Here is a 120240-nt window from a genome sequence, read left to right on the forward strand (position 1 = left end):
TTAACAGTGTGCCCAACATCTTGCTACTCTAGAGACCAAGTGCCCAGCACTGTCTTCAAGTCTCCAACTGGCAGCATGGTCACTTTAAGCACTTTCCCTTGAAGGTCTTGGACCAGGTGACAAAGGTCCCACATCCTGCCTCACCATGTGTGACATCAACTCAAAATGGTCTTCCAGGTTCATTTTCTGAGTTTAAAAGGAACAGGTAAACATTTGTTCTCTTTTAATGTGAAACTATGTCAAAGGTGTTTTTTTTATGACTTTCTAGCAATGGTTCCAAAGAAGGATATTTTTAAAAAACCAGATTGCTAAGAGTGGCCATAAGGTGCAAGGATAATGGCGTCCCCAAGTCATTCTTTACTCTTGGTACCTTCAGAGGAACAGGAGTGGTCACAGGAGATCAGGAGACAGTAAGTAATGTCCATTAGAACACGTCAAAAGGCACATTGTTCCCTGTGAAGACCCCACTCCAGTGCTTCCTGCTCATGGCGAATGCCAAAGTGAGGCATTCTAACCCAGCCCCGAGAGCACTAACCCAGGCACCCCCCAGCCCCGAGCGCACCCAAACACCTGCTGCCTTCAGCTTAGGCCACACTGAGACGCAGCTCTCCAGACTGATCAGAAATAGTCTGTTTGCTTTCATGAGTCTGCTTTACTGCATTTTCAACTTGGGCCTTGCCTGGAACAGGCACATACACATTGAAGAATGCACTTTGGTACTGTGTTAATCATCCATCAATCATCCCACTTGATTCCATACCATTCCTTTGTGGTAAAAGCATCCCTGACAGGGCATACCTTGTCCCAAGTCCCTCTATCAAAAGGCTCTTTAGGAGTCAAGGGGATACAGACAGCAGTGGCAGCCCACCAAGATCCAGGGCCCCTTCTCCAATTCTAATGTAAACAGGTTGAATAAACCACAATCATCAGACCACAAGGAGCTGTAACAGGTGGCCTAAAGCCAACAGACAACCATTCTATTTCTAGGTGGAAAGGTTTCCCTCCTGGCTCTTAGGACAACTATATTTATACAGTTATAAGTAAACAGTGTTATCAGGTAGAAAAAAAAACAAACATAGTTGGCATTTCAGCTAGTTATTTCCCGTCTTGCATAGTCTGTCTGCTTGCTTTGCTGGTGGTTATGCCTGAGCAAACTGGGATCTGCTGGGCTCCACTGAGGCTCGGTTTGGAGGGCAGGTAGCAGCTAGAGAGACCCTGGCTGCAGCTGCAGGTATCTGGAACCACGTTGAAGCTGCTCCCGGCCCAGCTTGACATCCGAAGGCTGAACTGTCTGTGCCTCAAACGCAGCACTGGGAAGGGCATGAGCAAGTCTGGCCTTAGCATGGCCTTGTCTAACTCCTCCTAGACCCAAGACTCCGAAGAGTGAGGGAGTGAGGGACCTCAGAGTCTAGGGTCAGCTCTCGTGTGGTGTAAGTTCCCACACTCCTGGCAACAAACTTAGGAAACACAAGAGTGCATTTTCCCCCTCAGAAAAAATCCTGCCAATACACAAAGCTGTCTACTCATGGGGACATGGCACTTTTTCCTCCATCCTGTATGACTAAAAATTGGTAACCTCTGTGTACCTCCAAGTCTCTTCCACAGAACAATCCTCAGAATGCTACCATGGATAACAATCTGGGAAATGTGCATCTCTGTCATCTCTGCCCCTGCCCACCCCCCACCAAAAAAAAAAAAAATTCTGTGCAGCAGCCTCATCCTCAAATCCTGCTGCGTTCTAAGAACTCCAGCTCCATCCATCCTAAGGGCTCAGTCTAAAGAGGACTGTACGGCTGGTGAGGAAAGGGCTGGCTAAGGAAGGGTTAGGACCCTATGGAGTTTGAGTGAAAGAAACCGCCAAGGCTGTTAATTAAAACCACAGCTACTCCAACCAAAATCTCACCAATGACTTAAATCACACTACGGGGTACCCCCTACTAAGTACTTTATATAGTGTGGGTGTATTCAGGAGATACAGGTATTTCTTAACTGAAGAAAACAGAAGAAACAAACATCATAAAACCTGTCATTTGGATGTCCCCTTCACAAACCACATAACTTTCACAATTATTTGGGCCCTGGAGCACTACAGTGGGAACCAGAGCTGTGGGTCTTCATTTAAAGGTAGGGGTTGATGCTGGTCCAAATTTAACCCAATGATGGGCTAGCTAGCTATCCCTACTGGCTCTCTGCTTCAATGACAAGCTAGAAAGAAAGCCCAGTCACTGCCACTGTCAGCTTGGGATGCACTAGGAGGTCACTCAAGTGAAGGACAGGCTTTGTCAGGGCGATCCAGACTTGACTCCTTTCTTGGGATTTGAGCTAAATGCAGCCTTTGAACAGGGGAGACTAGTCTATAATCACTGCAGGGAAAATCCATTCTTCCTTGGGAAAATTACTTAGGAAAAAGCAGAGTTAATCAAACTCAGAAATACTGATAAGGTATAGAAAATGTGAGTGATCTGCTGAGCCAGATCTCCTGAACAGGAACATTGTAGAGCATTGCCAGGGATGGAACGGCCTTTCAAAGTTCATGGATATACTCTTGGGTCAAGCGCATCCATGCACACTGCACTACACATGGCCCAGCACAGGGTGGCAGGTCTAAGAGCTCAGAAGTGCCTTCTGAATGAACACAGCCTCCCTCACTAGCCTCCCATTTTAGTCAGTGGCCAGTTTGTAATCAGACAATAACTAAATAGCTTTAATTTTTGAGGGGCATTTTACCTTAAAAAAAAAAAAGACTTAAAAAAAAAAAGTACTTCTTCCATAATCAAAGAATTTTTTTTTAAATAAATGAGGTCAGTTAGGAAGGATTTCTAGTCAAGTCTCAGGCAGACTTTTTTCTTTCTTTCTTTTCTTTTATTTAAAGAGGCAACTAAGGGCCCGAGGCCAGAGGCTGGGTGCTGGCAGAGTACTAAGGGCCCGAGGCCAGAAGCTGGGTGCTGGCAGAGTACTTCCCGACTTGATACCAGCACATCAGGCCCAGATGATTTAGATGACTTCTTCAAACAGGTATAAGGGTTCCCCTCTAGAGAAGGGCTACCAAGCCCTCTTGAGGCATAGCACATCTCTTGGATTCCCCATCAGAAAGACTTAGCCTCCTGTCTCTCCTAGTTTCCTCTTTGCACACACACTAAGGAGCACAGCAGAATGTGGGCAGTGTGCAGGTCGCTAGGACTGCAGTGACTGCAGCTAGTTCTAGCTGTAAAAGGATGTCTTCCACTCAAGCTCACCAGCCTCCCAAGCGTTCTCTTCCCTGGTCCATTTTCTCCTATGGGATCCCCATCAGCAACTGTAGCTGCAATGGACTTCAGTCAAACACCAAGATGGGGAATTCTCAGAAATGAAGTGTTCAGGTTTCACTGAGTTTGAGAGCATCTTGTATGCAGATACGTTAGTAGTTTTTCCATTTTCAAGGGTAAGCAAACTAAAGAATAAGCCACGCCTTCCCAACATAAACTGTTTTGCCTCTATTTCAAGGGCCACTGCTCTCAGCAGGAATTATGGGAAAGAACACTGTCTACAGTCCTTGGGGTCTCCCTGGGGGGTGGGGTGGGGTACAGAGGGACAGCCCAGTGTCTGCAACACTCACTCAGCAGCAACAGCACCTGAGCCCACACTTGTTGCCACTGCTGCGCACTCTACTCAAGGTAGTCACTAGGGGCAGGGGAATATTTAAAATATATATCTTTCATCTATTAAAATATTTTATCTTCTTACCAAAACCAAAAATTAATTCCAACTGAAAGTGTTTTTCTAAGCACTAGTGACATATAAAAGGGTGGCAAGTGGAAAAATAAGTGTCTTTAAAGCTACCCAGTAAGCCTAGCCTTCCAATAATAATTACTAAGCTCATAAAGGAAATACATGACTTGGTAGACATTTCTAAGTTTTCTCTAATGGGATTTTCCGGTGTCCGCAGCCGGGGCCAGCTCTCCTCCCTGGGGTGCTGGCCTGCCTTCCCGCAGCCCTGAAAAGCCCTAAGTTGCCTAGGATGGGGAGTAAAGCCGTGTGAGTATAAAGTAATGAGACTATTTCATGTTTTAAAAACACACACACACTCCAGACTCACACAGTTCCTGCCAGAGCAGCCTCTGAAGCCACCTTGCTAATGGCCACCTTACACATCAAACATTCCTGCGAACAGTCAACTATGAGCTGCAGAGAAATTAAGTTCTGTCTGCTTCAAGGGACATAGTGCTTGGGAGTCCACATCCTTCTTCCCACCTTCAGAAGCTTCAACCAGTTTCTGTCTAACTCCAAATCTGAAGTTCTCTCTTCTAGAATTCCCAGAGACTGACATCTCCCTTGGCACAGAAAAGTGAGTCTAAGCTCCAGCTACTTCTAGCTTCGAACGTTTCAGAAGCATTCTGATCAGATGACTATGGAGTATCTTGCTGGGACCTTTTAAAGGGAACAAAAGTGTAAAAGCTCTGGAAGGTTTGTGAAAATGACAGTCACATGACTATGTAACAGCTCACACACACAGGAAAGGCCAGCCCACCTGAGAGTCCCTAAAACCGTATCATAATCCTATTCTCAATAAGCCCAGAAGGGCAGAAGCACCAAGCACCACCAGGGATGCAAAAGACACACGGTGTCAAGCTGCTAAGAAAAATAAACCCCAAAGGTCCATGGGACTGAATTGACCAGCTGCATCCAGCTAGATACCTTGTTTCCACAGTATGGAGTTTCAGCTTTGTCCTTTGCCTGACTTTAGGGAAGTTTTGCCATTGCCATGTGGGAAGTAGTAAGGAAACCTCCCAGTTCGGCCCCAGGCGAGGGCTCCCGGGAGAAGAGGAGCAGTAAGCAGGCAGGGAAGTCACTCCAGTCCTGCTTTCCATCCCGGCAAGGTGAAGTGCTTCTAGGTGGGCTTTGCACTGTCATGTTCAGTCATGGCCCTGGCGTGCCCTAGGCTGTACTTCCTTTGGACACCCTGTGATTGTAGAGAATCCATGGGACTTGTGGCCTGAGAGCCAGTGGTCAGTCTGGGCTAGGCCACCTGGCAGCTAAGAGAACCTGGACATCCAGCTGACAGCACTTAGCAATCAGGTCGCAGGAAGACCAGCGTCAGCCACACTGCTTCAATCAAATGTCATAGTTTAGACAAAGAATGCAAATAATTTCTGTAGAGGTAAAAGTTCTGAGCTCAACTGACTTGGGTATGTAGAAATAACATGTAGCGAAGGGGAGGGAAGATGAATGTGAGCATCTATTTATCTTGGCTCTTCCAAAGTACTGGCACTGCTTGTCTCTGAAAAGAATCCATGTTTATCTGCAAGGCTAACTTAAACACCACTCTGTGGGAAGAAGCCAGGGGCTTTATGAGTGTGAGAAGGTATCCATCCCATCTCCCTACCATCTCTAACACTGGCCCTCACATTCATGAATGAGGGCCACTCCCAAGCTCACTCCAAGTGGGTACTGCCAGATTTGGGCCCAGAAGCCTTCAGAGTTGGCTCACTCAAAGAGTGAGGAGTACTGGCCCTGGTCCTAGAAAGCCAAAGATGCCGACACTTGGCTTTTGAATACCAAGGCTCTGGATCCTCTCAGAACCATAGCAGACAGTGGTTTGCCATTGAGAGAAACTCAAAATGAGAACATTCAGCTAGCTCTTTTGGATAAATGACAGGTCAAGGACCTCTGAAGCAGGTAACATTATTCTATACATCAAGTGCTACTTGGCCCCAGCCAAGCTGCTGGACCTCAAGAGATACTGATCTACGCTTCCTTTTCGCCGGCTCATAGTCCGCCTCTCACTGTCAAACATGCGATGTGACTGCAGAGCCAGCTGCTGGTCCTCTTCCTCCTGCTGCAATTTCCGCCCCACCTCAAGCAGCCCTGGGTCCTTGGGGGCCAGATCCATGTCACTGCTCGGTGGTCGCAGTTTTTTAACACCGTTTTGTTCCAAGTGCTTGGTCTTACAGCGCCTTTTCCGGCCTCTGCGCAGGGAAGGAATCGGCTCCTCTCCTAGGCTGTTGACCAGAATGCCATTACCCAGATCAAAATGATTGAGTGTCTTCAGTTGTTGTTTTGTTTTGAGGACCCCACCCAAAACATCATTTTTGGGTAGCAGTGAATTAACCGCTGCAGTCTTCATGACTGTGCTTATGCAAGTTTTGACTAATGTGGCGTCCACGGTGGACCCTGACTCCTCACACTGCTCCCGTTCCAGAGAAGGCCCACTGGAGGCTCCTCCGTGCTCCGAGGAATGGCAGGTTTCCAGTGAGAACTCACGGCTCCGTTTTCTAACACAGTCCTGTTCTACTTTGGTCTGGTTAACAGAGGGGAAGCACTCAAGGGCAGTGGAGGTGGGCCCAGCACACTCGGAGAGCACCTGGACCCTGGACAGCCTTGTATTAAAGGCCAGAGACGGCCTCTCCTTGCTGGAATGGATTGTGTCAGAACCTGGAAACTCTTCCCCTGCTTCAGGAGCCAGGGAGGTGAGAGTGGCTTTGGAAAGGGTCTTCTTGATCTGCCGCTCCTGGAAGATCTGCTCCCACTTCTTGAGGATGCGAGGGCTGGCCTCATATGAAGTCTGCTTCTGCAGGCTTCTGGTCAGGTTGCGAGGGGTTGACTTGATGATGAGAGGACTGAGCACCCGGCCATCAGGGAGTCTCTTGGGAGGGGTGCATGGCGAGCAGACGATGGGCTTGAAGTGGTTTAGCTCTTCAGAGATGCTGTCATTGCTTTCAGGGCTGATGGAGCGCTCTGGCTTATGCAAGGAAGCCAAGGATGAAAGGGAGCCGAAGGGCAGGCGCTTTTCGATGGTTAAGTCAGGGGCAGAGAGGCAGCGGTTGTTTTGAGTAGACAAGAGAACACCAATAATGGGGGTGGAGCCTGGAGTTATAGTTGTGATCTGAAAGAAATATAAAAGATCATGTGTGTGGTTTTTTTGACTTTTTTAATCTTTTATCTTTTAAAACTTGTATATGTGGTTCTGTATGTACGTGTATGTACAGGTGTCCAAAGAGGCCAGAAGAAGGTGCTGGATCCCCTGGGGCTAGAATTATGGGAAGCAAAGGCCCGATGTAGTCTAGGTCTCTGCAAGAACAAGTGCTCTTAACTGCTGAGCCTTCCCTCCAGCTCTCTCGCACATGCATTTTTTTCTACGTAAGTCCTTTAGATGTGGGGGGAGGGGTAGAGAAGGAAGGTAAAGGAAGGGTGGTGTGAAAAAATGGGAAAAATTCCTAGCCTAACTCATACACATCAGTAAGAGAGTTAGCAACATCAAAACCTGAAGATGGATCTTGCCTAGACCAAACCTTCTGAAAGGTTTCTATAATGGCTCCCCATCTGTCTACTAATTTGAACCTTCTTCCTTCATGTCTTTTTGCAGGATTCTCTAGATGATTAATCTAATCTGCCTGGGATTCCCTCTGCCCTGTGCAGGGAGCTTCGTGTGCTGAGGTGGAGGATGCAGAATGGCGGAGCGCCGCAGCAGCCCCAGGCTGACCACACCTCGTACCTTGGCTCTGTTGGGCGGAGCTGTTCTGAGCCTGCTCCTCACTCTGTCCTGAACTGTGTCGCTGCAGCTCTGACTTCTCTGCACCTTGGTGTTTAACTTCCTAAAAAAGAATACACAGTTACAATTAGTCCATACATGAGTTTAGAAAATGGTGACAATCTCTTTCCATTCTAAGCCATTTCTCAAGAAAGACAATCCCCATAGGTAGCTAGAATAGAAAACGGGTTAATTTAGCAACCAAATGCAAAAGAGAAAAAGGCTTCCAAAGTCTTCCAGACACATGATTTTTATCTTATGTATTATAACTTTACAATTGTTGTTCTATTTATTTTTTGTGTGTGGGTGTTTTGCCTGCACATACATCTGTGCAGAACATGTAAACCTGTGCCATGGAGGCCAGAAGAGGGCGCTGGATCCTCTAGGATTGAACTACAAGTGTTTGTGAACTGCCATGTGCAATCCAATCTGTGTCCTCTTAAAGAGCAGCCTGTGACCATAACCACCGAGTCAACTCTTGAGCCCTTGTGTTATGACTTGCAAACCACACTCCACAGCACCTGCACTGAGCACTGCAGTCCACTGTGTTAGCATGCCAAATGAAGTAACAGAATAGCCCTTACATAGCTAAAATACAACCTAAGTGTTTAGGTTGTTACCTCTGGGTCTTTGATTTATTCTGAACTAATCCTCTGCATGTGGTAAGGGCCTGGAGGTCTAACTGCCTGTCAGCTGTCCCTGTGCCAGACAGAATCTACTGTAGAACTGCGTGCACACACAGGTGGTCACCTACACCACACTACAACTAACGTTTCCAATGACTCCAAATAGAAATTATTCCCTCAATTGATACTATTTAGCTCTTAAACAGAATGCAGCGTATAAACTCTTTTGTAGACAGGACTTTTAATGTCAGAGTTGGCTCAGGGAAAACAAGGAGGCAGGGGTGGGGTGGGGGGGGGAGGGCAGGGATTACCCCCCAGAATTCTCTGCATCTTGCATCTCCAGAGAAAGCCTGTCTAGCACTCAGAATTCTACTCCAGCACCTGCGTGGTTTCTCCCATCCTATGTCTCATGGCCCCACGGTGTTAGTGGGAGAAGATGATGACTGTAACACATATTTGTACTTTAGCAAGAAAATTCAGCACTTAAGGAAAGTCTCTCTCAGTTCTGGAGCAAACAACTGCCACTCTAAGACGACAGTTCTAAGAAGCAAGCTGGGTTGATACTTAGAAAAACATTAGAATTCATTTGCACTGCTAGAAGCCACACACATTGCCAGTCACATAAGCCATCCCAAAATGCTTTGTAAATAATGAGCACTTGGACCAGGGATTTAGAGATGAAAGATGGCATTAGTATTTCAAATACATGACTTTGGGTGAGGCAAACAGACACTGAGAGGAGAGAGTGAAGAAAGAAGAGCTCGCACCGTTCAGCAGAGCAGCTCTGGAACACTGGGTTTGATGCCACTGGAAGGGGAGCTGAAGCCACACCTAAACCCCGAGCTCCAGATTCGGTACTGGGGAATTAACAAGAGTCTTCACACCAGGCCAGGAACCCATCTGGTCAGGGGCAACGGCCCAGCTGACAGTTGACTTGTCTAGTTTCAGGTCCAAATTACAGACACACTCATGTCAACTGTGGGTAGCACAACTGTCCCTTCAACTCCGTATTGGTGAAAGAAAAAACCTAGGGGCAAACTCACATTTGTGATGAAGCGTACAATGAAGATCGACAGAAGTTCCTGACAGTGAAAATATTTTTGATAAACGTCAACATCACTGATCCTTTCTCTGTCATTTAGAGAGGAAAGTACATTTTAAGCAGCAACTCCAGGCAAAGCACTAGACACGAGCTGATGAGCTAATTCAAAGGCACATCTAGTTCCTGAAGGCCACCACATTAGAGACTGTCCTGAGGGGCAGCAAGTGCACAGCTAAGCTCAGAGTCTGTCCTAAGCGCTGCAGCTCTCATGCTCCTGCATGTTGATTCCCAGCTGGGCGGCTCCCTGACAAGAGGCAGGTTTTCTTCCCAGAGAGTGATCTTGCCACCCTTGTTGAGAATCAACTGACCGCAAATGTATAGATCATTTCTGGACTCTTAATGCTAAATCCATTGCTCTCTGTCTGTCTCCTAGTCCGGCACTGCACTATTTCAATCGCTGCCATCAACCTCTGTCCTTTCTCTGGGCAGCTTTGGATATGTGGGATCTCCTGGGATCCCACATGAGAACTTTAGCATCAGTCTACATTTCTGCAAGGAAATCCACTAGAACTTTAGCATGTGTTATACTGAACTTTAAGAAACTACTCAGGGATTACTGACATTGTAACAACATTAAGTCTACCAATTCATGAACAAGATGCCATTGCATTTATTGAGATTCTTCTAACATCAAACTTTGGAATTTTCAGTATTAAAGTTTTATGCTCCCGTGGTTAACTTTATTTCTAATTATTCTTTTTTGTTGTTGGTTTTTTTTGTTTTGTTTTTTGTTTTTTGTTTTTTTTTTTTTTTGTTTTTTGTTTTTTTGGTTTTTTTTTTTGAGACAGGGTTTCTTGTGTAGCCCTGGCTGTCCTGGAACTCACTTTGTAGACCAGGATGGCCTCCAACTCAGAAATCCGCCTGCCTCTGCCTCTCGAGTGTTCTATTTTTTTTTAATCCTAGTAATAGATCAAAATGGAATTGTTTCTTTTTTTCATTGCACTTTTAAATTGTTCACTACTAATATATAGAACTTTGGTATAGAAAATTATTGAAGAGAAAACTGACTCCCCTTCAAGTTGCCCTCTGACCTCCACAGGAACACACACACACACACACACACACACGCACGCGCACACAAATGCACACACATAATAAGTGTAAAAGATAAATAAATGAAACTCTTAATGAAGACTAGATAGGATATTAATAAGTATAAGAGTGTATAGAAACAATAATTTTTTAAATTATGTCATGTTGGTAAGCCATTTTGTCTGATCTGAAATCTCCCCAAAGCTCAACCCCCTGACAGCCCAGATAACAAGGAAAACACAGCCCAATGCGGAGCTCTTAGCAAGAGAAGAGATACACATCAACCAGTTTCCCCGAGTGAGCTTACAGAATCACAGTTTCAGTTCAAACTCAATGGAGAAACAGGGATGAGGAATAAAGCAAAATAATGGTTTTAAAATTAATTAATTAACTAATTAATTAATTAAGCTTTTCATGCATTTAGTTTTATTTTATTTTGTAAAATATCCTACTTAGGTTCAAATTAATTTTTCTAATAAATGTATATCTAGAAATGATCTTTGATTAACTTATTATTCTGGTTATCTGAAAGAATCACAATCTCACTGGATGACTACAGAACCCTCTTACTTTGTTTCTTCTACAAAAGTGAGTTGATCTGTTGACAGCATCTGCAGGCAGAATCTACTCATGTGCTTCACCCATGGCCGCCCCGCAGGGGCCATTTGCCTGCTTGCCTGCTTCTGTGCTTAAGGAAAACATGCTTACAAAGCAGACAAGAAGGACAAGTGGCAGCTTCATTTGATGAAAATATAATTATAAAAAAAAAAAATCTAAAATTGTTACCTGGGAACTCTCTTTAGGAAACAAATTTTCAGAGAAAGCCTATTCATTTTTTTGTTACTTAATAGAAAAAAATAGCTTGGGCGGCAGAGGCAGGCGAATTTCTGAGTTCGAGGCCAGCCTGGTCTACGGAGTGAGTTCCAGGACAGCCACGGCTACACAGAGAAACCCTGTCTCAAAAAAACAAAAACAACAAAACAAAACGAAAAAAATAGACTTGAAATCTCTCCAAACTATAAACAATGCTAGTATATTTATGTAGTAAAATATAAACAACACAGATTTTATCATTTTAACTATTTTAAATTTATTAGATGGTTGTACAACTAGCATCAAGTTAACTTTCTCATTGTCTATAACTACACATCACTGTCAGCATTATAACCTTTCACTGTTTTCCTAAAATCTGAAAACAGTTTCAAGTGGACATAACAGTTTCTGAGCTACAGAGCAGGCCCACCCTAACAGGAGACCCGTCAGCATTCCTGTACTCAAGTTTTCTACCAGGGGCTCCCACTGTACTGAAGATCATTGCCCCGCTAAAGACATCGGGTTTGTTTTCGGTCATGTGTTTGGGTTTCGAATTGACTTGGCAGTGCTGGAGAACAATCTCACCACCGCTTGCTTGCTAGGCAAGTACTCTTCCACTAAGCCATACCCCTAATTTAGGCATCTTTAAATAAAAATTATGTTTAAGGACATATTTATTCAATGCCGCATCATTTATATCAACAATCAACAGCATGGAGGGGCAAACAGTCAACTACTTTAAAGGCCCTTTTTTGAATGTTCTGGAGTAACTTTCCACAGAACAGCAATTAAAATGGCTGCTACACAGTCATGAGAGTCTTTGGGCTCCCTGCCCATACATGAACACTGTCTAAAGCACGTCCTTTCCAGAGCAGCCAGGCCTTGCCACCCCTGTGCTGGGCTGAGCTCAAACTCTTGTAGCCTGTGTCTTCCCGTTACTTCTCCATCTTTCCTTTCTGCTAAGCTGGTATCTAGCAGTAACCAACATCCTCTGACCCAGCCTGCGACCCCAGAACTGGGGGAGGCTGGGGAGAGAGGACTGAGAGAGTAAGGCTGGCCTAGGTGACAGAGCCAAAAAACGAAACCCAAAACAAAAGGGAAACATCCTACCAGCGCCACAGCTGCTGCTACTGCTGGAAGTGCCACAGCCACTTGTGTCTCAGGGTTTGGCAAAGGAGTAGCCTCCATCATCACAGGAGACAGGCTACACAGAGAAACCCTCCATGGCTCGAAAGCCTGAAGACTGATCACCATAAATGGCAAATCCACTACCTCTAAGACTGTGTCTACCATTACCAAATCCACTGTAGCCATCCCTGCTGCCACAATATTCTCTAGCTTAACTGCCAGCATGGATGCTGTAATGATCACTAGTGATGGTTCCTGCACAACCAAACTTGCCCCCAGCTCCAAGCTTGCTCCCCTGACCACCAAAGTATCCAGGACAATTTCAGCCCCTTCAGCTAGAAGAAATGCAAGGCACGCCCTGCTTCCAGGAGGCATTCCTCACTTTACAGCTGTGACTGTGAATAGGACAATATTTCTGGACAGTCATGTCTACGCTGCCATGGCCATCAAGGTTACATAAGTAAAGTTCCTCTTCTAGATCCTGCTGCAGTAAGTCAGGATTTCAGTCACTTCAAATTCCCCATGCTGTTCTACATAATCTCTTAAATTTATGGTGGGGCTTAGTCATCAGGAAGTGGCATTGTTTTTAAAGGACCAGGAGGTGTGGCCTTGTTGGACAAAAGGTATCACTGGGAGTAGGCTTTTAAAATGCACACTAGGCCCAGTCTCTGTCCCTCTCCCTCTCCCTTTCCATCTCCCTCTCTCTCTGTCTATGAATCAGATGCAGCTCTCAGCCATTGCTCCAGCGTCATGTCTGCTTGAGTGCTGCCATGCTTCTCACCATGAGGATGTTGGACTAAGCCTCTGAAACGGTAAGCAAGGCTCTACTTAAATGTTTTATTTTGTAAGAACTGCCTTGGTCATGGTGTCTCTTCACAACAGAACACTGACTAAGATAATGTTTCTCAAGTATGCTCTCTAATGCTCCTGATAAAAATCTTCCACAGTGAAGTGGGTGCCTCATTTTGGAGATTCTCCTGAGATCACTCACCCTCTGTAGATCTACGCTTTCATCTACCCTGTGAGGCCTCACAGGTGTGTCTGCATACACCTCTTTTACAATGGTCTAAGTGACAACCCCACAGCGCTTGAAGAATTTAGCATTTGGCTATCTCATTACTACATGTCCATGAATGTCCCTGTTGCCACATTGGCTTCCCAGACCATCGTGTGGCTGCTTAGGTTTTGTTGGAGACTCTGATTTGGACAGGACAGCTATGGGAGATAGAGTCCAGTGATGCTTCCTTGTGGGGTGGTCAAGAGCATATGTGATCCAATCAACTGTCTCAAGAACTAAACTAACAACTGAACTTCACCTGACTTGAATATTTGTAAGATGAGCCCTGAGATCCGAGTTGCATGATACTAACTTTAATGGGAGCTAACAAAGTCTGCAGTCAGTGTTTGCATATTAATTGGTCCCATCATGCAAGGATAGGCTAGGAAACAGAAAAGAAGAAATGGCAGAGATGTTCCCCAAGCATACTCCTCTGTGCTTGTGCAATTCTGTCCAAGACAGAATGATTTTTAAGGCTTTTATGTAATGGCATATTAACCCACAGGTCCTCGTTCAGAAGGATGAATTATACCAGTACAAAGGCAGAGCTGAAATTGGTAATAAGCAATTTACCCATTCAACATCAACTCCAACTGGTACAATGTTTCTTTGGTACAAGAATATTAATTTATTTTTCTAAGTTATTTCACATAATAATATTAATTACAGATGTCATAAAACATTAGTTTTGGTGTATATTTACTGTGATTTCTGGCTTTATTAGAAAAATGATTTTATTTCCTCCCTGTTTTATAACCATTAAGATATAACAATGATTGGGTATACACAACCACATACAAAATCACAAAGTGACAACTATTCTGCTTTGTGGAGCTGGAAGGACATCTGACTTCCAGCTCACACACAGTGAGTCCATCTTTATCACAGGCTTACCTAGTTCTAATTCTATCGACTAAGCTGTCTAGCACAGTAGTTCTCAACCTTCCTACTGCTGTGACCCTTTGACACAGTTCCTAATGGTGTGACTATACCCAATCATAAAATTATTTTGTTACAACAAAATAACTGTAATTGTGCTACAGTTAGGAGTTGTAATGCAAATATCTGATATGCAGGATATCTGACGTGTGACCCCTGTGAAACTCCAAAGGGGTCACAACTCACAAGTTGAGAAACACTAGTCTAGGACAAATTACACATGTGGAAACATGTAAAGAAGGGTCCTCGAGAAGTTACTAGTACTTCAGAGAAGCCTGGAGATCTGGTAACTTTTACACTTACAAGTCTTCAACAAAGGACACCAAACTGTTCCAGAAGAACATACACAAGGTTTCCGGAACAGACATTACACGGGGCCTTTCAGGACAGAACCTCTGACAAAGTTATTGAACTTGATAGTCTGCTGTAGTTACACACAGAGAACAGTAGCGTCTCCAGGAAAGAAGAGTGCATGTGTGTCCAGAGAGGCAGCAAGAAAGCCATCTACTACATACATAGTGTTGGCAAGAGCAGAATGAGCCCCAGCAGGAAGGACAAACACCACCAGCTTTAAGTAAAAGAAGACAACATGAGGTCAAGATCCCGCTTTATGGGCTGGTGAGATGGCTCAGTGGGTAAGAGCACCCGACTGCTCTTCTGAAGGTCCAGAGTTCAAATCCCAGCAACCACATGGTGGCTCACAACCATCCGTAACAAGATCTGACTCCCTCTTCTGGTGTGTCTGAAGAGAGCTACAGTGTACTTACATATAATAATAAATAAATCTTTTTTAAAAAAAAAAGATTCTGCTTTATACCCTAGTATAAATGGAGCACAACATGGAGTAGCCACTGCCAAAGAGTCTACTGAGTAAATGAATGTTTCCCTTCTTCCCCCTCCTCCCTCGGCCCCCCCCCCATTCCCTCCCTTTCCACCCCGTGCCTCCAGAGTCAAACAACCATCCAACCATACTCTTTTCCTCCCTAGGACCTGCAAAGCCTAAAGGATCCAGAAATTCCTTGACCAGGGTTTTAAAAACTTCCTGAAATCCATGTTAGATCTAGGCTAGGAAGAGACCCAGCCAGGACTCACTTGGCACACTTCAGGGGCCTTGTCTCAAAGAACAAGATGGATGGCTCCTGAGGAACGCCACATGAGATTAACCTTCAGTGCGCACACGCATGCATGCATGCTTGCCACACTCAGGTGAGCCCTTTCTCTGTAGTCCACATTTGGAAATTCAGCTCCCACCTCTTTTCACCCCTTCTACTCACCCAAAAGCCCTTTGTCATCCCACAAATGAAAGAACTCAGACTGAATTCAGCATCAGTCTTACCCTGCCAGGAACGCTAAGGAGCAGGAGCTGTTCTTAGAAACAAAGGCGGAGCGATGGGTCTGCATCATCTGGCCCCGAGAAGGCTCTTCATTCTCTGAATCCGAGAGACGCGCAGGACACTGTTAAAGAGACAAGGGAGACAAAGTGTTCTGTGGGATCTATCCTAGTATAGTTTCAAAGTCCATCTCTCTAACTCACTGTTCTGAGTTCCAGTTTGATCCCATTTTTTTTTCTAAAAATACTAATTGCAAATGTGACATTACCTGAAAATGTCCAAAATCAAATTAACCCATTATCAAATTGTGTATGATATTTTCTTCCAACTCTGGGAGAGAGACAACAGACTCAACACAAGGTAAGTAATGGCAATCTGTATTTTGGTCTCTTTTTATAACTAGTTTGGTACCAAGTGAACGAGCATTCAGATCAGATCTCCATCAGTGTCGCTGGTCTGTCTCCACTTCCTCTGTGCAGACCGTGCTGCTGAGAAGATCCTTCAAGCTGATAAGCACTAAATAAGCTACAGATAGCATTAGGGGAAAGCTTAATTTTATACCATTCACCAAATTACTTTTAACTGATGAAAACTAAGCTGCATTATTGCAAATAAATATCTACAAAGACAAAACTACCCTCCTCTCCATGCCTAACACCTGGAAACACGAAGTGAGAAATATTCACCTCTCACCTTTCACCTTGGATGTAAATAAACCTAAGGCATTATTGTGTCCTTAGGACAGTACAGAGCATGAAATGCTTTCAGGACTAGGCCACTGGAGGGCAGGGCTCCCTCACAACACAGAAAGAGCTCATCTACATCACACCTTCTCCAGGACATCTGGGCAATGAACATTCACACAGCCTCAAAGCACACTTCCTTTCCCCTGGCCTTCTGCTTGTAGTAATTTATCACAGTAGCATTTAAAGCAGTAAGGTCTCTCCAGGAGATCCCTCTGTGTGTGTGTGTGTGTGTGTGTGTGTGTGTGTGTGTGTGTGTGTGTGTACACTGTACTTTGAAAGTAGATCTGATTAGGATAATCACCAAAATGTCTGTAGGAAATATTTCTAGGTCATAGGATAATTAAACTTTCACCTCTGGTTTATAATCCTGAATATAACTATTGACTATAACAATTTTGCTTTCCAACAATTCATACCATTATTGGAGTAATGGTACTATAATAAAACAAATTAAGCATTGTGCCCATTTTATTTCTATTATAAAAACAATATATCATAATCTCTCTTTCTAGAATTCGTTCTGAGTTTAATTTCATGAGCATGCATCAAAAACTTGTGATGGGCAAGACATTGCGGGAGGCTTTTAGTTGGGTCAGACACATGTCAACAAGCAATCTGAGAGAAACAAACATAAAAATCTATAATGGGAGTATACAATCCCATAAAAGCCACAAAGTACTAAGGGTGAACTGAGGAGAGGAGGATGGGTGAAGTCTCTGCCAGTTTGCAGGTGACAGCTTTTAAATGGGACATGAAGACAAACAGTGACCTTCCCACCAGCAAGCTGTTGAGATGAGCCTGACATAGAAAAGTGGAGTGCGTATGTTGGCAGCAAACATCTCTCCTCTGAGAGCCGCAGAGCATCCTCACGGCTGGAAAGACTAGCTAGATTCATGTTTAAGGATGGAACTGGGTGCTGGCTGAAGAGTTCCCATTTAGTTCTAAAGAAATGTAGAGCCACTGAGGTTTGGTGGCAGGCAAGTGTAATGACAGTCTTATCATAACACAACCTTAATACGATGACTGGCTGTCCCCTGATATCATTTCAGGTTTTCTTGGGTCCCAATTTCAATATAATGAAATCATTTGCTCAAGACCAAACACTTGCTTTTCCCTAGCACAGGCTGGTCAATGGCCCCTCTCCTCCTCTGCCCAGCCTTTTTATTTTAGAGTCCCAATGAATTGCCCAAACTAGCCTTGAACTTATTTGAGGCCCAATTAGACCGTGAAGTTGCAGCCTTCTGACTTCAGTCTCTTCTAGTTGAGAGCACAAGTCTTTATCAGTCTAAAAACTATTTGTTTTTTTTTTTTTTTTTTTTGCTTTTTAAGACAGGATTTCTCTGTGCAGCCCTGGCTGTGCAGGAACTCACTCTGTAGACCAGGCGGTCCTCCAACTCAGAGAGATCCACCTGCCTCTGCCTCCCTAGTCCTGGGATTAATTATGTGTGCCACCATTGCCCAGCTTATCTAAAAATTACTAAAGTCATTTAAAAGTCTTCAAAACTGTAAAGGAGATAGGAAGGATAGAAAAGGGAGGACCACAGAAGTCCAAAGGCGTCAGATTTCACTCACTGTGCTTTGCATTGACAATGTTATGAACCTGACTATGGCCAATAAGAAAATCTGAGAATCTGTATTTTCCAGTTCCTTTAAAGAAGTAAATTGCACTGATGCAACTACTTTCTATTTCAAAGATAACAGTGCCAGAAGCAAAAAATTAAAATGACCCCCAGCCTCAACATGGAAGCAGTATTCTCTCTCTCTTTTTTTCTCTCTATTAAGATAAGATGGTGTTTCTTTCTTTTTTTTTTTTCTTTTTTTTTTTTTTGGATATTTATTTACATTTCAAATGTTATCCCCTTTCCCGGTTTTCCCCCCATCCCGGAAAACCCCTATCCCATTCTCCCTCCTCCTGCTTCTATGAGGGTATTCCTCACCCACCCAACCACTCCCACCTCTCTGTCCTCAATTCCTCTACACTGGGAATCTACCAAGGACCTCTCCTCCCATTGATGCATGACAAGGCCATCCTCTGCTACATATGCAGCTGGAGCTATGTGTACTCCTTTGTTGATGGCTTAGTCCCTGGGAGCTCTGGGGGGTGGGGTGGGGGAGGGTCTGGTTGGTTGATATTGTTGTTCTTCCTATGGGGTTGTAACCCCCTTCAACTCCTTCAGTCTTTTCTCTAACTCCTCTATGGGGGACCCAAAGCACAGTCCAATGGTTGGCTGAGAGCATGCATCTCTGTATTTGTAAGGCTCTGGCAGGGCCTCTCAAGAGACAGCCATATCAGGCTCCTTTCAGCATGTACTTCTTGGCATCCACAATAGTGTCTGGGTTTGGTAACTGTATATGGGATGAATCCCCAGGTAGGGCAGTCTCTGGGTGGCCTTTCCTTTATTCTCTGCTCTACACTTTATCTCCATTTTTGCTCCTGTGAATATTTTGTTCTCCTTCTAAGAAGGACCAAAGCACCCACACTTTGGTCTTCCTTCTTGAACTTCATGTGGTCTGTGAATCATATCTTGGTTATTTGGAGCTTTTGTGCTAATATCCACTTATCAGTGAGTGCATGCCATATGTGTTTTTTTGCAATTGAGGTACCTCATTCAGGATGATATTTTCTAGTTCTATCCATTTGCCTGTGAATTTCATAAATTCATCATTTTTGATAGCTGAGTAGTACTCCATTGTGTAAATGTACCACATTTTCTGTATCCATTCCTCTGTTAAAGGACATATGGGTTCTTTCCAGCTCCTGGCTATTATAAATAAGGCTATTATGAACATAGTGGAGCATGTATCCTTACTACATGTTGGAGCATCTTCTGGGTATATGCCCAAGAGTGGTATAGCTGAGTCCTCAGGTAGTACTATGTCCAATTTTCTGAGGAACCACCAAACTGATTGAGAGTTCATCTTCGTAGATTTTTCCTTTCACTAGTATGAAGTGTCCTTCCTTATCCTTTTTGATAACTTTTGGTTGAAAGCTGATTTTATTCGATATTAGAAGGGCTACTCCAACTTGTTTCTTGGGCCATTTGCTTGGAAAATTGTTTTCTAACCTTTTACTTGAGGTAGTATCTGTCACTAAGGTATGCAGAAAAATGCTGGGTCCTGTTTACATATCCAGTCTGTTAGTCTATGACTTTTTATTGGGGAATTGAGTCCATTGATGTTTAGAGATATTAAGGAAAAGTGATTGTTACTTCCTGTTATTTTTGTTGTTAGAGGTGGAATTATGTTTGTGTGGCTATCATTTTTTAGGTTTGTTGAAAGATTACTTTCTTGTTTTTTCTAGGATGTAGTTTCCCTTCTTGTGTTGATGTTTTCCATCTATTAACCTTTGTAGGGCTGGATTTGTGGATATTGTGTAAATTTGTTTTGTCATGGAATATCTTGTTTTCTCTGTCTACGGTAATTGAGAGTTTTGCTGGGTATAGTAGTTTGGACTGGCATTTGTGTTCTCTTAGGTTCTATATGACATCTGCCCAGGATCTTCTGGCTTTCATAGTCTCTGGTGAGAAGTCTGGTGTAATTCTGATAGGTCTGCCTTTATATGTTACTTGACCTTTTTCCCTTATTTCTTTGTTTAATGCATTTGGTGTTTTGATTATTATGTGATGGGAGAAATTTCTTTTCTGGTCTTTATTGGGAGTTCTGGAGGCTTCTTGTATGTTCATGGACATCTTTCTTTAGGTTAGGGAAGTTTTCTTCTATAATTTTGTTGAAGATATTTACTGGCCCTTTAAGTTGGGACTCTTCTCTCTCTTCTATACATATTATCCTTAAGTTTGGTCTTCTCATTATGTCCTGATTTCCTGGATGTTTTGGGTTAGGAGCTTTTTGCATTTTGCATTTTCTCTGACTGTTGTTTCAATGTTTTCTATGGTATCTTCTGCCCCACAAGATTCTCTCTTCTATCTCTTGTATTCTGTTGGTGATGCTTGCATCTATGACTCCTGGTCTCTTTCCTATGTTTTCTAACTCCAGGGTTGTCTCCCTTTGTGGCTTCTTTATTGTTTCTATTTCCATTTTTAGATCTTAGATGGTTTTTGTTCATTTCCTTCGCCTGTTTGATTGTGTTTTCCTGTAATTCTTTAAGGATTTTTGTGTTTCCTCTTTGAGGGCTTTTAGCTGTTTACCTGTGTTCTCTTCTATTTCTTTAAGGGAGTTATTTATGTCTTTCTTGAAGTCCTCTATCATTGTGATGAGATGTGATTTTAGATCCAAGTCTTGCTTTTCCTGTGTGATGGTGTATCCAGGACTTGCTATGGTGGGAGAATTGGGTTCTGATGATGCCAAGTAACCTTGGTTTCTGTTGCTTATGTTCTTATGCTTGCCTCCTGCCATCTGATTATTTCTAGTGCCTCCTGCCCTCTCTATATCTGACTGGAGCCTGTCCTTCCTGTAATCCTGTGTGTCAGAACTCCTCAGAGTCCAGCTGTCCTTGTGATCCTGTGATTCCGGGATCCTGTGATCCCGAGATTCTGGGTGTGTCAGAGTTCCTGGGAGTCAAGCTGCCTCTGGGACCCTGAGAACCTGGTGTGACCAAGATCCTGGGATCCTGGGATCCTGGGATCCTGGGTGTGTTAGAGCTCCTGGGATTTGAGTCTCGGGCGGGGTTCTTGCATCCCTGGATCCTACTGGTCCCAGTTATTCCTGGTGGTTTTGGGACAGATGTTGTGTCCTACTCACCTCTGATCCTAAAATCCTGGGTATGCTAGAGCGCCTGGGAGTAGAGCCTCTTCTGGGTACTGTGGGACTGGCTGCAGAGTTCATGACCAAGGTAAACCGGCACAGACCAGAAGGAGTAATTCTCTAATACAGTTCCTGGAGGAAATGGCATCTCCCAAGTACCAACACTTGGAGGCTTTTGGATAGTTTGCCTGAGCATATTACAAATGGGAAGAGGCAAAGCTCTTTCAGAGACTGCAGCCCAGAGCCAAGGCTGCCATCAAACCACCCCCTGTCCTGCTGCCACCTAAGCTGATACTGATCCTTCCCAGCAACTGTTCTTTGCCTTTGAAGGTTCCTGGGGCATATAGCACAGAAAGCACACAGAATTCTGTGCTTGTTAAATGCAATCTTTTATAGGACTGAAAACTTGTGAGATCCAAGTGCCTTTGTTTTATTTTTATTGTTTGGAGGAAGAGCCTCACTATATACATAACCCAAGGAGACCTAGAACTTACTACAGTGTCTAGGTAGCTTAACTGCAGCCCTCCTGCCATTCTCCCAAGTGCTGATATTACAGATGTGTGCCACCATGCTGTTTCCATGTGTGCCACCATGCTGTTTCCAAATGGCTATTTTTAATAATAACTAATGATGATCAATACTATAACCAGAATCATATGTCACCTGCATATGAAGTCAACAAATACACTGACCCAAGACAGCCTTAAAATTTTCTGTTTTTTAAGCTCAGGAAACCTGTCCTTTATGCAAACTAAGCCAAAAGGATGAACAGGAAGAAACTGGCTAGAGTGCAGTTAGGCGCAGTGCTGGTTTTACAGTGTTGTTGGGTTTTTTTGTTTTGTTTTAAACTATTGTTTTTTTCTATCTATCTGTGTATAAATATGTATGTATATGTTTATAACATAAATATACAAAATATATAAACATATATGTTATTCATTCTTATTGTATGAATATTTGGCCTGCATGTTCCCTACATGTGTGCCTGATCCCCACGGAAGTCAGAAAAGGGCATCAGATCCTGGGAGATGGAGGCTGTAAGCGCCTCTGTGGGTGGTGGGAATCAAACCCAGGTCCTCTGCAAAGCAGCCATGTCTCCAGCCCCCTCTTCCTACTCTTATATTGCCTATCTCCATTTATGTTAAGGCTTCATTAATTTTAACCCATTTAAAAAATAACTTGAAATGTTAAGAAGGCTACATAAAAATCCTGAAAATACACTACTCAAAATATATACAGCAAGCATTAGATGTCCAAATTGTTGTGATTAGAATTGATATTAAGCTGTTTATTTCTATATGAATACAATTATATTTTCAAAAAGTCCTTCCTTGGACCAGTGGGTTGAGTTGGAGGGTGAGGGTACCTGACCACCTGCTTTCAATCCCCAGGACCCACACGATGGAAAGAGAAAACCAACTCTCATAGTTTGGCTTTTGACTGCCACATGTGTGTCAGCACGTGTAGGTGCTCACACACACTCTAAGAAATAATAAAACATAAGTAATGAAAAATGCTCAGGCAAGATGTGGCCCAGTCATATGCCTAATTAGTTAAGTTTAGACTATCATCTAATATTGGGGACATGCTTGTATCTGAGCACTGTTCTGCTTAAGAGATTGCAGAGGATAAAGGAAAGTAAAATACACGCTTTAAAAAAATCTAATTGAGGATATTAAGTTAAGGTGTACATCGTTAATGTCAAAAACCTGCACATATGTCAACCTGATGGTAGACATACAAACCGCATCACACACAGCACCGTATCCCAGCCTGTTCTTACTCGTCTGTCTGTCGTCGGGTCCCTTAATCTTTCCACAGATTCCACTGTCCCATTCAAAACTACTTCCTCCATCTCTACGTGGATGGATAGAGCTTCACTGCTCTTAGGCTGCACAATCAATGAGTATTCCTGGTGCCATGGTCTGCAAGGCAGGGCTCTCTGAGGCAGATGTCCACCAGACGTGACCCACTGACCTGCTCCAGACAATGCCCACCAGACATGCGTGACCCACTGACCTGCTCCAGACAATGTCCACCAGACATGCATGACCCACTGACCTGCTCCAGACCATGTCCACCAGACATGCGTGACCCACTGACCTGCTCCAGACAATGTCCACCAGACATGCGTGACCCACTGACCTGCTCCAGACAATGTCCACCAGACATGTGTGACCCACTGACCTGCTCCAGACAATGTCCACCAGACATGCGTGACCCACTGACCTGCTCCAGACAATGTCCACCAGACATGCGTGACCCACTGACCTGCTCCAGACAATGTCCACCAGACATGCGTGACCCACTGACCTGCTCCAGACAATGTCCACCAGACATGCGTGACCCACTGACCTGCTCCAGACTTGTTTTCAGCACCACTGCTTCATCCCTTTTTTTCTGCTCATCAGCTTTCCTCTTCCCCATTTCGGAATCCTCCTGCAGTAGCTTGTGTATCTGATCATCACAATCTTTTTCTTCCTGTAACTTCTCCCCTCTCAGCTGAAAAATACAAACCACACAGAGACTGTAGAGTTTTAGGCAATCCTAGACTTAAAAACATCTTTACAGACCAGATCAAGCGGCAGTCTCCAGGGTGACTCTCTTATTCGGCGCAGCCACCCTGATTGCTAAGTCAATCTGCTTTTACTTGGCCCTAGCTCAGTGGTGCTCAGCTTTCCTACTGTTGCGACCCTTTAGTGCAGTTCCTCATGTTGTGGTGACCCCCAGTCATAACATTATTTCATTGCTACTTCGTAACTGTAAATTTGCTATTCTTATGAATGGTAATGTAAATCTGATATGCAGGCTATCTGCTATGTGACCCCTGTAGAAGAGTCATTCAAGCCCCAAACTGTGATGGGAACCACAGGTTGAAAACCACTGCTCGAGGGAAACATTTACTTCCCAGCACAGGATCAAACTGTGGTGTCTTCTTAAGCAACATAAAACCATAAGAGCTAGCTATATAGCTAGATTTACTCACATAGGAAAAATAAAACTTAAACCTAAAAGTTCTTACCGCTGAAGTTACATATAACTGTATGGGGCCAGGGGCAGAAGCAGCCGCAAAGCATGTAGAGCTGGCTGGGTCTATTAGCAACAGCAATGACTCCTCCCAGGTCCTGCATGTTATGTTCATATCCTATGGTCACAGGTTAGGTCAACAAATACACAAGGCCTACATAGAAATCCACAGCACAGATATGTATCTCCTCATTTGGGAAAGGCAGAGCTGCATTATGCAACTAGCAGAGGACTTTTAATAAAAAAACTGAACGATGTTAGGCAAGTGGTTAATCACTTATGTAACTCAAAATAGGGGCCTCTGCATCCTACTCTAAGAAAACCATGATTGTGAGTATTCTAAATGGTCGACAGAGGATCCTGCTGTGCTCTTACCAAGTATCAAGCAATTCTCCCTAGTTTCATTTTTTACTGCTCAAAGTTTTAATAAATTTAAATGAAATAATATATATCCCAACTACTGATAAGCTATTTACAGTTTCCATTTCTTGTAAAAAGATAAAGCTAAGAGGTCTGCCTACACTTGGAATAGACAGAAGACAGCCAAGGGGGGCAGCCGCTACTACGATGACCAAGTACGTGATGGAGAGATGGAGTGTCTGGTGCACTATGAAGAGAGGCAGAACTGGAGATGTCACAGCAATGAGCAACAGCCAGACATTAGCCTGAGGTGCGTGGCGAGGTCTGGACCTGTGCCGCTGACTGCTCTGTTGGTGGCCCTACTGCAGTGGCGCTCTGTGTCAATGTCTGTGGCCCATGTTACCACCAAAGGCCATGTGGAAGCTGCTGCCTGAGGCCACGCTGATGTCCAAGGGGTGAGCTGAGCTGACCCCACCTCTGGTACACAGGAGAGCTGGCTCCACCCCTCACCTGGGCAGCACAGGAGAGCTGACAAGCTGGTCAGCTCAGTACCACCCAGGCCTAGATCCAGGGCTTTGAGCTGGCCCACTCATCTGTGAGCTGCTAGAGTGTGTGAAGGGCCCAGTTCTGCAGAACCAAAGCTGCAGGATCTCCATGACACAGGGCAGCAACAGGCTATCTGAGAGGAGTCCCGGTGCGGATCCAGTCTTGACTGCGGGACAGAAGCCAGGGTCCTTGAACCAGACCAGTGACTCACTGCAGTGAGCACTGGAAGGAAAGTTGGATGGTATGTGACACACTGTGAGTGACACACTGTGAGTGACACACTGTGAGTGACACACTGTGATAAGCTGCAGCTTCATAGTGAGGGTTTTGTGGTGGTGTTTTGGGTTTTTGTTTTTCTTTCCTTTTGGTTGAGAGGTTGCAAGGATGGAAGGCAGATATGGAGGGCTGGGAGATGAGTGGGATTGGAGTGCATGACGTAAAATTCACAAAGAATTAGTTAAGTTTTAAAAAGATGACGTGGTAGTTGGCAGAGTTGGCTGCCGTGCCAGAGTCGTCCGCTCGAAAATGGTGGAATACTTGGCCTCCATCTTCGGCACCGAAAAAGACAAAGTCAACTGTTCATTTTATTTCAAACTCGGAGCATGTCGTCATGGAGACGGTTGCACAATAAACCGACCTTTAGCCAGACCACTGCCCTCTTGAACATTTACCGTGACCCTCAAAACCCTTCCCAGTCTGCTGACGGTTTGCGCTGTGCTGTGAGCGACGTGGAGATGCAGGAGCACTATGATGAGTTCTTTGAGGAAGTCTTCACTGAGATGGAAGAGAAGTACGGGGAAGTCGAGGAGATGAACGTCTGCGACAACCTAGGAGACCATGAGGAGGATGCAGAGAAAGCCGTGATCGACTTGAATAACCGTTGGTTTAATGGACAGCCGATCCATGCAGAGCTGTCCTCAGTAACTGACTTCAGGGAAGCCTGCTGCCGCCAGTATGAAATGGGAGAGTGCACAAGAGGGGGCTTCTGCAACTTCATGCATTTGAAGTCCATCTCAAGAGAGCTACGACGGGAGCTGTATGGGCGCCAGCGCAAGAAGCATAGATCCAGGTCCCGATCCAGGGAACGGAGTTCCCGATCCAGAGACCGTGGACGCGGTGGTGGAGGTGGAGGTGGCGGAGGAAGGAGCGTGACAGGAGGCGGTCAAGAGACCGGGAGAGATCTGGACGATTCTGAGCCGAGCCCTTTTTACCGTGTGTCTGCTAGACAGTGTTGTAGTTGGTTGACAAGCCAGTTCATAATGGGATTAAAAAAAAAAAAACCAACAAAGATGGGTTTCTGAATAAACTTAGTAGTGATACAGTTAAAAAAAAAAGATGACAAAGAAACAAGACTATTTTAGGGGGAGGTGTGTCTGTTTTAATTAATTAGTTAGTGAATTATTTCCTTGTATATACATTTGCATAGATGACTGGGTGCAAGTCAGGAAGCCATGGTGCATGCACTTGAGGACAATTGCAGGAGCCTGTCTTTCCTTCTGTATGGGTCCCAGGGGTGGAACTCAGATGGTCAGGCAGGGCGGCAGCTGCCTTAACAAACTGAGTCATCTCACTAACAAAAGGTCTCACTACTGCATAGCACAGGCTAGCCTTGAGCTGAGTCATCTCACTAACAAAAGGTCTCACTGCGTAGCACAGGCTAGCCTTGAGCTCAGGGTGCTCCTCCCTTGGCTTCCCACGTGCTGGCATTCCAGCCTTGTACCTTCACACTTAGTTAAAAATCATACTTCTCACAGGAGGTTGTCTCTAGATTTAAATAATAACAACAACAACCCATAGCAACAAAAACAAAACAATAGAGCCTGGCTTTATTCTTTCCATTTCTATAGGTCTGACTGCTATAGCCTGAACTAGTCTCGAAGTCACTGAAGCTACTTCAAGTAGTTATATGTAAGCAGGAAACACCACGTACACTGCAGTGAAGTGGACTTCCAGCTCCACCCAACTCAAATGAGACCATACAGGAAGAGGAGCAAATCCACAGACAGGAAACAAGACGGAAGTCAGTGCTCACAGGCCATCTCAGAGACTCTTGTTTGGAGACTAACCACAGACAACACACAGATGGGCATTGCATCTTTCATGGGATACAGAGGAAAAACGAGATCAGGCTTTAGCATCACAGTAATTACATTTGCTAACAGTGTGCCAGGCACTGAGCTAACAAACTAGGCCTCTGTGTCCATTACACCTCTACCCCTGCCCATGTTTTGCTCACACCCAAGGCTGCAGGAGAGGATCTAAGAGCTTAGGGTAGCACATGGAAGCTATAGACCACCCCCACAGGACTTACCCTGCTCAGATCTTCATTTGCATGTGTGGCTGTAAACTGGTGTTGAAGAGGTGAGCACAAGAGGCCCCTGAGTTCAAGGAAGCCCTCTAGTAAACCAGCTGTACTTATGAAGTGTCTATGAGAACCCCAACCTCTACCTGTGCCTGGACCAACATCTCACTCAAAAGTAACTATAGTCTTGGTTTCTAACACTTTAAAATAATAAAATCATTTTATCTTCTCGAGGCTCTTTAGAGCCTGAGCTAGCCTTGAACTTCCCAGCCTGCTGCCTCAGTTTCTCAAATGCTGGGAGAATAGGCATGTGCCACTGTATCCGGCCTAGCTTTGACTTTTACGTACATAGAGTACTCTGTTTTTTGACTGCCATCCTTCATTCACCATTCCAGGAAACTTAGCTGTGTGCAATTTCTCATTTTGTTCTTTGTATTCTATTGCTTGATTTTAAAACAATCTGACCATCTATTATTCATAGGTACCTGGAGACATTCTAGCCTGTGGCTATTTAAAAATAAGCTGGTATTCTTGACGACTTACCTAGGGATATGCATACCACAGAAGTCTGGAAGAACCTGTGAGTCATCCGATGTGGGCGTGCGGCCAGCTTCTCAAGCTCACTGTACAGACTACACTCCCACCTGCAGCCCCTCCTGCCAGGAGGAAAACAGTCGCTCCCAGATTCTCCACCACTCAGTGCTCTATCTATTTTTGCCATCCTGTGGGCTGGTACTGCATTAGGACTTTGAGAGCCAGGCCCGCAAAGCACTTCCCGAAGCTCGTTACTTGCACATCCTCTTTCTGGCATGGTTAGCCACGTCACATCTTTGCCCTTCTAATAAGAGTTACTTATAGTCTTTGGAGATGAGGACTGTCAGGATAAAATATACACATACATGTGTCTGCATATATTTCTCTGTGTTACAGCTTACATATGTTCATTAAAAGTCCATGTGTTCAAAATGTAACCCTCATATTTGGAGGCAGGGCTCTGAGAGATTAGAATTCTATGTTCATATTCTGTCTAACATCTTGGAGCTGTTGTCTTTTCAGCCAAGGGAGAGGATGTAAGGTGTTGTCTCTGTGGTTTTAATTAGTATTTCTCTGATGGCTAATTACGCTGTCTTCATGTCCTTAATAGGCTATGTTCTTTTGTGAAATGACTGTTCAAACCTTTTGCTCTTTTATAATTTTATTTACTTATTACCTTATTAGCAAGTACAATAATTTTTATATATATATTCTGGATACAAGTTCATTGTTACATACACATTTTGAGAATATTTCCTGCTAATCTTTGCTTTGCCTTTTTATGTCTTAAATGACAGATTTAAAGAGCAAAGTTTGTGGGGTTTGTTTGTTTGTTTGTTTTGGGGTTTTTTTTTTTTTTGAGACAGGGTTTCTCTGTGTAGCCCTGGCTGTCCTGGAACTTTGTAGACCAGGCTGGCCTCGAACTCAGAAATCCACCTGCCTCTGCCTCCCGAGTGCTGGGATTAAAGGCGTGCGCCACCACGCCCGGCGTTCGTTTGTTTTTACATTTTGACACTATCAATGTATTGGTTGTCTTAGTTAGGGTTCATCACCGTGAGCAAAAGCCCCTTGTGGAGAAGAGGGTTTACTTCCCTCGCAGTTCCACACAACAGTTCATCGTGAGGAGCAGTACAAGCAGGAATCCAAGCAGGGTGGGAACCTGAAGGCAGGAGCTGATGCAGCAGCCATGGGTGCTACTTACTGGATCACTCACTCATCACTGCTTGCTCAGCCTGCTTTCTTACAGAACCCAGGACCACAACCCAGAGATAGAAATACCCACCGTGAGCTAAACCTTTCTCCCATCAATTATTAATTAAGAAAAGCCCCACGGGCTTGCTTACAATCTTATAGAGGTATTTTCTCAATTGCATCCTGTCTGATGATTTTATCCATATAACTGAGTTTGTTATTGTGTATTGGTATTTTTCGTCTATTAGAAAGTTGGAAACATTGTTATCCTTTCTAAAAACCCCCTGGCTGTCTGGTCTAAGATCAAGACATTACTGTTTCCTTCTTGCACTTTAGTTTTTACACTTTTTGTTTGTTTGTTTTGTTTTGTTTGAAACAGACTCTCACTATGTATCTCTGGCTATCCTGTAGCTCATTGTCCCCCAAGACAAAAAACAAAAACAAAAATTTGAAACCTGGTTAAAAAAAAAAACAAAAACATTTGAACAGATATAACATCTAATGTAACATCCAGAAGATAAGAAAGGTGAGAAAAGATTCTCAGCATCATAGTCTGGGGGAGACGGTCTACCCGGGCGCGCAGCACTAGCTCTTCACTTCTAACTACAACTTTTCAGTCTTCCATTTCTTACCCAAGCAAAAACCGAGAGGGTCACTATGTGCTCATTTTTTTTTAAATACTAATAAGAATAATTGATAATTATATATGAATTTACATGTGCCAGCAGCAGTATTTCACAATAAGGGTAAGCTAGGGAATATGGTATTCATTTTAATGACCAGGAAACTAAGACATACAAAGATTATGTAGTTTGCCTAAACTCACACATTAGTAAGTTGCAAAAGTAGGATTTCAAGTTGGGCAGTTGGCTCTGCAAGATTACCTCTTGGTTTAGATTAGTATTAACTGTAGAATGCATATTTCTTGATAAATATCTGCATTTTTAAAAGCCTAAGATAAACAAGTAGATTTTTAATTATAAAAAAGAGTTAAGTGAGCCAGGCATGGTGGTGCCCACTTTCAATCCCAGCATTCAGACCCAGAGGCAGGCAGAGCTCCTGAGTGTAAGGCCTGCCAGGTCTAGAGATTAAGTTCCAGGACAGCCACAGATATACAGAGAGACCCTGGTTTTTTTTTTTTGGTTTTTTTGGTTTTTTTTTTTTTAAAGTGAAAAATTTGAATTTATTTTAAAAATAGTTTTGTTTTGGTGTTTTTGTTTGTTTGGTTGCATGTTGCTTGTTGGTTGTTAGGTTTCTTGAGACAAGGTTTCCCTATGTGTAGCCTTGTCTGTCCTTTAACTCTCTCTGTAGACCATGCTGGAAAAGGGCCATAAACTGGGCAGTGGTAGTGCCCAGCACTTGGGAGGCAGAGGCAGGCAGATTTCTGAGTTCGAGGCCAGCCTGGTCTAGAGAGTGAGTTCCAGGACAGCTGAGACTACAGAACAGAGGAACCCTGCTCTGAAATGTCCCCCACAGAAGGGCTACAAAGATGGCTCAGCCCTTGTTGCTTTCCTAAAAGGACCCTGGTTCAGTTCCCACATCACGTGGCTCATTACTGTATATAATGCCAGCTTCAGGGCGCCAACTTCCTTTCTGGCTTCCATGGGCACACATATGGCAGATACACAAATACACACACACACACACACACACACACACACATAAAAAAAATAACTCTTTAAAAAAGTAATAAAAGATAAAAATAAATTTTTGTAGAATATTTTTAAACTCATTTTTAAAAGTTATTTCTGGTTATTATAAATAAGACTACTATGAACATAGTGGAGCATGTGTCCTTACTACATGTTGGAGCATCTTCTGGGTATACGCCCAGGAGAGGTATTGCTGGATCTTCCGGTAGAACTATGTCCAATTTTCTGAGGAACCACCAAACTGATTTCCAGAGTGGTTGTACCAGCTTGCAATCCCACCAGCAATGAGTGTTCCTCTTTCTCCACACCCTCGCCAGCATCTGCTGTCCCCTGAGTTTTTGATCTTAGCCATTCTGACTGGTGTGAGGTGGAACCTCAGGGTTGTCTTGATTTGCATCTCCCTGATGATTAAGGATGTTGAACATTTTTTAGGTGCTTTTCAGGCATTCGGTATTCTTCAGTTGAGAATTCTTTGTTTAGCTCTGTACCCCATTTCTTAATAGGGTTATTTGGTTTTCGAGTCCAACTTATTTCTAATAGCCAGAAGCTGGAAAGAACCCAGATGTCCCTCAACAGAGGAATGGATACAGAAAATGTGGTACATTTACACAATGGAGCACTATGCACTTATTAAAAACAATGAATTTATGAAATTCTTAGATAAATGGATGGATCTGAAAGATATCATCTTGAGGTAACCCAATCACCAAAGAACTCACATGATATGCACTCACTGATAAGTGGATATTAGCCCAGAAGCTCAGAATACCCATGATACAATTTGCAAAACACATGAAACTCAAGAAGAAGGAAGACCAAAGTGTGGATACTTGGATCCTTCTTAGAAGAGGGGACAAAATACCCATGAAAGAAGTTACAGAGACAAATTGTGGAGCAGAGACTGAAGGAAGGACCATCTAGAGACTGCCCCATCTGGGGATCAATCCCATAAACAACCACCAAACCCAGACACTATTATGGATGCCAACAAGAGCTTGCTGACAGGAGCCTGATATAGCTGTCTCCTGTGAGGCTCTGCCAGTGCCTGACAAATACAGACGTGGATGCTCACAGCCATCCATTGGATGGAGCACAGGGTCCCCAGTGAAGGAGCTAGAGAAAGTACCCAAGGAGCTGAAGGGGTGTGCAGCCCCCTAGGAGGAACAATAATATGAACTAACCAGGACCCCCAGAGCTCCCTGGAACTAAACCACCAATCAAAGAAAACACATGGTGGGGCTCATGGCTCTAGCTGCATATGTAGCTGAGGATGGCCTAGTCGGACTTCAATGGGAGGAGAGGCCCTTGGTCTTGGGAAGGTTCTATGCCCCAGTACAGGGGACTGCCAAGGCCAGGAAGGGGGAGTGGGTGGGTTGGGGAGCAGGGCAAGGGGGAAGGGGATAGGGGATTTTCAGAGAGGAAACTAGGAAAGGGGATAACATTTGAAATGTAAATAAAGAAAATACCTAATAAAAAAAAGTTATTTCTGACTTTTGGTCTTGACATTCAGGACAACACTGGCACTAAAGTTTTCTATACGGCAACTGAAAATGTTGGAGGGGCAATGACAGTTCAGTGGTAGAGCGCTTGCCACTATCAGAGTGGCAAAAAGTCGAACACTGTTTGTTTTAAACCTTTATTTTCATGTGTATGAGTGTTTTGCATGTATGTATGTATGTGTGTGTGTGCATGTATGTATGTATGTATGTGTGTGTGTATGTATGTGTGTGTGTGTGTATGTATGTATGTATGTATGTATGTATTTATTTGTACCATCTGAGTGTGGTGCTGGCAGAGGCCAGAAGGGGCATTGGATTCCCTGGAGTTACAAAAGGTTGTGAGCTGCCATATGGGGGCTGGGAATTGAACCTGGGTCCTCTTTAAGAACTATCTATATACAGTATCTACACTATCTATAGTAAACATGGTTTGGTTTTGGTTTTACAAAATACTCAGCCCTGGTCAGCATTTTCTCACTGTGTAGTATGAACTGGCCTCCAACTTGCGATCTATCTCAGTCACTCAAATCCTGGGATTACAGGCAAGCACAACTGTGCCCAGTTGCTGTAAACAACATTTAAACATGATTACTAGGTGTCCTGACTACTGCTGATTTCCCGTCTTTAATCCTTTTTCATAACCTGATTTTTTAAAAATGGTTTTCACCAGACGGAAGAAATGGTTCAGCAGTAAAGAGTGCTGGCTGCTCTTTCAGAGGGCCCAGGTTATAGCCAACACCTCTATTACTGAGTCCCAGGATGATCTGACAGTCTCTTCTGGCCTCTTTTGGCACCAACATGTAAATGGTAAACACAGATATATTCATACACATAACAATAATTTTTAAAAGAATTTTTAATGTTTTTCACCATTCAAAGACTTATACAACTCTGCTGCCTTTCACAAAAGGAAAATGATAAAGCTATCCTAACTTACTAAAAGCATACTTAATCAGACAATTTAATAATGTATTTTGTTTGTACTAGGGGCTTAACAGTTACAGCTAGATGATTTCTTTATTTGCTTTGCAAGTAACCTTGAAATGATTTTATTTAAACTATTTCCTAAGCTATAAAAATAATTATAGTAGTATAATAGCTTTAAAACTATTGATTGTGTCTCATAAATATGAAAGTAGCAAGGCAACACAGCACCTTTCAGAAATACCCTTAATAAATTTGATCTCACTCTGAATTTATGTATGTTATTTTCTCCAAAGAGTACATTACTTCAAAAAGGAGACCACATCCTTATCTAACATTCTTTGAGTTTAAGCGTCTATCATGCATTTGCCTGCTCTTAAACACATAAGGCCCTGCACCTATTTCTGTCTCTAGAGAGAGCAGGAGCACATGTCAGAAGAAACAGCAGATAAATAGACATAAGAGCATCAGGAATCTAAACATGCATCCAGCCTTACCATGAACCAAGGGCACTGTTATATAAATCATTGTTCATAAAGAAAATGCTTTAGGATTATATAACCAACAACAGAATAAACATTTGGTGAGCACCTATACTTATAAATGCTATAGGAAAATCATTTAAAAATAGGCCAACAACCTGCTTCCTCTGTGAGGTGACGGAACATGTTTTACACTCTCTAGGTTGCTACACGTGTTCTATAACATAAGTAAACAAAATACATAAGAGAAAGGCTAGTTCAAATCAAGGTAAAATGTGTATATAGCCAAGTAGATTAAGTGAAATGTTCAAGTTTCAGTAAAATAGGTTCTATTTTATAGTTCAAAGCAGAACAATAATGAGAGGATTTTAAAATATAGCTTCAGAGACTGGAGTTAGCTCAACAGTTAAGAGCACTTGTTCTTGAAGAAGACCCAGTTCAGCTCCCAGAACCCATGCATGCCAAGGGCTCACAGCTGCTGGTAACACCGTCCCAGGAGCTAGGATGCCTCTCAAGTCTGGTCTCTGAAGCACCCACATTCACACGCACGCACCCACACACAGGCACAAATACATAGCTTTTTATATAACACACATACACAGGGGAGGAGAGGGAGTAAGGGAAGGGAAGGGCGCAGAAGGAAGGGGAGGGAGAAAGAAGAGGAGGGAGGAGAGAGTAGGAGAGGAGGGGAGAGGAGAGAAAGGGTTCTGGAATCACTTTCCCTCTAAGCCTGCCTCTCCCTATTTAGACCACCACGCCCTAGCTCTTCAGCTTTACCCCAGCGCTAGTAACCTTAACTTCTGCAATCCTTTCTTGACACCAAAACTGACAGCTCAGTATTTTTTTTACTGCTCTTTTAAAATAAACCTAGATTTATGACCCAAAGCCACAACTAGTTGGGCACAGTGCCACATATCTATAATTTCACCTTCTTGGGAGGCTGAAGACTTGTATTTCAAAAGCAAAACAACAATATGCAACTCTAATAACTTCTTTGGACACATCTTTGAATTTACTATATCCTTTCTACCAAACTTTTAGCAAAAGTTTAACTGTGGTTTAATTTAACATTGCTTATGCAAAAAGTATCCTAATTGGTCTTATTTCCATTTTATGAGGCAGACACTGCAAGCTCCTAGCAGTAAGCACGCTCTTTCTTACTAAGGCAATCCTCTTTGTACACAGGAAACTAGCACACCTGCTAAAATGCAGTGTTTGCCAGGCTCTCCACCAGGAGGGGTCTGTGACATCAGAATTTAAAATTCTGATGAATACCCCCGTGACTCATACCAGGTGTTCAATAACCATGTACGTAATAAAAACATATCATCGCTTTTACACTGTATGTGTGTGTGTGCACGCGTGCACGTACCTAGATGGAAGAAGTGAGCTGCTGTGGTGTCTACCCAGCCTCACTACGTGCCTCACTTGTAGAAAAATGAGCAAGCACCTGCCCTTCTGTCACCACAGGCCTTTGCCTGTTACCACAGGGTCACCTGCAGCCATACCCTTCCCACCAGGAGTGACTGTCCCTCCACGCTCTCAGTGCTTCTTCCAGGCATTTATCTCCATGAGAAAAGCATCACTACAGCTTGCCTCTATCCTAGACCAACGCCTGATTCTGGTAAGTAGGGCATTTACCTTTATAAAGTCAATGCCCACATGCAGAATTATCACCTAATCGTTTATAAGCCTGAGAGAGCAGTGGTGTAGGAGTGGACCAGGGATGCTTGTCTGACAACAAAAGGCCAGTCTCAGACAATTAGTTTGAAATTAGAGAAAAAAAAAGTAACAGTTATAGGCTGGAGCTGGACCTCATTGGCAGAGTATAGCCACCATGCCCGAGGTTCAATCTCCAATAATTGAATAAAACAAACAAACAAAAAAGATTATGATAACATACTTAAAAGGTTTTTCAGTAGTAAATATTTTATAATTAAGAGATTATTCAAAATATCCTATGTCCTCCATACAATGCTCCTGGAGTACTTACTAAAGTAAAAAGCATACAAATAACAGCAGCTACAGTAACTGGAATGTCTGGGAGGGAAAGTTACACAAGCAATTATTAGCAAGGGCTGTCTGAGTATGGAACACAGCTTTCTTGACTGTGTGATAGCCCCTAAAAGCCACACTTCACCTGCGACAAGGCAGCTCAAAGGTTCTTAGCTACATTTACTTCTAGTGTAGCTTTAAATCTATCTAGACTGTTATAAAATAGTATGAAGAAAGACAGGCTATGAGTCATACATTTTTAAAGACCCAAAGAATTAAAGATAAGCATTCTTGAATGCCAATATTTCAATTAACTGTAAGAAACTAAGCGCCATGCTAACATGTAGGTACCTTTCTCAGGCATCCATACTCCTCACTGAGTTCTCCCGGCTTGCTTAACTTGATTGGCGTTCTGAATATAAACTCTGGAAGAAAGGGAAAATACTTTTTAATTCAGTTTTGTAGGAAGGGATCTTCACAGTATCCAACCGCTGACAGCCATGTTACAACCTGCATAAAAAATTATGGTTATCTTTTTTTTTTTTTTTAAACAGTGTTTCATCATGTAGCCCTGGATATACTGGAATTCACTATTGTAGACCAGGGTGACTTTAAACACACAGAGATCTACCTGCCTCTGCCTCCCAAGAGCTAGAATTAAAGGCATGTGCTTTCATGCCTGCTTATGGTTACCTTAATTTGAATACTCATTTAATCAATACTTACTAAAGGTTATAAATCAGGACTGTATTAAGCTCTAGAATATAAACAAATACAATCCTTGTGCCATGGAATTACAATCGTGAGGAAGAGCAGAAAAGAAGGAAACAAGTGAGAATATATTCTGAGCAGTGGTAGTAAATGCTATCAGAAGGAAATTAATGTAGGGTGGAAAGAAAAGTCTGTTTTATTCAGAGTGGTCAGGACAGGGTTCATTGATGAACATGCCAAAAAAACACAAAGAAAATTGCATTTAAGCCCTATGTCACACATCACGTGCATGGCCGCGCGCGCGCAAGCACACACACACACACACACACACACACACACACACACGTGCATATATGTTTTATATTTTCCAGTATGTAACCTACTTTCTTTAGCCCTCCAAGCCCTTAGTGGCTCTCATGAGCCTACCAAAGAAAGCAATTACTTCCTTCAAGGGGCTCCATTAATTGGTCATCTTCAAAATCACCACACTGCTCAACCCCTGACTAATTAACCACAAAACAGGAACCATGTACATTACAATTTGATTTCTCATCTAAACTTCTATCTTCTCTCTTTCTATCCTCTATTTGTTAATCAAAGACTGAGGTCTATAAGGCATATAAAGTACATGGATATTATGCAAATGGACAATAAAAATAAGAACTTAGAACAGGAGTAGGTAAGTCTTATAAAAAACAAAAAGCCATGCATGTTGATACTATCCTGTAATCCCTGTACTCAGGAGCCAAAAGCAGAATTGTCATAAATTCATTAATAGCCCAGACTACAGAACAAGAACTTATGTTTAAAAAGGGTGAGGGGTACACACTTTATTTCTGTAAATATGACAATAGTTTATATCCTCATGATATTTAGTGCTCTAACTATGGTAACAATTTTACAATTTGTTGGTAACTTTAACCTCCCAGTGTTGGCTTTATAAAAACCAAGTTCCTCAAAAGCCTTTTGCTCTTTTTCAGTTGTCTCAAATGTTTTCAAAAGAAAGTATACTGAAGAATAAAGAAGAAACTTAAAAAGTGAACCTGATAGAGATTCAGAAACAGGGACTCAAAGTTCTCCCATGCACTAAAAAGACACTCCACGCTCAGTTTGGAAGACAATCTATCACCTTCACCCACTGCAAGTCCTGATACTATAAAGTCTTTCTTCTTTAACACCAGCTGCCATTTCCAAGTTGAGCTTTCTAGCTATACAACTGCCAACTGTTATCCAATATTCTTTCTCATTAAATTCCTTTTTTAATTAAATTCACAAGTGTAGATTTCTGCTTTTTATTACTTTAGCTGTATTTTTTCATAAAGTAATCTGAAATAAACAGTATACCAGGAGCTGATAAAAGCAAAAGGAAGTAAAAGAGAAAGATTTAAAAGAAGAACCCAAATGGGGTTGCACACTGGGCTTCAGTCTACAGTCACTGTTAATACTACAACAACTAACATTATATATTGTGTTCCTCTGCGTGGCTGCTTGTTGTCCACAAGCCAAACTGCTGGCACCTGCATGTTGAGCCGAAGACGAGTGTGTTTAACAGACAATAAACCCGCCTTCCTAAGCCAGCACTGGGTGATAGACCCTCCAGCTCAACGCGGAGCTGCCATCTGCTCAGCAGTGTTGGCAACAATGGCATTCCTATAGAGATTTCATGAGGAACACCAGGACTTCCCACATGGCTAAGAGCAGTTTACATCTCCTCTAGAGGAGATCTGGTCCCCGTATTGACTACATAAGCCCATCTTCCTGGTTTGTTAAAGCTCTCTGTGTAAGTGAAGAACACTACTTCTCCTTTCTATCACGGTTGTGGATTCTTCTTCCAGTGGATATTCTTTTAGAACACATTACTCGAATTCTTCTTCTTCTTTTTAAAGACAGGCTCTTTTCCTGGAACTCCAAGGTCCACCTACCTCAGCCTCCCACGAGCTGGGCTTAGGGTTAAAGGCACGTGGCGCTGCCATGCCTGACCTACAACTGTTCTTTCATGGCTTCTGCACTTCAATTCATATTTGGAAGACCTTGGGACCAAGACATAATCAATTCTATCATAGTTCCTTCTGGTACAAACTATAACAATCTTCTCAGATGCACTTTTTAAATTTCTAAGTATTTTGAGGAGCAACATAAGGAACATATGCAGGCTTATAAATAAGACTACTATCCAACATAAGAGAATAAAAATACTTCAGTGATAGCTGGGTAGAAATAGCAACTTGTTTACCATTAGAAAATTTTCTCTGTTTAAAACAGTTCTTGCTGGTTATTTAGTATACAATGAATTCTATTATTTTATATAACTAATATATACTAATTTCAAAAATAAATAAACTTTTCAAGTCTCAAGAGTATAATATCTTCATCTTGTAAATAATCTAAAATTTAAAACTTGATCCCAGACAAGTGTAAGAGCCTCGGATAAGAAAGGTTCAATTCCCTGGTCTATAAAATCAGAATAACAGCAAATATAATTCTAATTAATGATATCATTCACTATAGACTTAAGAATCAAACGAGGATAAGGAGAGTGAAAACAATTTGTAAATAATTTCAAACAGAGCAGCATATAGCACAATTTATTAAACATAAAATTATATTATAGCATATTATATTAATGGTATAATGCTCCTTAAATTATAATTTGTTTTTATTTATAAGTTAAACTTGTAAGAAACACAGATCTAGCTGTTTTTATATGTACATTTGCACAAAAAAAAGCTAAATTTGCTTTGAAACATTCATTAAGAATTCATACAGGGCTAGTGAGATGGTTCAGCAGGTAAGAGCACTGACAGCTCTTCCGAAGGTCCTGAGTTCAAATCCCAGCAACCACATGGTGGCTCACAACCACCCATAATAAGATCTGATGCCCTCTTCTGGTGCATCAGAAGACGGCTACAGTGTACTTATTTATAATAATAAATAAATCTTTGAGTCAGAGCGAGCAGAGCCGACCGGAGAGAGCGAGGTCCAACAAAAATTCACTTCCCAATAGCCACATGAAGGCTCACAACCACCTGTACAGCTACAGTGAACTCATATACATAAAATAAATAAATAAATCTTAAAACAATTCATACAAGGATAAACAGCTGGCATCACAGCCCTAAAGACGTGTAAAAGACATAATAATATCAGGTTCAGACACTTGTTCTGCCCATGAAATGAAATTATTTAGAAATGGCAAAGCTTTGCTTTGTTCCCATCTCATCTATCAAATACGAGTCAAGAAAATGGCCAACCTATCTCACAGGCAATTAGACCACAATTATTATTATTATCTAGCCTATATCTTACTATGCCTCTAACTTTGAAATCAAAAGACAAGAGTAGGGTGTTATCGTATATTGACTAACATTAGGACTGACATAAATCATCTGAGTATTGGGTTAGAATAATGGGTTGTTTTCTATGTGTCTTTTTTTTAAATTAGGTTATTTTCCTCATTTACATTTCCAATGCTATCCCAAAAGTCCCCCATACCCCCCCCCACTCCCCTACCCACCCACTCCCACTTTTTGGCCCTGGGATTCCCCTGTACTGGGGCATATAAAGTTTGCAAGTCCAATGGGCCTCTCTTTCCAGTGATGGCCGACTAGGCCATCTTTTGATACATATGCAGCTAGAGTCAAGAGCTCCGGGGTACTGGTTAGTTCATATTGTTGTTCCACCTATAGGGTTGCAGATCCCTTTAGCTCCTTGGGTACTTTCTCTAGCTCCTCCATTGGGGGCCCTGTGATCCATCCAATAGCTGACTGTGAGCATCCACTTCTGTGTTTGCTAGGCCCCGGCACAGTCTCACAAGAGAGAGCTCTATCTGGGTCCTTTCAGCAAAATCTTGCTAGTGTGTGCAATGGTGTCATCATTTGGAAGCCAATTATGGGATGGATCCCCGGATATGGCAGTCTCTAGATGGTCCATCCTTTCGTCACAGCTCCAAACTTTGTCTCTGTAACTCCTCCCATGGGTGTTTTGTTCCCAATTCTAAGAAGGGGCAAAGTGTCCACACTTTGGTCTTCGTTCTTCTTGAGTTTCATGCGTTTAGCAAATTGTACCTTATATCTTGGGTATCCTAAGTTTCTGGGCTAATATCCACTTATCAGTGAGTATATATTGTGTGAGTTCCTTTGTGATTGGGTTACCTCACTCAGGTCTATGTGTCTTAATTAAGGTTTCTATTCCTGCACAAACATCATGACCAAGAAGCAAGTTGGGGAGGAAAGGGTTTATTCAGCTTACACTTCTACATCGCTGTTCATCACCAAAGGAAGACAGGACTGGAACTCAAGCAGGTCAGGAAGCAGGAGCTGATGCAGAGGCCATGGAGGAATGTTCCTTACTGGTTTGCTTCCCCTGGCTTGCTCAGCTTGCTTTCTTATAGAACCCAAGACTACCAGCCCAGGGATGGCACCACCCACAAGGAGACCTCCCCACTTGATCACTGAGAAAATGCCTTACAGTTGGATCTCATGGAGGCATTTCCTCACCTGAAGCTCCTTTCTCTGTGATAACTCCAGCTGTGTAAAGCTGACAGAAAACTAGCCAGTGCATCTGTGATCCACATCCCTCTGCTGAGACACACTGTCCACATCCCTCCTCTGCTGAGACACACTCTACTCTGTCCACATCCCTCTGCTGAGACACACTCTGTCCACATCCCTCTGCTGAGACACACTCTGTCCACATCCCTCCTGTGCTGAGACACACTCTGTCCACATCCCTCCTGTGCTGAGACACACTCTGTCCACATCCCTCCTGTGCTGAGACACACTCTGTCCACATCCCTCCTGTGCTGAGACACACTCTGTCCACATCCCTCCTGTGCTGAGACACACTCTGTCCACATCCCTCCTCTGCTGAGACACACTCTGTCCACATCCCTCCTCTGCTGAGACACACTCTGTCCACATCCCTCCTCTGCTGAGACACACTCTGTCCACATCCCTTGCTGAGACACACTCTGTCCTTATTTGAGTGATGTCACTTGTGCCTTACAGTGGCCTAAGTGACTTCTAAGTTATCTTAGGGCCAGGCAATCCTGATGCCCACAGGCGTTCATTATGTTTACCTCTGTCACTCTTTACCCTAAATCTCGGGCACTATCTAAGTCAACAGTACTCATCTATGTGAGAGAAGCCAGACGTACTTTATAAAGAATATCAATGTAAACATGTCTTAAGCTCTATTAAACTCATGGGACTGAGTTGTTATCAGAAAACTGTTTCCAAAATCATGCTGTGCTTAATTAAATATGGCTAAAATCAACCAAGTGGTGTCAGACTCTCCAAGTTTGGCCCAGTACAAATCAGGCTGAACTGAGTTTCAGTCTTCTCTCACCTGGATCATTTCCCTGCCAGCTAGAAAGCAAGCCTGTGGGGAATCCCCACAAAGGATAATGTTTTCTTAAAAACTAATCTACCTCACAGGAAAGCATACCATAACTGCAAGTAGTATTAGTGTTAGCAGCCAATGAGCAATCCTTACAATAGGCCTCCTGTGCGGCATGTACCTGCAACCCTAGTACTCAGGAAACTGAAAGAGAAGGATCTTTGTAAATTCCAACCCACCCCAGATACATAGCCTAGGCTCAGCCTGGGCTATGCAGTAGGATGCTATCTCAAAAATATAAAATAAAATCTTTACAATAAAGACATGTAACAGTTAATGAGCTCACAATATATACTAAATATCACATACATACAAACCACACACTGCGATCTGTCATTATGAAGGATTGCCTATCAACTTAGCCTTTGCCTGATCCCTTCAACTAGGATTTAAGATAGGGCTCCTATCCTCCCTGACTTACCAGTAAGAATGATTTACTGCACCTAACTGATTCTAGAACTACCTGCTTATCTGCTATGAATATGAAGTCTTGGCACACGCACAGCAGAAAGGGTATGTGATCAACTCTAGGCACTAGGTCTCCAGCAAGGTTCTCTGGTGACAACATGTACACAGTGTTCTTCTTTCTTTGCTGGGGGAGTAATACACATCTTGCATGCCTCCACTCAGGGAAAACTCTGGAAGCCTGAACCTAACTTCCTCCAGACTTTGTTCCACAAAATGTTTCCTCAGTATTATTTTTTTATTTTGCTCAGTATTATTTCAATGTCCTAGATCACAGCTATGAGTTCAACTATCTGCTGAGTCCTGTAAGTGCTCCTATTGCGTGTGGGTGGTGATTGGGTACAGACAGACAGACACAGACAACAGACACACAGATGCACATGCACACGTGCACACACATTGTGCAGCACAAGCTAACCTCAAGATCTTCCTGCCTCAGACTTCTGAATGCTGATATTACAAATATGCACTACTAAATGCCTAGCTTTAAAAATTCTTTGTCTCAGTTTGTATCTGAGAAATGACAGCAATAAGCACATCTATAGTTGATTCAGCATCAACTTTTTTTGTTTGGTTGGTTTTGGTTTTGGTTTTTCGAGACAGGGTTTCGTTGTGTAGCCCTGGCTGTCCTGGAACTCACTCTGTAGACCAGGCTGACCTTGAACTCAGAAATCCGCCTGTCTCTGCCTCTGCCTCCCGAGTGCTGGGATCAAAGGCGTGCGCCACCATGCCCAGCTCAGCATCAACTTTTAATTCACTCTTATTTCCTAGTCTATATTCTTCTGAAGTCTGTAAAATTCCACTACAGTTCAATCTTACAGGTAAAATGCTATTTGGCTTAGCATAGTTATAACATCAAAGTCACAGTTCTGAAACTCTGAAGTGCGGCACTTCAATCTGCCTGGATGAGTGTGAAGAAAACAGACCAAGCAAAGGCCAGAAATGAAAGCTCCCCTTCCCACTTCTGACCGTATGTTTATTAGCTGACAGGAGGTGGGTGCTTGCCACTGTGTGCATCGAGGTTAACGAACAGCCTGGGCAGTCAGCACTCTTTCCTCCACAAGGGCCACGGGCGTTGAACTCAGGTGGCCAGGGCTCACAGTATGCATCTGGCCTGCTGAGCCCTCTTGTTGGCCCAAAAGCTCCTCTTTCAAATCAATCTTTCACAGCTGAATAGTGTAGCAGACACTTAACATTATCAGTGGGTAGAACCATTTGGCTCCATGATTTGTAAGATAGTTTGTATCTGCTGATGTGGGATTTTACTTAATTTTCCCTCACTTCCCTAACCTTCTTAGGATTATATGTCAGCTTCCTCTACCCCAAAAGAGGAACTTGAGGTTGAAATGCCAGCAACGCTATCATAAGCAGAGGAACAAGATGTCCAGGCCAACAGGAAAAGCAACACAGCCCTTCCTTGTTCAGAGCAGTTAGTTTAAAGAAAAAAAAAATCTACCAATCCCATGGGGCCTTGTAGCTTCGTTGGTTAAAAGTGCCTATCTAGGAAAACATCAACCAACTGTTCAATGATTCCCAAATGTCTTAGTAACACAAGAAATGCTCACACTTCCCTCCCTTGCAGAAAGTGCTAGACGTGGCTCTGGATGCATGAGAGCACAGAATATCCCCATTCATAGAGGAATCCAGGCTGACAGAATTTCCTGATGCCTGCCCTCTGACTCTGCATATCAGGAAGAGAAACTCCCAAGGAACAAGGAAGGTGCCTTAAGAAAGATACACACCTGTGGTCAGTAACCTAAGCACAGGTCTTTAGTCCAATGTACATTCTAAGAACAGAAAAACATCCTTAAAGGTCCTTCTTAAAATGGATTCTCTGGGCAGGGTGACCAGTGATTAGTTAATGAACTACCAGGCATTCTGCTACTTGCCCCAAACACCCACATTCAATGTAGACTTTTTTATTTTTATTTACTGTGCATGGATGTTCTGTTTGCACGTCTATCTGTGCACCATGCATCTGCTTGTGGAGGCCAGAAGAGGACACTGGATCCTCTGAAATGGGAATCACAGACAATAGTGAGCCGCCATGTGGGTGCTCAGAAGTGAACCTGAATCCTCTGTAAGAGACCAGTGCTCTTAACCATGGAACCATCTCTCTATTCCTTCAATGCAGTATTAGAAAAAAAGAACCCTACTCTACTCTACTGGAAGATGCTAGCTTACCAATTCCAAAGGCCAAAGTCAACTGTCCGCTAGTCCCTGAACATGCCTGAGTGTCCCCTCTCACAAAGTTTAATTTCTTATGAAGGTAGCAGAACAAAAGAGAATTTTGGATTTCTTTTTTTTTTTTAACACTATCTCTAACTCCCTATTTGGTGGTAGAAATTAGTTACAGAAATCCAGATACTTAGTAGTTTTGAAAAATTTAGTCTTTGCATTAAACCAGTGCTCTAACATGCATTGCAATGCTCTAGCAATGATTTCTTCTCTGCTTTTGGGGCATTGAAAAAACAATCCAGCTTACTAGTTAACACTAGTTCAAGGAGAATTTTGGATTTCTTGAGTCTTAAAACCTATTATGTCTTAATGTGAATATTCTGACTAGCCATTTGTCCTTGTAATTTGTCATTTGTAATTTTACAATATTACAACCACATCTCAAAACTACAGACATGACATAAAACGATGATTCTAAAAGGTTGTAAGCTGTAAACGTGTTTGGTGAGTTATTTACCACCATTCAAATACATGGCTAAATTAATATCTACCACAAAATGTTTAACTAGAGAGTGTTGCACTCTCTTCAAACATAAGGGATAATTGTCTCTAACTACCAGAGCTGGTTCCACACCACTTATATTTCAATACAGTGTAAGAGTCAGTCACGGGGCACAGTCTCTGCCACCTCCGCAGTTTTACATCACCTCACTCCTTCCTTACAGTTTATGGCTCCTGGCTAAACCACATTCTGTCCCACATCTATGCCTGAAATGCTCTCAACCGTCCACCCTTACCAGGTTAAAATAAACCATCCTTTAATAGGAGCCAAATATAGGATATGCCAGGCCCATGCCTAACTCACTCATCATAATGTCTCTGTAATGCGCCTTTATCACCATTTTCCAAAGAAGGAAACTGAGGTACAGAGAGTATAATTTGCCTGTGTCCCAGTAGTGTATGAAAAACATGATTGAAACCCTGGAAATCAGATTCTGTGCTCTCACATACTAAAATACACACACACACACACACACACACACACACACACCTCTAACAGACAAAGGACATAGGAAATTATTATAGCCCACGACCTAGGGTAAAATCAAACACTACTGCCTTGCTCAGCCATCAGCAAAAAGGCTCCCTCCTGCAGCAAATGGGCCAAACACAGAGACCATGACCAGACATTATGCAGAGAATAAGAGAGCCTGGAATACTCAGCCCTAAACAGCAAGGCTCCATCAAATCCCTCCCTCAGGGCTCAGGGAACCCTAAGAAGAAGAGACAGAAGGAAGGAATGTAAGAGCCAGAGGGGGTGGAGGACACCAAGAAAGCAATGCCATCCAAATCAGCATGATTAATACACACCTACCTCACAGCAGCTCTGGATGACATCATCTCCCTGCTGAGGCTCGCCATGTTCCCTAACAGCAGTCAGAATGAACGTAAATCACCCCACAACCTAAAGAGAACATGAACAGACTCCAAACTGCCTGCAGTTTCCAGACTGTAAACTTGACTCTGCCCTTGTGCACACCCCACAGGGGTCCAACGAAGATCCCAGCATTCATCAGGCCTGTCTTCCTCAGGAGCTCCCGGGCATTTTCTTCCTCTACCCTGAAGGAACGCTAAGGCCGCCTGTTTCTCCAAGGCTTCTGTGAGGCTCCCCAGCCTTTTTACCCTACCCACTTTAACCAGCAGATGCTCCAAGGGTCAGGAGGTGGGGCCATGCTCCTCCTTACTAGGGTCCTGGCCTCTCGAGTCTGGCTGCCTGGCGCCCTGAGCTACACTTTTCTATCTCCTCAGGCCCACGAGGAGAGCACAGCTGACTCTCTGCTTCTCACTAGCTGCTTCCTCCCCTCACCAAGAATCCAAATCTGAAGCTCTGGCTGCCTTGGCAACCTTACAGTGCTCTCATGTGGATTTTCTTTTTCTTTTTTTTTTTTTAAATAAGGCTCTTCTAGTTATTCTCAGCAGGAGTCTTTGTCTGCTACAATCTGTTCCACTGTACCCAGAAGAATTTAAAATCCACATACTTCATAAGCACTGTAAGTAAAACACAATTTCATGATAAAAGCACAAATGAGACCCAACTATTTTTTTCAAATTATGAGATGAAGTAATTATATGGCAAATGCAGACACAGGAATAAATCTGAAGGGAAAAGAAAGGACCAACAGGCGCTAACATAATCAAAAGGGCCAGGCTCCCTGCAAGGGGTTAGTTATGGCAGGGATCAAGAAAACATTCTAGCAAAGCCAAGAAAGCCACTCGTAAACTGTGTGAGTGCACTGTGAACTAGAGCGGAACATAGGATGCATGCGCTAGACAGCAAGGGAAGACGATGCTGAGTGGAGAAGGCTGGAAATGGCTGCTGAGGAGGCCTAAAGGCGGGACTAGACCCCGGGGGTTAGACACAAAACAATGTATCTCTGCATCTAAAGTGCAAAGTGACATGACATGCCTCTGAGAGTGGCAGGGGTGGGAGGGATGAAGTTGGAGCAATGATTACTGAGTGACTGTCACAACAGAGACATAGGCCCTGGGAATACACAAGGAAGGTCAGACAGACTTGCAAAAGCAGAAATAGAAATAGTCAAGCAAATAAGACTTCCATGCTGAGTCTAAAAACAACCCCCAAGACGCCATTTTCTTGTTAGGCAACCTGTGATGGACCATCAGTAAAGTCTATGATTAAAGAGCCACAGGATCAGATGTAGGCACAGGGCTCAGAAGCAGCCACAGTGAAGGGCTTGGGCCTCAGAGCTCTTATCCTCAGGTGTCCACAGCAACACAGCCACCACCACCATGGAAAAACAGCTTTCGATTTCTGCTGCCATGTGAGGCAAAATATCATTCACAATTGTGGATTTGAATATAATTGACCCCCATAGGCTCACAGGGAGTAGCACTATTAGAGGTGTGACCTTGTTGGGGGAAGTGTGTCACTGGGGGTGGGCGATGAGGTTTCAAATGCTCAAGCCAGGTCCTCCTCCCCACCCCACCCCCCACGCTGATCTGGATGTAGAACTCTCAGCTGCCTCTCCAGCACCAGGTTTGCCTGCATGCCACCATGCCCCCTGCCATGATGATAATGGACTAAACTTAAGAATGTATGCCAGACCCAATTAAATGTTTTCCTTTATAATAGCAATAGGACATTGACTAAGACAACAACCATTAGCAAAATGATTCCTAAGTTAGAAACAGTCCGGGATCCAGAACCAAACCGACTTGCATTCAATTGTACCCTCTCCTAGATTTACCTCCAGTATTCATCCTTGCTAATTTGATTCTTTAACCATAAAATGGCTCTGTCTTAACAGTTCATCTCATCTCATCTTCCAGCATTACTGAAAACAGTGTATGTGCACACCCAATGGCAGGCTCCCTGTTTCTCAAACTCTTTGTCTCCCATATATCCTCAACACTGTTTCCACAGCCTCAACATTTAGTTCTGTATAAAGCGACATGACACTATCATCCTCCTAACGAGTAAGTTTTGGTAGCTTTTAACCCCCTCTAACACATATGCAACAGGACCCCAACCCTACCACTCGAGCTATATCCTCTACCCTTCCTGTAAGTCGGTCCCTAGCTCTCACCCACGCCACTATTCCTAACTTGATTTACACTGTGACTTCACACTTGTTTCTCTCCTTCACTGTGTGATGATTCTCTACCCATACCTCAAACCCTTTCTCTGCCTTCTCTTTTCCAAAGCTTTCCTACTAACCCAGAGAGAAATACATTACCAACCCGGCTGAGAGCAGTCTATAAACGCACTAGCATGTATCATACTTGCTACAGAGGCTTGGATCTGCCTCACTACCTAGGGATGCGATAGAGAGAGGATCTCCTGACATATATCCAAATGTGGTAGTTTTAACATAATTGGCTCCCACAGACCAAAAGGGAGTGGCACCAACTGGGAGGGAGGTATGGCCTTGTTGAAATATGTGAGACCTTGCTGGAAGAAGTGTGTTACTGTGGGGGCGAGCTTTGAGGTCTTATATGCACAAGGTACACCCAGTGTGGCACATAGTCTCTTGATGCCTTTGGATCTCTCCAGTCCTTCTCCAGCACCATGTCTGCCTGTATATTGCCATGCTTCCCACCATATTAATAATGGACTGAACCTCTGAACCTGTAAGCCAGTCCCAATTAAATGTTTTCCTTTATAAGACTTGCTGAGGTCATGGTGTCTCTTCACAGCAGTAGAAACCTTAGCTAAGACACCAACTGTCATTCAGTGCCTTCGAAAGCGTTGGTTGAATATCTAATGAGAATATAAACTTCCACATTCAGTTTTCTCTACTCAAAGTCTCTGGCACCAGCAAGTTCTCCCCTCCACCATAACACAGAAGCCTAACACATCTGTTGGTGACTTGACTCACCTCTCTTACAAGGAAAGCTTAAGTTCTTATCCCCACAGGCACTGGTTTCTCTGCTCCCTTTCAACAGACTTAGACTATCTGTTTCTGCAATCTTGTTTTTAGTTCTCAATTCAGGCCATTCTATGGGTTCTTTGGTTGCTGTGGTTGATGTTGTTTCTGTGGTTGATTTCATTCAACTACTGTACCAAATGCTTTAAAAAGTGCCCAAGCAGGCTGCCGTGTTACCCAAGGATGGTGAAACAGTACAAACGCACAGCAGTTCACACTCCACTGTGCAAAGACAATTATACTTAGTCTAAGAACTAAGGATCTCTAAAACCAAAATACAAGCTTCACTGAAACACAAATCTGGGCAGAGTATCTCACGTGTCGTTACAGGATCTGCTCCCGCTGGAAAGATGGGAACGAATAACCAGCAAGTGCCGTCCTTTGTGCTCTCATCGCTCCGCCACCCCTAAAGCTTCTTACAATGCGTTCTCCCCCAGCAGAATGAAACATACTCATCCAGTGCAAAGGATCAGTGCAGTGCTCCCTCAGCATTCCTCTGTTTAATACACTTGTGCTCTCAAGTCCACCCTTCTAGGCACCTAGTCCAGTGCCTTACACATAGTAGGAGTTCTCCATTAAACACAGCACAAAGCCTTAGCATATAGGTGAAGTAAATTCCACAAATGCTAATTCTTTCACCTCCAAAACTTTCCTGCTAGTAATGAGCAATGCCTACATCTGACAAATCCTTCATCTACATTAACAAGCCTGCTAAATTCTGTCAGAGCATCTGCATTGAGAGAGAATCACAAGAAGCAGAGATGCAGAGTTACTAAATTTCACACTCTACAAGACAGATGCATGAAAAATTGTGATGCAGTAGACATTTCCCAGACTCTGAGACTCACAACACTTGGGTGCACACGAGCCACACATTTATACAAGCTCTCGTTTCCTTGCTGTTGCTGTGATAAAACACCCTGACCAAACCCACCGAGGGGAGAAGCGGTCCTATGGCTTCTGTTTCCAGGTCACAGTCTATATGTGAGCAATGTCAGGATAAGGATTTGGAACAGGAATCATGGGGAACTCTGCTTGCAAGCTTACTCCCTGGCTCAGTCCCAGGCTCATGCTTGGCTACCTTTCTAACATGGTCCAGAAGCACCTGGTGGGGATGGTGCCATCCACAGTGAGCTGAGCCCTCCTGTATCAATTAATTACCAAATATCCCCCACAAAAATGCCCACAGACCCATCTGATCTGGGCAATTCCTCAATCAATGTTTTCCTCTCAGATAATTCTAGATAATCAACTTGACAGTTAGAGCTGACTAGGACAGCAAGTAAAAAGTCTTGACAAAAATACATCCTCGTTAACCATGCTTACATAAAGTCGTCACTTGCTTCACCATGCTTTGCAGTGGTCAGTTCTCCCGTCCTGAATGCAAATGACTTCTAAGTGTCTCCATAGCTAGGTTCTGCTCTCCACACATCCACTCTGCACACTCACTGTCATAACGAGTGTCGCAGCTTTCCTCACAGAAGCTTGGGAATTTACTAATCTGTGTGTGTCCCTAAGAACTAGCTGCCTGCTTGGCACAATAATCAATGAATACATTAACAAACAATTAATAAAGGCTAACGTTAGGTGTTTACTTGCTCTATGCACCTGACATAAGCCATCTTATCTAATCCACACGCACTCCAATGCAACCATTATTCAAAGTTACAAATGAAATTTAAGTGCAGAGTTTAAGAAGCTTGCCCAAAGCCTCAGCTACAACAGGGCTCTGTAACAGAATTCATTCAGATCCACTACTTTTCAATACTATCTTTCTTCCAGAATACTTTTCAGTATACAAAAAAGTTACTCTTTAGTTGAGAGTAGAAGCTATAGCTAACCATATATGCATTTTACAATCCTTCTGATCTCAGTAAAAGTGTAACTACATGAGAACCCTGCTGAGCCTCAGAGGCTGAAATAGAAGCGGTGGCCTGAGGGCACATTTGCAGAATGCCCTTCTCCCTTCTCGCTCCGTCCACAGGTAGCCTGCAGGACTCAGTCAGCATCTGACATCAACCTAAACGTTATAGTCAAGTTATAAATGTGGATAAACTTAAAAAACATAAGTCTTATGACTGCTTATGAAATTCAACAAAACAGACAAATCTGTCTATGACTCTATCAGGTTGGTATTAAAGTAGAGACATTCTGAATTTAGGCTCTACTAAAGACAGTCTTCCCATTCATCCAGAACATACTTAAGAACCTACTGGGTGCCAGGTAGAGCACCACAGACATCAGGTACCCTCCCCACACCTCAGTCCTGATCTCAGCATGTTAGCTCAAACCTAGTCACCAATAAACTTAGTCCTATAAACTGCAAAACCTAATCATTTTCTCTAGCAAATGTGAAGACATCTGTGCACCAGATTTCCAAACACACACACACACACACACACACACACACACACAGAGAGAGAGAGAGAGAGAGAGAGAGAGAGAGAGTGAGTTTTTATGGTAGGTATCTATTGGAAATAAAAAGGTTCTAAAAAGTAGCTAACATTACTGAAAATACTATGGACTGCTAGCCAGTAACTTTCAAACTTTTAAAAACACAATTCACAGTAAGAAACATTTTACCTCATTCCTCAGATCATGTCAAATTCATGTGTACAACATAAATCACTCACTATGCTAATGTCTATTCTGCTCCTCCCCCTTTTATTGAAAATAGATTTTCCCCCTTACATAATATATCCTGATTATGGTTTTTCCTCCATCTATTACTTCCAGAACTCCCTCCATCTCTCATTAGAAAATAAAATATAAAAAGATAAAAGAAAAACTAACACACCAGACAAAATAAACAAACAGAAGAAAAAGAGCTCAAGAAATACTCGCTCATACCGGGAATCTCATAAAATTAAAATCTCATAAAAACGTGAAGTATTATTCCATCTCCCTTTTCAAAGTGGTTTTACTGTTTAAATATCACTGCTAAACATTATATTGAATATCTCATTGAACCCTTGCAATACTCCCCAGGGGCTGTTGCCATTACTACAGCCATTTACGCAGAAGAAAGCGAACACCTAGCACCTCCACCAACGTCAGAGAAGTGATAAAGGGAGAGTGAGTGCAGAATTTAAAGCAGGCTACAGCACTCAGAGGATTAAGCTATACACACAGACCTGAGGCCGATCGACCCAGTCAGGAACAGCTACCTAGTAAACTGACATTGACTAGTGCTTACATGCTGGGCTCTACACTAAGTGTTTTCACACATCATTCCTACCTACATCTTACAGCAACCCAGTACAGCTTGTGATGTTTACTCTTTATGGACCAGAAAACTGAAACACACACACACAAAAACTAGTATAGGAAATAAACATATTTATGTGTATTACTCACAAACAAACTAAAAGATGTTACTCTGAGAGAGAAAAGAAATGACTATTCATGTTTAGATGCCAATAACCACATAGTACAACAGCTTAACAATTTAGGGATCACCTTCCATATCTAGAGCTAAAATGAACAAAAAGTGGGCAAATGTCAGTGAAGCGTTTGTCTTGTGAGCAGGAGGCCCGTGTTTGATCCTCAGAACCTATGTGAAAAGGTGGCATGCATTTGTAATACCAGCACTGGGGCGGTGGCGGCTGGATGACCCCTGCAGATTTCTAGCCAGCCAACCTATAGTAATCAATAAAACAAGAGACCCCAGCTGGATAGATTCTAAGGAATGACACTGAGGCTGTCCTCTAGCCTCGATAAATACAAGTGCACACATGTGCATGGGCACACACACAAAGGGGGTGGGAGAGAGGAAGGGAGGGAGAGACCAATTCTTGGCACATAAGCACTTTGTCACTGTTAATTTACTAGGTAGGCCTGGCCCTGACCTTCCTTAACCATTAACTCCTTTCTACCAGCAACTGGAAACCAGCAGCAATTCATAAACAAATGGACAGCTTGTCCTTCCTGCAGTACCTGGCAATGGGGAAAGGTGGTCTCTGTCAATTAGGCTCTCAAGTTCTACCATAATCCCAAGAACGGGGACTCTCCAAAAGCACCTTGAGTCCTGAGTCAAACCTGCTTTGCTCTTCTGTAGAAGTGGACTCTCCCTGCCTTCTTATGCCTCAGTTTCTTTCTCTCGACACCTAACTGCCAGAAAGAATAGTAGATATTGCTGACTTTTCATCTCTCAGACCTCTGCCCATTCAAATAAGCCCACCTTTGTGTGCACCTTATTTGTATAAATGGCATCAGCTAGAGCCTTTTGTAACTTTCCACTACACAGTTTTTCAAGATTTATTCATGACGATACATAGGGTCTTTGCTCATTCGTTATAGTAACAGTTACAGAAGTGACCCATAATTTATCTCAAGGAAACTGTTCACTTTTCCCAGTTCTGCAGTTGGAGATGAATGGTGTGAGGACGCGTACCTGTGAGTTCCCCTGAGGCAGATACGCACTGCTGGAAAAGCTGCACTGTCTTCCTTCCATCTTACAGGGAAGACCAGTGCCTCAGATGAGAATGTCACCATTCTTTCCTATTTTGTACCTCCTTTGTTTGGACTTGACCTGCTATTATTGTTCTAACTTTCCTGGGCTATTTGGTTTTGTAACTTAGAAACTGGGCCCAATCCCCAGCCAGGGGATTTGATGTTCTGCAGTTCCACCACAATGTGTTTAGTTATAGGGGCCCTGGGTGTTTCCAATTCTTGCTGGACTTCATGAGTCTTAAGAGACAGGGTTGGACTGGCGAGATGGCTCAGCAGGTTAAGAGCACTGACTGCTTTTTCCTGAGTTCAAATCCCAGCAACCACATGGTAGCTCACAACCATCCATAATGAGATCTGATGCCCTCTTCTGGTGTCTGAAGACAGCTACAGTGTACTTATGTATAATAATAAATAAATCTTGAGAGAGAGGGGGTATTCATTCTGAAATCATCTCAAGTCGTCACATCTTCACAGTCTATAACCCCTTCACTCTATCTTCTTTCCCCACTCCCCACCCCCGGGTTAACCCTTGGAGCTTCCTGATCAATCTCTTCAGTTCTCTTTCTATTTTCTGGGCGTTTCCTCACACACTAGGCCACTTTAGAGCCCGGTTTGCCTTGCTGAGCTGCAGCCTCACTGACTAGAGGCTTCCATCACAGTGAGTTCTACAGATTATTTCCTGTCTTGTTCACTCACTGAGGTGTTCAGTTCTGGATATCTTTATTGTATATAAAAGATCCTCCATTCTGGAATACCTTTAGTCCTGAACCATGTCCGTTCATTGGGGTGTCGATTTTGAACTATGCTATTTTAATTATCCTGTGAACTGACACTCTACACTCCAGTCCTCGCTTCCTGTGTATGGATTCTCCTGTCTGTGGGTCCCTGGGGGCTCAAACTGTCGTTCCACTGAGTTTACCCACAGCTGGGCCTCTTCCTTCTGGAAGGACCCTGGACCGTCTGGGTAGGAGAGTGTTCCTGAAAATCTTGCTTTAGTTTCTCCATGTGCCATGTGATGTGCATAGTTCACTAGCTGGAGATATATCTTTTTAATACTAATTCCTCACCATAAGGCTATCTGAACCAAGCAAAATCTTTCACATCTTAAATGTGAGTGAGCTACATATCCTATGATTTGTTTTTTAGGAAAGCTTTTTTTTTTGTTTTTGTTTTTTAATTTCCGCTGTGCAAAAAGCCCAGGCAAATCAAGACAAGATTTTTTTGTTCTCTCTTTGTGACCGAGGGTAGTTGTTTGTTTGTCTGTTTGCTAATCCCTTCACAGGGAACACAGCCCATGAAGACCCTGAGCTATGCACAAGTCTTTAAAACAGAACCTTCTCACTCACTCTGGCTTCACTGAGTCCCTTGAGCCTACTACAGGGTAAAACACTGTGGGCACAGGGCTTAACGGTTTAGATAGCTCCATGTCTGTTGACTACTGTCTCCCAGCAACCTCAGGAATGTGTGAAGTCCCTGTTCTGTATTCCCCATTTGTTTGGTTATGTACAGTCTACCATCTTTCAAAGACAACTGGGGTTTCCAACACATGTGAAATGCAAAAGAGGCTCCTCTTTCCTTAGTGCATCCTCACCCTTTGACAGGGCATCCAAAGTCCACCGTCGCCCAACAAGTCTGTCCCCGACCTTCCACCCTCTTCTGGACACTGTGTCCTAACTAATAGGAACCAAATAATCATTAATTACATTATTCAAACAAAATGTGACTAAAATGGATTACCATATTGTCAAGCCAAGTCACATATAAATGAACTCAAGGCGGGCAACGCTTCTAAATCAACTGGATGCCAGGGAGCAGAAGTGAGAGGAAGGAAGCCGATACCACCTGCATTCCTGCTGTTCAGTTTGACTCCCAAGAGCTGAGGAATTAATTCCTTCAGTGGTAATTCATTTCCGGGGTCAGTAGATGGTGAGGTAATGTCAACATGAGCTTTGTAGGGCACATCAGCAAGTGTGAGGCACATGGAGTCTGCTTTAGTGCAACACAATGGTATATGCTCATTTCGTCATTAGGGAAAGGGATGAGTCACCTCAGATAGTCTGAAACAAGCCCTACAGACCAGAGAAAGCCCTGTCCTTTTACACCATCACATAATTGCATTATGTACTCGTCCTACAAGGAATTTAGGCAACACGCTTAGCAGATGTTGTCTGACAATTGAATAACAGACCAGAACTATTGGCTTTTCACAGAAAACAAATGTTTAAAGTGTGTGTTAATCATAAGTGAGCAGGAAGTGTGAACAGGGATGTTTGTGTGGAGACTGTGAGATACAAAGGAAGGATAAATGAGACAGTATGAACCCTATCATCTACTATATTTTTGAAATTTGATTTTAAGACAAAAAAAGAAAAAAAGTCTGCCAGCTTAAAATTGTTATCAGCCTTTGTCTAGCTTATTACTTTAATCATTACCTATAGTGGAAGAAAAAGAATTATCCTAAAAGCTAAAAAGTTCCATTTTCAAGATCAAAGACAGTATAATTTAGAAGCTCTTTTGGCTTTAAGTCAAAATTCTTTAATCATTTTCAATATGACTTAAATACAATTATTATAGTTCTAAAACTATTTACACCTGTGTAGTACATATTTTTAAAATCAACACATTAGAATGCTTTTGTATCTAGAATATAAATTGGATGACAGAGAGTTTTATATTTTGTTTGCTGGTATGAAAAATACTTAACAAAATGTAGCTATTCATTATAAACCCTGCATACTGTTCAAGACAATACCAAAGCTTAGTACAACCTCACAGACAAGGACCTGCACAGCCTCAAAGAATGTGAAGTTCAGCTCAGAGCCAGTCTTGACATGATCACTGCTGTAGCCTTCACACACAGGGTTTTACGGATCAACAAAACTAATAAGCCAGGTGTGGTAGTATACACCTGCAAGCCAGCACACTAAGAAGGCTAAGGGGCTGCTATGAGTCTGAGAGCAGCCTGGATACACAGTGATACCCTGTCTCAAAGTAAATAAATTTCAAGCCACAAAAATGTCAAAAACACAACCAAAATTTCAACAAGCACAAATTATACTTTTATATTTCATAGACAACCCTAAAAGAGAATTTTGAAATCTTTTTTAAAAATAAATAAATTGTGCATGGTGGCCCATGCTTCAATCCCACACTTGGGCGACAAAGGGTGGAAGTCCCCAAGTTTACTGTCTGCCAAGGCTCCACAGGCAAGGTCCTGTCTCAACACAGGAAAAAAAAAAAAAAGAAAGTGGGCGGACTGCAGGAGTTCAAAAGCAGCCTCTGCAACACAACACAACCTAGCCTCAACTAAACAAGCCAGCAAGCAAACACAACAGACTCTCACTTAAACAGCATTGCACCAGGGACAGTCGCACAAAGCAGGCCAACCCCACCTTCTGTACATAACTGTTCTGTAAGAAACCACCAAGAGGTACACTCGCTAGGGCGCCTACAAATGCCCTCCTGCTGCTGAGGTTTCTACTCATGAAATCACAATGCAAATACTTCAGGCTCCTCCATTAACAGCCATCAGGAGCCTCACACCTGCACACTCAGCACTCAGGAAACTGCAGCAGGAGAATAGTTCAGGCTGGCTGGACTCTAACTTCAGATCTCATCAAAAACCAAAACAAAGTCAACATGAACCTTCCCCTGTCCACAGTCTGCACTGTGTCTTTTACACAATGTGTCCCTCTGTTAGCTTCTGTTTATCTACTACCTCACTGCAACTTCTAACTAGTAGTTCTTGCCTCCCTGTCACTTTTCTCTGTGCAACAATGAGGACCCAGAATGAAACCATCCTTAACTTCTTCTTTTCTTTAGCAAACTCTTTATAAATCTGTTCAAGCTATGGGTGACTTCTCCATGGAAATGCATACAGTTACAAAACAACTTTTTTAAAATTATGAGTCGAGAGAGATGGCTCAGTGCTTAAGAGCACTAGCTACTCTTCCAGGGGACCCAAGCTCAGTTCCCAGCACCCACCCACCTACCAGTTCCCAAAAATCTATGACACCAATTCCAGGGAACCCGACACCCTCTTCTGGCCACTTTAGGCAAGCGCGCACATGCACACACACACACACACACACACACACACACACACAAAATCCATGCTGGCAAAACACTCATACATATATACTTTTAAGTTTAAAAAAAATAGCAAAATATAAGATTCCACTTAAATGTTCACCAATAGATAGCTAAATAATGTTATATCCATTTAATAAAATGCCATACAACTGTAAAAAGGCTAAAGACATTTTCTCTTCTAGTATGCATGTATTATTAAACAGAAAAAGAACTTTACAAGCTAGGGAGATGATGGCTCAGTGGGTAAAAGTGCTTGACCTGCAAGGATGACCTAAGTTCAAATCCCTATAAAAAAAAAGCCAGGCCCAGTTACAGGTGTCTGTCACTTCAGCATTGAGGGACAGACTGGGGGACTGTGAGAACTTGCCGACCAGTCAACCTAGCAAAATGAAGAGCTCCCAGTTCTGTCAGAGACCTCATCTCAAAGCAGAAAGGCATAAAGCAGTAGTTTTCAGCCTGTGAGCCTCAACCCCTTTGCAGATTGAGTAACCTTTTCACAGGGGTCACCTAAGACCATCAGAAAACACAAATATTTACATTACAATTCATAATAGTAGCAACATACAGTTATGAAAGAACAACAAAAATAACTTTATGGTTGGGAATCACTACTACATGAGGAAATTTATTAAAGAGTGGAAGCATTAGGAAGGTTGGGAACCACAGGCAGAGAGAAAGGTATCTGACATCCCTCTGTCCTGTGTGCCCATGTAACAACACACACACACACAGAGAACAGTGTGTATAGCATAGCAAATATGTATTTTATTTTGATTTGGATTTCATGCAGATGCACAAACTGTGAAAGAGTAAACAAAACACCGGTGACCCTGGAAATGGGAAGAAAGCACATTCACCGAATGAATACTTTCTCCCATTTCCCTCAACTCACGAGTGATACAAGGTTGTTGAGATTGGTTTTGTTCTGTTGAGACAGAGCCTCCTGTAGCCCAGACTGGCCTGGATTTTATTATGTACTCAAGGATCTTGAATTTATTCTCTAGTCTCTACCTCCCAATTGTGGGATTATAGGCTTGCCCTAACACACTCAACATTGTATTTATTACATTTTTCTTTATTTATTTTGGGAGGTAGGTGCACATGCCACCACACACATGTGGAGATCAAAGGACAACTTTTCAGAGTCAGTTCTCTGCCCTCACTACGGAAGTCCTGAACTGAACTCACTGTTAGGTTGGCACTGCTGGTGACTTCTTGCTGCCCCCACCCCGTTGTTAAAGTTTTAATTAAAATAGATTGTGTATAACTTCAGTAAATACCTACCAATGCTAAAAGATAGTTTCCAAGCCCTACTCAGCAATTCCTTTTTTTTAAGTTTTGTTTTTTAAATGGCTTCCCATGATGCCAATAACCTTGAACTTCTGACCCTCCAGAGTCCACTTCCCAAATACTGAGATTCCAAGTTTGCATCACCATGACTGGCTCGGCAGTATTTTCTATTCTTCTAAAATTATTTAGCTGGACAAACATATGATTGCAATGATCCAAAAAGTAAATTTAGGGAAAATACTTTTCATTATGACCCACATATAACTGAAAGATACTAAGTAACTTAACAAGTCCTATGGATTCTCATTTTAGGTAAATGTCCTTAATCACTAATAGCCTATCCTTTATTTAAACAAATTTCTTTTAGTGGGAAAAGTTTACACAAATCAATAAGCAATGCATTCTTTCATAATTCAAATTTCAAGGTGGATGTTTCATAACAGCTCCAAGAGATATATAAAGAGAACTGCTATTCTATTTGACCATATAGTCAATGTAGTAGGGAGACCAGAGAAATTGCTTATATTTATAATCTCAGAAATTAAAGCAAGCTAAATTGAGAAAATCATATGGAATTGTACTTTCATCATAAGACAAGTTAGTTAATCTCTTTGGGCCTCAGTTTCACCTATAAAATAGAAATAAAGGTACAACCAAGAGCACTGTGATGGTTTTGGAAGGGATAACAAGAAACGCAGAAAGTAAAATGCAGAGCATCTCAGCCCTTAGACTGAAAAACAAGGTGTCTTTGGCAGGTGTCTCTGCTTGAACCAAAAATAGATGCATTCTGGACTCTACAGTTTCTAGGAACTGCACTTTCATATACACACAAAGCAATGCCTTCCTTCTGCTGAAAACGACGTAAGGCAGAATTCCTAACATAAAAGGGCTAGCAAATGGCTTTTCCTGATTCACGGTTCTTGAAAATCTCAGCTGTAGGTATGTTGCTTAGGCTTGCACCAAAGAAGCCTAGGTCTCGGTTCATGTTACAAACGGAATTTTCTATCTCAGACTTCAGCACCAACAAGTGATGGGCTGCCGACGGTGAGAAAGGCAAAGGAGTTCAGGCCAAGAGTCCTACAACAGACCTTTAAGTTGCCAGCATCATAGATGAAACTTACATAGAAAGACAGAAAACAGCCCCCAGCCAAACCAATCTTTGTCTCCAAAACTTAAATCCCACCCAGCTTTCTTCATCAAGCACCACTAACGTTTATGATTAGTATTATCACCAAAATAGATGGCATTTATCTCATCCTGTGTGGCAAGCTCTGCGCTAAGCATGCATATATATATATATTTTTTTTTTTTTTTTCCCAAGATAGCATGAGAAAGAACTTCACACGAGAGCTCATCCTCAAAACCCACTCTGCTCTCAAGTCTGCAAAGCTCCCCCTGAGCCTGGGATATCCCACACCTCATTCTCTCCAGCCCTGGAAGACACATCCCTCCTAGACCGCGCGACCCCAAGCCCTCTGCCCAACACTGAAACAAGCGCTGCTGGGATCCTCCAGGGCCCCTCCCCCTCCACGCACCAACTTCAACATGCCCCTAACTTGTTCCAGGAATTGTTTCCTTCCAAACTTCTGACTTACGCAAGGCGCGGGGTCCCCTCACTGCCCCTCCAAATTCAACACGCGTACAGTTCGCTCCAAAGTTCAACCTTCACCAACACATACTGCGCCTGGGCAGAACCCGGTCGCGACCCCAGCAGAACTCTCCACACCCGCGGCAGCAGAGCCCGGGACCCTCCACCCCGCTCACCAGGCCAGACCCGGCGGCTGGGCCTGGCTGAAGCCCACAGGGGCGAGGGGAGGCTCCACCTGGCTCCGCGAGCGGCTCCGGCTCCGGCCTGGGCCCCGAGGCAGCCGCGCCCCCGTCCCGGCGCGGGCGGCAGGGTTCTGGCTGTCCACGACGGGCGCGCTCGCCCATCAGCTCCGCGGCGGCCTGGCCGTCGTCGCGCGCCCGACGGCGGGCCCAGCCCGAACCGCGGGGACGGCAGCGACGGCAGCCCGGGCCCGCCGCGCGCGAGGCGCAGCCTCGGCACCGCGAGTGGCTGCACGGCAGGGCCGCCACTTCCCCCGGGGTCTCCAGGCACCCGGTGCAGCCCGACTCCTCCGGCCGTGGCGCTGACCGCAACACTAACAACGCGGGGCTGGAGGCCGGGCCCGGAGCCCCGGCTTTCGCTGCCGCCATCTCGTCACAGCGGCCCCTCCGGCCCCGCCGACTCAGAGCTGCCGCGGCCGCAGCGGAAGAAGCCCGAGTGCTCGGACCTGCCGCCGCCATCTTGTTTCCCGTTTGAAGGGAGAGTCGGTTGCGGTGGGAGAGGAGTAGAGGGCGGGGCAGTGCGCGGCGGACAGCTATCTGCATATTCATGAGGGGGCGGGAACCTAGTCCGCCTGGGGATATTTCTCCTAGGGCCTTTCGCTTAGCAGGAGGAGACTGCTTATTAATATTTAATGATTATTCTTTATATATCTGGTCTTTCAGCCCGCCCTCCTGTTTTTGTAGTTTCTAGCACTGAATCTTGAGAGACTGAAAGAATTTATTTGGAATTTTTGAGCGACCCTGAACTTTATAAAATGAACTATAAATATGAGCTATCCAGAAACTTGTCGAAGTACTTCATTTGGTAAGGGCTTTCTCCTCGGGGCCATAGCAGCTTGTTGTGATTAGCATGAGGCCTATCATGACCAAAAGTCTTGAGTGATTGTTGAAATAACAACCTGACCAGCCCTCATTTCAGCCCCTCTCTCTCCACATCCCTTTATGAAGTCCCCTCCCTTGGCTGGGGCAAAAAAAAAAAGCATACTTTATTACACAAACCCTGCTCCTCAGATTACTTCTGTGTTTGATACTTAAATGTAGATACTCTTGTGTAAGCTTGTGCCTTTTCTTTTCTCAGTCTATATGACTCCCTGGTCTCCTCTTTTCTTCCCCATGAAAGCCCACACTAATATCTGCAGTTCAGAGTTATTGAATTTATCATTATGGATATCTGCATGCTCCGTGCACAAACCTAATGTCTCCATCCTTTCAAAACAGCCCTTATTTCCCACATTCTATTCACAGAACCATCTCAAGGGTCCTCACGCTCCCAGCCCAGGCATCTTTAACTTATAGTCTTGTCATTTTCTGGCCAAAATGGCTCTATTTCCAGCCTGTTCCCACCCACTTCTTCATTCCATAAGCCCACTGCATGATTTCTTTCTCCTCATCTCTTCACCTAGCTGGCAGCTGTGACTTCTGCAAACTGACCTGCCATCACACAACCCCTCTTCCTATAAGCTTTGTCCCATGGATCTTAGAGTTCATTCCTACCGGCCAGCTCTGACCACATCATTCCTGTTTAAGCCAGGGAGAGGTGTTGAGACTTTGCTGTGATTTTCCTTTCTGGATACAGAGGATTTAGGAAAAAGAATGGCTCCCCCTGATGGAAAGATGACTGTACTACAACAAGTCTCGGGGTGTTGCCTATTTATTTATTTATTTGTTTGTTTGTTTGTTTATTATTTTTACCTTAAGGTGCATTTGGACCAAGATGTTATCTTTATGGAAAATCACAGGCTTTGTAAAGACATTATTTTTAAGCAACTGTATGTAGAAGAAAGCATCTAGAAGCTCCAGGTTGTCATGAGAGTGTCCACAGTTGGTGGTAACCGATTCAAAGCAGAGTGATTAATCCAAGTTGGGGTGGGGGGGACTGGAGCCTTAGGATGAGAACCTGGAAGTAAAGGACAGACAGCAACTGACAAAGGGTCAGTGAGTAACTAAACATCATGTCCAGAGAGTCAGAGGCCCAGCCTAAGGCCCAGACAGCCAGAATACTGCCAGACACAGAAGTGAGTTCTTGGATGGGCTGTCCTTTATCCGGGCACTTGCTCACTTCCTACCCAGGGACATTTTACCTGGTTCTGACAAGGAAGGCTTGTGGTACAGAGAGTATGCTAGCTAGTTTTCTGTCAACCTGACACAAGCTAGAGTCATCTGATAGGAGGGAGCCTTGGTTGAGACAGTGCCTCTATAAGATCAGGCTCTAGGCAAACCTGTAGAGCATTTTCTCAAGCAGTGAGTACAGCGGGAGAGCCTGGCCCTTTGTAAGTGGTATGACCCTGACCTGGTGGTCCTATAAGACAGCAGGCTGAGCAAGCTATGACGAGCAAGCCAGCAAGCAGCACTCTTCATGGCCTCTGCATCAGCTTCTGCATCTGGGTTCCTGACTTACTTCCTCAGTGGATTGTAGTTCAGGGTATGTAAGCCAAATAAACCCTTTCCTCTCAGAATTGCTTTTGGTCATGGTGTTTCATCACAGCGTGGTGAAACTTAGACAGGAAGCAGCCACCATTAGAAACAGTTGCTTCTTGTGAGCTGCTTACACAATAGGACTTCAGTCTGAAGGGCCTGTTCACTGCTAGCCTAGAACAGTGTAGCTTGCTTTCTTGGACACAAAGAGAAACAGAAATTTTTCTTTTCCACAGAGAAAAGTAAGCGATCTGAGTATCACTTGCCCAGATGCCAGCTCCGATCTTGTTCCTGGGCCTTTTCATTGGCTCCCTTCCTTCTTCCTGCCCTCGGTCTCCTCGGCTTTAAAATAAATGTCCTGGAATACAGCAGGCTCTCAGCCTGGGATGCACCACACAAGTGTGTGCATGTGGGCATATGACAGCCACGGTGCTGCCTCAGACTGATGCCAAAAGCTGAGATAAAGGATACCAGGATCTATGTCGTGCTCATTTTTAATGCTATAAGAATCTAACACTAGATTGTCAGGGAGACTGTTACAGTGGACACGTTCAACAGTCTCTTCTATCCCTCGAATTCAGAAGACCGAGTTCCCAGTTTCCAATTTTTTTCTCTCCTCTATGCTGTTGCCAAGGTAATCTTTCTAACACAGCAATGGTGACGAGGTGCAGGGGGTGGGGAGAGACAGATCTGTGGAGAGTTATTCATGAGGAGAACAGGAACAAGAAGATGGCTCTGAAGTTTCAGTTGACTGTGATCATGGTTGACAAGCCAGCAAAACAGAGCAACCAGGAAGGAGCACCAGCCTGAGAAGAGCACCAGCCTGAGAGGGGAGAAGGACTGAAGGCCGGCAGACATTTTGTTACATCGCATTTGCCACCATCATCTAAACCTCCACTCTGCTAAGAAACCCCTCATTCTGCGCCTCTCTGACGAGAGGAGGGAAGCTGGCGTAGGAAAGCATCTAACTGCTCCCTGCCTGGAGAAGCCAGGACTGGTCATAGGTCTTGGGCTCTACTCGCTTCCCACTTCTCTCAAAACTCTGCATCTTTGGTGAGTGGCAGATTTAGAGACAGATTTAGAATTGTTCATAGCAACAAAAACAGTGGGTATCCAACAGCAAGGGATGTTGGGTGGGAACTGGGGGAGGTGTGGTGTCCTTCCCTTGGTGATAGTAGCCACTGGATTGTTCCTGTGGTACCGGCTGCCCTTTCCAGTTGACCCAGTTTTTCCTTAAACCGTTCTCAGTTCCTGTCAACTGTGCTGTAATTCTTGTTGTTTTGAGGCATCATCCGAGACTGGTTGTTAAGGATGCTTCACAGGTTATGAAATGATACAACAAGGTTAGACCAATGGTCTAGAACAGAAAAAAAAGCCCAAACAGTGTAACTACCGTGGCAGGAATGGAGATTTTCTAAAGAGACAATTGTGCTCCTCCCTTTAGATATTGAACTATTGGAATAATAGATTCCATGGTACTGGAATTTCCCTGGAAATCCTATACTGGGAGAAGGAAAAGACTAGAAATGGTGCCAGGCAGAGGAGAAACTTGTCTCTCAGAAAGAAACTTCACACGATACTGACAGCTTGTCAGACCACCTTGAAGGAAATACTACAGCCCAGGCAATGAGAAAGGACAGGACCACACTTAGACCAGGGCTGTTTTAGAGCTAAGCTTCATGTCTAGACCCAGAAGATGGACTTGGCCAAAGGAGGGGGATGTGGTCCATCTGACCTCTGTGTTCCTCTTCCCCACCGGGGCCACACTGAGTGACTCTTTCTGCTCATCATCCTTACTCTACATTTTTCATCATCTATCGGGGGACCAGTGACTGAGCCCCTGGGGTACAGTGCAGGATCCAAGGCCAAGGCCTGCTCCCAGCAGGATAGTGACATGATAGGCCATGCTCTTTGTTCTCATCCTCCAGTGGCTATACCAACGACCAGGAAAAAGTGGGACCCATAGAGCCACTTTAACACAGGATGCCAACTAGAACAAGAATGGAGTCCCGTGCTTCAGTCACCACCCCTGTCATCCAGGCTGAGGACTGCATGGCCGCCATAGTGCCTCAACTGGAACAGCTCCTAAATTGTCCTAAACTAATCTTAAAACTCTGCATCCACTCCAGCAAGCCTCTCTCTGCACTTCCTTCAGGCTGATGACCCCAGTTTTGCTCTGCTGGGCTGATGGACTGTGACACAAGGTAAGACCATTCAGACTGAGTCTAGGTGGAAACAAGGCTGTGTCTCTTTGCAAAGCCAGGAACTCCTTCACACCCGCCCACAAAGACTTCACACCATCTAGCACAAGAAAAAAAAAACCCACCCCTTAGACCTCCTTAAGACTGCTCCACTCTTTGGGCTGCTAATTTGTCTCCTTTTTTGTTTCTTCCCTTTGGTTTCAGAAAAGGTTCTCAAGATGCCAATCATTGTACCCATCACTTTGATGCTGTCATCCGTTTGACCCTTCCAGGCTCTGTATGAATCTCCTTGACACTCTGTTTCTGCCTCTTCAAGGTTACAATCTAGTAGGCAAAATTATGCACCCATAATTATAACAAAAGAATTGTGGCAAAGCTAGAAGCAGTCTAATGAGACACACACACACACACACACACACACACACACACACACACAGTCTCCTGGTAGCAGAGAGCATAGGCAGAGTCCTAGGGAAGTCTCACAGACTTTGAATTCTGCTCTAACAGTGAGTTCACGCAATAGACAGGAAGGAAGGAAAGAACTGAGGCTCCAAGGCAACAAAGCTCGGCTGTGTGTGTGTGTGTGTGTGTGTGTGTGTCTGTGTGTGTGTCTGTGTGTGTGTCTGTGTGTCTCTGTGTGTGCCTGTGTGTGTCTCTGTGTGTGTCTGTGTGTCTGTGTGGCAGAGATGGAGGGTTAAGGGATGGTGTTCAGACTAAGCAATTCAATGTGGGAAGAAGGAACATAGGGCTGGAAATAAGCCTAGAAAATTGGGGGGAAATGAACTAGGTCCCCCAAGCCTGAGGAACTGAGCTTAACCCTCAAGCCCCAGGTGGTAGAAGACGGACTCCAAGTTGTCTGATCCTCATAGGCAAGGCTGGCATTCACAGGGGTCACCCCCTCCCTCTCTTCCTTTCTCCCTCTCTACCTCTCCCTACCCCAAAAATGTAAAACTAAAAGGCTGTCTTAATGGAGCTGGAGAGATGGCTCAGTGGTTAAAAGCATTCCAGAAGACCTAGGTTCAATTCCCAGCACCGACATGAGCAGCTTACAAAATGCCTGCAATTCCAGTTTCTGACAGCAAGGCCCTCTTCTGGCCTCCGAAGGCACCAGGCACACTTGAAGTACACAGATAAACATGCAGACAGCACATACATAACCATAAACAGTTTAAAATTAATTAAAAAGAAAAAGTGGTTAAAAAACAAAACTAGAATTTACAGAGCAAATACTACATGGCAGGCACCACATTAAGCAGTAACGGCTTATTTATCTCATTCCAGCCCGTCAGCCTTGCACAATGGGCATGTTTGCCTGTTTATTTATAGAAGAAAGCAATCAAGATCTTTGGGAGCAATCAAAAGATTTGGACTAAAGGATCTTTGCACATGAATTTTATAGGAATAATTCTCAAACCTGTAGTTATGAATATGGGGTAAAAACAGTATCTTCTCCCCACCCATATGGAGCTGAGAGATCACTACAGTACGCCTTACTCAGCACTGATACAGACTGAGAATTCAGCCACAAGAAGGAAGGCTGGGGATGATGACACAGGGCAGCTTCAGGTACAAGGCTTGATGCATCCTATGTTATGAAATCAATTTCATGGAATAACATCCAATAGTTAATACCGTTACCATTCAGTGAGTTTCAAAATACAACACATAAAAAAAAATCTATTACGAAGAAAGCACAAGAGGAACACTCCTCCATTGCAAGCTGGTACAACCACTCTGGAAATCAGTCTTGCGGTTCCTCAGAAAACTGGAAATAGTACTAACTGAGGACCCAGCTATTCCACTCCTGGGCATTTACCCAGAAGATGCTCCAGCACATAACAAGGACACATGTTCCTCTATATTCATAGCAGCCTTATTTATAGTAGCCAGAAGCTGGAAACACCCAGATGTCCCTCAGCAAAGGAATGGATACAGAAAATGTGATACATTTACATAATGGAGTACTACTCAGCTATTAAAAACAATGACTTCGTGAAATTCACTGGCAAATGGATGGAACTAGAAAATACCATCCTGAGTGAGGTAAAATCATCCCACTCACAAAAGAACACACACAGTATGCACTCACTGATAAGTGGATATTAGGCAAAAAGCTCAGAATACCCACAATACAATTCACAGACCACATGAAGCTCAAAAAGAAGGAAGAGCAAAGTGTGGGTGCTTCAATCCTACTTAGAAGGGGGAGCAAAATACTCTCAGGAGGTAGAGGGTGGGCAAGAGGAACTTGAGAGAAAGAGAGGAGGGGGAGGGGGAGAAGGGGGCAGGATCAGGTATGGGAGAAGACAGGGGAGAAGTACAGAGGACCAGGAAATTGAAGAGAGGTGTTCAATGGGGCATGGGAAACTGGGGTAGCCACCGGAAAGTCCCAAAAGCCAGAAAAGCAAGAGACTCCCAGGACCCAGTGGGGGTGACATTAGCTGAAATACCCAACAAAGGGGAGAGAGAACCTGTTGAAATCATATCCAGAGGTTAAGCACAGCCCCCAATTGAGAGATGGGGGTCACCCACCCATCTCCAAAATTTTAACTCAGAATTGCTCCTGTCTAAAGGAAATACAGGGACAAAGAGTAGAGCAGAGATTGAAGGAAATGCCATCCAGAGACTGCCCTACCTGGAGATCCATCCCATGTACAGCCACCAAAATCCAGACACTATTGCTGATGCCAAGAAGTGCTTGCTGACAGGAGCATGATATAGCTGAGCCTGAGAGGCTCTGCCAGAGCCTAACCAATAGGGATGCGGATGCTTGCAGCCAACCATCAGAGTAAGCACAGGGTCCCCAATGAAGGAGTTAGGGGGAGAACTGTAGGAGCTGAAGGGGATTGCAACCCTATAGGAAGAACAACAATATCAACCAACCAGACTCCCCCTCCCCAACCCCCATAGCTCCCAGGGACTAAACCATCAACCAAAGAGTACACATGGAGGGACCCATGGCTCCAGCTGCTTATGTAGCAGAGGATGTCCTCATCTAGCATCAGTGGGAGGGGGAGGCCCTTGGTCCTGTGAAGGCTTGATGCCTTAGTGTAGGGGAATGCTAGGGCAGTGAGGAGGGAGTAGGTGGGTGGGTAGGGGAACACCCTCATAGAAGCAGCGGGAGGGGATGGGGGGGTTGCAGAGGGGAAACAGGGAAAGAGGTAAGATTTGAAATGTAAATAAATAAAATATCCAATTAAAAATACATTAAAATAAAATAAAGAAACAAGAATGCTTGTAGTGAGCAGTTAGTTATCTCTGGCAGGGCAGCATTAGGGAGGCAGAGGCAGTTGGATCTTTGAGTTTGAGTCCAGCCTGATCTGCAGTTTAAGTTCTAGGATAGCCAAGGCTGTTACATAGAGAAGTCCTGTCAAAAAGAGGGGGGGGGGGAGAGAGAAAGGAAGAAAGATTTCCTATGTATATACTGTAAATCCACTTGATTATACGTGCAGCGGGGCCCACTCTCTCTACCTCCTTCAAAGTCTGCCACCCCCACAGTCTTTCTCCCTGACTCTGAGACTTCTCTACTCTCCTGTCCCCTAGACCCTGACTAGAAATTCTAAGTAATCACTTTCGCTTTCCTCCCCTCCCCTCTCCCAACCCTCATTTTAAGATAAAGTCTCACACTGTAGCCCAGACTGGCCTAGAATTTGCACCAGTCCTCCTATCTCCAGCCTCAGAGTGTTGGGACACACCAAGCTTGATTTATTACAGAATTTCTTTAATGAGTGAAAAAAATTATATTATATATAGTTACTGTTTATAAGGGGGCAGAGGTGGCTTTAAACGTATGTCGTGTTTATGATAGAAAATATAAGAGAAAAATCAGCAAATAGCTCTACCCAACCCCATTTCACAGTAAGACATTTAGAGACAGATTTCTCTCTTGCGAGGGCTTGTCATATTATAGTTCAGACCTGCTTTATTCTCACAGAGCCTGACTCCTAGCAACCTCAACAAAGAAATCTTACTAGCTTCACTTTGCCTAGACCAAGTCCCCAAAAGGAAGTGGCCATAGTCCTATTCGAGGACAAGTGTGAGACACAGTGAAGCCATATTTTGTCATAAATGAACAGGTAAGAGGATAAAGTGAGCAGAATGAAGAATTTGCCTCAGAAGAAAATGTCTCTAGTTTGGGAAGAAACTGATGCTTGATGGGTCAGTTAAAGGCCGAGAGCAGAGTGACAAGTGATAAAATTTCTTTGTCTATTCTAGAATGGTCATTGGGTGATGGCTCTTCGTTCACAATCTGTTTGCTGGTCTCAGCTCTACTCTCCCATCCATGGGAACAGCCAGCTAGTTTTCCCGGGCCTCCCAGACTGTGATGTCACCAAGTGACCACCAGGGGGCAAACAGAGCCTGCACTGCCTCTTCCAAACAGTTCCTGGGAAGCCAAAGTCACTCAGAGCTCTGCTGGCATTTGAAATCATCAGAGGTTTCTAACCAAACCCCTTTGTTAAAAAGAAGAAAGCTAAGGTTTAAGGAGGGGAAGGACTCGGTCAAAGCTCTTTAGTGAATCATGTGAACTAGAAACCAATGCTTCTGACAACTCCAGCTCTACCATGTTCTTTCTGTCTCACTGCACTTCTGTTGACACAGGGTCTCACCACACAGCCCTTGCCAGCTTGGAACTCACTATGTAGACCAACTGGTGTCTAACTCACAGTGCCATCATTCCTAGCTAACACTTCTTTCATGTTTTCTACGTAACATGACTGATTTCCAGACTACGTTATAAGAGCAGGAGGCTGGGGAGCGTGTTTTGACCAACAGTATCTCCAGCACTTTCACTGCTGTCTTGCAGACTGCCTGTGCTGTATGCAATTTGAAGGATTCCTTAACAGTGGTGCAGATAAAACCATGTGGAGGTGCAAAGAAGGAAGCCACTACTAGGTGGGCACAGAACTGGATCCAAAGGAAGGATCTGAACTCAACCAAGAAAAAGGGAATTCCAAATGGAAGGGACAGGAGAGGAAGCCAGCACTTAGAGGCACAAAACTCCCTGCACAGGATGGAAAAGACAGATTCTGAGGAGCTGCCACATGTGTATCAGATTAGGGGGGAGAAGTAGAGAAGTTTGGGGTCAGCCGGTGACACGGCCATGTAATCTCAGGACTCAGGAGGTAGAGGAAGGAGGACTGCAAATTCAAGGACAGCCTAGGCACAGAACAAAGTCAATGCCAAGGAGATCCTGAAGGAAGGAAGAGGAGGAGAGGATGGGGGAAGACAGGATGAAAGGAAAAGGAAGGGAAGAGGGGATAGAGGGAAGGAGAAAAGGGGAGAAAGGAGGGAGGGAGCAAGGGTGGGTGGGAAGGGAGGAGGGAGGGAGGAAGGGAGAGGAAGGGAGGGGAGCAGGGGTGGGTGGGAGGTGAGGAGGGTTGGAAGCAGAGGAGAGAGGGGGAGGAGGGAGGGAGAACTCTTCCATCAGCTGTAGAGTTGCTGCTGTTCACGAATTCACTCAAGGAGCCACTGGACATGTTAGCAGAAGCAGGGGTGAGGGTGGGGTTGGAGAGATAGCTCAGTGGTTAAGAGCACTTGTTGCTCTTCCAGAAGACCGGGGTTCGATTTCTGGCACCTACATCAGGCAGCTTACAGCCACCTCAACTCTAGCTTCAGAGATCTAATCCCCTCTTCTGGTCTCTGAGGTCACTGCACACACAAACAGGACACAATTATGTTGGCACACACACATGCACAGAAGTAAAACTAAAACTGAAACTAGCTGGACATGATGGCATGCTCCTTCAATGGGTGCATTCAGGAGGTGGAACCAGGCAGCTCCCTGTGAGTTAGAGGTCAGCCTGGTCTACCTAGCCAGCCCCGGGACAACCAAGGCTACATGAAGACTCTGTCTCAAATAAAAGAAGCAGTGGCAGAGGTACTGGTGACAGTATTATACAATCAGATGTCTAGAATTTGGAGCCTTGAGTCTAAGCTTCCGGGTCCGTGTGAGTCAGATGCTGCCGGTGCGCATGCGTGCTAGCCTCCACAATTCCTCCTGTAACTCACTTTTCTCGGCACAGCGCCTCCTCGTGCATGAGGACTATTTGAAGATTCCTGAACTCACTGGGCTGTTCTCTAAGCACGGCTTGGTAAGTAGCAACCCCACTGAGTTCAAGCAACACAGTTCGAGAAGGGCCTGGACTGCCTGCACGCAGGGAATACTTAGTTTTTATGACCGGAAGCAGTGGTGTGTGCAGGTGAGCAGACCAAGCCAATTTTCTACACTAAACTACAAAAAAGGTTGTCCTAGGGATGAGGTGCAGTGAGCCCACCCATCAAGCCGAGGGAAACCTGGCTGTTATGGCGGCTGTTACAAAGTCTGGGAGAAGATATGAGAGAGGCAGCTGGATGAATGCTTTATCTTTTTTTTTAATCCACTCTTTAAGACTTTCATATGTGTATACAATTCATTTTGATCCTATCAAACCCCCCACTCTTCCTCCAACTTTTCCCAGACTCCCTTAGCCCCACCCCCATACCAACTTCATGTCTTCCTTCGTTAGCCTAACACAGCGGTTCTTAACCTGTAACAGATATCCTACATATCAGATATTTACATTATGATTCATAACAAAGGGTCGCAGCACCAGGAAGGTTGGGAACCTGGCTTACAAGTCTAGTCAGTGCGTGCACACAGAAGAACATGGAAGAATGTGCAGCCATTGGTGAGAGCATTGATGAAAGGGGCCTAGGATCCATCCTTTGTTTTATTAAGAAAACAATAAAACCCCAAGGTTATGCCGTCCCATCCACACACACCCCTAAGGTCCAGCTCATCCTGGAGTGTTCAAGATCATGGAAGTATTGGTGTAGGCGTTTTCTTACTTTATTGGGTTCTTCTGTCTCCACCTCCTTTCTAACCCTTATTCCACCCTAATCCCTTCCAACCCCCAACACTAGATAGGAGAAAAGAAGGTTAGAGGGGAAAATGGGTGTGGCCCTCTATAGGCGACTTCCTGCTGATTCAAGTCATCAGATTCCTTGGGGCAAGTCCAGTCTTTGTTATCAGGATGTCCAGCAACAGCCAACACACAGACCATCTCAGGACTCCACCTCCCCCCCCCCCCCCCCCGAGCACAAGACAATCTAAGTTAACAGCTGTGGACAAACTGGAGCAGCCCCATATCCCACACCTGGGATTAGAACGAAGACATTCACATAACTGGGTTTTTTAAAGAAACCACAATTCCCACTACATGATAGAGACAGATCATGTGTAAGACTTAGGTCAACTACTACTATGATTTTGTTAAATGGACTTAGCATCAAACTGCCCTTTAAAATCCTAGCTCTCTATCTATAGACTAGCAAGACTCTCAGACCGCATCGGAGAAGTTTCTTTTGTGTGGTGGATGGTGCTGAACACAGAAACTCACAACTGGTTACAATACAGAGAAGTAGTTGCGGAGTGTTCAGCTATAAACGGGACATCTGTATCCTTCCCTCTCCCCAATGCTCAGGGGCCACCACGGAATGGGGGTGGGGTGGAAAGATTGCAGGAGCCTGAGGTCAGGGAGGACCAGAGTGAAACAGTGTTTTCTGAACACAAGACCAGGGCACTCATGAACTCAGCTGCTGTGGCTGCCCGCACAACGTCCGCACAGCCAAGAGTCAGAGTGCGAAAGGGTTGGTGAGCCCAACGGAGGAGCTGAGAGCCCTTGATGGCATCTGGAGGGGGAAGGCAGTTTTTTAAAGGATGTAGCTTCCAGAAGGGGGACTGTGCTGCAGTGGATGTCCTATACTCAAATAAGGGACAGCGAAAGTTAGAATAGATGAGTTATTTAATTAAGAAAGAGAACATAAGGCTGGGATAGTGTGGGACATGGGGGGTTATCTGGGAGGAGTTAAGAGAAGGAGTTGGGATGAATATGATTAAAATACATTGTATAACATTATTTTAAAAACCAAAATATTTCTTCAAAAAGAATTATGGTGAATAAAAGATGCCAGGCTGGGGTGGTGGCTGCCTAGGAAGTGTTCTCAGTAAGAGCATGAGAACGAGAACTATAATTCAGATCCATGTAGTGACAGGTCCCCTTCCTCCCCCCCCCCAGCTCCCCCCATAATAGCACCACATCACACAAAGTCAGGGACTCCCCAGAACAAGCTGGCTGGCCAGCTTACACCAAACAGTGAGTTCTAGGTTCAGTGAGAAACCCTGTCTCAATACACACAGTGGAAAATGGTGGAGGACACCAGCCATCAACATCCAGCTTCCACATTCACACACACACACACAGACACACACACTCATGTTATTGCCCCTCCCAAACACACACACACTCACCCCACACACACTCACTTGCCCACACAGGCGAACACACATACACAATCAAGGCACACACATACACTCTCTCACACACACATACACTCATGTACACACAGCCACACACACATATACTCACATGCCCACACAGGTACATGTATACACATATGCACACACACACATGCACACACAGAGGCACACATACACAGAGGCACACACACTCATGCACACACACAGGCAGACACATGCAGTCACGCACACACAGGCACACACACACACACACACACACACACACACACACACGGAAGTGACTCAGAGGGCACAGGATGTAGCTCGAGTGATAGTCTTTTTTCAGCATGTCTGAAGCCAGGGGTTCAATCCCCAGCACTGTATTCCAGGTTGGTGGCCATAATCCCAGCATTCTGGAGGCGGAGAAGGAGGAGCAGAAGCTCAAAAGCATCCTTTACTACCTAGCAAGTTTGGGGGCAGCTAAAGATACATAAGGGCCTGTCTCAAAAAAAGAAAGTAAGCAGAAAATCAAAGAAGGCAGACCCTGGTGAGTAGGTTGGCCCTGGAAGATCACTGACGGCGTGACACGTGACACGCTCTGGGGAAAGCCTGAAGAGAATCATCTCAATCAGGAAAATCACAAGGCAAAGACAGAGGCTGGGAATGTGATGTGTCATGGGGACAGAAAAAGGCTAGGTGCCGGAGCACAAAGGAAAAAGGAAGTCCAAGGATAGGCAGGGCAGCTCAGAGAGGCCTTTCAAAAGTCGCCAAGAGGCTGGACTGGATTTTAGATACACTGGGAACCCCTAATTAAGGAGAACATGAAGACTTTTTGAGTTACCCCTCTAGACTCTAAGGACTCCCACAATCAGACGGACATAGTGCAGGCTACCGTCTGACTCAAGTTATATGGCAGCACACAGCACTGCCCTCTGGTCCCCTACCTACTTCTTCAAGTAACCACCGACAGGAGCCTGTGAACTTCCTGCTTTCCAATGTCTCTGAGTGTGGAGGAGGCCGGAGCCAAAGGTCCATTCCCCATGCCGCTTGTTTAATAAGACCACAGGATTAGCATGATTGCCAACAGCACAGGAGGCCTCAGGGGTAGCAGAGCTTAGAGCCCAGGTGAAGAGTAATTTCATTCCATAAAATCTACTATAAATATCATTCTTACTCAGCTTCCCTCATGAGGGCTCTTTTTGTTGTGTTATGTTTTATGGTTAATATAGCCCAGGCTGGCTTTGAGCTTTTAATGTAGCCCAGGATAAACCTGAATGTTTGACCCTTCTTCTTTCAGTGATGGCATTTCATACATATGTCACAACACATGGTTTATGCTACACTGGGGAGCAAACCCAGAGCTCTGTTCTCTCTCTCTCTCTCTCTCTCTCTCTCTCTCTGTGTGTGTGTGTGTGTGTGTGTGTGTTGTCTAGTCATCTGGAGCTGGAGTTATAGGCAGTTGTGAGATACCTAATTCGGATGCTGAAAACTGAAGTCAGGTCCTTCTGGGGAGCCGAATGTACTGTCCACAGCTTGGCCACCTCTCCAGCATTCTCACCACACTGCATGCAGACTGCTCTGATAAGAGAAGACCCACAATAGAGCATGAGAGGCTGAGTGAGATTTACACAGGCACACAAAACTTATACAAGTAAATACAGTGTATTTTGCTTTAAGAAAATCAGTGTAATAGCCAGGTGTGTGGTGCACATCTTTAATCCTAGCACTCGGGATTAAAGAGGCAGACAGATTTCTGTGAGTTTAAGGTCAGCCTGGTCTACAGGGAAAATTCCAGGACAGCCAGGGTTTTGTTATACAATGAAGCTGTGTCTCAAAATAATAATAATAATAATAATAATAATAAATTAAAAAGGAAAAAGTCAATAAAAGAAAGGAGATACTGAGTGTTCACAATGCACAAGTAACAGTTTGATATGTTAAGGGTTCATTCATCCATTCTGCAAATGTTCATTTAGGTGAACACACTATCTGGAGATCCAGATGAACACATCCTAAACCAGCAGTGACATGGTCTCACTGAGTAACCAAGCTAGTCTCAAACTTGTGATCCACCTGCCTCAACTTCCCCAGTTGCTGGGACTATTAACATGCACCACCATGGCTGTCTTAATATTGGCTTTAAATAAATAAATATTTAAATAAATATTTGTTACATACATGAGTGACTGAGCCCAGGAATAGCAAAAGGTGGGCATATTCTCTTCACACACTAACTCTGAGCACCCTAAGTAAGATTTTCCTCCCATTGCTCCTGAATTAGTTCTGACTTCAAAGAGTCAAAATGAGGAGTTGACCCATTTTAAGGAGATAATCAACTCAAGCAGTGAGCAGGTGTCTCTCACTGTGCATGAAAGATTGGGTCCAGGACCCTGATGAATACCAAAATCTGTGGACACTCAAGCCCCTTGTATAAAGTGTATCTGCATAGAGCAGACACGCATCCTTCTGCAGGAATGCTCTAACTCACCTCTAGACTGCTTTCACCATGACAATAGTTGCTACACATCAGTGCTTAGAAATGCCGATAAGACGGCAGGAAGCCTGCACAGGATGAGTCTCTTCCTGAATAGCTAACACCTTCGTCGGTTCAAGCTGCAGATGCTAAGCCCGGAGACAAGAAGGACTGACTATACTAGAGCAAGGGTTACATTTCTAGATAATTTGCAACTGGTCGTTAAATAGTTACTAGCAAAGCTATCACATAAGTTTAATAAAATATGAGATAAGCTGTATTTAAAATAGAAATAGTAGGGCTTTGACCACTGAGACCTCCTTTAATGCTTGTGACAGTTGCGGCCTGACAACAAACATATTGAGAGACTCGAAATCATCATTTTAATCCTGGGGGGAAAGACTCTGAGGTCGTGTATCCCAGACTACAAACTTCGTTAAGATGACAATTTGAGGCTAGAGAGATGGCTCAGCAGTTAAGAGCACCGGGTGCTCTTGAAGAGGATCCAGGTTCAGTTCCCAGCACCCACTGTCACTCACAGCTGTCAGAGACTCCAGTTCCATTCTGATAGATCCAGTGCCCTCCTCGGCCTCCTCTGCCACCAGGCAGGAATGTAATGACATATGCAGGCAAAGCACTCATACACTTAAAATAACAATAGAGAAGAATAGTGATCTTCAACTGGGTTTAAATTTGTCCCACAGAGGAGTAACTGGACTGAGGGGTCTTGGTAGGCAACCCCTGTGAGGAGACTTCTGTCTTCCATAGTGTACGAATTGGTTCTGACTTTAAAGTGTCAACTCCTTCCCTGCCCACTTAGGGAAATAATCAAGAAAAGGCAGCCATCATGGTTGCCCCTTCTGATCCAGCACCACGGAGCCCAGAACCCTGCAGAATCTGTTCAGGTCCCTTTATATAAACTGACATAGGATCTGCAAACAGCCAATGTGTGTCCTCCTGTCCTCACCTGGAGACTACTCACACCCACGACAGTGCAAATAATTTATAAATAATTGCTATACCGTCTCACTTAGAAATAAGGACAACAAGAGACATGTGTGTGTTCAGTAAAGTCATTTTTAATAATTTAGATATTCAGCTGGTTTAATCTGTGGCTGTTACAGAGGGCAGAGTATACTTAGAGGCAGCCAAAGAAAGCCCACAGTAAAATGGACATTTGGCAAGCTGGTTATTAAACACAGTTATTAACGAAATTAAGTTACATGAACTTATAATCACATAAATTCTGTTTAAAACAGAGGTAGCATGGGCTGGAATGTGGCCCATCCAGCAAAATGCCCTGAGTTCCATCTTCATTGCCCCACAAACAAGGCAGGGTGGCAGCGGAACGAAGAGACGGCAGGGTTAGAAGTTCAAGGTCAGCCTCAGCTATGTGAGACGTTCAAGGCTACCCAGGACTACAAGAGATATCCTCCGCCAATCATTTTTCCCCTCAGAATAGGTCAGAATTATCACCAAAATCCCAAATTTGGGGTAGCATTTGTCAACCACAAGTGTCCGCGCTGCCTGGGGAGGCGTATGAGAGGCTTCATACTCTCTGACCAGACTTGGCCATGACAGAATCCGAAGACATAAAATCAGGTTACAGAGTAGATTTTTAGTTTGATGAAAATCTTTACTTTGAAAATAAGGTTCTCTCTGAAGAATTTCATCTGGGTGAGAGCTATGAGCCATCTTCAAAGGTCACTGAAATCAAATGGAAATCTGGAAGGCATTTGACAAAACGCTCACAAGTCCCACAGAGAATAAGGCCAGCGGGAGGAGGCAACATAAGGAACCGTGGGGCTTCTTTACCTGGTTGACTGGCCATTCTATGTGGGTGCAGACAAATTAAGAGAGGTCATCAAAGGTGATTATTGGCCAGACCCCTTGGTTCCTGATATGGATGATTGGGGATTGATGGTGATGGTGATGGTGGTGATGGTGATAATGGTGATGATGATGGTGCTATGGAAACTAGAGGAGGAGAAGGATGGGAAAACACTGGTGAAGGCAAAGAAGATGAAGATGATGGTGGAAGGAAGGAAGGAGAGGAGAGCGAAGAACACCAGAGGATTCCAACCTTCTTTTCTTTTCCTCTTTCGATTGTCTCCAGTCCCTGAGAGCCAGTTGCAGTCATTCTCCCCTCCACTACCCCTGTGCTCAGCTACACTGTTTTTGAAGACCCTTTCTTCTAAACACCACAGTTCTCAATGTATTTCGGGACACATCTTGAGCAAAATACAATGGAAATAGATTTTTAAAAAAATCCAGAACCATCTCAGTATCCCCAAAGCTGGAGCTTACACATCCAGCAGAATGGCGCAGTGTCTGTCTGTCACAGGGCCCTCTCTTGTCAACTCCCTCCGGGTGAATTCTTTCAGAATCACGTTGTCAGAATTGAGTGGGCGAGGTCCCCTAACCCCTGTGATCCAGGTTGCAATGCTGGTTCTACACTGATGAGCAATCTCTAGGCCACAAATAACTCATGACCAGAACAAGGAAGACCTCTTAAACCGTTGTCCATCTGGACTCACATTCACCTGAAAAGATTTTACTGTTACAGGCTATCTAGGTATCAAAATGTTATTAATAATAAATCTTAAATTCATTTAAAAATAATCGTTTGCAGTAAGGCTACCTTTACTCTTTATTAGACACAAAAAGACATTGGCGCCGGGCGTGTTGGTGCATGCCTTTAATCCCAGCACTTGGGAGACAGAGACAGGCAGATTTCTGAGTTCAAGGCCAGCCTGGTCTACAAAGTGAGTTCCAGGACAGCCAGGGCTATACAGAGAAACCCTGTCTTGAAAAACAAAAAACAAAAAAACCCCAAAACAAACAAACAAACAAAAGACATTAGCATGCTAATGAGATGAATGTGCTTAACTGTTGTTAGATAAACAATTAGGTCTTGTCTGGATGTTTGACGCTGTAGACTATGAAGCCTATTCCAAGTCTTTCGGGATTGGCCAATATTTTGGTTTCCTAATGGCAGATGCTGGAAATGCCACATTTCAAAAGTAAGTATTAACACAGAGGCACGTCAGGGTCTTCTCAGCAGTTATCCAAAACTCTGTCCTAATCCTATATTCATCCAACAGTTCTTTTTCATGAAACTCGAGTTAGTAAGTTAGTTTAAAAACAATAATTTCAAAGTCAACTGTCATTATATCCAGCATAAAGGAGGCAAAAGCAAGCAGGTCTCCGACTTCCAGTCAGCCTGTCTACACAGTGAGTTCCTCCTGGACCTAAGGTCCACGAGAGGCTGAGGAAGAGTAGGAGTTCAAGGCCAACCTGGGCAAGTTCATGAGACTCCATGTCAAAATACAGAAACTGGGTCCTAACAGGCTGTTTGAAGCAATGGGAATCTACCCAGCAACCCTCATTTAGTTGCAAAGGTGAGTAAAAGTATGTGCTGAGGACCAGGGAAGAAATTAGTTAAACACTAATTTGTGTCCTGAAGGAGCTTGCTGTAGAGAAGGTGACACAGCCCCGTGACTAACAGTGTGGTAGATGATATCAGTCAGGAAGCATGCAGGAGAAAGATGCTAACTCAGAGGCCATCAACACACTCCAGAGGGAACCCAGACTCTAAGCACCGGTGTCTTTCTTGCTCTCCACTGTGTTCCTAGCACCTCATACACTGTGTCCCCAGCACCTCATACACTGTGTCCCCAGCACCTTGTACACTGTGTTTCCAGCACCTCGTACACTGCCTACACAGAGCTGGCATCCAGTAGAGCAGTCAGTAAATAATGTACGTCGGAAGGAGTATTGATGTCTTTGACTTTGTTTTGTTTGTTTGCTGTTGTTTCAGACATATCTCTCTATATTGTTTAGCTCTGGCTGTCCTGGAACTCACCCTGAAGAGCAGCCTGTCCTCAGACTCTCAGAGCTCTACCTGCCTCTGCCTCCTAAAGTGCTAGGATTAAGGGTATGAGCTGCTATGCCTGGCTAAATCTGTGGTCTTACGAGTCAAACAAGGTGGGTTCGTGAATGTCATTCCAGGAGAAGAAAGAGTGTGAGTGCTGCTTGGGTTTTCTCAATTTGGTATGAACTAGAGCCCCCTGGGAAGAGGGAACCTCAATGGAGGGATTACCTCCACTACACTGGCCTTCAGGGAAGCCTGTGCGGACAGTACCTTGGATAATGCTTGCTATGGAAGAGAACACACTGGGTGGTGCACTCCCAGACAGGTTGTTCTAAGCTGTGTAAGGAAGCTGGGCAGGCTGTGAGAAATGGGCCAGTGACCAGCACTTCTCCATGGTTCTGCTTCGGTTTCTGCCTCCAGGGTTTTCCCTGACTTTCTGTGATGATGGATTGCAAACTTAAGGTGAAAAAAAAAAATTTTTTTTTCCTCTCCAAGTTGCTTTTGGTCCTGGTGTTTACCATAGCAACAGGAAGCAAAGCAGAACAGAAAATGGTGTTGTACAGACATCTGTACATTATCTTCTGAGTCAAACCATCACCATCTTCAAGGGCCTCGTAGAAAGAGGGGCAGAGCTGGGCATCATGGCAGACACCTTTAATCCCAGCACTCAGGAGGTAAAGACAGGCAGATCCTCTGTGTGTTCAAGTCCAGCCTGTTCTATAGAGTGAGTTCCAGGATAGGCAGGGCTAGGCAGAGAGAACTTGCCTCAAAAGATTTTTTTTCATTTAAAAAAAAGCAGAAGGGGGGGCAGAAAGAGCCAAGGGACCTGCACCTTAGTATCCAGTCACACCCCCCTCCCCCGTATATAATTCTGCCCTGATTGCATGTGGTCTTAGCGGACAGTTTAGAGACTTGTGTGGGGAAGGATAAGGGAGAGCCGCCATCTATGTGGCTATGGGAAGCCGTGACCTCTGCTGGGTGCAGACTTTCTAGAGTGACTAATTTATAGTCACCTATGCTCTTCTTCATAACCACACACTGTTGCTCTGTAAGTAAGGCCCGTACATTCCTCAGTTCCCCAGGGTGAACTTTGGTGGAATTGTACATTGGTTGGTCACTGGGACCTTGTGGGGGCTGTGAGAGCTAAGCAGTTCTACCTTGGGAGGGGATTTCAGCAATACTTGCTTTAGCTGGCTACAACAAACCAAGGATGAGTTTGGGAAGAGCAATGGTGTTGCTTCTGCTGAGCATCATGGGCCAGGTAGCTGAAGTCTGAGCGGTTGCAGAGGGAGTTTTGAGACAGTGATCTGTTCCTATAGGGCTTGTGGGAGTGAGGGCAGTAGCATGCTTCTCACAGCTGGGAAGCCAAAGAGAAAAGAAAACCCAAATATAATCTTATTCAAAAGTCCTTCCAGAACTCCAAACCTGGAATCCATGGAAGGAGTCCCTGAAGAAGGGAGAGAGTGATACCCATTGAGTCTGATCTCTGATACAAAAAGGAAAATCCATGGTCCAGAACCATTTCTGAGGCCATAACAATGGTCCAGTGGATGAGATAATAAAGAAATATTCAGGACTGGGGTTTCTGAAAACAGAGAAACCCTTTAAACAAGCAATGAAAGATGCTCACAGTCTGGCTTGTGAGGCTGTGGGACAGTCAGAGGCAGTACACAGGGAGTCAGTCCCTGATGGAGTGGTCCACTCAAGCCACTGGGGATATTTGGTCATCATCAGTGGAAGTCACCATGGATATCAGGTGCTGGAGGATCATAGAGGAGGGACAGGCACCACAGAGGCAGTGAGGGACGAGGAAATCAGAGTATGATGCCTAAGCTTCCGGGACTTTGTTCGCCAACGGTTTAAGGAAGAGCTGGATGCAATAAGGGCCTCAGGACTGGGTGGAGCTACAGTGCTTGTGGAGCCCTTTGGTGAGGCAGGATCTTTATGAAACAGAAAAATCTTTACTGGATCTGCATGACCTTGACCGACACGTAAATCATGCTTATGAGGTGATGGAAGAGAGTGGCCAAGATTGAGGGAAGGATCTATCTGGGCTACTTAAAGGCAAATGTGGCAAGATCTGCATTGAGTCTGAGTTCCTAAGGGGGGAAAAATGACAGAAAGCCAAATTCTGTGCTAATGAGCTTCTGGAAAGTATCAAGGCCGGAGGATCAGTTCACAGAAGGCATCTATGATAAAACATTACAGGTGAAGACAATTGAGCACGTCTCATTCGGGCCGTTATCTCTGTAGACTATGCAGGGTACCTTTCACGCCTGCAAAAAGATATACTACAGATGGACATAGTTTGCCTGGTCATGACCTCTCCCAAGCAGCCAGGTGTGGTGGATGGGGAGGCAATAACTGGAGATACAGCCACAGCCACAACCCAGAGTCTCTCTGACCCCAGGAGCTCCCTAAGTCACAGGCACAGCAGAGGAGAGCAAAACCTGTACCCAGGGAAGTCACAGGCTCCAGTGAAGAAGCAGCTGCCAGTGCTTGGCTAAAGGATGCAATAGCCAAGGTGCATCCCCACATTTATGTTTGCAAAGTTATCACTGCCATCTGTTTGGACATTCTCCTATCCCCCAATCCCTCTTGTCTTTTTTCTCACATGCATTTTGTAATAGGAGATGTTCCCACCCATGTTCCGGAGATAGAGAAATGACAATAGTGTATTAATTAATAATTTTTCTATTAATATGAAAAACACTATGGGCAAGGTAACGTATTTAAAAAGCATTTCATTGGGCTTATGGTTTCAAGAGTTAGAGGCTGAGATGGTGGAGGAAAGGCATGGTGGGTAGGCAGCTGAGACAGTAGCTGAGAGCTCACATCTTGACCCAAAAGTGGAAGGCAGAGAAGGAACACCGGCAGTAGTACGGATCTTTTGAAACCTCAAAGCTTGCCCTAGTGACACACCTCCTCCAGAAAGGCCACTCATGCCTCCTAGTCCTTTCCAAATAGTTCCACCAACTGGGGACTGAGTCATCACATATATGAGCCTATGAGGGCCATTCGCATTCAAACCACCACAGAGGACACAGGGTTTGGTCCCTCACCAGAGTTAGAAACAGGTCAGAAATTTATGTCACTCCCTCCCAAGCTCAGGAACCCACATGGAAGAAGATGCCAGAAAAAAAATGTAAAAGTTGGAGGAGGGGAACCGGCTCGAGGCACTGTACAGGACTGACTATTCTCTGAGCCAAACCGTCACCATCTCCAGGGGCTCTGCCAAAGATCATCACATCTGAGCCTCATAGGCACGGACAGGAAGGGTCATGGGAACCTCTCCTGAATATCCAGTCTCCTCTTCCAACCAGTGTTATGGAACTCTGCCCTAATTGCATGTGGTCTTTTGGAAAGAGCTAAAGACTGTAGATGGGGACGGATGAGGAGAGGGTTTCCATTTGTGCAGCCACAAGGAAGCCATCATCCCTGCTGCAGGAGTGAGAACTGTAGTAGTTGATAGGAATGTTTATGTCCTACCTGTTATTAAGAATTTGTAAACACATCAGATCGATATTTGTGGTTTTCTTTCTTCTGCTTATCATGTAATATAACATCAGCTGATATAATATTAGTGATTAAGTGTTGTAAATCTATATTGTCATATTAAAGTGATAGGACATTAAAAAAGAAAGTATTCCTCAAATGAGTTTTGCTCTATAGAGCTCAGAAGATTCCAGATGGTGGTCTGTGGAGCTTCACGATTTGCTGTTTTCTCGATCGGATTGGATTGATTATACTTTGCTGTGGTTGCTCATTTTCTTTGGCCTTATTTTTTTCTCCTTTGGAATATGAATATCTACTTGGTTATGTTGGAAGTGTGTCACATGGTTTTGACATTTATAGGAGCTTACGGTTAAGATATTGGAGACTGTGAAAGCATTAGTGTTTTTAAGGATTGGGGAGACTTTTTAAAGTAGACTATAGCAATGTGTGCTGAGGTCAAACCCAAGGCCTTGCACGTGCTTGGCAAGAACTCTAGCACGGAACACTTGTGTTTCTTAGTGATGAAGGCTGAGAGCAATGGGTGTCTCGTGTATTCAGATGAAAGTGTAATGCCTTTCGAAATCATTCATGTTCTTGCTCATACACTCAGCCATGTTTATTCAGTGTCATTGTATATCACAAGTTTGCATAATACTCATTTTCATAGATGTGAAAAGGGCAACTTTCTCACAGTGCAGGGTGATGACACAAATACATATTTACACTCCACACAAAGACAGAGAACTCAGGAGCCCTTGTTTAACATGTAGCGAGCCCTAAGTTTGATCCCCAACCCTTAAAAAAAAATCTTTGCCTGGGAGACTCAGTGAAGCCTCAGAGGGGGTGTAGCTAAGTTATGTGTGTCCCTGGCACACAGGAGGCCCTGTCCACTCCCCAACTGAGTGTGGCAGTGCATCCGCAGCCACAGCACTTAGAGGGAGAGGTAGGAAGACTGTCAGTTAACATCATGGGGAGCTTGTTGGACAAACATAAGAACCTGAGTTCATGAGTTCAAACCCCTTGCACTCACATAAAAATAAAAAGTGTGTGTGTGTGTGTGTGTGTGTGTGTGTGTGTGTGTGTGTCTTAAAGCCTGTAACTCCAGCATTGTCTGTTGTGGAAAGTGAGAGGAGAATCCTTGGGGCTGGCTAGCTGGGTACTAGATTCTTTCCCATACAGGTAGACTCAAATAAGGTGGAAAGTGATCTAGCAAGACAACGACTGCCCTCATCTGGTCACAACGTGCAAGTGCGGGAACGTGTGCACCAAATACAGGTGTGCACATAGTGTACAAGTGTGCACACGAGAGAGACACACGGCAAAAATAAACAAGCAGCTCGAAGTCACAAGTTGCAGAACAAGGGTACATACCTACTTTTCTAGTCACAAGGAAGCTGAGGCCGGAGGATCGCCAAAGCCAGTTGGTGCAACTTGGCAAGACAGGAGTGGAGATGAGACTCAGTCAGAAAATCCTGGTCTACTTTGCTCATGGCCCAAGATTTAGAAGCAGAAGGAAACTGATCTTCTTGCAGAAGGAAAATGTGTACAACGATACAGAGGTGTGAAATGCATGGGCACTTGGGGGAGGCGAGTGGTTGGTAAAGGTGGAGGGGGTAGGAGGATACTGGTGGGTAGAGTGGGTACAGAGTGGGTGTAGGGGGTGTAGGGTGGGTACAGGGTGGGTAGAGTGGGTGACGGTGACAGAAAGGAGTCAGGAGTCAAATGTGCACAGACTTAAAGTCAATGCTGAATGTTATACATCTTAATCATACGAGTTCCAAGATGGCCAGAATGGGTTCAAGGGGGGCAAGGGGGCATCTGGTTTGTCGTTGAAATGATCAGCACAACTCTTGTGGAGAGTGTGGGGGAAAATACATTGGAACGCCTGGACCAGGGACAGGAGACCTGAAGACAGGCTGTGGGAAAGGACTGTGAGTAAGGACTGAAGACACCAGAGCTCTGAGGAAAGCTGAGGTGGCAGAGACCCTTCAGGAAAGCAGAATGAACAGGGTTTAGAACCCAATGAGCCCACCTTTGGCAACCTTAGACATCAAGACAGGTACAGAGCACACATTAGCAGAGACGGGGGGGGGGGGGGAGATTACTTCTTAGCAAACACTGTATCCAGGAGGGTGGAGTGGAGGAGAGCTTTGACAAGGAGAACCTAAGTCAGAGGAGGACTGGAAGGAGCTCATGTTTGTCTTCACTCTGAGAGCCCTGAGTAGGGGCTTTCTTGGTCACTGGTTCCTCCCACTGCTCACTTGGCGTGAGGAGTGCAGCCTTAACCCTGCCAGTCAGATAACCTGGAATGGGGTGTGGCCTGCCACTTCTCCATCCTTACACCTGTCCTGGTCTGAGACACTGGTAGCTGTGTAAGAGATGCTCAGGAATCAAGGTCCAAAGCCAGGACGACTGTGTTTGCCCACAGTGGCCCAGCAAGCTGTGGATGGCGCCAGCACCTTGAGTCTGCCCTCTCATTGCAGAGCCTGTGTGCTCTGGGGTGGACAGAGCTTGTTCTTTTCTTAGGGTCCTATTAGTTCAGGAGCTCACCTAACATGAGGTCTGGAGCAACAGCCTGCCCAGGCTGCTGGGGTTCTGGATCAGCGTGCTCACCTTCTGGTGAAAGGACAAAGCTCTGACCCTGGCTGTCACTGGCGCATGCAGAGCAGTGGGGCCTCGCCTGTAGAAAGAGTTCATCCTGGGCTGCTTGGTAAGTGGTAGCAGCAGTGACTCCATAGCAAAGCTACCTCTCATCTGGGGATGATGCCTAGGACCACCACCTGCCAATGGGAGATTCCAGGTACCTGAAATGGCTTTCCTCCAAAGTTGAAGTGCTTTGATGTTCCAAATCTTATTTAATCCTTTGCGACATTTGCAGGACGATATTGAAGACTTTTAAAGTAACTCAAATCATTATCTTAGTGCTGGAGAGAAAACCTTTCTCCTAGGCGCTATGTGCAAGCACACAGACTGTGTTCAAAATGGCAAGTGTCTCTGCACTCCCCCACCAAATACCCAATCCTGAGATTCCCAGACCCGTACTATGACCTTCCCCACTCAGTTTCATCTGAAATCTAACTGGGTTGGTTCCCCTTGCAGGCTGCGTACCGCGGGGAGCCAGGGGTTAAAACCCGGGGCGTCTGTGGCCCCCTTCCCCCTCCCCAGCCCCCTCGTCTCCACTCGGCGCCTTGCCTGGAGCGAAGGTTCCCAGCCCTGCACTAAAGGGGAGGGGGAGAAATGGGCTTGTTTCTCGTGGCCAATCCACGAGCTCGCGGTGCCTCAGAGGAGGCGCCAGCATTAGGGCGGCCCAGGGCTGCAGGCTTCCCGCGGCAAAGTACAAATGCGCCCGAGCGCGGCGTCTGGCGCCCGAGGCGTGCACAGCGGCAGCGCTCAACCTCCCCCGCGCCGCCACCGAGGGTCTTGTCGCCCCACCGCGCCCCAGACCCGCGCCGGACCCCGCGCCGCCGCGCCGCCGCCAGCCAGCGCCACAGGGACACTGCACCCCGGTGACCGCACCCCGCAGATCCCGGTTCTCTAGCTAGCACCTTCTCCCTCTCTGCCATAGCCTTTTTCTTCATTTCCCCAACTAATTTCTCTCTCTCTCTCTCTCTCTCTCTCTCTCTCTCTCTCTCTCTCTCTCTCTCTCTCTCTCTCTCTCTCTCTCTTCTCCTCGTCCCCTCCCCACCGTCCTCTCATCCTCACCTTAGACCTCTCCTGTCCTTGGCTCCTCTTCATCTTTGCTTTTCCGACTCCTCAAGCAGCGGTCCTACTTGGTCCTCTGAGGACTTACTTGTGTCCTTATCTCACTTTCTCCCGGCTCATCCCGGGGTTGTCTGACCTTGGGACAAGGAAGGATGGTTCCCGGGGTGAGGATCATCCCCTCTTTGCTGGGACTCGTGATGTTCTGGCTCCCGTTGGACTCGCAAGCACTATCCCGTAAGTAGAAACCAGGCAAAGTCTGGGCAGGCAGGGGAGGGATGCGAACCAGTGGGATGTACTTTGCTGGAAGATGTTAGTTAGGACCTGGGGACCCCTTAACGCTTGCATTTATCCAGGCAGCACCTGCATAGCAGGGGTAGATGTTGCTCCATGACCAGTGTGGGCTGGTGAGTCTTGGGGGGAGAAAAGTTTGGCAGAGTTTCTTTCTGGGGTGCTGCTGGGGGAAGAGCAGTGTGCATTGTGGGAAGGGACTTTACTCCCAGCAGCCTGATGTGTTGAGTGTGAAAGACGGAAAGGCTGATGAGCTCCTGGGCTGAAAGATGAACAAAGTGGAGTCCATTATCGCTTTTGATACTCACAACACTCCATGAGGTGTCATCATTACATTTAATTGATGAGTAAAATCGGCAGGGCAAAGAGAAGAAAGTTTCCGAAGCTGGTAAGCTATCCAAAGCCAAGAGTCTAATTCCAAATCCTGCCTTTACAGCGTCTGGGAGACACCCCGATGTGGGGCTGTGAGACTGGAAGGCATCGGGGCGTGGTGAAAAAAGATGAGGTTCTTCATCTTCCCAGCCTCACTGTGTGCCAGCTGATGGGTCAGACACGGAGGGCACCTCACCATCTCTTTTCTAATCTATAAAATAGGAGCCTCTTAAAGCCGTTAAATGTATTAAATGACAGGGAGCAGGCAGAGCAGCTTGTATAGAGATGCTACAAGGTGGCCTCATCAAAGTGTATCAGCTGCCTAAGCCCCCAGAGTTTCCACTTCAAACAGTAGGTTATGCAGGACCACAGCCTCTGTTTCCTAACTGCCCCTCCTTATGCTGGTGACTCCTTCTGAACCTCCCCAATAAAGAAACAGAGCCCAACAAGGACAGTAGTTTGCTCCAGGCCACCAAACTTGAAGACCCAGGTCCCCACCCCCTAGCTGACAACCTTTTCCAGGCTTGGCTCCACCTGCCAGCTCTGCTTCTGACTGGCTACTGGCTTTGTGGAGCTAGTGAGGCTAGATTCTGTCCTGCTTCTGGGAATGGAAATGTTGCATGTCTGTCTGACGTCCCCTAGCCTGTCAGTGGCATGAGAATTATGGACACCCTCATGTCTCATAAGACAACACAGAGAGCTCAGACTTGGCTTCAATTCCTGACTGCCTCTTACACCTGAGTCATTTTTCAAACTTCTGTGAACTTCAGTTTCTTCATCGGCAAACAAGAGCTACTAACCAAGGTCTAAGGATGTGGGGGAGGACTAAAGGGAGTGATGCTTTCAGATGCATACTGTCAAATATTCAGTAAATACCCCCTCCTTCCTTAAGCCCTGAGAGTTTCCTCCTAGCCTGCCTGCTGTCCACTGAAGGAGACTTAGTCTCAGAGGACTGCCATGCCTGCCCTGGACTTGACCCTGGCCCTGCAGCTTCCTTTCCAATACCATTGCCCTGGGTGAACCACTCTGATGATGGCTCAGAAGTACTCAAAGCCCCCGTCTGCCCACCATGACCACCTTCAACAATTCAGACACCTCTTCCAGAAAATTCTACCTGGTGACCAGCTCCCTTTCTGACCTCCCCTCCTCTGTGCCTCCAAGAGCCTTCCTGTCTGTTTCTGTCACTAGGTTCTTCAGTTGGCTACCTCCCCCATAAATACAGAACCCCAGACACTCAAGAAAATGACTATCACTAAAGCGAGGTGGCCTGGCATTCTGGGAGGAGCATTAAGATCCTGGTGGTGTCATGGCTGAAAGAGCTTTCTCTTCTGTGTCTACTATCGGATTATCTCCTTTCACAGTTCATCTGAAGGAGGGTCTGCTACAAGGCCACAAAGGAAGGAACAGAGACCTAGATCCTAACCCAGGTCCCGTCATTTGTTGGCCGTGGGAATTGGGACACATCCCGTATCTCTGAACCTAATGATGATTGGTGCTGTAGGTCTAAGAATTTTGCAAGTCTCCTGCTGGTATCCTATTTTAAGGTCTTGCATGAAAGCTCTTGTCTTAGGGTAAGAGAGATCTCAAGCCTGTGGTGTGTAAGAAGTCCCCTGGTGACATCCAAAGTGCTTTTACAAATGGTGCCAACAGATGGGTGTTCTTAGGTCCAAGCCAGCCACACCGTTAAGTATGTCTAGGGCAAGTGAGCCGGGGTTTTGGCATACTCCTTACCTGAAGTCCAAGGATGCTCGGTCGGCAAAGGTTATTTATTCTCTCTGGCTCTACTTCCACCTGCAGATCCATACTGAGTCCAAGCTAAGCCACACTGAGCCCTAACTGTCTGACACTCACCACTGACTGATCCCCAGTTCCACCTGAGGCTGGAGGCTCTGGCCTCATTTCTGACTGGTGCTGATCCCAGTTCCAGGTGGAGTCACATCTGTGTGGTTCCACCCTGGTCATGCATCCCCTCTGTGACCCAGAAGTGGCCACATTCCCAACTCATCTCCAGGACCTTCTCTGGTACTTGCTCCTCTCTGCACCGTGTCCTTACAAACTGCCTAACAAGCTTCATGAGTCTCTTCTCTTATCTAATGTTACTTCCAAGAAAGGGTCAGTCTCTAAGTCAGACATCAACCCTCAAGGGTGTGTGTGTTATGGGAACTGGAGCTTCAGTTCTCAGGTGGTAGAATCTCAGAGCCCAGTAGCAGGCCTGAACAAGAACGTAGTTCCTACAGGATGGTGTGGTTCCAAAGGCACAGGCACCATTGGAGCATCAGGGTCCCAGCGCTTCATCTTCCTCTGATTCCAAATGTAAGGTTCCCAGGCCTCTGTTTGCCACCTATAAGGTATGATGCTTGTCCTTAAACAGGTGATGTTTGGGGACCATGGTAGCACTGACTGTCTCTGAGATCAAGACATCCTTGCCTTCAACCTGAGTCCATGTGACTTTGGGAGTGGGCGTTGGGAGAGTGTAAGAATTCTGCCCTGTGGGGAGGAATAGATGAACAGTACCTATGAAAAAGTGCCTGGGGTGGGGCAGGTGTGGGGAAATATGTGTCATGAGATGCTTACCAATATAGAATCCTGTTCTGCTGTCCAGCTTAGTCACATCTCTATTCATCTGTCCAGATGTGCTAAACTAAGCAGAGAGCCGGTAAAGAAAGGCTTGAAGTTCAGCCTTGGGCAAGGTCCTGTGGCTGGGTCTCTAGGCACGAGCTTCTGCACCTCCCTGCTCCCACCAGTAGAGGTCTCTGCCTCACTCACTGGCTCCAAGCTGCAAGCCCCAAGACAGCTGCGCCGTTGCTCCAGCTGTTGCACCTGTTCAGGGCTGGCCTCTCAGGTTCCCTCAGCCGCCGGCTATGGCGCCGGCTCAGAGAAAGGACCTAGAATATCTTGAACTCCCAAAGAGGAGGACTGATGTGAGCGAGATGTCCCTCGGAGATGCGGCACAAAGATCAGACACCACTCTGGGTAGGACCCGAACCTGTTGCGCATTCTTGTATTCAGGAGTTCTTCATTGTGTCTCAGCCAAGTTTGTTTGCTCGTAAGTCGAAGCCGATTTCTTCTGGCCCTGTCACTTGGTTGGGCACCCCTGTCAGCGTCCTCTCCAGAGCTATGAGTTGTGGAGTCTATGCGGGGACAGAGCAGGGATCTCTGACAGGTCCTGATTCCTCCCTCGCTGGGGCTCTCTTTTTCTAGAGTAAAGGGACTGGATATGGTCTGAGTTCATAACTTTCTAGGAATCTATGGCTCTAAGTGTGTATAGTCAAGCAAAATAGAATGCAGACACTTCTCTTTGATAGGTAATAGAGATGCCCTTCCTGGCTCAGTGATTTTGTCCTTGGAAGTCCATCTGTGCTCCTCAGTGTCTGTCTGTCCAGATGAAGAGAGATATATTCAAAGAAGTGTATCCCTTTCACACAGTTTAGCCACTGAGGCCTTTCTTGTATCATTAAGAGGCAACCCTCAAGGAAAGCAAGAGCCCAGGGAAAAGCTACTGCCGAGGGAAGTGAATCTGCCTGTGTAAACAAAGGACGGCTGTATGGGGGAAGTGGGATCTGAACGCCCGCATTCCTGGGCAGTCCAGCTCACTCAGCTTTGCTGAGCTCTTGCTCCGATTCCAGACCTCACTGTCCTCTCCCTGCACCTCCGGGTATGTGTCCATGGCCTTCTCCAGCCTCCCTCGAAGCTGCTACTGGTTGTCTTTCATGATTGCTATTGGAAGAGTCTTTAGGCATCCTCTCCGCCTTTGACCTTGCCCACACTGGGCCAGACTGTAGGATGTTCTAGGAGGGGACACTTGAGATCCCCTCATAAAGATCAGGGAATGATCTGTGCCCTCAGCAGCCCCAGGCTCCCGACCTCTGGGTACACTCTGTTCTTTGGTTTGGCAGGCGGTTTGAGAGTCAGTGGCCAAGAGCTGGAAGGGGAGGTCAAAGGTTAATTCATGTCATGTGGCAAGATATACCTGCTGAAAGGGCCTTGTTCTCCTCCCATGCAATAACATTGTGTTTGTTGTTGTTAAGGAGAGAGGTTTCCAGGATTAAAGACCATAATTGGCTCTTCTGCTGTCGCTGCTCTTTCTCTCTCTCTCTCTCTCTCTCTCTCTCTCTCTCTCTCTCTCTCAACTTCATCCATCCATCCACTGGGTCACTCATGCAGCACTAACTCTATGCAGGCTCTGAACCAGGCAGAGGTTCAACATTGGTTCCTTCTTCTCACACAGTCTGGTATAGAAGACAAATCCACTCAACCCGTGTTTCTAATTGCTATGAATTCGGACAGTGTTGTGACCAAGCTTAACTCAGTCCTGAAGGTGAAGCCAGGGACCTACAGGGTTGGGGTGGCTTTGTGGAAATGGTGTCATGGAAACTGTCTTTGGAGAAGTGGGGGAGGGGCCAGCCCAACCCTGGCAGTGTCCTCCAGGCAGAGGAGACATCAGTGAGAAGACCTTGAAGTGTGATGAGCGAGAGGCAAGCAAGAGGAGGTGAGCCTGAAAACAGGGTCACCACAAACAGTAGTGATTAAAAACGTATCCGGGAGCCAGCTCAGAGACAGCCTGAGGGGGTGACCAGGGGCTATCTGGGGTCTGTCTGGCAAATATTGCCACCCAGAATTGAGACCAGATAATCTAATTCCAAATATGTCCAGTCTGTCAAAGTAAGGCGCCCAGGTATGGTCTATGAATGTGGGCGCTTCCTGTGACCTCTGACCCCCTCTCAAGGTCCTCTCTGTCCTAGTCATAGTCACTCCATCTCTGTGCCTTTGCAGGTGGCTCTGGATGCCTGTCAAGCCACTCCCCTTCTTGCTCCTTGTTAACACTTCCAAAATCCTACCTGGTGTCTCTAGTCTTCTCTTTCTCCCCACCCCCCCACCCTATACGCATACAGACACACAGACACACACACTCACACACACACATAGACACACTCAAACACATACACAGACACACACACAGACACATACACAGACACACACACACACAGAGACACACAGACACATAGACACATACACAGACACACACACACACTCACACACACACTCACACACACACATAGACACACACACCACTGTGTCCCACATCTATTTGTCTTCTTTGCGAGTCAGGCTCTAGGCCCGCTGAGTGTAAGACTTGAGCTGCTGAAGCTCCACAGATGAGCGAACCGCAGGAAGTTTCTTCCCTGTTACTAATGATAATGACACTCACTGCATGTGGTGCCAAGTGCCCTGCCGTCACTGATATGTAATTTTCTGGTCCCTGCCAGGAGCTGCAACCACTGTGATCACTTTCTGTCACTCTGCCACTTTCTGTCACTTTCATGCTGCCAGCGGCACAGGCTGCTGTGCCTGCACTCTGGCTTGCAGGGAGCTTCGAGCAACCGCCATCCTCTCCTTGATTGTTCCTCTGGGTTCTCCACCTCATATCTCACCCAGTCTGCCTTACAGCCTGCCCCCATGAAACCTACACACATGCTTCTTCCATCTGTACCTTTGCTTCCCTTTAGGTCCAGCCCTAGATTTGCTGTGGCACTAACTCGCCAGGGTGAGAGCCATTGCACTTCCCCGATCCCTTGCCCTCTGACCCTGAAGTCATCTTTCGACTCCCGAGGCCCACAGTGACACTTCTAACCCAGCTAATGCTTTCCACAGCTGGCCTTTGCCCTCTTGACTGCAAGGCATCATCGTGTGCTCCCTCCCCTCCTCCTCCGCTCTTACCCCTGCCTTCCCAGTCTCTGCACAACCTTCTGAGCCACTCTCAGCTCATCTGCCACTCTGCATCCCAAGCTGAGGTCCAGATAGGTGCTGGTGATGTTAAGGGAGGCAGGACTGGCTTGTGAGTGAAGCTAGGAGCTAGGAGCTCCGTGAACAAGGACACTTTGGAGATATGACCTCTGGGGAATTATGATATTCATGGCTAGGAGGTGCTGGAGGAGGCCCTGAGAACTCTGAAAATAAATACCAGGGGAGACAGACTGTTGAGGAAGTGTAGAGTCAGCACCCAGTTCTGGTTTTTGTCAGTGCGGTCTTAGGCACTACTTAAATGAACATATATTGTAACCTGTGTCAGACGCTAAGCATGGTGTGTATAGGAGCTGACTTAATTCTAGATTAACCCAAGACACTGTATACTACAAGTCCCACTGAACAGATGTGGACTTAGCCATGAGATGCTTAAGTAGCTTCACTCAACGAGGGCTTCAAGTAAAAGTAAGACTATGAGTTAAGCCCTGGCCACTGGGACTACAGAGGTCCTGAAAATAAGACATGCTTATGGATAGATAGATAGATAGATAGATACATACATACATACATACATACATACATACATACATACATACACACAGATACATAGATAGACACACAGATAAACAGATACACAGATGACACATACATAGATAGATACACAGATAAACAGATACATAGATAGATACACAGATTGATATAGACAGACAGCTAGAGCTGGACACAGGTGGGTGGGAAGAGAATGGTGATGGGTGAGAGAAGACTGCTAGGGCCCGGAGAGAAGGCAGAAGGCCATGGAGGACAAGGGATGGAGATGGGAAGAGCATCCTGCCTCCTTCTCTGTGGCACTCAGGCTTGGCCCCAGTGGCTCCCAGAACTTCATCCTAATACACCTTGGAGGGCCCTAGCCCCTGGGATGGATGTAGCCATCAGAATCTCAAAGAAGTGTGAAATAATCCATCCACTTCATGACCACAGCATCAAACAAGTTGATTAGAAGCTTCATGGTGTAATGAAATGTAGCCTTTTACAAACATGCAACTCCCAATAGTGAATCTTAGAAACTTGAAATCATGGATTCATAGACTACGTAGAAAACCTCTGGAGACCAGAGCCTGCCCCTGAGTATCTTCCAAATAGAGAAACTGAGGATCAGAGAAGGTAAGATGTTTCTGGACCTCACCCTGTGTGTTGGCAGCTTCAGGAGTGATTACTCCTTCCAACAGCCTTGTACGGGAGCTCCTGCTCCTGCCGAGGTCACTGGAACCAGGACGGCTGTGCTTGGCAGTCTCCTCCCCTCCTGGTTTCACATGGCCTTGGGCACGCACCTCCCTAAAGGAAGAAAGCGCTCCAGGCACCTTAGAGGGCATGGTAGGGTGGAGTATGTGGCCACCAAAGGCCTCCTGCCAGGCCCCCCACAGACCCAGCTTCTGCCAGGCATGTTGGTGGCAGGGAGGAGCCCTGACTGAGTGGCTCCTGTCCTCACACTCTGAACAGGCAGGGAAGGGAAGGCATGCCAACTGGCACAGAAGCCCAAGGCTTTAGGACCGCCTGAGGAAGGTAGGACACGGTTTCTTCAGCAACTGACTGAGACCTAAGGTGGTCACGGTGTTGCAATCAATCCTCCCTCGTGGGGGGAGGGGACTGAGGAAGAAAGACATTATTCACTCCTTGGAGAGTTGGACTGGTTCTAGCCAGCACCCCAGCTGGGCCTGGGTTCCACCCTCTGCCAGGGGAGGCTGAGAGATAAACACGGCTCATTTGATACGGGTGAGCCAGGCCAGCCAGGCATTGCTGGCTCTGGGGGATAGGACCTGCTGTTTGGTGCCACTGTCCACGGTGGGTTGGTGGGAAGCAGGTAGGGAGAAAGCTAACCTGTGTGTCCCCTTAAGTCCTCCATGGCCCACTAAAGCCCAGACTATGGCAACATAACAATGACCCCAAAGCTTTGTTCTGAGAGGTCAAGAGGGCTAAGCAGGAGCTGTGTGAGAAGCCAGAGGAAGACCAGAATTTTTCCTCTTTAAACAACTTCCTAAGGTATAGAAATGGCCTAGGAAATCCACCACCATGGAGGTGTCAGGGTGGCCCTCTTCAGCCCACCCTGGTTTGTGTATGAAAGTTCCCATGTAAGCTTTCCTTGGTTAGAGGATAGCCCTTGGTGTGAGCTTGAAAGCCTGAGGGAACAGGATTCCGAACCCCTATTTCCAAGATGCTCCACCAGAAGTTAGGAGAGAGGCCCCAAAGGCAACTTTTACATTATAGAACAGTGGCAAGCTGGGTGGAAAAGCCAGGGACAGAGTTAGTGGCTGGTGGAGCAGAGAGAAAAGGAGGTGGAGACCATGGGCCTGGCGTTTGGGTTAGAGGGTGGCTTAGGTGTTGGGCTCTGCTTTGAACCCTGGGATTCTGAATTCAAATCACTGGCTGGAGCGCTGTGGGCAGCAAGCCTTTGCTTTCTCAGAGTTTTCTTGTAATGGTGACATGACAAAGCCCTGCGGGATGAATTACCTAGCCCATGTTTCTGAGTGTTTTCCTCTCCTTGGCATTCAGCCATGTCCCAGAGGAGGTGGCTCTGTGCTTGGTGCTGTAATCACCGTAGACCATTCAACTAATAGCGTAGGCTGCCTCAGTGAGTGGCTCAAGAGTATTGCAGCAATTAATTCTCACACAGCGTTGAGGAGAGCGTCAACTCATCGCACAGGGTCTCGTGTGCCCCTGTTGGCCTCAAACCCATATGCAGTTGAGGATGACCTTAAACTTCTCATCTTCCTCCTCCACCTGCAGAGTGCTAGAGTGACTCCTACCTGATTTATGTGATGCTGAGGGTCAAGCGCAAGCTTTCGCGTGTTCTAGGCAAGCACTCTACCAACTGAGCTACACCACCAGCGCCCACTAAGTAATGTATATAAAACGCTCAGCACAGAGAATAGCTGCAGGTCCCTTTGTCCCTGTTTCAATATGGAGGAACTTAGCTCTGGCTGGGCGACCTCCACCCCCATTCCTTCTGCAAAGAAGGACTCGAGCAATTGACAGGGCAAGAGGCATATAGTGAACCCAGGTAGCCATGCTGAAATGGGAAGCCTAACCCTAAACTAGCAAGGAGTACAGTGATTGGTTAGAAATAAAAGGGGGTGGAGGCTTTAGGAGAACAGGGGAATAGGAAAGGCGTCTAACCCACCTCAAACACAAGCTAACGTCTCGATCATTCTGAGAAATAACCCACGTTCCTGTACTGCAACGGGTACAGAGGCAACTAAAAAGTCAGTCAAGGTGACAATCAGAAGTCAGTCAAGGTGACAATCAGGACTCAGAGAAGTAACAAAGGTGATTTCTGCCCCTCTCTGTGTGATATGTTCATGTTGCATGTGTGCATGTGTCTGTGTACAGATGTGCATGCACGTGTATGCGTGGGTGTGGAGGCCAGAGGGTGACAATAAGTGTCGTTCTGGACTGGTTCCACCTTAGACTGAGTGAGTCAAGGTCTGGTGCTTGAACCCAGCAATTGCTGATTCCCCCTGTCCAGTGAGGCTTCAGCTGGTCCAGCCAGCCAGATCTCTCCAGGGATCCTCTGCCTTCACCTCCCCAGCACTAGAATTCCGGGAAGGCCACATCTTTGGGACATTCCACATGAGTGTGAGGAGCTGAACACCACTCCTGATATTTGTGCAGCAAGCTTTTTGCCCACTAAACAATCTCTTCAACTCACGAAGTTCACTTTTAATGATATATGAAAGTCGGGTACTGTGTGCGTGTGCGTGTGCATGTGCGTGTGTGTGTGTAAGAGGCAGAGTGAGAGGAGAGCGACAAAGGAAAGAGAATGAGTGCAAGCATGAGGTAGAGGGGCAACACATTGAGGGTATGGAGACCCAGGCTTCCTCCCTGCTTGGTATGCTAACTGCTGTGTGGCCTTAGCATGCAAATTGCCCTGTCTGGACCTCGTATCATCCATTTATGTGTAAGAACTGCCATTTGTAGCCTAGAATGTTGATCTGAAAGCATTTCATTGTTTGATCCCCTCACAGCCCTGTAAACTGCCAGCAACATGGCTAATAGCAAGCATGTGGTCCAGCAGAGATGCAAACTCAGATATTCTGGGAACAGGGGTGAGGCAGGGCTTTGAGTTGGAGCCTCCTGAGACTAACATCCCTTATTGGCTTGCCAGGCTCGGGCAAAGTCTGCCTTTTCGGTGAAAAGATATATACCCCCGGCCAGAGCTGGCACCCCTACTTGGAACCACAAGGCACGATATACTGCGTGCGCTGTACCTGCTCTGAGGTAGGTTCCCTCTGGCCGCTGGGCCGCCAATATCAGGTATGTCTGGAAGACAGAGGATTGGCAGGCCCAGGAATCATCATTCTACAATGATGTCAGAGACAGCGGTGGGAGGATCTGGTCTGCAGTCTGGTTTGTGTTGGTGCCAGCCTTGCTGTCGCCCCCACCCAACCTAGCTTCTGTGACTTCACACTCCTTCCTTTCCAGGGAATTCCATCCAGCCCTCCTCCTCACCCTTCCTCGACAGACAATCCTTCAACCCAGCTGATCCAAATATTCCTTCTCCAAGGCTTGCCTGAAGCAGTAAATGACCTCTGTCTAGAAGCTCTTCCTGTGTGGACATCTGTGTCTCTTTCTCCTAATTACTGTTCATAACTATGTGAACCTTCTGGATGGGGTCCCCAAGAACATGGCTCACATCCAGCCAAAGGCTGGACCAAATGGGGCAGAGGACTTCCACCTCCTCCTACACTAACTGTATCAGTGAGCTTTCCTTTACCACAACAAAACGTAAATGTATAAACATATATATAAAGAGTAAAGGTTTGCTCCCTCTCACAGTTTTAGATAGTCTAGCTAAGGTCAACTGGCCTTATTGCTCACTTCATGGCCAGGAAGCCAAAGAATGAGAAAGAAGCCCAAGCGCCCACCATCCTCTTTATGGGCACCAGTGACCCCCAGTGACCTATGGACAAAACCCCATCTCCTGAGGGGCCACAGAGCCTCCACAGCTTCACCCTGGGACCTTTAACACGTGCACCTTCCAGGTCATTCAACATCCAAACTATCGCCATCCCAGCTCTTCCCTGGGCTTGCACAATCAGTTGGGGAGGATAAAGGAGACCCATGCAACTCAGAATTCTCCAAGGAAGTGCGAGGATGGGAGAACAGGAGCGGGCCAGGGGGACACCCAGACAACAGGTCCCTGTTGGGAGGTCTTGAATTCATTTTCTGGGTGATGCTGGGGGCTTCTGGCTCTCAGACCCTTGGCACCTTCTTTTTCCTCACAGACCAAGAGATGGAAGAGACAGAAGCTCTAAGAGCCTGTGTGGTTAAGCCAGTCTCTGAGGAGACTGGAGTGAGGAGCAAGAGACACAGTCCTCATCTCCATTGGGCCTGCTCCTTCCTGGGTCTTTCCCTCTCTCTCCCCATTGTTCCCCTAATGTCAGCTTTAGGTAGAACCCAGACACAAACAGGGATGCAACTCCCGCCTACAAGGCTCCAGCTGCCTTTTTCTTTTTTTTAATCCTTAGCACATCTGAAGCCAATAAGCCATTTTTAAAAAGCTTTAGGAAATGTAGCCAGAAAAACAAAGGAAACCATAACAGAAAATTGTAGACATGTCACATGGTGCAGTTGACAAAGGCCAAGTTGTGTGATCTACTGGAGCTTACTCACGTCTCCTTCCCCAGAGGTCACACATGTAGCTACTCATCTTCGGCCCAAAGGACAAAGCACAGCCTGAACACCCTACCTCTCTCCACCATGGCCCCATCTTCACCACCTAAGCCACTTTCACCTCTCACCTAGTGAGACTGCTGCATGGGCCTGCCAACAGGTCTCTCTGTTGTCCCTTTCAAAATCCATTCTGAACAAAGCAGCTAGAATGATCTTCCCTAAATACAGACCTATGGTGTTTCTTAGCTCTTAAAACCATCCAATAGTTCCCCCCTCACACACATACTTTTGGACGGGGTCTTGTGTAGCCTAGGCTAACCTCAAATTCATCTGAGGGTAATCTTAAACATCTGATTTCTGCCTATACCTCAACCTTGCTTGGGTCATGGGCATGTGCCACTGTGCCAACTTTCTGCAGTGCTAGGAATTGAACCCAGGGCTTCATGTATGCTGGTCAAGCCCTCTTCTAGCCCAGCCCACTGGCAGTTCTGCATGATCCAACACCCCACCCCTTATCTTCCAACTCCATGCCCTCAATGCAGCCACACCAGCCTGGTGCCTGAACCTCCAACGTTTGAAACATTTTTACCTATTCCCTCCATTGAAATAGCCTCTCGTGTCATGAATGACAGCTTTTCCCTTCCTGGTTCATCATGTGACTGTCACCTCCTTTGGATGGCTTCCCTTATACTCTCCAAATGTGTCTTCTAATCACATCACCTGGTTTGGTCCTGGCCATAAACACAACAAGTTAGCTTGCCCCTGCTTCTAACTGCCCTATCACCTCCAGCCACTAGGATGCAGACCCCTGAGAATGAAAGACTGTCACTCCTGGATGTCCACCTATGCTCAGTATAAGCATCCACATTGTCTCAGCATCCCACAAAGGCATGGCCCCTAGTTACGGTGTTTAGCTGCCGTGTGACCTCGGGCAGCCTCAGGGACAGTCTTTGCTTCCAGTATGGATGCTGGTGCTGGGGACAGAAAGTGAGGTCCTCTATAGTTATATAGTCACTCCAAAAATGATGGCTCTGACTTTAACAATGAAGTCCCTCTAGCCACAAACAGCCCCGCCACATGCCTGTCACCCCCAAGCTGCCTTCTTCTGATCCACTTCAGCAAGAGCCAAGAGAACGGTTCTAGATCTTTAGACCACGAGTTCCCTCAAAACCTATCTTGCTTTTCCAAGGCTTCTGTTCACCCTCTTGAGATTGAGCTCCACAGGTGTGGGATCTCTAGGAGGTCGCTGTTGAAGCACAAGCCATGTCTGTGGCTCTGAGGAACCCCTTCCCACTGACAGGTCCTTGGCATTCTCTTGGGCCAACTTGGGAAGCAGGGACTCCAGAGGGATTTGGACAGTCAGTGTAGGGTCTTCCTTGATGCAAAAGGCTCCTTCTGGGAGAAGTCTTGTCTACAACCTCTGCTGGGTAGAGGGCAAGAAAAGAGAACTACATGCAAGAGGGCTGGAGCCAGCTTGATTAACCTTAAGGTTTAAACAGTGCTGACTCCATTCATTTGAGAGCTTCCATGTCTGACCCCGGGTCTCTATTCCCCCACCACCCTCACACTTTTAGATTTTAGTGGTTGCTTGCTTGGAGTCCGGGGCCCTGTGCCAACCCTTGCTTTGGAGTCCATGCTTGAATAGGGGAGACAGATGTAAAGGTACAGCACACTGGGTCTGGCACAGGGGCCAGAGCAAGGAGTAGGGAGGTTGAGGAAGGGCTAAGAGATGCCCTGGTGCTCTAGGAAACCTCTGGAAGGAGCTGGGACCTCTCTCATCGCCTCAGTTCATCTCGTGCTCTGTGTGTTCCCTTGTCTGAGTCTCTCTCACCTGCTGGACTTGAAGACGTGAAAGAACTTGAGCTCCGTTTTTCTGTGGTGCCAACCCCAGAGGCTCCATCCCGGGTTCCATAGAACTTTGTAGATCAGGGGAGAAGGATGATAAACCACAAGTCTTTTCTACACCAGATTTCTAGTCATGTCCTGGTCTCTGTTCTCTTGTATTACAGTCCTCCTTTAAACAAGAGGCCCAGGGTCAGTACTATAAGAAAAAAAGTCATAGAGTTAAAAGTAGCCTGGGCAGAGCACTAAGATCATTGCCAAGATAGCCCAAAGCTTTTGCCTCCATTTCTCATACCCACAAAGGGGCCACGAGATCTGAGCAAACCCATGATAGGTCTGTCCTCCTGTGGCTGAGGGTACAGATGAGTTGGCTAAATGAGATCCGCTGAGTGGGCAGGGTAAGGATAGGACTCACTTGAGGTATTTTTTTTTTAACCCTACCATACATAGGCTTAAGACAAAGTAGGATTCTGCAGCTGGGGTGGAGGCTGGGGAAAGGACCGCGGCAGATGGGAAGCAGTGGTTCTTGGGAATGAGGCCTGACCCCATGTCTCTTTCAGAATGGACATGTGAATTGTTACCGCCTCCGCTGCCCACCCCTTCACTGCTCACAGCCTGTGATGGAGCCACAGCAATGCTGTCCCAGGTGTGTGGGTAAGTAGCTTCCTTCCCTCGCTGGCACTGAGCCCCCGGCTGTCCATCTTACTTATGTTGTAAGCCTCTGGCTGAGAGAAATCTCCAGAAGAGGAGCAGCCCTGTCTGTTAGATATGTGGGAACAGACAGATGTTCATGGACACATCTGGGCCCTCAAGTAGGCTAAGGTAGCAGCAAACTTCTGGCTTCAAAAATTGATATACATAGCAGGAGAAAAAGGGCAGGGGAAGTAGAGATTGGGTGGGCAAGATGCCTCAGCAGGTAGGGGAACTTACCTTCAGGATGACAATCTCTGGGACCCATACAGTAGGAGGAAAAAACTGACACAGAGGATTGTCATCTGGCCTCCACCCACATACCACAGGTTGAACCCCTTCCCCCCATGTAAAACAAAAATTGAAAGTTAAAAAAGAAAGAAAGAGAACAGAGAAACTGGCTGAAGGAGGTGAGAACTAGCGTGGCCTACTGACTGCACATCTATGCCCCAGTCCCCCCAGCTATCCAGAAGTCCCTCCAGCTATCCAGAACTCCCCCCCCCCAGCTATCCAGAAGTCCCCCCCCCCAGCTATCCAGAACAAGGGGGAGAGCAAAGGCAAACACCTCAGGGCTGGCTACCCCTGTGTGGGTGCATGGTGTCTTTGCAGTGGCTCATTTCTCTACTTCTTAGGTTGTGATCCTGTCAGTGACAGGGCCAAGCCTGACACAGGGAGTGCCCCCTGAACACTCATTGGCCTCAGACACTGAGGGGTGGCCAGGCTGCAGTGGTCAGATGTAAGTGAGACCTCTTGGCTAGTTTATATGGGAAATGTCAGGGAAGGCCTAAGTTAGACCTTAGTTTAAATGTTGAGAGAAACAGAGTCAGAGACAGAGACAGAGAGAGCGCAAATCTTCAGAAAAGTGAAAAGTGCCCTTCTGACTTCTAGTAAAAATCTTAAATCCATGGGAATTTTATTTTCTCCCTCATCCTGCTCTTCTACCTGCAGATCCTCATGTCCCCTCTGGCCTCCGAGTTCCCCTAAAGTCCTGCCAGCTCAATGAGACCACATACCAACATGGAGAGATCTTCAGTGCCCAGGAGCTGTTCCCTGCCCGCCTGTCCAACCAGTGTGTCCTGTGTAGCTGTATTGTAAGACCCTCCACAGTCTCTGTGGCCCAAGCCAGTGTCTATCAGACAAAGAAGGATGGGGTGGGGCTCTAAGGATCAGAGAGGCTGGAGGGAAGCAAACACCTAGGACCTACAATGTCCCGCCCCTAGCTTAGTGAGGTGGCCTTTCTCTAGGTTTTCACACTTGGTCCCCAAATAATAAGAGTAGCTCATCTCCCTCCCTCCCCCACCCCATGGACACTACTCTTTTGAGGGGAGGGAATGCTCCCATATTGTTTCTGTGTCTTCTCTTGTTCATGTTCAGGGCTTGGCATCCAGAGGAATGAATGAATGAATGAATGAATGAATGAATGAATGAATTCCAGTCATCAGTCCTTGGACACAGACAGAAAGGGCCTGACAGTACCCAATGGGGTTTAGTCTGAAGTAATTAGACTTCTTGTGCCCGTGGTCAGAGTAAGGCTTAGGGACAGCAGGTTTGACAGACCTGTGATTGAGAGACAGAGCCAAACAGGCACGATTTAGAGAATGTTCCTCTTCTTGCAGGGAGAGTCTCCCTGTAGCTCTCTTACCCTCAGCCTTAGCTTTCCTATCTCTTTACTCCCTATTGCCAAACCTCTCTGGATGAGATGAGAGCTGAAATCCAGAAAGGATGGGCAAAGGAACCGTTAGAATATCCTCTCTGTCACCACCGTCATCTCTCCATCTTCCCACAGCCTTGTCCTAGTGCAAGTATCCTTCCTCATGGAAGGCAGCACTCTACAGGGAAAAGAACAGACTTCAGGAGTCATGGAGGTCTGGGTTGAGATCTTGGTTCTGTAGCTATGGCAAGCTACTTAACCGCTCTGAGTTCCATTTGCTTATCTGAACAGGGTGATGAGTTCTTTCCCCTAAGGCCATTGACCAAAAACAGCTCCAAGAACGTGAATCTAACAGATTCACATTCTAGACTAAGACAAGAGGTAAGGGCTCTGCCAAGCAGCCGCTCACCAGCCTGGATTTCTGGCTCTCCTTTTTTCATTTCATCGCTGTTTATGGCCCTGGCTTGAGTTCCAACCTCCTCTCTGGAAGTGGGATCCTTAAATCTCAGACTCTTGGGGAGCAACAAGGAGAGGAGTTGGAGCTGCCTCGTTTCCTACAGGGGCATGGGGCCTTAGGGCCGAGTCTCATGGCCACGCTCGGAGGTGGTTGTGCTCCCTGCCTTTCACAGCAGGAGAAACTCAGCAGAGAAGTCCTCTCCAAAGGGGCCAATCTCCTGCCTCCCACAGGGCCCTGCATCCTATAGTCTCAGCTTTGAGAGTGGGCCTTGAAGTTGGTGGCCAATGGTTTCCAGTAAGACCAATATAATCCTAGGAGCCACCCATGTAGTCCGTTCTCACTCTGGGTCCCTGATGCAGGCTCAGGAGAAAGATAGAGATTTCTGTAGAAAAGAACATGATGCCTGAGCTCTGGTCCCTTCTACCCTGACTGTCTCTATGACTGGATGGCACAGTTCCCCCTCGTCTACAGGACTCCCCTTATCTCCAAGCCCATCTCTCAAGTTGCTGTGGAAGCTGAGGGGAATATTGGAGGTGAAGTTCATTTCAGGGCTTGGAGTAGGGATAGGAGGTCAAGGCGACCTCCCCCCCTCCAGCTGTCTTGCCTGGTCCTCAATGTCAGGGGAGACCTTAAGGGTATTTGCTCCCAGGGAAAGAGGCTCTTCTGGGCCCCCAAGGCTGATCTTCATCAGAGCTCATTTCCAATCTGGTGGGTTCTGTCTTTTAGGAAGGCCACACTTACTGTGGTCTCATGACCTGTCCTGAACCCAGCTGCCCCACCACACTCCCTCTGCCTGATTCCTGCTGTCAGACCTGCAAAGGTGAGTGTCATAGTTAACTTCATCAACTTGACAGTCTAGAGTCATTTGAGAGGAAAGTCTTAACTGAGGAATTGCCTAGGTCAGACTGGCTTGTGGGCTTGTCTATGGGGGATTGTCTTGATTGTTAATTGATGTAGGATGGCCAGCCCACTTTGGGCAGCATCATTCCCTAGGCAGTGGTCCTGACCTACCTAAATCAAGCAATCCAGAAAGCAGTATTCTTCCATGGTTTCTACTTCAAGTTCCCACTTGAGTTCCTATATTGACTTCCCTCAAAGACGGACTGTCACTTGTAAGTTGAAATAAATTCTGTCCTTCCCTAAATTGCTTTTAGTGAGGATATTTTATCACAGCAATAGAGTGAAATTACAACCCTGAATCTTCCCAAAGGCTTCCAGAGTCCCATAGTATCCCCTTTATGGACTGCCAGGAAGAGCCACTCCCTTTAGGGACAGCCAGCATATAGTATACACTTCATTCCCACAGGGAGGTGGTAGCTTGGCATGGATGTCCCAAAAAAAACAGGACCCATAGCTGATGCTGTGCTGGGTCACTTCTGTCACTACAATACCAAGAAGTACATGTGAAGCAAAGTAAAGATCTGGGGGTGAGAGAAGAGGGAAAAGTTTAGTCTTTACTCTCATTGGCCAAGGATCACACCAATAACCCTCATTAATCTCCCATTGGCCAAGGCTCACATCAATAACTCTCATTAATGCTACTTACTCCCACAGTGTGAGTGACAGGCAGCTCTGGGAGCAGCAAACAGTGAGGGAAGGGGTCTGTCAGGGGACATGGATAGGAGGCACTGCTAGGGTAAAGCTGAGGGTGCTGGGAGCAGACAGGGTGCTGCTGCAGAGCCTGTAGTGACAGGGTGCTGCCTCACCGTCCAGTAGGGCTAAAAGGAGCAAAGTAGCACCCGGAAGGGGATGAGCATGGGCTGAGCCCTGGTGTCTCCTGTCTTCCTCACGGCAGCATAGGGCACAGGATTGGAATCCCAGGGTAGATTCTCTGGGTAAACTGAGGCTAGCACACATGCTGCTGAAGAGCGGCTGGGCTTGAGCAGAGGCATGCGACTGGACTGTCTCCATGGACTGGGGAAGCCAACAAGAGCTTCTTAGGGAGCCTCGGATGTTGGGGTTTGGGAAGGTGTATTTCTGTTTAGTCCTCATTGCTCCTCTAGATGTCAGATGGGGAGTAGACAGGCTGGCCTGGAGGCTCTAACAGGTGCCCAGTCCTGCTCTCCTGGGTCTCTGGAACAGGAGCATTCAAGACAAGCCAGATGGTAGAGTGAAGCAAGGGTTTGGGAAAGAGAATGGTGCTGAGCTTCAAGAAGCTTCGGGGCTCTCGCTCTCTGTGCTGGTTCCCTGGTGCATCTAGAGGAGGCCTCAAGATTCCCCATGGAGGCAGAGGACTGAAGAGCAGCGCTCTGGGAGTGTGTAGTGAAAAACCTGGTTGCAGGCATGGGATTCTGGGATCTTGGGGTGGTCACTTACATGGTGACCAGTATCCCAGAGGGGTGGCTTTTAAGTAGACTAAATAAGGTGCTCTGACCTAACTGAACAGTTCCCTTCTGGGAGTGACCAGAAAGTCAATGTTGGGGGGCTGAAGAAGCATCCTAGTAGTGGAGATTTTGAGAACCCAATAAAGACAAAGACAGGTTGTATGGAGAAGCGTAAGCTCCTCTAAGGTAGCATGTAGGCTGGGGTTACAGATGTGGCATTAGGCTTTTGGAAGGGACAGAGATACAGGCAGAGGCCTCAGGGCAGTGGCTGACCCAGTTTCCTTTTGAGTTTTCAGACAGGACAACTGAGAGTTCCACAGAAGAAAACTTGACACAGCTGCAGCATGGAGAGGTGAGTGCACACACAGCTCTGCAGGCATGGCAGGGAGAGAGGCTGCCTGATTCTCCAGTACTCACTCTTCCTAGGCATTGCACTTTATCTGTTCCTGATCCCATATCCCTCTGCCCGTACAATCTCCAAGACTCTGGGGCGGCTGCATTGGCAGCTCCAGAGTTCCAGCCTCCTTCCCTCCCTGTCATCATGGTTTCTACTATGGCTGATAGGCCAGAAGGGAACAAGTTGCCACACGGGCAGTGTAGGCTCCAAATGCCCTCATTTCCCTTCTGGGGTCCCTGACACTGTTCTTTCTAGAACCTCTGTGTGTGTCCCTCTAAGTCCCCTGGGGACGGCCTCTGGGTTGGTCCATGCTTCTGTGCCTCATTTCTGGGGTGCAGGTTCTTTGCCAGGGATCTGCCTTTCTGCTCCCCCACTTCCATCTTGGCTCCTGACAATCTTGTCTAGAATTCAGAGGCTCTAGCCTTCCCAGCTCTCTGTAGCCTGAGGTAGGAGATAGGAAAATGAACCATATCCTGACTCAACTACCCTATGGCTCCTCAGTGTCATGCTACAATGTGAAAAGTCCTTCCATCCTTTCATCCTGGGATCCAGAAGCCTGGGACACCCAAAGCTGGACTCCAGACCTGTCCTCCTCAGCCAGGGCATTTGTCTTTGTCAGGCTGATTTCTCAGGAGGGCCCATAAACCTGGGCTGTTTGATCTCTCCTTCCTCCCTGTCCCTAGAAGGCAGTGTGTGGCCACAGGCTAGTGACACACCCTGAACAGCTCCTTCCAGACTAACTGAATAACTTAGACATGTGCCAGTTGGGTGTTGCATCTGTCCCTCAAGCCCTCCTCGCCCCAACTTCCATTGACCAGTGCTTCACAGGCACTTCCTGTGTGCCCGAACCTGTGCTGGGGCCTGGGGAGTTTCTATTCTGCAAGCTCTGCCCCTGGGCCATGAAAGAGTTACCTCAGAGGCTGTGTGGCATGGGAAACTGTAGAAGGGAGGATACAAGTGGCTCGTGGACATCTAGGGAAAGGACAGACAGGCTCTTTTTCTTGTCCCCAGCCCTGTCATTCCCACTTCTGTGGCCTGGAGCCTCCCAGTTCCCAAACTGAGCCGCAGAGCTTCTGCCCCATAGGCTGTCATCCCCACCCACACGTCGGTGTCTCAGCCCTCCTAGATCTGGTCTGGATGGGCAGGAGGGCAGGGGGAGGGGGAGAATAGGACCTGGGAGCAAGGACCTTGCATTCCAGGAGTTATGGAATGAGGCCTCTCTTAAAAACCCCATGTCTCTAAGTGGAGCCTAGAGTTTTTTATTTCCTATACTGTGGAATTCTGGAACTTTCTGGGATCTTCAGAGGCTCATTCTGTTGTCTCACCACCTAACTTTTCCTATGAAACAAATTTTCTCTATTCCTGATCCCACACTGCTCTGCCTACCCACAGCAGCCCCAAGGTCTGAGAAAGCCCTGGAGGCTGGCTTGCCAAATCCTTGTCAGTGTTTTTATTGATTAGTCTGAGAATATCTTAGACCTCACCCAGAAGGTTCTGTGTGGAGCCTGTGCTCTCTGTCTGTCTGTCTCTCTCTCTGTCTGTCTCTTTCTCTCTGTCTCTCTCTGTGTCTCTGTCTCTGTCTGTCTGTCTGTCTGTCTCTCTCTCTCTCTCTCTCTCTCTCTCAGAAGTCCTCTAGCCTTCTCTAGCAGGCGTCTCAATGCAGCCTGGTTGGTGTCCCCAGCTGTGGCCTGTCCCACAGACAGCTCCACATCCTGCTTGCTGTTCGCAGAGACATTCCCAGGATCCATGCTCGGAGAGGAGAGGCCCCAGCACGCCAGCCCCCACCAGCCTCAGCTCCCCTCTGGGCTTCATCCCTCGCCACTTCCAGTCAGTAGGAATGGGCAGCACAACCATCAAGATTATCTTGAAGGAGAAACATAAAAAAGGTGGGGACAGGACACTCCTCCCGTGCGCCAATGGGGTGAGAGCCCCTTGTTCCTGACCTCCCTGCTCTGGTTCACCAATCTCAACCTGGTCATGATCATAAACTCAAAAACAAACAAAATTGAGTGTACCCTTAACTCCCATGTGACAGAGGAGGATGCTGAGGGGCACAGGACTGAGTCAGAGAAAGAACCAGTCCTCTTCTGGAGGGGTGAGGGTGGGCATGTCTCACTAGGTAGTTCAGGTTGTCCTTGAGCCTCATCTCAGATCCACCTGTCTCTGGCTTCCAAGTAATATTTTATTGAGCATCTATTATGTCTTTGCTGAGAAGTAGGGGGTACAAAATAGAGTCTTCCCCGGTCTCTGTCCCAAAGGGCTCCTAGACTAGTCGGGGAGATTTGTGAATACATTCGCATGAGACAGGGCTGAGGACAAGACTGCCAAATGAAGGCAGAGCTACTCTGTCAGGTAACAGTGGGGATGACCATGGAAGGGGAGAGCAGGGTCCATAGTAGGACTCCCAGACTGGCAGAGAAGGAAGGGACGTGGGCTACAGAGTCTCAAATACTGGGCTGTAGTAAGGCAGGGAGGGAGGTAAGGGCCTACTAGAGTTCACACCACCCGTGCTGACAGTTGTCTCTGGTTTTCCTGCCCGGAAAAAGCCAGGTTTGGCTGCCAGGCCAACGCTCTCCTTGCCCCACCACAAGAATTTCTTAGGCCAAGGGAGGGATTTCCATCTTCAGCAAAGCCTAGGTACTGGGAGGGATGTCAGAGTTGGTGCGGGTTTTACTCCTTAGCCTGCACTTCACACACAGTGTAGCTGGTGTTCCCTCGGGGCCCACTCTACATTTTGAGCTAGAGACTCTGGCCAGACCAGAGACATTGACCCGAGCTCCCTCTCCCCTGCTCTCCATGTCCCAGCTTGCACACACAATGGGAAGACATACTCCCATGGGGAGGTGTGGCACCCCACTGTGCTCTCCTTTGGCCCCATGCCCTGCATCCTGTGCACATGTATCGATGGCTACCAGGACTGCCACCGTGTGACCTGCCCCACCCAATATCCCTGCAGTCAACCCAAGAAAGTGGCTGGGAAGTGCTGCAAGATCTGCCCAGGTAGGAGGGATGCTGAGGGCAGGAGAAACGCTGTCCATAGGCACCGGGGTGGGGGTGGGGTGAGGGCTGGTTTCTGGGACCTGGAGTGCTTACACTTAGCCATAGGACGTGGGGTTTGCAGGTGCCCAGGCTGCTAGAAGTCCATGCATAGAGAATGCCAGACTACATGGAGCCTCCTAGCATGATGGTGGTAGCCTCAGAGGCTCTTACAGACACAAAATCAAGTGATGTTTTGCATTCTCTGCAGCCACAAAGCATTAGAAGCCTGGACCTTGTGAGACTAGCCAGTGTCGACTGAACACATCACAGACATAGTTTCCGTCTCTTTCAGAGGACGAGGCGGAAGATGACCACAGTGAGGTCATTTCCACCCGGTGTCCCAAGGTACCAGGCCAGTTCCAGGTGTACACGTTGGCATCTCCAAGCCCAGACAGCCTACACCGCTTTGTCCTGGAGCATGAAGCCTCTGACCAGGTAGAGATGTACATTTGGAAGCTGGTGAAAGGTGAGTGGCCAGCTCCTGCTCCCAACCCCATATGCTTCTGGAACCTTCCTGTCCTCAGCACCCATAGGGGCCTTAAGAAAGCGTTGCTAGTCAGATGCCTCAGCCTCCCTCTAGGAGTAAGAACCCCTGATCCCATTCCTGTTCCTCTGACCTGTGTGTGATAGTTCTGATAAGCTCGCCAAGGCCCCTGAATGCTCCCTCTCCTGGTCATGGAGGGTAACTGCACCCTTTGAGGCACTGACCTTAAAATCATAGACTCTACTGGTAAGATTGAAACATTGAGCCATGATTCAAAGCTGGGAGAAAAGAAGATTCAGGGCGTGGGGAATGCTGGCTCCTGACTCTGGTGGGATGCCCTGTTCCAGGGAATAGTTTTGCTCTGAGTGACAGTAGAGGCCAGACCACAAGCAGAAGCTATGAAACCAGGCAGACCAAGGTTCAAACTCACCTTTGCTACTTCAAATCTTGGCTCTTTTCATTCTTAGCTGTGTGACCTTGGGCAATCACTTAAGCCTCTCTGGACCTCAGTGTTCTCTTCTGTGAATTGGGCAAAGGTGCTCTGGGACCTATGGAATGTGGCAAAAATACCCATATCCTCCTACCACCCTGACTGGTTAGAATGGTGGAGAGGTGGGCTTCTATTTAGTAAGAGGGGGGACTTGATTAACCTCAGAGGGAGGTGCAGAGCCGCGGAGCAGGAGAGGCAGAAGCAGGAACTCTGGTAATCTGAACCTTTGGATCACACTGTTTCCCAGGGCTGGTGCTGGCTACAGCTCTCAGACCACCCACACTCTACACCCTAGCGGGCGCCGGGACAGCAGGAAAGCCCCCCGTGTTTGGGAACACACGGCTTGCAGCAGGTGCTTGTGGGGAACTGATGTGGTCAGGGAAGGCTTCCTAGAGGGTGAACCTCTGTAAGTGAGGGGAGCTGGAAGGCCTTGGAGAAGCCATGGAGGCTTCGCAGGCAGAAGAGCAGCAGCCCTGTGCTCTGTGATGGGTACACAGAAGGTACCATGTGCCAAGGGCTCCATTTAATCCTCACAAGAGACTTCGTGGTGTGTACTTGGGCCCCATTTCTTTTCTTTTTTTAGATAAAACTAAGTCTGAGCGGCTTGGTAGCTAGAGCGCTCGCCTTGCACACAGGAGGCCCCAGGTTCAAACCCCAGCACAGGATAAACCAGGCACAGTGGCACACATCTGTAACCCCAGAAGTGAAGCCATACTTTTACGGTTATTTTCAGATGCTTGGAGAATTTGAGAGCAACTTGGGCTACATAGACCTTGTCAGAGGAAGGGTAGGCTCCATCTAGGACATAACATGACTTGCCTGCAGGCTTAGGGAGGCATCTGGGAAAGACCAAGAAGGGCCAGGATGACATACAGAGAATGGAGAGACTTATTTTTCATCTCATCATCACTAGACTCAGCATAAAAGAAACAAGGAGGACCTTCACCTCCACCATGCCAGTCCCTACTGGCGTGTCCCTGACAGTGCTCCCCAGTTGCTGCCCCCCCCCCCCCGAGTCACCTAAATGTTCAGTGACTTCCTCCCTGCCCCAGACCAACACTCCCTGGGCTCATCATCAGAGCTACCATGTGCAGTTTCCTCCCTCAGAGGCGTGTCCACTAAACCTGCTCTAGCAAGGCCACTCCATCTGGGGCCAGCCCAGAGCACCAGCAACATCGGAGCATAATGAGCTCGGGGTTGAGAGCCTGTGAGATTCTGGAGTTGCCCTCATCTCCTGATGGTCCCTGGCCCCTGCCCTAGTCCCGTGCAGGTGCCTCCATCTCAGCCCAGAACAGCTTGGTCCAGAGAAGTTTGGCTTCACTGTGAGCTGGACTGGCCTATTGCCTGGAACTCACTCACTAGCGCCAAGCTCTGCCTAGGGAGTCACAGGGTCCAGCTGTGTTCAGACTTGACACAGCCATTCAAACGGGCAAGGAACATATTCAAGACCCCCAGGCCAAAAAACATCCTTTCTCATAATGCATTATAGACCCCAAGGGGTGTGTGTGTGTGTGTGTGTGTGTGTGTGTGTGTGTGTGTGTATGACTTCCTCCCAACTGTCACCTCTTCTCCCATGTACGGGGAGCATGGGGTGCCAGGCCTGTGCAGGAGGGCCTGTCCCCATCTCATAGAAGTTATTTCTTGCCACTCTGATGTGGCTCCTGGGCCTTTAGAGCTACATGCTGGTTCTTGGCATCTAAGCTGGGGCTCCAAGGACAGTGCTGGCTATTTCCCGATTCCTGAAACTCAGTCCCAGCATCCGTGTTTTCTGTTCCCTTCATGGGGCCTCACCCTGATCCCTGGATACAGGTCTGGTTTTTGGAGTTCCCCAAGGCAGTGCTGTCCTAGCTGAGACCCTGCTGGCTACATCTGATCTCTCTGGCCAGATGCTGCAGTGGGTAACAGCTAGTGCCACCCCACAGAGCATGTGCTTAGACTAGGTCATGGCGCCATGGCGTCAAGGGTAGCTTCTCACAAAGTGAAAATATCAGAGGATTCAACTAATACCTCATTCCTCCTGGGGCCTCACTAGACTAGACTAGACTAGACTAGACTAGACTAGACTAGACTAGACTAAACTAGGTGCATATATATTTATCTACTCATCTACCTACCCACCCAGCCAGCCAGCCAACCCTAAACTTATCTATCCATCCACCCTTACATCCATTTTTCTACCCATCCACCTATCTACCTATCAATTTATCAACACACCCATATATCCATCTACCCCACACCCACTATTCATCCATTCACCCATCCATCCACCCCCACACCCATTTGTTCATATAACCATCCATCCACCCATTAATACATACACATATACATACATTATTCATAAATACATTAGTTCATTCATATACATGCATGCATGCATACATACATACATACATACATACATGGGAATCATTTATCATACATGCTTCATGCTCTGAACTCAAAAACTTAAGATCTCCAGAATTCCAAGTCTGGGAAAGAATTTGGCAAAGTCATGGTGACAGTGCCATAGGAAAGGGTGTGTCTGGTCTAGGAAGACAGCTCGGTTGGTAAAGCGCTTTCCTCAAAGCCTGAGAACCTGAGTTCAGCCCCCCCACCCCCCGAGGCCATGTGAAAAGCCTGGGCACTGTGGCATATGCTTGCAATCACAGCCCTAGAGAAGAGCAGCCAGACTAGCCTGCCTCATGAGCTCCAGGCCAGTGAAAGACCCTGTCACAAAGGAAAGGGGCAACCTTAGTGAGGATGGTACCCAAGGTTGTCTGTCTGTCCTCTGTCTTCCATAGTCACACACACATATGTGAACACACATTTAAAAGAGGAAGGGTAAAAGATAAACAGAACCTAGTGTGATCAGTCCTGTGGAGAGGAGGCTGTGGTCACCTTCAAGCTGGGTCAGGAAGCCATCCCACTGAGGCTGAGTGGGCGGGTCACTCACTTGCTGACCACAGAAAGCAAGAGCAGAAGGACTGGCATTTGCAAAAGCTTGGTTTCCTCCTGGGACCTCAAGTTTTAGCTAGGGATGGGCCATGCTCAAGACACAAAAGCTCCTGTTCAATGATGTCTGAATAAACACGGCTCTGGATTTTTATCATATGTTGTAGGCTAGAGAAAAGCTTGAATGGTCTACATGGGTCAGCCTTCTCTTCTTTATTTTCCCTTTTATCTCTCCCCCTCCTTTCTTTCCTCCCTTTTCCCTCCCCCTTCCTTCCCTCCCTGTTTCCCTCCTTCCCTCCCTCCTCCCCTCCTTTCCTTCCTCCTTTCCTCCTCCCTTCCCTATTCCCCTCCTTCCTTCCCTCCCTTCTCCCTTCCTTTCCTTCCTCTTTTCCCTCCTCCCCTCTCTCCTCCCCTCCTTTCTTCCTTCTGTCTCTCCTTCCTTCTCTCTCTCCTTCCCTCCCTCCCTACCCTTCCCTCCTTTCCCTCCCTCCCTTCTCCCCTCCATCCTTCTTTCCCTACATGTGGGCAGATATGAGGATGTTGCTGGTGACAGGGGCAGCAGCAGAGGAGGAGGCTAAAGGAACAGGTTTTACTTACTGTGGAGGTGACAGGTGGTCAGAGAAGCCAGAACATTTCAATGGTCACCATTAGGATTATGGTTTAAGAAGGACCAGGGCTCTGGTGTACTGATTGAAGAGGGGTGATGGGGTTAGAGAACTGACTGGAACCCTGCAGATTTATCCCACATTAACTTCGTGTCTCCTCAGATTGGGGGCAGGAAGAGGGGGTGGCTGGGCAAGTTGTGAGTGTCACTCCATCCTACCCCCATAGCTCATGCTGTGTCTTCCTGCAGGAATCTACCACTTGGTTCAGATCAAGAGAGTCAGGAAGCAAGATTTCCAGAAAGAGGCTCAGAACTTCCGGCTGCTCACCGGCACCCATGAAGGTGGGACCTTGGGCTAGGTTCCTAAGAGAGCCATGCCAGGGAGAAGAGCAGAGACAAAGCAGGACCTCTTGGGGAGTTCCCGGGCTGTTGGTGTCAGGGGGAGAGGAGGGGGGCTGTCAGCTGCAGACGTCAGTTCCCAGCACAGGAATCCAGTGGGTGTCTGGGCCAGAGATTTCTCAATCCCTGAGTGAGAGAGAGAAGGTGAGGTTGAGCAGCTGGCTCTGTCTTGGCCCAGAAGGGTCAGGTCTGAGCTCTCAAGCCCGAGTGCATCTCATGCTTCTAGACCAGGAGTTCTCAACCTGTGGGTCACAACCCCAAAGAGGTCAGGTATCAGATACTTACATTACAATTCATAACTAGCAAAACTACAGTTATGAAGTAGCAACAAAATAATTTTATAGTTGGGGGTTACCAGAACATGAAGAACTGTATTAAAGGGTCATAAGCATCAGGAAGGGTGAGAACCACTGCTCTAGACTGCCCGTTCCCAGGGAGACCCTTCTAACCACTTTCCTACACCCTCTCATTTGTTCTGCATTACTCTATGAAGATGGACCTGGGTGGTTTTGTGGGGATGGCAGGTCAGGTGATAGATCAAATATTACCAACAGAAGGAAGGAAACTGAACCCCCAAATACAGGGTGTCTGATGACTGTCTCATACAACTATAAGATAGGGACCTCAGCTCTCCACGAGTGGGTCCCAAACCCTGGTCCTCACAGTCTCTCCTGACTCAGGCATTAAAAGGCCCAGTCCCCAGCACTGTTGCACACATGCTTGTGAAATGAGTGGCCATACAACACCCCCTGTCTCTTCTACCTCCCTCCATGCAGGTTACTGGACCGTCTTCCTAGCCCAGACTCCAGAGCTGAAAGTTACAGCCAGCCCAGACAAAGTGACCAAGACATTATAGCAAGGACCTAAAGAGTTGCAGATACGAGTTTTATTGGTTTTGTTATTATATATTAATAAAGAAGTCGCATTACCCTCTCCCCCCAGTCCAGCCTGTTGACTTCAACATCCTGTTTCCAGGGACCCAGTAGATTCAGAAGGGGTACAGAGGGGCCTGGCTCCTCACAGCTGCTTCTCATTAGAGCCAGGGATAGCTCTTGCAGCCTCCTCCCAGGCCCTTGTCTCCCAGCACCCTTATCCCCTAAGCCCCCAAGTAGGATGTTTTTATGGGTAGCACCCCCACTCCTCCAGTGGCTTCCTTGCACTAAGCCGAAGAAGAGGAACTAACTTAGTTTGCCAAGTAGTAGTGACCACAACCTCAATGCACTTTCCCCGGGGCCTGGGGCCTTCCTACAGCCAGCCCGGCCAGCCTTACTTCAGGGAATCTGAGTTTAGGGAAGAGCTGGAGCAGTAATGTGCCTGGAGGCACAGAGAGGGTTAGTGGCTGGCTAGGACTGGAAGCCAGGGCTCTGGCTCCGGGCTAGCACTCCTTCCCCCATTCTTGCTGCCACAGGAAGAACAGCCTCACCTCCAAGGGATCCAAGACTGTAGTCAGATTGCCAAGTTGGCCCGTTGTCTGAGAAGGCCTAACCATTACAGTGAAAGACAAATCCACCATTTATCCTGCCCACGTGTGTAAGCGCTTGCAATGTCCAATATGGTTTATGGCCCGTGACTTCACTTACGTCAAACAATGTAGGATTTACCCCCACTCTGGAGAGGTCTCTGAGGCTCCACTAAGACGGTCTTTCTCAGAGCCTCGCTCACAGTGATGAATAGCCAGGCAGGACCTAATTTGGGTACTCTGCCACTCTGGTGACACTCTCCGGATAGCCAGGCTCAGCCATCCACAGCCCCTGCTCTCCATTCTCTCAATGCAGGGCAGATAAGACGCAGTGAAGAGATTGTGGACAGAGGCCTTCTGGCTGGGGCTGTGTAGAAGCCTAGAGAGCCCCCTGTTGTCTCCAGAGCCTTGGTTTCCACTATACTGTCCCTGAAGTCTGGGGATCTAAGCAGCCACCAATGCCACCTTTATTGGGAATCACTGTCCTGAAACCCTTTTGCCAGCTGCAACCCATAATATACCCAGGGTACACCCAGAGAGGGGTTGGGGACAGGCTCAGTTAGAAAAACATGTCTGTGGCCTCTCTGACATCTAATAGCTCCTACCTGTCCCTTCTCATAGAGAGTCATCATTTTGGCTAGCTTCCTCACCACAGAGACTTAACCTGGCAACGCCAGAGGTACGTTCTGAGAAGTTCAGGAACCCAGAAGCCCAGCCATTCAAAGGGTGTGCTCTGACCATCTTCCTGGCTCTATTGAATGTCTCTTCACCCATGCGTTCCCGATGCTCCCCCTGCCCCCCGCCCCCCGCCCCCCGCTCCCCACCCCAGTGCCAGCATGCATCTTCCCATCTAACATAGAGCAGTCCTGGGTTTCAGGACAGGAATGGTCCCTGGTGTGCTCTTCTTGATCTGGCAGGACAAGCTGCCTTCCTGGCTTATTTAACAGGCATGACTGGAGCCTACGATGTGTGCCCGAAGCCTGCTTTCCATCCCAGGGTTGGGGGAGGGCACATTTTGTACATCAAGCCCTCCTGGCTTTAGTCCAGCCCTTTCTGTTTGAGCAAACACTCATTTTGTACAATGCCAAGCTGCCCCACGGTTTCACACACTTTCTTAGCCACTCTGGGGTAAGCGTTATACTAAGCCAATAACAGAACAGGGACCTGACATTGCCTCTCCCAAGTCTGGAGAAAGAGGACATCAATAAGGATAAAGTGTGACATCTGATTGATGAAGGAGGTGAAGGAGGGACTTCAGGGGCAATGCCTCTGATCCCAACCGAGGACACTTACAGGGGCACGGAGGACAGGGAAGAGACAAGAGGAATAGTGAATGGATGGGGGGTGGGCAGGGGGTAATGATGGGGAAACAGAAAACCTGGTGGATGAGAAAAGCAATGATGAGACACCCCATTCCTCACCAGTGCCAGATGGTGCAGGGCAGTGAGCAGAAGGAGGTGAGGCTGCCCCTCAGCCGAGAGACCCTGGCTTTACCCCAAGACACAATCTGTGACTACCTGCTAGAGAAGAATGGCCTGGCAGAGCTAGGCAGAAGCCAGGGAGAAACTGTTTTAGGGAGGCCATGGGGACTGACTAGGTATAAAGTTGAGGGAGAGGGAGTGATGTCACCAGATGGCATCTAGAAGACACACCTACTCACCCCCCCCCACACACACTGACACACACACACACACCTGGCACATAAGGAGATAGCCATAGTACTCTGGGCATATTATGGGTTACCAGAAGGTTGGGCTAGAGACAGAAGGTGGGAGCTATTATCTTATTAATTATGACCAAAGCCAGGAGGGGAGGGACCACTGCCTGGGAAAGTTGTAGAATGAAGAGAGAAGGGAGACCTGGACAAAAGCTGGGGCATCTTGCTAGGGGGAGCAGAGGGAAGGCCAGACACCACCATGGAGTTGAGTAAGTGAGGCCCTCAGTGGGGAAAGGGCAATCTTGTGGCCGTGGTGACCATTAGTGTCAGTTGAAAGGCAGAAGCTGGGTTGGGGGGGGACCTGAAGTGGTATCTGGGAAGTGAGGAAACAGACTTTTAATAAATTGGCAATAAGGAAGAGATGCAGGAGCGTGGCAGGGGATTCCAAGGATCGCTTGGAGGTCCGTGATACCCACTCCACCATTTGTCTATGTTCATATTTGTCTCTCATCTGCTTCCTGGAAGACCCTAGTGAGGTGGAGATTTCTATTCATGCACATGGATGAGGAAAGGAGAACCCAGGGAATGAAAAGAAGAGCTGAGAGTGAACGGAGGAATGTGGATTCCAGCCCGCATATACCAAACTGTGGTCTTGCGGAGGTCACGGCACTGCCTCCCATTCTGCCCCCACAGACCTGAGCCTAGAGCCCTATTCCATTGGCCCATCCATGCAACCTTCTAGCTCAGAGCTGGCTCATTTACTGTGATGCCTCCAGGTTTCTTGGGGCCACTTCCTCTTCTCTTCCTCCTGAGGCTGCCACACCACCTTGTCCTATCCCTCTAGGGATGCTGGGCTCTGGGAAATGGCGGTGTTTCTGAGAATCGAGAGGTGGTCTGTGGTTTGGAGCTGCCTCAGGTGTAAGGGAAGGCCTGGGGTCATACTGGGCACAATGGCACTTCTCTCTAGGACTGGCTTAGAAACCCACTTTTCCTCACCCTAGTCCCTGGAAGGCACCCCTACTTGACTTCTTCCTTCTCAGAGTCTTGTATGGAAGAAGAGTGGGAACTGCTATCCCGTGTGGCTAAGGCTGGCAAGGACTGTGCCAGTGTGGGTCTCTATGTACATGGCTGGTGTAGGTCTCTGTACATATGCCCTTCTGTGCACAGAGAAGCTTTCTAGAATTAACTGGGATCTGGACCTTCTGCTTGGGTTGATGTAATGACCACGTGATATCTGCTTTTACTCGCAGTCTCCCTTTACCTGACTCTGGTGCAAATCACACAACGTGCCTAAGATCAAAGGGCAATGAGCCCACTCAGAGGCTGTGACTAAAAGGTTCAGGTTGTTACAACCTGCTCACAGCTCCCTGCCACCAGCCTTTCCCTTCCCACTTTACCCTGCTAGAAAGTTCTACCTATCAGCCCAGGCGACCCTTTTCAAAGCATCACTCCACCAGCACTCTCCTTCATTAAAGTTGTCTCTCCAGGACTTCTCACAGCCCTTGGGTAGCACTCAAGCCCTCTGTGTTCTGCGTTCACTAAAGTCCTCTTGATACCTTCTGCTAGGTCTTCAACACAAGCCCCTTGCTTGTTACAAGTCTGTAGGGACCAGGGAGTGGAATGTCACGGTTTGAATGAGAATGGCCCCATAGACTCATAGACTTGAGTGCTTGGTTCCCAGTTAGTAGAACTGTTTGGGAAGGATTGGGAGGTGTGGCCTTGTTTGAAGAGACGTGTCACTGAGAGTGGGCTTTGAAGTTTTAAAAGCCTATGTCAAGCTGGATCATCCCTCTCCCACTCCCTCTCCCTCTCCTGCCCCCACCCCTGGACTCAAAGGAACATATAAGTGCTCAATAAATGTCTGTTGCGTCCTTGTTGTTACTCAGCACCAGGGCCGCTACACTCACAATGGCTGCCACATTCACTGCTAGGACCCTGCACTCATAGGGCCCAGGTAGCGGTGCAAACAGATTCTGTATTTCTCAAATATTTAAAACTTGATAGTCAAACTAACCAACAACTCCACATGTCTTATCTTCCATCCTTAACAATATATCTTTTGACCAACTTCAAATACAAAATTTTCTGGCTTTTTGGCAGCACAGGAAAGAACCAAGCCTTGTTCCCTGGCTCTCTCTTCTGCTTTGTTTCTTTATTTTCTTTGTTTGGAGAGGGTGATACCCAGACTGGCCTCGAACTCATAATCCTCCTCCCTTTCCCCACGCGCTGAGATTACATCATCCATGACTCGCCATACGGACATCCCTTTTTCTTCAGGTTCTAGCTCTGCTCACAGGTGGGACTGCCCCAGCCTGCATCCTATAACAATGTTAGAACATATCCATAGATGTTTGTATTCACATGGGGTCACACAGCCCTCATTGCTCCTTTAAACCTGGGAGAAGTCACCTGTACCAACAGAATGAAATTGGGATGGTGACGTCTAACCAAGATGCATGCTTTTGGAGCTCTGAGTCACATAGTACCAATGACTCCATGGCAGGCTGTCACACTGAGAAAATCAAGCTGCTTGGAGAGGTATTTCTAGATACTCTAGTTGCCAGGTCCAACTGAACATCAATCAGGCTAGTTAACCTGTTAACAAAAACAATAGCCCAGCTTTGTGACTATCAGTCCCAGGCACAGTGGGCACAGACAATGCATTCATATTGGTTGGCCCCAGCTCCTAGCAAACAAAATTGGGAAGCATTAAAAGTGTGTGTGTGTGTGTGTATGTGTGTGTGTGTGTGTGTGTGTATTGGAGTGGGGGGTGTTGGATAGTGATTTGTTATGCAGCAAAAGCAAATGAGACTTGTCCGCATTCCACCCAAGCCCTACTGTCCCCTGCGTAGCCATTGGTCCCTCTGAGAACAGGGGAGGATCACACTGTCTGCAGATTCTGTTCTCTGACAAAAGGATGCAGGCTTCCTGGTTTCTGAGTGTGACCTTTGA

The 120240-nt window shown here is 46.2% G+C and overlaps 2 protein-coding genes, 1 long non-coding RNA gene and 2 pseudogenes across 10 annotated transcripts; 3 read left to right on the plus strand and 2 right to left on the minus strand.

Moving 5' to 3' along the window:
- Positions 1-632: 632 nt before the first annotated feature.
- On the minus strand, positions 633-61709 carry Rnf169 (ring finger protein 169). 5 transcript variants are annotated; one of them, NM_175388.3, is made up of 6 exons: positions 60351-60837; positions 35846-35919; positions 23338-23484; positions 15541-15659; positions 7472-7571; positions 633-6862 (listed from the first exon to the last, which is right to left on the minus strand). In NM_175388.3, exons 1-6 carry the CDS (start codon positions 60811-60813, stop codon positions 5681-5683), a joined length of 2085 nt encoding a protein of 694 aa, NP_780597.2. In that variant the 5' UTR covers positions 60814-60837; the 3' UTR covers positions 633-5680. The 5 variants fall into 5 exon arrangements, with proteins under 5 accessions (NP_780597.2, XP_030097842.1, XP_006507250.1 ...); XM_030241982.1 differs by having other exon boundaries at positions 60123-60382; XM_006507187.4 differs by having other exon boundaries at positions 45621-60382.
- Gm5115 (predicted gene 5115) lies at positions 10019-13271 on the minus strand. The gene has a single exon (NR_163856.1). It is a non-coding gene; the product is annotated as a predicted gene 5115 (long non-coding RNA).
- Positions 25441-26003, plus strand: Gm18959 (predicted gene, 18959; annotated as a pseudogene).
- On the plus strand, positions 77154-77784 carry Gm17931 (predicted gene, 17931; annotated as a pseudogene).
- Positions 86783-115107, plus strand: Chrdl2 (chordin-like 2). Of its 4 annotated transcripts, none has more exons than NM_133709.3 (11): positions 86783-87026; positions 97357-97469; positions 101267-101360; positions 102345-102487; positions 104231-104324; positions 106125-106180; positions 107955-108111; positions 109031-109225; positions 109557-109730; positions 114023-114115; positions 114949-115105. In NM_133709.3, exons 1-11 carry the CDS (start codon positions 86945-86947, stop codon positions 115026-115028), a joined length of 1281 nt encoding a protein of 426 aa, NP_598470.3. In that variant the 5' UTR covers positions 86783-86944; the 3' UTR covers positions 115029-115105. The 4 variants fall into 4 exon arrangements, with proteins under 4 accessions (NP_598470.3, NP_001278249.1, XP_006508240.1 ...); NM_001291320.1 differs by lacking the exon at positions 86783-87026 and adding an exon at positions 90297-90498; XM_006508177.3 differs by lacking the exon at positions 86783-87026 and adding an exon at positions 95253-96518 and having other exon boundaries at positions 114949-115107.
- Positions 115108-120240: the final 5133 nt, after the last annotated feature.

Source organism: Mus musculus, chromosome 7 (genome assembly GCF_000001635.26).
Source record: "Mus musculus strain C57BL/6J chromosome 7, GRCm38.p6 C57BL/6J".
NCBI classification, from domain to species: Eukaryota; Metazoa; Chordata; class Mammalia; order Rodentia; family Muridae; genus Mus; species Mus musculus.

Excerpts from the sequence above, each read along its gene's own strand:
- Chrdl2 (NM_001291320.1), top strand. The coding sequence starts at position 90,396 with ATGCGGCACAAAGATCAGACACCACTCTGGGTAGGACCCGAACCTGTT. Across the intron at positions 97,470-101,266 it reads TGCGCTGTACCTGCTCTGAG|AATGGACATGTGAATTGTTA; the intron begins GTAGGTTCCCTC and ends TGTCTCTTTCAG. Across the intron at positions 108,112-109,030 it reads GAAGGAGAAACATAAAAAAG|CTTGCACACACAATGGGAAG; the intron begins GTGGGGACAGGA and ends TCCATGTCCCAG.
- Rnf169 (NM_175388.3), bottom strand. The coding sequence starts at position 60,813 with ATGGCGGCGGCAGGTCCGAGCACTCGGGCTTCTTCCGCTGCGGCCGCG. Across the intron at positions 23,485-35,845 it reads AGTATGGATGCCTGAGAAAG|CTGAGAGGGGAGAAGTTACA; the intron begins GTACCTACATGT and ends TGTATTTTTCAG. Across the intron at positions 6,863-7,471 it reads CTCCGCCCAACAGAGCCAAG|ATCACAACTATAACTCCAGG; the intron begins GTACGAGGTGTG and ends TATTTCTTTCAG.